Here is a 121,896-nt window from a genome sequence, read left to right as displayed (position 1 = left end):
ACATAAGGGTGTTAAAATTGGCAGTTACTAAAGGTGTTACATTTGAAACTGGCAGTTACTAAAGGTGTTACATTTGAAATTGACAGTTACTAAGGGTGTTACGTTTGAAATTGACAGTAACTAAGGATATTACATTTGAAATTGACTCCTAAGTCATTTGTCAAACCATTTGACTACAAAATTTCGCAGTAAACCATGACAGTAATTTTGTCAGAACTGATCAGTAACTTTATCTGACTGATAAAGATTTATATAGGGAATAATTTATCCATCATACCATAATATAGTTTTACCTTTCTTTTTTTGATGAAGTATGTATATAGTGACCATACTGTACAGTGGTCAAGTCGAACAAAAAATGGAAAAATAATTTCTTTGATTGAAGACAGAGCTGTAAAATTAATACATAATGTAAATCTATATACATATATCGTGGTTTTATAACCCTTCATTTGCATATTGAATAATTCAATTGATAGCAAAATACTTAAACATGAGATAAACTTGTATAAATAACGAAAAGCTTTGTTCATATTATCCCTGTTCTCATTACATCTTATCATTGTCATGTAAATATAACACAATAAATAACAAAATAAAGCTGTACATACTCTTTTGTTCCGTTATAAATCCAGGGGGCCACAGCTGGAACATTGACTCACAGTTGGAGCAAAGTTTATAATTATGTAGCATTTGTTGACCTACTGAGACTACCATATATATATATTGGTGGGTTTATTTCCAAGCATGGGTTAATTGGTGGATAAATACACATAAGTAACAGATCAGGACAGCTAGTAAAGAGTGCCAGGGGAGTCACAGACAGGAATTTCTAGAGGATATCTAATGGACTCCAACCAAAAATATTACTGCAAGATCTAGAGGACTCCAACTGAAAATATTACTGCAAGATCTAGAGGTTTTGAGATCTAGAGGACTCCAACAGAAATTATGACTGTGAGATCTAGAGGACTCCAACAGAAATTATGACTGTGAGATCTAGAGGACTCCAACAGAAATTATGACTGTGAGATCTAGAGGACTCCAACAGAAATTATGACTGTGAGATCTAGAGGACTCCAACAGAAATTATGACTGTGAGATCTAGAGGACTCCAACAGAAATTATGACTGTGAGATCTAGAGGACTCTAACAGAAATTATGACTGTGAGATCTAGATCTAGAGGTTTCTAATATAAAATGAGACAGAAAGATTTCGTTATAAAAAGTAAAGACCATACAATTTACATCAAAACAGAAAAATATCAAGGAAATATAATTGAAGCATTATTAGCAACCATCATCATGTCACACAATATGAACAGAGCGACTCCAACTAGTGAAATAAATTAACACTGGTAGAACAAGTTATGTTGAGGATAATGAATAAAAACAAAATGAGCAGGGCCTCACATCCTCTCATCTTCTTCTGATCTACATCTATGGAAGGGTTACTCTTTCAGAATACCAGGGAGTAAATCCAATATATAACCTTTTATGTAATATCAGTATGTATTCAAACATTTTAAAATTTTGCAATATCAAATATACATGACAATAAGCCATTTTATGTGTTTTATTATTGATTGTCTGTCTGGTATTATTGGAGGGACATTATCATAGTTGTGATTTTAATGGCGTGTGTTCTGTCTGGTTTTGTCAGAGGGACATTATCATAGTGGTGATTTTAATGGCGTGTGTTCTGTCTGGTATTGTTGGAGGGACATTATCATAGTTGTGATTTTAATGGCGTGTGTTCTGTCTGGTATTGTCAGAGGGACATTATCATAGTGGTGATTTTAATGGCGTGTGTTCTGTCTGGTATTGTTGGAGGGACATTATCATTGTTGTCATTAAAATGGCGTGTGTTCTGTCTGGTATTGTTGGAGGGACATTATCGTAGTTGTCATTAAAATGGCTTGTGTTCTGGTTATGCTGATGGGACTTTCTAAAGCAGATTATCTGTAATCTTAAGATATCACACTGTTATAATGTGAAACCAAACCTTCAGAAAATCAAATCCATGGATGATGCTGTATATGGTAAAATAGATTGTCATATATATAGCTATTAAATGCAATCAGAGCTGTCTTACACACGGTAGAGATATCATACATAAGTTAGAGGTGTCATACACACAACACAGATATCTTACACACATTAATATCTTACACACAATATAGATATCTTACACACATTAATATCTTACACACAACACAGATATCTTACATTAATATCTTACACACAATATAGATATCTTACACACATTAATATCTTACACACAACACAGATATCTTACACACATTAATATCTTACACACAACACAGATATCTTACACACATTAATATCTTACACACAACACAGATATCTTACACACATTAATATCTTAAACACAATATAGATATCTTACACACATTAATATCATACACACAACACAGATATCTTACACACATTAATATCTTACACACAGTATAGATATCTTACACACATTAATATCTTACACACAACACAGATATCTTACACACATTAATATCTTACACACAATATAGATATCTTACACACATTAATATCTTACACACAACACAAATATCTTACACACATTAATATCTTACAAACAACACAGATATCTTACACACATTAATATCTTACACACAACACAGATATCTTACACACATCAATATCTTACACACAATAAAGATATCTTACACACATTAATATCTTACACACAATATAGATATCTTACTCACATTAATATCTTACACACAATATAGATATCTTACACACATTAATATCTTACACACAATATAGATATCTTACACAAGTTAGAGCTGTCTTACCTGTGGTAGAGATATCTTATACATGGTAGAGACATCTAACACATGGTAGACATGTCTAACACATGGTAGAAACATCTAACACATGGTAGAGACATCTAACACATGGTAGAGACATCTAACACATGGTAGACACGTCTAACACATGGTAGACATGTCTAACACATGGTAGAGACATCTAACACATGGTAGACACATCTAACACATGGTAGAGACATCTAACACATGGTAGACACGTCTAATACATGGTAGACACGTCTAACACATGGTAGAGACATCTAACACATGGTAGAGACATCTAACACATGGTAGACACGTCTAACACATGGTAGAGACATCTAACACATGGTAGACACGTCTAACACATGGTAGCTATAAGTAAAAAAAATTTTCATTATCAGTGTTGATGTAGTTATTTCATAATCACAATATCATACAGTATCAAGGTATCATTGTGATACATAACATGGAACTATGTTCTATATATATCTACTTACAACAATAAATACTAGAAAATAGTTAATATGGCGGTTAAATTGTTTCTTACCTGACCACTCACTAGTATGGGTAACTATGACATAAAAAACACATTGTATGTTCTTCATTGCTCGGTCTGTACATTTTTTACAAACACTAACAACATTAATTTTTAAGCTACATTTAGACAAATGCAGTTGAAATAAAAATCCTTGTTTTAAATGGCCTATGAATATTTCACTAAACACAAGGTTTTCTCCCAGTAAAACAAGATACACAAAAATAAAAAGTCTCTTTCATAGCACTGGTACATGTTTCAATCATCTGTTGTCATTGTTGCTACGTTTAACAACCAAATCAAACAGGAGTTGATTAATATGCACAATATATAAAAAGTAGACACCTATGACAGCTTGTCAACATCTACTCTTCCTGTTTACATTTGTCCTTTTTGTGGATAAAGTCACTTTGTAAGAGCCGATAGAAGAGGATGATATTCATGACAGTCATAACAGCAAGTCCGATACTACCGAGGGAGTAGAAAACGAGAGGAATGAAATCTTTGTTAATTAACATCCAGCGACTCATCCAGGCCATCACTGAGATCCTAAACACAATAAATGTACCTGAAAAAAGATAAGTTTCTTTTAACATTTTTCCAAATTTTAAAATGATGTAAAATAAAAGCAGAGCATACAGACAAGTCCAGCTGCAATAAAATAAAGATACTGCACCTGTATGTTAAGTGGAAATATACCCCAAGGCTGTGTTCTTCCCAATGCATAATTAATTGTATAGACAAAACAGGTGCTTGGACATTACAGACTTTACTCTAAACTGCATTGATACAACAACAAATTATTCCAATGTCAGTGGCACATAATAATCAGGCGCCCAAATAAGGCAGTACTTTTGGAAATTGTCATCAGTTAGGTCCACCTACATTATTAACCTTGATGAACAACAACCATGAAAGTCTGTTCTTCTTACCTACATGTATTGTTACCTACATTGCTTATCCAGTATTGGTAGGAATTCCTGAATCAAAACTAAAGGAAAAGCAATTTGAAAGGTTTATATGTATATTTTCCCTATTGGTCCCTGTCTCAAATTGGGACAGAATCCTATCATTTTTACATACAAAGAAGGATTCTAAAGAACTGACTTCTGGTATGGGGCTCTGTCCCAGCTGCCAAATGGGACCAAGACTCACTGAGTACACAAAATTGAGTCCTCTCCAATCAAGGATACTTCTGAAAAATTAGGATAGAATCCTAGCAATCCTACCAAAGAAGAAGGATTTTAAATAATTTCCCCTATTGGGCTCTGCCCTCTTGTCCAAGGGGTTCCCAAGACACACCATTCTTTCAAAACTGTGTCCCCTTCACCAATAAGTGCTTTATACCTAATTAAGATAAAGTCTAGTCATTCTACAAAAGAAGTAAAATTTTGAAGAATTTGCTAAATTTCCCCTTTTGGCTCCAACCCTCAGACCCCATGGGGTCATACCCATTATTCATACGAAATTGAGTAGCCGTCTCTTCAGGATACTTCTGACAAATTTTGTCAAAGTCTGCTTAGTTGTTCACAACTAGTAGTGCTTTTAAGAAACTAAGGGACGACAGATGACAGGCCGTGGTATGGCATAAGCTCATGTTGGTCCTGAACTAAAATAGCGTGTTATAGCAGAGTAACATTGTGAAACCTAACACCAGTATTTCTATTTACCTGTATACATACGTGGATGAATTAACACCTGGGGTTGATGCCTACCTGTGTCTACAGGTATATGTATTCATACAGGTATTTAAAAGTTATACTACATCAGTCTATATACCTCTGTAAGCTATAGAAATAACCAGGTCACCTAATAATAAAGATATTTTCTAATGTGAGGTATTTTTAGTGAAGCCTGTAAGTATTTTTGAAACAATCTCAGTATGATCTGTATTCAAGTCTAATAGTGATAGTAGATTTGACGATAAACAGTGTGTTTCCATGGTCAGGTTCCAGTTATATACATAGGCAGAAGAGAAAGCATTTGTATGTGTTTCCTCAGCGTAGCAGTGATTTGTGTATGTGTGTTCAGGTTTGTGTGTTCTGGTGTCTGCATGAAGAAGAAAGAAAATACAAAAACATAACACAAGAAATGTATTCATAAAACAATTGGTGTCTGGTATATATATCTGAAGGATCTGAAATAATTACCCTGTTTTTTTTTGTCAGGAATTATTTGTGATTTTTAAACCTTGACAATAAATATCAAATGACAGGCAGTCTTTGACCTGTATATATTTAATGTAAACAGTGGTCTGGAAGTTTACAGGTGATCATTTTGGAGCCACCAGCCAATTACTATAGCCCCTTCATAACAACAGGGTGTTTAAATGTCAGCTAATCAATGTGTGTGTGTACATGTCACTTGCCTTAATATTTACAAAGCAACCATCCAACTAGACTGAGATCAATGTACAAATTTTTTCTCCTTATCAACAATTACAAGTCTACATGCTTCCTAAGTCGACTTTGGTTTCTTAAATTTATTTTTCCATTCTTGATCATCATTATCAAGCTAATACAAGATTTAGAATCATGTTTTAAACAGGATGTCAGTTCTTTAGAATTATGACAATAAAAATGTATGTGTACATGTGACAAGAATCGATATACCTGTTATCTTTACTAATTGTCCAATCATGGATACAGTGTCACATGATCTAAGATTTCTTAGGGTCTAGTACAGATGTACTGGGATATCCTAACTACTATCAAAGTCCTCCAGTCACATGTAGGTTATTTTCCACATGTCAGCTATTTTTAAGATATACTAGCAGTCTACTTTAGATAAGTACAGATGTACTGGCACATATTGTTACTAATATCACAGTCCTTCTGTCACATTAAAATTTTGTGGACGAATCTTAACCAAGTGTGGTACTACAAAACAAACTGGGTATGTGATGTCGTAACGTTGATATGAATATGATATGTTAACAGATCACAGTAGTCTGAAGTTTTATTAATAAAAATACATAATTATCACAGTCAAATGGCCTATATACTATAATAAAAACATACCATAGTGGTTTTACATAAATTAATTGACAGAACATCAGACAACTGTGAACAGATCCATCAGATTTATTTCATACATCAAACAGAGGAACATGTTTACCTTTACTGTCATCATTATAAAGTGACAGAATATGATGTACTTACCTAAATTAACAACACTATTAAATCTATAAAAACTGTTGTTTTTGGAGATGCCACATATAAGCATCAATTGTCTGAGATGAAGAAAGATGCTGTTGATTTCAATTAGCAGAGCCACTGTAGCATATCCCACATATATCCTTGTTACTATAGCGATGGTAAAACACACAATTATCTGAAAATGAAAAAAAATATTTTTTAATGGGATGTGATTATTTCACAATCAAAACACAAAGCAGCTGCTGCTACATTCACAATAAGGCAACATGTTTGTATATATATGTAATATCATACCAAAATCTTTGTAAAATAACATTGTCACACCTGTAGATACATTTGTACACAGTTGCGTAATACTAAACTGACACATCAACGTGGTCACACCTGTATATACATTTGTATACAGGTATGTAATCACTGAATAATCACTTTAATAATGCATGCTAACTTGAAACATGTATCTTTTATGATGATTTAAAACACCTTTTCTGTTTTTATTGACATGCTCACATTGTTAAGCTTGTTGTGTTAAAAATAACTGTCATGTCTACCTGTAGATTTCTGTAAGATGTACGTAAAAGCAAGCAATGTGCATTTAATTTCCACCCTTAAAACATGCCAATGACTTTTTGGAATATTTTAATCTAGATTCTGAAAATGATTTTAAATAAATCATGAATGTATACACATATTTAGATAATAAAAATGTGAACAATAGTATCAGGTAATTAATCAAGCACAATTAAAGTTAAATCCTTTCTGGAAAACAGCATGTGGACAGACAAACAGATTAACAATCAGACAGACAAACAATATGTTACACACTTTACATGTTCCTTTTAACATGTGTCTTGTACATGACCAAATTTTGGCAGATAAAAAAAAGTTGACTAAAAATACTCTTCTTGTACACTACATTGGAATTTTCTGGAGAATGAAAATATGTATCTGAGCTCAAAACAAATCTAATCTTAATTCTAAATTATGATCTCCAAAACATATGACACGTATGAGAATGTGAAATTATATATACAGTACAAATAATTATCTGTAAGTGAGTAAATCTGACTTAAAATGATGTTCTGCTTTACTGTGTTGTTCAAATATTAGGTCAATAAACTAAGGAGACCTATGTCCTGTCAATGATCTAGATCAGAGATCACAGTCAAGATTGTGTCACCAGATACACATAACTACATCACCCCAGCCTACAAGTGTAGGAGTAGTGAACACTACACAAGTATGTAGACCACACCCATCACAGAAGTCAAGAACATTTGTATGGTCTGCTGAGTGTACATGAGTAACGGTACATTTATTACATTCCAATAACTTTTATCATTGTGAATTCTTTTCAAAAATACTATGTGTGATATGAATATTGTAAAATGCTTCTGGTGTGAATTATAGATCAGAATATCTACCAAGGTACTTAGATATTACTGTCACTGGTACAGACCATGTGTGCTATAAAATTTGTGTTAGAAATAAATGTTGGTACATTACTGGGACAGCTCTGTATATATATATATATATAAAATCATTCATTTTTATATATATTTACCACAACAATGTACCAGATGTTATCATGGACATGTATGTGAATAATTCTAACAAATAAACCCACAATATTTATTATTACAAATATATGAAATTAACACCAATTTCTAGTATTTTAATAGTTGTCTGGTATATAATTCTGTCAGGTGCTGTATGTAACTCAATAAATGTTATGACGATTCTAATCCAGGGTAGAATTTGACAGTGTGATACTATGGTGTGAATATGACCTAAAACTATTCAGGGTTTCATGAGATATCTTGCAAACAGGTTTTCTATTCCAAAAGTAGTCAAGGGTGACCATTGACCTTGACCAATTCCAATAAAATCTATTGGTGTGTAGACCTTGGTAGGGTGATGTTAAGTTTGAAATATAAATCAAATTTGTTCAGTGATTCATGAAATAACCTGTACACAACATTTTTATTTAAAAGATGATAAAGAATGGCTAAATCTGTCAAAAAGTTCATGAGATATTTTGTATATATGGAACATAAACAAAATGATTAATATATGTCCCACCCCCTCAGTAGGTTATATCATCAGGACCTGAATCAACTGAAGTATTTACCATAATTGACCCCTACAACCATGACAACATCAATAACATGAGAGGATGCCTTATCGCATTCCCTTATTCCCAGGTATCAGTCAGCAAAATATCAAGACTCCTGGTCTTCTGGAACATGTGAGGAAGATCATTCAAGGTTATGACATATCCAATCCCTGTTACCTTGAAACAACATCAAGGTCATTTATATGAGGAAATCTTTTATGGCACTATCCTAGATACCTCAAGAAGATGTATTGAACTAATATGCTGACAGATGTTTAGATGGATAGAAGACGGATCCTTCACCATTCCATAGGCTCATGGGCAATTCATGCAATGTGACCTAAAGATATGCAGATAAATCCTGGTCATGCTATATATCCATGATAAAAAAAGGTTTAAGTGTGGTACTGACAAAGGGAACCAAATGCTGATCATGAACTATCAACAATAGAATCAACAGTTGCATAAGATAATTGACAGGTTTACATTGAATGTTTCAAATGTACTGTAATGACAATAAAAGGAATGTACGGTTTGGAATTTCGAGTATGAACACATGAATGAATAGACTTTGTACCAGTCATACACAAGGGTTTATAATTTTTTACAATTAAACATTCTAAAAGCTTGCAGATTTGATCACCTGGCCCCGTTATACTGGGAATCATTGTTTATGCCGTATACTTAAGAAAATGACAAGCACAATAATCAGCTGTACACATTACAATACAATGTTTATAGAGATCTATATTCTTCTGTAATTCCTCATTAGACTTTACTCCTCCTATGCCCTACTTGTCAATTATTATTCAGGGCTTCTCTCCATATTGACGTAGGTATAAATATGTTTTGTACATATAGTCTTTTAAGACAAGCCAATGTCTTTAATGTTGTAATCAGTAAAATGCTCTGTGCTTGTTCTTGTAAAATAAATGGCTAGAATTCGTTAAGCCAGTATCTATATTGTTACTATGTAACTAGGTGCGATGCAGTATGAGAATACATACCCTGTACCCTTGTTACAACACTTAAAACACTATAACAGTGTCACCATCCCCTTGTTACAACATTTAAAACACTATTACAGTGTCACCATCCCCTTGTTACGACATTTAAAACACTATTACAGTGTCACCATCCCCTTGTTACAATATCATGACACTATGATAGATTTGTCCCATTACTATAACCTAAGGTTGTTACACCAAACAAATAGAATTGAATTATTTTATAGTACTGAAAGGTGAAGATATGTGACTATGTAATGATGTTTTTACTTTCTATGTTAACATTGTTGTTTAGCACAGTCTAGTCTGTGAGGTGTACAACAACGGCCTGGCCACCATATTGCTACATGAAATGTTTGTTACAAATAAACATTGAAGGTCTTGTGATACCTATGTTAATCACTGTTATTACTGCCAATGTTACTGATCAGAAGACATTGTATCATGTAGGTTTCTGATAGTGTATAAGCTACATATGTTTGTGACCATGTTTACAGATTGTTTTAAGGAGGGACAGTTGAGAAACGGTGGTGTCCCAGTTATCTGAGTCCTAGATATCGCATGATATTCCACTTATCTGGGTCACAGGTTCATAGTGTCACTGTATTGAATATACATATCACCCTACACGTTAAAGTCTAAAGGTCCTGGGTTTAGCTCTCACTGATTCCAAACAAATCACATGGGACGTTTAACCTTGATGAAGTCTTCACTATAAACAAATGTGTACTATGATAGTGTATTACTACTGCAGAACATTAGGACACATTTATTCTCTATACATATTTATATGTTTAATTTCTGTCATTTTATCTATCATTCAATGCAGCATACAAGTTCATATATTTCATATACTGAATAACAAAAAATGCTTGAGGATATGATTTTCAGTGGTATATTAAACTAAAGTCATCATTTTAAGATGAAAAACTTTGGTTGAAACTGCTTAACTTTCAGCATTTTATTTTCAAGGATTTTCCACAGTAGCCATGAAAACAATGAAAATTTTCGTCATACAGTATATACGCTACAACATATTGTGCGTATAAATGTAGTTATCCAACATTGCATATCAATGCATATCATGCAGGCGGTAGATGTTTATATAGCCAGGAAAATATGAAGATAATTTAACGTCCAGGAATGTGCAGCATGCATCTACCACCACTGCCACAACTAATAACATCAATATGGATGTGTGGTTTGGTTTATAGTCCTGCAACAACATTAGAATATAATGATCCAGTATCATATAATGGTATATTGTTCTGGTTTATAGTGCTACACAAACATAATTATATTGGTATACAGTGTGTTTTGTCCAGGATCATATACTTGTATTGTGCCTGTTTAAAGTGCAAATTTTGACTCAGGTAACAAGTAGATATTCATATCAAACTGGTACACAGTAAATGCTACTGTAACAAGCAAATTTTAATGTCAAACTGCTTCATAACAGATTGCAGTGTCACAAGTAAATTTTCATGCTGAATCAGTTCATAGTAGACAGTTTTTACATTGAAATCATTTTCAAAGAATCAATTTTTCACAATCTCACTCCATATTCTTGAAAAAAACAAAATTAGAGCCCATCCCGACCTTTACAAAATAACGAGCCTATCTTAACATAAAACATTAAGTTTTATATTGCAGTTAGAGCATCATTATGCATGTATAGCTCTACATGATATGGTTTATGTTAACATACCTATGTATATTGATGTGCCTTTGCTATGTTTTACAATACACATATTGTGGCCATTTTATTAAGGATGGAGAGATGCATGCTATAATCTATTGCTGTAATCTACAGGTGAAGTTGCCTCACCAGCTGAAATTCAATTCTCTTTCCACAATCTTATCTCAAATCATTGGCTTTCAAAGAAAATCTAAATATTCATTTTCAACAACTTGTTTGTGCTACTTGTATGATTCCAGGCTGACTATAATGTTGGACTAGTCATGGTGGATTCTTTTTCACAGATTTTATTTCTATGTACTTCATTAGAGGCTTGTAAACTTTGAACAAATGTGTTACACAAGAAAGCTACAAGTAATATTTCTTACAATATCCGTATAAAACAAAATTTGGATTATTAACCATATTTGACTTCTGCAACCTTGAATATGAGTCGAGGTTATTTTTCCCTCGAATGATGTTGCACTGGAAGATAGTACAGCTAGGTGTCTGACTAAATACATGTATCTATCATCACTCAACACCTTCTGGTTATAAATCAGAAGAAATGTTAAGTGTGGAATACATGTTAGAACATTTCTTACTGCAAACTTTATAGAATTGGATACTAGCTAATATGAGGCATTTCAGGAATATTATTGAGAGGTACCAGCTGGTACTTTGTAATTAGGGTCTGTGAGAGATTGATGGTGAAGATGACAGAGGATAACTTACCACAATATGATGTCCCATCAATTCATATGATTGACGGGTTCTCTGATTAACAAACATGTCCCACATGTCGTAGATGAAATAACCTAAAAATATAAAAAGGACAAAACTTGAATAACTGAAATCATATTCAAAGAATTCAAATTTACCATCTACATCGTAAGGAGTTTCTAGGATACTGTGAACATACTTATTTAAGAGCAATCAAAGGTCAAAGAAAAAAGTGCAATGTTGAATAATAGCATATCTAATAATTATTGTATGAAAACAACATACAGAAACCGCAATTCAAGGGCAATATCTCTTGTGTGAAAGCACTAAAATAAGTTCACTGCTAAAACAGACAATAAGTCCACAACTATAACAGAGAATAAACTCACAGCTAAAACAGAGAATAAGTTCACTGCTAAAACAGAGAATAAGTCCACAGCTACAACAGAGAATAAGTTCACTGCTAAAACAGACAATAAGTCCACTGCTAAAACAGAGAATAAGTCCACAGCTATAACAGAGAATAACCCACAGCTATAACAGAGAATAACCCACAGCTATAACAGAGAATAAACTCGTTGCTAAAACAGAGAATAAACTCACTGCTAAAACAGAGAATAACTCACTGCTATAACAGAGAATAACCCACAGCTATAACAGAGAATAACCCACAGTTATAACAGAGAATAACCCACTGCTATAACAGAGAATAAGTCCACAGCTATAACAGAGAATAAGTTCACTGCTAAAACAGACAATAAGTCCACTGCTAAAACAGAGAATAAGTCCACAGCTATAACAGAGAATAACCCACAGCTATAACAGAGAATAACCCACAGCTATAACAGAGAATAAGTCCACAGCTATAACAGAGAATATCCCACTGCTATAACAGAGAATAAGTCCACTGCTAAAACAGAGAATAAGTCTACAGCTATAACAGAGAATAACCCACAGCTATAACAGAGAATAAGTCCACTGCTAAAACAGAGAATAAGTCCACAGCTATAACAGAGAATAACCCACAGTTATAACAGAGAATAACCCACAGCTATAACAGAGAATAAGTCCACAGCTATAACAGAGAATATCCCACTGCTATAACAGAGAATAAGTCCACTGCTAAAACAGAGAATAAGTCCACAGCTATAACAGAGAATAACCCACAGCAAAAACAGAGAATAAACCCACTGCTAAAACAGAGAATAAGTCCACAGCTATAACAGAGAATAACCCACAGCTATAACAGAGAATAAGTCCACTGCTAAAACAGAGAATAAGTCCACAGCTATAACAGAGAATAACCCACAGCTATAACAGAGAATAAGTCCACTGCTAAAACAGAGAATAAGTCCACAGCTATAACAGAGAATAACCCACAGCTATAACAGAGAATAACCCACAGTTATAACAGAGAATAACCCACAGCTATAACAGAGAATATCCCACTGCTATAACAGAGAATAAGTCCACAGCTATAACAGAGAATAACCCACAGCTATAACAGAGAATAAGTCCACTGCTAAAACAGAGAATAAGTCCACAGCTATAACAGAGAATAACCCACAGCTAAAACAGAGAATAAACTCACTGCTAAAACAGAGAATAAACTCACTGCTAAAACAGAGAATAACCCACTGCTATAGCAGAATATATCCCACTGCTAAAACAGAGAATAATTTCACTGCTAAAACAGAGAAAAAGTGCACAGCTATAACAGAGAAAAAACTCATTGCTAAAACAGAGAATAACCCACAGCTATAACAGAGAATAACCCACAGCTATAACAGAGGATAAAATCACTGCTAAAACAGAGAATAACCCACAGCTATAACAGAGAATAACCCACAGTTATAACAGAGAATAAACTCACTGCTAAAACAGAGAATAACCCATTGCTAAAACAGAGAATAAGTCCACAGCTAAAACAGAGAATAAGTTCACTGCTAAAACAGAGAATAAGTCCACAGCTATAACAGAGAATAACCCACAGCTATAACAGAGAATAACCCACAGCTATAACAGAGAATAAGTCCACAGCTATAACAGAGAATATCCCACTGCTATAACAGAGAATAAGTCCACAGCTATAACAGAGAATAACCTACAGCTATAACAGAGAATAAAATCACAGCTAAAACAGAGAATAAACTCACAGCTAAAACAGAGAATTAGTCCACAGCTATAACAGAGAATCAGTTCACAGCTATAACAGAGAATAAGTTCACTGCTATAACAGAGAATAAGTCCATTCCTAAAACAGAGAATAAACTCACTGCTAAAACAGAGAATGAGTCCACTGCTAAAACAGATAATGAGTTCACTGCTATAACAGAGAATAAACTCACTGCTATAACAGAGAATAACCCACTGCTATAGCAGAAAATATCCCACTGCTAAAACAGAGAATAATTTCACTGCTAAAACAGAGAATAATTTCACTGCTAAAACAGAGAAACATGCACAGCTATAACAGAGAATAACCCACAGCTATAACAGAGAATAAGTCCACTGCTAAAACACAGAATAAACTCACTGCTAAAACAGAGACTAAACTCACTGCTAAAACAGAGAATAAGTCCACTGCTAAAACAGAGAAAAAGTGCACAGCTATAACAGAGAAAAAGTCCACTGCTAAACAGAGAAAAGGTCCACTACTACAACATGTATATTTACAGTATTCATATTCAGCAATAGCTCGATGTTTTACTTTTTTATTTATAGCTTGACACCTTCTGCTTTAATACCTTGTAACTCTAATTCACAGTTAATATTTGTTGTTAAATTGTCCAAACAGCAGTGTGTTATATAAATACACCTTTGCTAGCTGAGGCCATTTGTGAATTAACCTCATTATCCATATTATGACATCACAATCAATTTCAGACCGGCACAGCCAAAGAAAAATGCTCTGGAGTATATTACACTTGTGACTAATAAATGTTATGTGAACATATTTACACAAGACCACATGTTTGATATTGAGATGTTGCTGATCTTGATTAAAATGAAGCTGAATTAACAGTTTTATAAAAAAAACAACTATTTTTTATATCAGTTACATCATGTTAAGAGATTTCACAGGATTCAACTTCTTAAAACAAAAGAGCAGTATGATAAATCAATATCTTTATTACCATTACACCATGCCAAAACAATGTTTTATTTTGTTACTAATCCTTATACACTTCTTAACATACAAACATGTAACCCTGGAAACTACTAGCCATAATATAACATTCAGCTATACAGAGATCATCTGCAAGCTTGATGCATTGAGCATAAGCATATCCAAGTACCATATCCTTACTTCATTATGAAAGACGAAAGTTTATTTAAAAAAAGGTTGCCACAAAAATAACAGAGAATGTCTATTATTCAGGAAAAAATCAGAATAATGTATGGAAATTAATTACTTCCTGTTACACATATTCCGACATCTGTACCAGAAAAAGCAGCAATGTAGCAAACATATTGTTTTTCTTTTGTTTTTAATCTCCTTTCTAAAATCAAACCTTTCAAAAACTCATCATCACAAAAGAAGTTGAATACTGGAAATTTTTTTACTTCTCCGAGGAGTACATCCTTAACAAGAATTTTTAAAGGACAGACAGACACAAGACTGACGAAATGAAGGATGTTTTGAACAACCAACCATCATAAAGCTAAAAAATACAAAAGAACAATGTATATATATATATATATATAGCTAAGGCATTTATTTTTTCTTGATGAAGGGGTTTAGCTGTTGGCATTAACTTCCAACATGTACCCACCCAATCAAGCCTTTCCACCTTCCAAACAGGAAAAAGGATTACCTTCCCTACCTAATCCCTTACAGATTAATTAATGTTGTACTGCACAGGGGTGACCAAGCTAATCCAAATTTCTGACTGTCTGCTACACATCCTTTATAGTAAGCAAAGGGATGCACTTTTACTGCTTCTTTTAAAGTTATTTTAATTTGATATATAATTCAAGTCAGTGACTGATTGATAACTTCAGTTGTTTTGCCTGTCCTTGGTTGCTCCTTTTAAAAGAATCAATGTATCATTAGTTAATTAATAATAGTCCATATGGGAATTCTGATTTATAGAATATATCATTCTGTTAAAGTGTACCTATAAATTATGTGTAATATCTCTCTCCCAACTTGTCTTGTTCTTGCAGCCATACCACTGAAAATTGTCAGAACACTACTTTTTCATCTGTCCAAATTGTTCCATTTCCAGAAACTTAATCTATTATATCTATACCAGAACTTGCTATCTAGTTGTTCAACTACTGACATCTGGAAATATTAATTTCTTCCTTAAAATCGGTACTTTTATCTTATCTAATGTGGAAAAATTTACTGTAGAAAGTAAACATTTAAAATGATAATCTATATACTTGTTACATTTGAACACCATGTTCTGATAGTTATTTTCTTGTTTATTATTATCTATACTTCAAAATCTATTAGCAAATTTTATTACTCACTAATTATATTGATAGTTGCTAGTATTTAGACTGCGTATCGGTATGGATGAGCAATGAATGAACTGTACTTTGACGTTTGACCCCGTGACCTAAGACAGTGCACACACGTGTCTGAGGAAGTAGGTCACAGAAGCTTGTTTACGTAACCATCGACTCACCTACAGAAACGGCTATTAGCGTGTGAGCGAACGTGTCGTAGGTGGAAATTAAGTCTTCCGCCATTTCCGGCTTCACATAAAAGCTGAAAATAAAATTTGAGTTATAAATTCTGACTTTTTCTGATAATTCACGCCGATTTACTAAATCCGACATCAAAAAATGACAAGATGGGCGTAATTTTATTACGCAAGAACAGCAACTTACCAGATACATGCCCACGTTCCACTTAAAACAGAATGAACAAATGAAATGGATATGTTTTTCCATTTCCATGAAGTTTTCTTTCCTAGTCCTGAGGGGGTCAACACTTGGGTGAACAGCGACAAAATGTAAAATATCACAGCCGAAACAGCAACAACACTTAGCCCGTAGGGAGCTCCTCCTAGTTCAGTTGGCCATATTTCCTCAACAATTTTAGTTTCCATAACTGGTGTTTAAAATAAGGCAAAATTGTACAGTTATATCCGCTTCTTCAAACTCGAGCCAGATACATATCTTCACACCGTGTATTTCCGCAGCAGGCAAGACGGTGTGTGAGGTTCGGGAGTCAAACACGCTTGTCGTGGAAATTAAGCACGAGATATTACTGTTATCAGGGTTAAGAGTGTATCTACCGAACCTTCCGCCTGGATGGTGAAACTACAAGTACTTACACGCACAACCACTTGACAAATTACACAACAATCATTACACAGGTTTCCAAATGTTCATATCAAACCAAAATATGAAGAATGAAATATAATATAGTAAAAATAAAGGAAAATGACCGTCTAGCTACACTCCTCGCAGAAGTCTACTTCGGTAATGACACAATAGACTATTGACGATGACGATGGTATGGTGAGTTTGACTTCGACTATATGAGAAATTACTGACAATGGCACTTGGTTGTACTTCGAACTTGTAAACAGATACCTACATCATTATCTGTGTATGTTACAGATAGCGTATTTAATGAAGGAAATGACTTGTGTCATTATATGGAGGTATGAATTGTTCATAAGGAATTCCGAGCTGTTATATATAAAATAACGTGACATATAATCATTAAAAAAAACACAAAATTGACATGTAAAATTATTCAAAGAAAAGAAATTTTAAAATATAAAGTTTACTATAATATGATTTTAACTCTATATGTAAATGAAATCGTGGCTTATGTGAGGGTCTCTTATTGAACATCACAGAAACACCAGATCACACATGGTTCAATGCAATAGATGGGTTTTGGTCAAATAAGAGGTCAAGGCCACGTTGGCCCTTTTCTCACTAGCGACTTCTAAACCTACAAGAAAAAGAAATAAACAGCCCCAAAAACAAACAATCAAGTTTATAACACATTTTCATGCTGGCCTCTAGTTTATCCTTTCTCTAAAATTGTAAAGAGTTGGTTTTTAAAAGTTAAATGACAGGATAGAACGGGAGGGTACATCATGTAAGTCATCGATAGAACTTGATTACACAAATAAACCCGGTCTGAAGTGTAATCTCATACATCAGTCTATCCTTTCTTAAACTAATATTTCTTGGTGAATCTACTCACTGTCATATGTAAACACATTCCGAATAAAGAAATTTCAGCAAAGAATAAGAAAACATTCTGGCAGTGTGTCTTCTTGTATAACTCCTCCGATATTAATCTTATAACTGACTTTGTCTTTAGTATTGTCTAACTGTGTCTTTCCTTATGTCTGACCTTGTTTTTCCCTATACACGACTTTGTCATTCCTTATGTCTGACCTTGTTTTTTCCCTATGCATGACTTTGTCATTCCTTATGTCTGACCTTGTTTTTTCCCTATGCATGACTTTGTCTTCCCCTTTGTCTGACCTTGTTTTTTCCCTATGCATGACTTTGTCTTTCCTTATGTCTGACCTTGTTTTTTCCCTATGCATGATTTTGTCTTCCCCTTTGTCTGACCTTGTTTTTTCCCTATGCATGACTTTGTCTTCCCCTTTATCTGACCTTTTTTTTTCCCTATGCATGACTTTGTCTTCCCCTTTGTCTGATCTTGTTTTTCCCTATGCATGACTTTGTTTTCCCCTTTGTCTGACCTTGTTTTTTCCCTATGCACGACTTTGTCTTCCCCTTTATCTGACCTTGTTTTTTCCCTATGCATGACTTTGTCTTCCCCTTTGTCTGATCTTGTTTTTCCCTATGCATGACTTTGTCTTTCCTTATGTCTGACCTTGTTTTTCCCTATGCATGACTTTGTCTTCCCCTTTGTCTGACCTTGTTTTTTTCCCTATGCATGACTTTGTCTTCCCCTTTGTCTGATCTTGTTTTTCCCTATGCATGACTTTGTCTTTCCTTATGTCTGACCTTGTTTTTCCCTATGCATGACTTTGTCTTTCCTTATGTCTGACCTTGTTTTTCCCTATGCATGACTTTGTCTTCCCTTTTGTCTGACCTTGTTTTTTCCCTATGCATGACTTTGTCTTCCCCTTTATCTGACCTTTTTTTTTTCCCTATGCATGACTTTGTCTTCCCCTTTGTCTGATCTTGTTTTTCCCTATGCATGACTTTGTCTTTCCTTATGTCTGACCTTGTTTTTCCCTATTCATGACTTTGTCTTCCCCTTTGTCTGACCTTGTTTTTTCCCTATGCATGACTTTGTCTTTCCTTGTGTCTGACCTTGTTTTTCCCTATGCATGACTTTGTCTTTCCTTGTGTATGACCTTGTTTTTCCCTATGCATGGCTTTGTCTTCCCCTTTGTCTGACCTTGTTTTTTCCCTATGCATGACTTTGTCTTCCCCTTTGTCTGACCTTGTTTTTCCTCTATTCATGATTTTGTCTTCCCCTTTGTCTGACCTTGTTTTTCCCTATGCACGACTTTGTCTTTCCTTGTGTCTGACCTTGTTTTTTTTCCCTATGCATAACTTTGTCTTCCCCTTTGTCTGATCTTGTTTTTCCCTATGCATGACTTTGTCTTTCCTTATGTCTGACCTTGTTTTTCCCTATTCATGACTTTGTCTTCCCCTTTGTCTGACCTTGTTTTTCCCTATGCATGACTTTGTCTTTCCTTATGTCTGACCTTGTTTTTCCCTATGCATGACTTTGTCTTTCCTTATGTCTGACCTTGTTTTTTCCCTATGCATGACTTTGTCTTTCCTTATGTCTGACCTTGTTTTTTCCCTATTCATGACTTTGTCTTTCCTTATGTCTGACCTTGTTTTTTCCCTATGCATGACTTTGTCTTTCCTTATGTCTGACCTTGTTTTTTCCCTATGCATGACTTTGTCTTTCCTTATGTCTGACCTTGTTTTTCCCTATGCATGACTTTGTCTTTCCTTGTGTCCGAATATGTCTTTCCATGTGTCCGCGACTTCATCACTTTCTATATTTGACTTTGTCTCGCCTTATTTTCGAGTCGTCTCTCCCTTAAAATTGTCGATATATTAGCTAAATATTGTCTCTTTCGTTCGACTTTGTCTCTATCTTTGTCTGGCCATATCTCTGAATATGTCTCTCCTTTTGTCTGCATTGTGTCCGATTGTCTCTAAAATTGTTACTTTTTTCGGCTTATGTTCGACTCTTTCTCTCCTTATGTTCAACAACCAAACAGGTCATCATTGTAGAACTAACAGAACCATGTGAGGAAGAAGACAAATATGTGGGTTTGGTGGATGATTGTCAGCAGAATGGTTGGAAGGTATGGTCCTTCCATGTGGAGGTCAAGTTGTATCAAGATGTATGAAGGTAAATAGTACATTAATTGCAAAAAAAAAAAAAAAAAAACTGTCGATAAAATTTACTGAGATATTTGACCCCTGTGACACTGAATGTGGACAATAGTAACTCATTTGAACAAAATTGCTATTGGTTGTTGACGCCGAACGGACGGACTGACGACGAACGGTCTACGAACCACGGCCGATTCAAGCTCACCTGACGGAAGACGCATAATTGAGTGCTGTATAGAAAAAATGATGATAATAATTGCAGCTGCGAGGGAAATGCCACATGACTACATGTATGATCAGAATTAATTATGATTTCTGCCTGAGACCAAAGCGTTATTTCACGGTTTCTGAGCATCTGTTATAGGATTTTCCTTGTTGTTGACCGATAAATGATGACTATAATAGAATGTTGCTATCCACATCCTTCGATGATGTGTGACATTAAACACAGTTGAACGTGATCATGATACGATTCTCGGCCCCTATTGACTGTCAATGCAAGCTTACAACTATCGCTATGTATAAGTCAAACGAAGGGAAGTAAATCGGGGAGAATGCTACCAGCACAGCTGGTTCAATGATTGGTTTATACACCGAACGGTATTACCTTTAGAGCAGTAATATTATATTAAAGAAAATGCGATTGTTTACATCTTGATGAGGCATTTTATTGCATGTTTTTAACACAATGGGAAAACGTAAAGGTTCTGGAACCGAAGAGGAACTTCTTTCAGGTGAACACAACTATTAAATTATCTTTGCTGTTTTACGTAGGTCGTTGAATTCACGTACGGATTAAATGTATACAGTCACACAACGCGGGGGGAGGGGGGGTCTTGAATAAGTAGTTAGCAAGGCTAAAAGAAAGCCGTATTTCATCGTTCATTTTTGGATAACAGTCCTTAATACCTTTGATCCGATTGTCAAGCAACAGGAGTCGGAGAAATAATAATCTTCTCTACTATGTAAACAACACATTTTGTGTATACTTCATGTTTTGGTTCACGAATAATCAAATCAAATTGTCGGCCAGGAACCACGTGTAGATGTCCACCATTAGGCATAATACACGGAATGCCAAAGACAAATATAACACTCGTCTGCTGAAAGATCAAAATGCCAAAAGACTAACAGCAGAACAAAACCTATTAAAGATAACAAAAAAGGAAACATTTCTGTAGTATATACATCATATATATGTATCGTAGGTGTAGTAGTTTTTACCATCACTTTGCTTTGTAAATTGTGTTGAGTCTGTTATAGTTCTAGAATTCCTTATATTAGGTCCACATGGAAAACATATCAACAAGCCAATTTACAGGTACCTACATGTATGAAAGCTTCCTGTTATAATGATTTTGGGGATGAGGGCGGGGTGGATACTTACACGTAAACAACTTCCCTGAATGTTTTCAATGCTATTTCAGGTGGTTATGTGTACTAAAATACATTAATGTAATCTATTATAATATGGGAACAGCTTGTTTGTTGACAAATGAAATACTTCAATGGTGTGAACTGTTGAACCTGTATGGTGAGCAAATTTATCAATTTTATATAGTCTGCTTTATATCATTAAGAAGATGGTGCTATATTCCTGGACTATCATTCATCATGTACTTTGGCTCATTGCATATATCTGTCATAAGTATGGAGACATGTTATTGTATTAAGTTCAGTGAGGAGATAAATGTATAAATGTTGTATTTTCAGTTTTAGAAGTAATCCAGATATGATTTGTTAGCAATGGTTCAACTGTGAATCTGTTTGTTTTTGAAATTTGTCATTCAACACTTGAAAAAAGACAAAAAGGTTGAAAGGAGAAGGTCAGCTGAATTTTGATGTTGAAACTGAACAGTGCTTTTGAAGGAAAAATACCCCTAAGCCTGGGAAAATGTTTCCTAGTGTAGTGAGTGCACAGTATGTATAATAAGTAAATATGGTAATAGACTAGTCTCTGTATGACAGCAGCGCTAAACTCATCAACACTGAGGCGCAGTGCTATTTAGATGGACCAAGACTTTTATTAAAGAGTCTACATGGATCTTTATCTAATATTTCCAATTTTTTCTTGGTCCAGTTATTCGCTAGGGTCGAGTTAGTACTTTTCTTCTGTCATTGTCACTAAATTGCAATAGAACACTACAGGTACCAGGTGATGATGAGAGCCTATGTTGTTGAAGAATTGTGAAGTGCACTTGAATGTATGAAGAACATAAACAAATTAAAAGAATATCTGCTAGGATTCATTTCATCTTTTCAAAGCTTTAATTCTTATAGGTCATCTGTATACAAAAACAATGCTTTCAGTTGTAGAGATGAGAACATGCTTTATGTGTTAACAGTGGATTCCCCCAGCGGTTCACACAAGAAACATAAGAAACACAAAAAGAAACACAAAAAGAGGAAGGATCATGACATTGACCCCTTTGCATTGGGAGCTCCAGGAGGACTGGCAAAACCTGCTATTAAACTGAAGCTGAAGATTGGAGGGGAGACCTTGGGAACAAAGAAGTAAGAACTTATTTTGATTTATGATTATATATCTATATTCCTCTTCATAAGTAGCTCTTTTAAGAGGATGTTCAATCATATAGAACTCTAATTTATTTACATTATGGTGGGATAATGACTACAGAATTCCTAGGAATCCATCTGTGGAAGACTTAATCAATCAATGATTTAGAAAAATGATAAAGTGTATTATCTATACATAGTTATGTTGTGAATATTTATGTACCATATGCCTTTCAACAGAATGTTATCAAACCAGATGTATATCGTGATTATTTTATTCAGGAAACCGTTCTATGCCCTGTTGAACAGCTATGACAGATACTGTATTGTTTATGAAGTGGTATCAAGGGAGCAGGAAACAGGCCATTTTCCTTTTCCCAGAAGTTAAAAGAGATATTTAGGGACAAATGGGTGGTGAAGATAAACACTTACATGAACTAGATCACATAATTTTGATAGAGAAATTAACATTTTGTCACCAAAAGTTTTCCCTTGATTTGTGCAGTTTCACAAGGTGCCTCATGGTGTTTAATGGTGACAGTAGGGAAATCCCATTTCCTGTAAAGTTGGTTTTTAATTCATTGACACGCCTTTTCAAGACTTGCCAAATAGTATACTCTAATCTAATAAAAAGACTAAAATGTGATATTTGATATAAAGCCCCACATATAGCTGTTAAAAAGAAGTTTATCAGTTTTAGTAAGAATTTACTTTTTGATCAAAGCTTTAAGAAGTAGGTTCCTAAGGGACAATTCAAGTGTCCAATTTAATTGTCCATAGTCATTTTTTTTCAAAGTTGGTTTGATTTAACTAGAGAGAGCACAAGAATTTTATCAGATGAGAAGGTCAGAAATACCTTGATATAGAATCCTCATACAGCTCATACAGAGAAATATATATCATAAATGGGTAGGATGATGTGACATGTAGTAAATTTAATAACATATGAGATCGTGACACACATATAGATATGTTTAGACCCATTAACTAGTCAGGATTACCTCCCATAGAAGTTTTTTCTGCTCTTTTTCAATATTGCACTGATCAGAACTATTTTCCTATGAACCCTGTTATATCCTACACATTAAGCAGATCAAGATTATCTCTCTCCGAAAGGTTTTATACCATGATTCAGTATCACACCAACTAGATCTGTCAGAATAACTTAAAAATCTCTCTATTTCTTTCAACATTTTGCGTGTCAATATTACCTCTTAGAAATTGCTGTACTTGTTTAGCATTAGAACTTTCTGTGCTATGTTCTAGCATCACACCTGTGATACTTGTCAGAATTACCTTCCTTGGAGTATCGTTCTATTGTTTCAGCTTTACACCCGTTAGAACTTTCTGTGCTATGTTCCAGCATCACACCTGTGATACTTGTCAGAATTACCTTCCTTGGAGTATCGCTCTATTGTTTCAGCTTTAAACCCGTTAGAATTGTCTCCGTTAGAACTTTCTGTGCTATGTTCCAGCATCACACCTGTGATACTTGTCAGAATTACCTTCCTTGGAGTATCGCTCTATTGTTTCAGCTTTACACCCGTTAGAATTGCCTCCCTTAGTTTATATACTATGTTTCAGTATTACACCAGTAGACCAGAAAGAGAAGGACAGCTCTGAGGACTCACAAGATCAGATTATAGATGTCCTCAATGACACATGGGGTCAGTATTGTAACCTATCTTGACAAATTCAATACATTTCTGTTCAAGTAATTCTGAACGGACAAGTGTTTGTATACGTATGTATCACTGAGAGAAAGATTTTGCAGTTTTATGGATAATCCAGAGTTGGATGTGACAGATTAAATACATCTACCACGGTATGTAAAATATTCTGTTATGGGTTGTGTTACATTCCTGATGTACCCATGAACACATGAGACAAAGGTAAGTTAGCTGATTCTGCAGGGAAAGAACTGATTAGTACACTGGACTAACTGAAGAATACCATGGTATTTCATTACTCCTGGTTTCTTTTTCACAAATTTTAACTGAAGATATTTCCTTCGAATATTTCAGTCATCTTAAAACATTCTAAAGTGGGTATAAATTACCAACAAATTAAAAGATTTGATGAACTTTCCTGTAATGCTAATGCTAGAATGTAATGACTGTTTTATTTAGGCTCCCCTCCCTCGGCCTCCATTACGGCCACCATAACTTCCTCAACAGTGTCTGATGTTACCCCAGGCCTACCATCAACACTGGCATCTCCAGCACCAGGAGAAAAGAAGGAGGATACGTCTGATGAGGAAAAAGAATGGCTAGAGGCACTAGAACGAGGGGATCTTGATGATTCAGGAATGTTGAAGAAAAGCAAAGATCCAAAATTATTAACAGCCAGACAGGTATATTTGTAAATTTTGTAATGTTATTATAATCTATGCATTTTTCATAACCTGTTTATATGTTGGTACTTCAAAGACTAAAGGTGGTTTGTTTTACTGTGTTTAAGTTCTTGATTAAACAGCCTAAACTCTTAGCTGTATCCAGGTTACAGAATTGTCCCATAGCTGTATCCAGGTTACAGTATTGTCCCATAGCTGTATCCAGATTACAATATTGTCCCATAGATGTATCCAGGTTACAATATTGTCTCCTAGCTGTATCCAGGTTACAATATTGTCCCATAGCTGTATCCATGTTACAGTATTGTCCCATAGCTGTATCCAGGTTACAGTATTGTCCCATAGCTGTATCCAGGTTACAAAATTGTCTCCTAGCTGTAACCAGGTTAAAGTATTGTCCCATAGCTGTATCCAGGTTACAATATTGTCCCATAGCTGTATCCAGGTTACAAAATTGTCTCCTAGCTGTAACCAGGTTAAAGTATTGTCCCATAGCTGTATCCAGGTTACAATATTGTCCAATAGCTGTATCCAGGTTACAGTATTGTCCCATAACTGTATCCAGGTTACAATATTGTCTCCTAGCTGTATCCAGGTTACAGTATTGTCCCATAGCTGTATCCAGGTTACAGTATTGTCTCCTAGCTGTATCCAGGTTACAAAATTGTCTCCTAGCTGTAACCAGGTTAAAGTATTGTCCCATAGCTGTATCCAGGTTACAATATTGTCCCATAGCTGTATCCAGGTTACAGTATTGTCCCATAGCTGTATCCAGGTTACAATATTGTCTCCTAGCTGTATCCAGGTTACCGTATTGTCCCATAGCTGTATCCAGGTTACAAAATTGTCTCCTAGCTGTAACCAGGTTACAGTATTGTCCCATAGCTGTATCCAGGTTACAGTATTGTCCCATAGCTGTATCCAGGTGACAGTTACTTGCAAAATTACCAATGAAATTATACTAATTATTTCATTTCACTAATATCCTGAAAGTGATTTTTTATCTGTTCTCTTGTCTAGTTAATTGCAATTACAACTTCTACATAGTTTGAGTGAAACAAACATGTTAAACATGATATCAGCCTATAGCTGTCATTTAGAGCTAAGAAGGACTGTTAGTGGGATAATGATGTAAAATGTTTACTGACTGTTAGTGGGATAATGATGTAAAATGTTTACTGATCATAGAGCTAAGAAGGACTGTTAGTGGGATAATGATGTAAAATGTTTACTGATCATAGAGCTAAGAAGGACTGTTAGTGGGATAATGATGTAAAATGTTTACTGATCATAGAGCTAAGAAGGACTGTTAGTGGGATAATGATGTAAAATGTTTACTGATCATAGAGCTAAGAAGGACTGTTAGTGGGATAATGATGTAAAATGTTTACTGATCATAGAGCTAAGAAGGACTGTTAGTGGGATAATGATGTAAAATGTTTACTGATCATACAGCTAAGAAGGACTGTTAGTGGGATAATGATGTAAAATGTTTACTGATCATAGAGCTAAGAAGGACTGTTAGTGGGATATTGATGTAAAATGTTTACTGATCATAGAGCTAAGAAGGACTGTTAGTGGGATAATGATGTAAAATGTTTACTGATCATAGAGCTAAGAAGGACTGTTTGTGGGATAATGATGTAAAATTGTCACTGATCATGAGTGTTTCACATTTCAGAGAGCATTAATACATGGCAATAAAGAAGAAGCTTTATTGGAACTACCATCAGGTAAAACGACTGGAGTTAAGCCTCTTAGTTCTCTCTGTTATAATTTCAACAGTTACTCCCCTTACATCTCTTTGGTAAAACATCAACAGTTGCTAACCTTACTTCACCCTGGAAAATACCAACAGTTACTCCCCTTACTTGACTCGGGTTAAACATCAACAGTCATTTCCCATACTTTCCCCAATTAAGACATCTACAATCACTCCTCTTACCTAGCTCTGTTAAAACTTCTACCATTGCCTTTACACACCTCAACAGTTACTCCCTTTACATCTCTTTGGTAAAACATCAACAGTTACTTCCCTTACTTAGCTCATGTAAGACCTCAGCAGATTTTTCCATGTATTTTCCCCAACTATAAGAAATCAAGTTATTCCCTTTACTTTCCCAACTTAAGTTATAAAGTTTACCATTCTTACCTTTTCCTTGGTAAGACATCAGCAATTACTCCCCTTACATACATTACTTGAAGTAAAACCTTAACAGTTACTTCCCATACATATTTAAGGTAAAATATCAACAATATTAAGTATATATATGCCACATATTACAAAGGTATTGTAAAATTTTTATGAAATATATAAATATGAATAAGGAACATGTGATGACTCAATGATTATTGTTTTGGTCACTAGGTTACAAACAGGTGGAACTAACAGAAGAACAGCAACTGAAGCGACAACAGAGAGCTAAGAAACGACGTCAACAGGCCCATGAAAAACGAGAAAAGGATAAGGTATAATGAAACAGTATCTAGACAGTAACAAACTCGATCTTTATATGTAGATATCAAGGAATTTTCTCTCTAATAAACCAAACCTTTTTTCATTAGTTGTGAGAGTAAAACCACCTATTGTTGGTGTGAAGAGCTTGATCAGCAAAGGACAAAATGTATTAAATGTAATAGAATTAATACAATTCTTGTTCTACCATCACAAGAACCAATATTTACAAAACTGGTGAGAACTGGACTGCAAGGTTTACACTGCGGTAGGCGTTTAGATATGCATGTGTTTATGTTTGATTTAATAAAGTGTGTAGGTATTAAATCTTTAAGGATTGACATGCTTAACCTTATTAGTCACAGCTGGGTCAAGGATGTTGATTAATTCTAAAACTATTGTACTTTTCAGAAACTGACACTAGACCGATTTTAGTCACAGCTGGGTCTAAAATGTTGACAAACCTTAAAATTGTTGTAATTTTCAGAAACTGACACTAGACTGATTTTAGTCACAGCTTGGTCTAGAATGATCAATCTTTAAACTATTGTACTTTTCAGAAACTGACACTAGACCGATTTTAGTCGCAGCTTTGTCTAGAATGTTGATTAATCTTAAAAATATTGTACTTTTCAGAAACTGACACTAGACCGATTACTGAAAAAGCAAGAATCCAATAAGAAAAAGGTGAGCTGTTACGTACTGCGTTATATTTTTGTCAAAGTCACTTAAGTATATGAGCTGACTAAGTGTTAACCAACAAATAGAACATCATTTGTACATTTTACATGTCATTTAAACTTCCATGTAATCTGATTTAAACACTTTTATATAAACTACACCCATATGCAGAACTTTATATCAGTGATTGTAATAGATTCAGGCATTGTAATCACACTATTACCTCACAGTCACAGTGTTGAGTATCAGAATATTTTTCAGGTTAATGAAATAGCCATACCTGTTACAGTTATAACAATTCTTTCAATGTTTTTATTTCTTTATTTCCTTTTATCTGTTGCAGACATGTGTTAATGTGATTTTTTTCAAAAAATCTACAGTTTGAAAACAAAATAAATGTTGTGTCAAAACTGAAAAAATTTTCATCAATTTCCTGGAAATCATAAATAAGGCATCTACAGTTATCATTATTTAAACCAAATATAGAAATTACAACTATAGAGGACCAGACAACATCTGTAGGAAGAATGATAAATAGTTACAGAGTGATTTACCATTATTTACAGGGAAAGGGATCTAAGAAGGCAAACATTCCGAGGTTCCGGTATACAAACAACCAATCAGGAGTAGCGATCTCTGTACCAGTTGGATTCCAGCTGCCCTTCACTGCCCAAACTGCCAGGTATGATACGTATAATGAACCCAATTATCTCATACAACAAAATCTGTTGTTATGTTGGTGTTTTCATGTGTTTCATCTTACTTTCAGCCTTAATATGTAAACTTTATGTATTTTACAATAATTGCGAAACAAGTTATTTCAACTTACTAGTATACTAATCACTCTTGTTGGCCCGGATGTAAACCATTATTGTGGGAGAAAACTGAAGTACCTGGGGAAAACCCATGTGGTCTGGCAGGTGACCCCTTACCTTTTCACATCCATTCTGGGAATCGAACCCCAGGCAGCTAGGTGAAAGGTGAGTGTGTTACCACTGCACCACCTGACCACCTTACTTTCAGCCACTTGGAATTGCAGAATGAAATTTTTTCCATTTTTTTTCTGTGTCTAATTTTTCTAATCTATATAAACAGCAATGTTATCAAACTTAATTGTCAAATCAGTAACTTTTAATAGAGAGAATACCAACACTTTCTGAACTCACTAATTAACAATATAAGAAATCTCAGACTTTAACGAATATCATTACTGTATATTAGCAATAATCCTACAAGGTACATCTTGTAGTCATTTTCTGTCCATCATTGCTTACTGAGCAAACTGGATATAATTTTGTTAACTGATAGTAAATTTCTTTTGGTTATATACTTTATTAATATGCAATATTCCAACTTTTATTCCAGACCTCCAAAGGCAAAGGAGCCATGCATTATATCAGGGTGTAAAAACCTGAAGAAGTATTCCTGTTCTCGGACGGGCGTTCCTTTGTGTAGTCTCGCATGTTACAAGAAAAATAGTCTTCTACATAATTTGCCGAGTGTCAGGGCTGCCAGCTGAGGGAAGGATACACAAACAGAACAATCTTCTGGTTTCAAAGCTGTTAATTGGCTTTGAAGGTGCTCCATACAAATCTAAATGTTGGAGAGTTTTCTAGTTGAGATGATATTTTGCAATGTAACAGCTTTGGTGCGAGGGCTGTTTACTGAGGTAATGTTTTGGGAAAACATACAGTCGATGCAGTCGAATTACAGTGTTTCCAGCTAGAAAACACATACAAGAACACCATCCCTTATTAATAAGGTGAAGTTACAGAAGGTGATTACTGGGCCATAGGATCAGTACACCAGGTGTTTTACGTTCACTTCCGATGTCAGACTTTGTTCTCTGATAAAGTGGAGTACCTGATTCTGTTGATAAGGATTTTCTGCCTCAGATTGTTACAGATGTTGAAGAATATTCTGAGATGGGTAACAAGTTTATTAACTACAAATGTTTATTAAAGAATATCACACTTCTTTGAATGAAGCTACTAAAAAATTAATTATTTGTTGTTTGTGATATTTATGATATGTCAAATATATATGATTAGCTCTCACTTGGGTTTAGCTCTCTTGATAACAAAACTGAATATTGCATGGTGGAGTTAGCTCACTGGATGTTCAGCACTGAATATTTTTACATGGAGTTAGCTCTCCGGACTTTAAATTCATAATGGTTTCATATCTTTTGAATTAAATTACTATGATAAGGTAATTGAAATGCTGCAAACTGTACTGTTACTTCTTGGATGCTGTTGGCATTCATAGACAATATGAATACATCTTGACAACAGCAAATTTTATGTAAGGTGCAGCACTTTAAGGACCTTGCGTTTGTATATCTGATGTTGCTAATGAATGTCGACTGAAGGGAAATGGTTCGTTTAAATATGCTGAATATGAATAAAACTAAAATTCATCTGTGTGTTTCCTGCTTCATTGACAATACATGGGAAAGTATAAACTACATGTATATTAAGGATATATACCATGTATACTATATAACGTTTAAAAGGAATCAAATTTTAATAATTTGCAATTTACATAGTTTCAGTTTTAATAGGTCAATGACTTTATTTGTTCAACAAAACTAGAGAAGACAGCAATATGGTTTCTATGGAGATTGCACTTTCCTCAATAATTTTGTCAGCTGACCTAAAGATAGAACCATTCTGACAAATGACCTTCCGACCTGATCAGTGGGTCTAATAGCTATTCCGCTTCACCAATCGCTTCATGTAAATATGTTTGACACTGATGTGAGCTTCCAGTTCTTTAGTAAAGTCAAGTTCCATGAGCTATCATACTCAACACAGAAATGCAATGAATCAACAACAGATATGTTTGTTCAGTATTATATTTGTTTTCCTAGTATCTATGGCTAAAATACCGAACTGTCGTTTTCATATGTCCCGAAACAACCCGAATGAAGTACGGAAACGACCGGACACCATACACAGGCTGAAATGTGTAAACTAGATGAAAGCTACCGACTATCTAAAGAGACGTGTATTATGTTACATGGCAGTTGATAAAATCAGTAATTCTGAAACAGTTGATAAAATCAGTAATTCGGAAACAGTTGATACAGTAATTCTGAAACAGTTGATAAAATCAGTAATTCTGAAACAGTTGATAAAGTCAGTAATTCTAAAACAGTTGACACTAAAACATTGATAAAATCACAGTTGATAAAGTAATTCTAAAACAGTTGATAAAATCAGTAATTCTTAAACAGTTGATACAGTAATTCTGAAACAGTTGATAAAATCAGTAATTCTAAAACAGTTGATAAAATCAGTAATTCTTAAACAGTTGATAAAGTCAGTAATTCTAAAACAGTTGATATTAATTCTTAAACAGTTACATGATAAAATCAGCAAACAGTTGATAAAATCAGTAATTCTGAAACAGTTGATAAAATCAGTAATTCTAAAACAGTTGATAAAATCAGTAATTCTTAAACAGTTGATACAGTAAAACAGTTAAAATCAGTAATTCTTAAACAGTTGATAAAATCAGTTTCTTAAACAGTTGATAAAATCACTTAAACAGTTGATACAGTTCAGTTGAAAACAGTTGATAAAATCAAACAGTTGATAAAATCAGTAATTCTTAAACAGTTGATACAGTAATTCTTAAACAGTTGATACAGTAATTCTGAAACAGTTGATAAAATCACTAATTCTAAAACAGTTGATAAAATCACTAATTCTAAATATTTTTTTGAAAAAAAAAGATCACCAAACTTTTTGGAAATAAGTCCGTTCAAAATGCAAGACAAAGACCACAATTGGAAAAACTGAAAATCAAATGAAAGCTTGGAAAAAATGGATCATTCCTTGAAACAAACAAAAACAAACTGCTAAAATATTGAATATGTTTGTATGTTGAGTATGTTTGTGTTGGACCAAATTTGGAGACATTCCAGTTTTTTGGTACCGAAATCACGAGAAATACCAGATAACTGGAAATAGTTACAGCACATGTCATATCAGCAGTGAAAACTACTCAAACACATCGTCCGGACCACACAATCTACACATGAAATCCATTTGTAACACCAACAGAGAATTAAAAGTACCTCTTTGTACCAGTGATATAATGTCCTGGTGACTTCATGTCAGTAGCAAGATATTTACCAGGAAGCTTCGAACCAATCAGCCCTGCAACATTCCCCCTGTTGACTACAAAGACTACATCACCACCTTGCCAGTGTTATCGTGGCTTTAGAAGTGGGTGGCTGTATATAACAAAATGTACTGAAATCGCAGAAGACTGGTCGGAAACCTTGTAACGTAACAATACAGTCGATGTTATTTGTTCATAGACTGTCAGGAGTCTCCATGTAAATATTTCTTTTCTTCATATTTTGCACTAGTTTTATTGCATTTGAGTTTGGATGATGACTACGTTTGCATGTTGGTGTTTTCATGTTTGTTTGTTTTCCCCGTCGTCGTTAACTACTAGCACTCGGAACCTTTAGAATACAGGCAGAATTCCCTCAAGATAAATCCGAGCTGTACGATACAAGGTCGTTGAAAATGAGAGCCGCTCAGAATACCTTGAAAATGTAATCTACGGGGTCACTCATGGTGGTAGTATTGGACCAGTTCTCTTTACCATTTACATCAGTGACCTACCTTTAGTATCAAACTACACTATCATGTTATCCACAGTAGACTAACCTGTACGCCTAGTCTGTTATAGGGGATGGCCTCGAAAAGCTGAAACCTTTGATGCGGTTTGTAAATGGTCAGATTCCTTGCAGATGATTTCCAAGATGGCAGGCACCAAGTTCAATATACTCTCATACAACGAGATTTCAAAAAGCCCGTCACAATATCCACCGATACAGATCCTACTGTTAGCATGGGTAACAAAAACAGCAAGAAAATAGCAACATATTAATATAATCATGACCTTAGCTCAAATTCAATAAAACTAGGACAAAATAGGGACAAAAGAAGGATTTATACTGAGACTTCTGAAAAAGTACAAGGAGAATGAGACCAGGTGTTCCGGAAGAGTAAGCATCTTCTGCTTCACCGACGACACCCGCCATTTAAAGCTTGGTAAAACCAAGTAGCCTCGGCTTCAATGACGATGTCAACACACCAGTGTGACAAACTCGTCCGAATCTTGGTGTTTTCTAGAATATTTACCTTTGTTGACAGAAACATGAAGTACTATGTATTAACCACGGATGAGACCGTACTTAGAATTTAGATCCAGTTGGTGTTTCCTGTCGCTAAATTACACAAAGGCTGTTACAAAATTGGGGGAGAGATGGACAACGAAGCTCCGAAAATCCAAGAACTTACCACGCTCAAACACCCACGACTAAAAGCAGATATTGCAGGATGGTATAGTACAACAGAGAAAATAAAACTGACTTCACTATTCCAAGTCCCATGAAAATTTCGAATGTAAGAAAGTTTTATGTAATGAGTATTATTATTTTGGCAATTGTTCGCGGAGCTTTGCTACAGTTTTCCAATACGCATGAAAATTTTGAATGTAACGCTTGTGTCTTTTTGGAACAGTGCGACTGACAGCCAACGGTAAAGTACCGCGTGTAATTTAATCAGTAATTGGTCCTAGGTTTAATTTAAACTGTTGAAAATAAAAATGACAGATATGGTTTGAAAGATGACGCGTTCCTGAAATCACTGATATCAGAAGACATGGCGTCTAATTACAACAATAATCTATAGACCTACTTGTGTTTTTATGGATTAGCCGTGACTTTGACCTTGTCAGGTCTCGGGACAAACCGTACACCATGTGATCAGTTAATCCGAAGATCCAGTACACATTTATTACGGTGTTGGTAAATCTACAGTTGATCCGCTTATTCTCTGACTCGTGTTGTCGATATTGTTGAGTAGAAAACACATGGATGTATTGTTTGAATTGGGACGATAATTTATCTCTTCCTGAAACTGGTAATTGTGAGTATCTTTTAATACGGCAGGATTCCGGAAGTACCTACAATAACGAAGGAACTATCGTGACTTTTTCCGAATTGCTGGGTTTGAAGTATGTGAATGGAGTTAACGTATGCTTTGTCGGACCATTGGGTTCATGACCAATGAAGCGATCGGAAATTTTCTACAAAAAATTTATATGAAATACCGGATACCAGATTTCAGTGGTCTCACGAAAAAAAGTAAAGATCTTATTGCCTTACCTACAGTAATTTATGGACATCATTTTCGTGATGGATGTATTCATAAGAACTTCCCAGAATGGTGTACAGGAAAAGATATTGAATGGCGAGTCTGTCTCGTAACTCAGATGACGATATTATAACAAAAAAATGACGTCGATGTCCTAAAACAATATGACGTCACGCCAACAAGGAACCGCAACGCGTGTTTCCGGTGCAGCGAGGTCAACCAAAAATGACCCTAAGTCGTCGACGCGTCAGGGGTCAAAGACTCGGAGTCAGCAAATGACTGGATATCAAACAGGAGGAGACTCGAGGAATCAACAGACACAGCTAAGTCGACAGGGATCACAGGGTGCCACCAGACAGACAGGGCGACAGACGGGCAGACAGACAGGGCAACAGGCGAGTAGGCAAACTGCGGGGACTGTGAAGTCCAACCTGTTGGTCCAGAGTCGGCTTTCAAATCAAATCGTCTTCCGTCATACACCGAGCCAGGCAGACGGATCTGAGGCAAGGAGTTACAGGTCACAGTACGACGATGAAGATGGGGAGTACGGAGAGGGCGAGGAAGGGGAAGAAGAAAACTATGGAGAAGAAGAGGAGGAGGAGGAAGAAGGCAGTGAGGATGTAGAAAGTACGTATATAGAAGACTACTACCCAGAGTACGCCTCGGTAGAGTCAAGGAAAGTCCAAGGTCCGAGGGTCGAAATAACGGACGGTCCTCAACCGTGTCATTGTTTTCCAAAGAAAAGTAACAAAAATGTTCCTTCTATGGTTTATGAAGACATCACGTGCAAACATTCTGGTGTTAGAGGTGAGGCACATGCGGGTGTATTTCGATTTGATTTTAACTGGAACGAGTATATGGAGGAGCCCAAACGTAGAAAACGAAGTCAAGCTCCTCCTAAAACTAACTTTGTGAAAGGTTATCCAAATCCCGAATTCTTAGGAGGTGAGTATGTTGAAGAGGACGAAGAGGAAGATGAGGATGAGGCAGAAGATGAGGATGATGACGATAACAATCAAGAGGAAGAAGAGTTTAACGACGAAGACGATGATTACTCGTATCGCGGTGACGAAGAATTCGAAGGACGATGGGGTAGACAATCCGATGAAGATGACTATTATGATGATGAAGAAGAGGAAGTGGATGAAGAAGAGGCAGAACGACAGAGAGCTTTGGAAGAGGCTATAGCGAAACCTAGTGGAATACGCGCTATTATACCGCTGCCCCAAATAGGGTACTCCCCACCCCCCTCCAGGGAGAGATCTACACCTATGTCCCAACGTTCCGTTCCATATTCATTGCCTCCTTTGCCCGAGAGCCCCTTTATGTCTGCACAAGGCAGACAGACAGCTCAGTCTTATGACTCGAGTGTCGGAAGTCGACTGGACAGCAGAGATTCACGTAAGGGCAGGTTCCGGTTGAAGAATACTATTAATACAGTGCGTCGTTTCCAAGGGCGGATGTACGATCCCGGTAAGTTTGCTGTTTTCGTATGATAGTACTTTCTGAGATGGTAAATTGTACGCGTACATTTATATATATCCAGAGTTGTGGCCCTTTGTCAAATATTTGTAGTGTAACAGATCAGTGCCCTGTTATAAACATCTGCTGTGACAGATCGGTGCCCTGTTATAAATATCTGTGACAGATCAGTGACCTGTTATGAATATCTACTGTGACAGATCAGTGCCCTGTTATATAAATATCTACTGTGACAGATCAGTGCCCTGTTATATAAATATCTACTGTGACAGATCAGTGCCCTGTTATATAAATATCTACTGTGACAGATCAGTGCCCTGTTATAAATATCTACTGTGACAGATCAGTGCCCTGTTATAAATATCTACTGTGACAGATCAGTGTCCTGTTATAAATATCTACAGTGACAGATCAGTGCCCTGTTATATAAATATCTACTGTGACAGATCAGTGCCCTGTTATATAAATATCTACTTTGACAGATCAGTGCCTACAGATCAGTGACCTGTTATATAAATATCTACTGTGACAGATCAGTGACCTGTTATATAATATCTACTGTGACAGATCAGTGCCCTGTTATATAAATATCTACTGTGACAGATCAGTGCTGTTATATAAATATCTACTGTGACAGATCAGTGCCTGTTATATAAATATCTACTGTGACAGATCAGTGCTATATAATATCTACTGTGACAGATCAGTGCCTGTTATATAAATATCTACTGTGACAGATCTGTTATATAAATATCTACTGTGACAGATCAGTGCTATAAATATCTACTGTGACAGATGCTATAAATATCTACTGTGACAGATCAGTGACCTGTTATATAAATATCTACTGTGACAGATCAGTGACCTGTTATATAAATATCTACTGTGACAGATCAGTGCTATAAATATCTACTGTGACAGATCAGTGCTATAAATATCTACTGTGACAGATCAGTGCCCTGTTATAAATATCTACTGTGACAGATCAGTGCCCTGTTATAAATATCTACTGTGACAGATCAGTGCCCTGTATAAATATCTACTGTGACAGATCAGTGCTATATAATATCTACTGACAGACAGATCAGTGATATAAATATCAGTGATATAAATATCTACTGTGACAGATCAGTGCTATAAATATCTACTGTGACAGATCAGTGCTATAAATATCTACTGTGACAGATCAGTGCCCTGTTATATAAATATCTACTGTGACAGATCAGTGCCCTGTTATATAAATATCTACTGTGACAGATCAGTGCCCTGTTATATAAATATCTACTGTGACAGATCAGTGACCTGACCTGTTATATAAATATCTACTGTGACAGATCAGTGCTATAAATATCTACTGTGACAGATCAGTGCCCTGTTATATAAATATCTACTGTGACAGATCAGTGCTATAAATATCTACTGTGACAGATCAGTGACCTGTTATATAAATATCTACTGTGACAGATCAGTGCCCTGTTATATAAATATCTACTGTGACAGATCAGTGCCCTGTTATATAAATATCTACTGTGACAGATCAGTGCTATAAATATCTACTGTGACAGATCAGTGCCCTGTTATATAAATATCTACTGTGACAGATCAGTGCCCTGTTATATAAATATCTACTTTGACAGATCAGTGCCCTGTTATATAAATATCTACTGTGACAGATCAGTGCCCTGTTATATAAATATCTACTGTGACAGATCAGTGCTATAAATATCTACTGTGACAGATCAGTGCCCTGTTATATAAATATCTACTGTGACAGATCAGTGCCCTGTTATATAAATATCTACTGTGACAGATCAGTGCCCTGTTATATAAATATCTACTGTGACAGATCAGTGCCCTGTTATATAAATATCTACTGTGACAGATCAGTGCCCTGTTATATAAATATCTACTGTGACAGATCAGTGACCTGTTATATAAATATCTACTGTGACAGATCAGTGCTATAAATATCTACTGTGACAGATCAGTGACCTGTTATATAAATATCTACTGTGACAGATCAGTGACCTGTTATATAAATATCTACTGTGACAGATCAGTGCTATAAATATCTACTGTGACAGATCAGTGCCCTGTTATATAAATATCTACTGTGACAGATCAGTGCTATAAATATCTACTGTGACAGATCAGTGCTATAAATATCTACAGTGACAAATCAGTGCCCTGTTATAAATATCTACTGTGACAGATCAGTGCCCTGTTATAAATATCTACAGTGACAGATCAGTGCCCTATTATAAATATCTACTGTGACAGATCAGTGACCTGTTATATAAATATCTACTGTGACAGATCAGTGCCCTGTTATAAATATCTACTGTGACAGATCAGTGCTATAAATATCTACTGTGACAGATCAGTGCTATAAATATCTACTGTGACAGATCAGTGCTATAAATATCTACAGTGACAGATCAGTAACCTGTTATATAAATATCTACTGTGACAGATCAGTGACCTGTTATATAAATATCTACTGTGACAGATCAGTGCTATAAATATCTACAGTGACAAATTAGTGCCCTGAGCATGAAAATGATGTGATAAATGCATGCTTATTAAAGCTACATCCGGGAAAGTGTGCCTATATACAAATTGGATAAAACACTACAAATGACTTTATTTATCATCTCAGTGAAACAACACTAAAGCAATCAGAAACAGAAACAATATATAGGAGAAATAATTGACAGAAAGCTTGATTTCGAAACATATTTCACAAGAAATCAAAAGGACAAGATAGCAATTCATTTCAGAATTTGGTCAACGAAACTTTTATCTGGCTATATAAATCGTTGTATCGTTAAAAATGAAGTATAAGCCAGAAAGAAACAGGATAAACACGGATAACACGCTGATTTATTAACTTCAAAGCTTATTTATGAACTGTCGCTACAATTTACCGTAATATTTATAACAAAAATAATATCTGTTGAATCTGACGTAGAGATACTAGATCATGTACCAGAAATATGTCATTAAAAATCTACTGTCGATTCTCATTTTTTTCAACAATACATATTTCATATTCAATTACTTGTCATGAATATATTATTTGATATATTGCAGCTTCCAAAAAAGTCGTGTCGTATGACATAACGCCAGCCTTCAGGGCTAACCTTGACTCATGGCAGGCGCACATTGACAGCGGCGCTTCCACAGTTTCCGGAAGTCGGCTTTCTCTCCAATCCGGAAACCGTCGAAGCACCGTACCCAGTCGTCGGAGCGTGAAAGTCGAAAGTCGCCATACAAACATTCCAGAGGAAGATGATGAAGACGAGGATGATGATGATGATGATGACGAATATGACGAGGATGAAGATGAGGAAGAAGATGAGGACGATGATGATGATGAGGACGACGAAGAAGATTACAGAACAACCCGCTAAATATAGGTATCTAACGTTATCTATAATTATGACGTCAGTGCAAACAGTGCAGTTGAGACTTCTACAATTCGTTTCTATAGCATATGAGACTGATAAAACGTGTCTTAATATTTATTGCTAATTATCACGCCATATTCTTGATGTAAAGAAAACATCTAGAAAATAATTCTAGAAAATAAATCTTTTTTAAGTAGCTTTATCAATTTATCTTTATTTCTCATGGTCTCGGTGGATATAATAAAAATATCTAAGACACGTTGAAATAACGCAACATTAAATGGAAACCCGTGATTTTCTGTATCTATGTTAAAGGGACATAGCGATTAAACATTAATGTTGTTATTGATTGTACTTAACTATGTATTTCCATTTAAGTTTCCATGCTATCCCGATATTTACAGTCAATTTCCAATATCCAGATTGACCCCTTTGGCAGAAATGAAAGCGACAACAGTGACACAGTCAATAAAATCCCGTTTTCCAGTACCGGATTTTGTTATGGGTGTGACAAATGATATTTGATAACTCTAAGGCAATTCAGAATTACACGTTATCATATACGACGCAAAAAATATACATCGATTCAGGCGCGTAACCATGTTTGTTTACAGACGACGGTGTTTGTGCGCATGCGTTATCATGCTTTGATGCAAAAATTATACATCCAGACTGTTGATCAACAGATCAGGGTTTCATTTTCATAACTACTAGTTAACCTCTTTATTTCCATATTTTATTGAATACCAGCTGTCGTTGTTCATAAGGTGAAACATTTGATATAGGAAATAATAAAAATAAGTTTGAAAAAAAAAGTTTTTTCCGTGATGTCGCTTTAAAGGGTTTCCATAATACATAATCGTTCAGCTAATGCGAGTTCCAATTCTCCTTCTCTGTTGATCATTTTTCAAGGATAAAGTGATATAGATATGTTTTCATGGTTATCATTACTTCAGCACCTGTAACATTTATAATTCTTGTTTCTTTGTTCATTTGCAATTCCACGTGTCAGAAATTGTGTTTGATATCGGATCTATAGAGATGTTACTGACAGTATTAATTACACTTGTCTGTAACCCTTATTGTTGCACTCATGGCCTCTATACGTTTCTGTAATACTGTGCTATGGATTTACAAACAAAAAACATCGAGAATACATGTCTTTTGTTATGCTTTATATACATATATTTGTTAATATTTCATCCGAGGATGTTGAAAATCTACGGACATCAAATTTGTTGAAACAATTGATTTCATTAAAAAAGGAATTTAATTAATCATTTTTTATGTATTTTTTTTCATATGATAAATGAGATTGTTCTATAGCGAGGTCTAAAAATGGTGGCCAGAGTTTGGGTCAGTATAGATTAAAACGGATTTTCATATTCTCGTTTATTGTGATGAGATAAAACGAGAATGCAAGGCTGTAGTGTTTTCGCATTGTCGCATTCTCACTCGGGAATGTTGAAAGATACATAGGATTCCAGTATTTTGGTACTACTTTCGTTTTCTCGATTTGTGTAGTTCCATTTAAGTATTGTTATTGTATTTGTGTCTTGGCAGTTATAGAACCACCGGGGTAGAGGAGGGGTTGGAGAACTGGTCTGTTGTATCCTTATACTCGTGTGAAATATCACAAGTTATCGCTTGTAACAGAAACGTTCACTAGCGTTAAGTAAACTTGGGACGAGGAAACAAGAGTATGGAAATTCGGAATTTCAAATTACTTGACAGGAGATTCGTTGAAACACGCGTAACTACTGAACTTACGGGAGTTGTCACCCCTAGCACACTTAACGTCATAAGGCACGATCAGATTCAGCGGTTAGACAATATTATGTTTAAAAGCATTTTAGCGGGACATATTCAGTGTTTTAGGTTGGGTTCCTATATTTGAAATTATCTACAGCCTGTTGCGAAGTCGCCAGGCGAAATGTGTTAAAGACCGACTTGTGTTACATATAATAGACTATAGAGGAGAAGAAAGAAGAACTGTAAACGATATGTTTACTGGAGTTGTGTCGGAGATAATGACGCCCTGCCCTCTCTTTAGATCATGAAATACTTGCTTGTGTTTAAATGTTTTGTCTATATAAATTTTAATTACCGAAGCAGAGGGCACTGTCGGAGGGATACGGCTAGAGATTCTCGGGGATAGAAAACATGCCGGACCTAATTACAGCTATCTCATCAACTCTAGACGACCTTAAACAAATACAGACATGGTGGTCGGGAACATTCACACGTGGGCATCAGAGATAGAGATCTTTTATCGTAATGTATCTTACTTTCTATTTCGAATTACTAGAAGACAGCCACCAGGTGGCAGAAAAGTGTTTTTGATGTATTACAAATTAACAGGGAAAAGCATCAACGAAAAAGGGGCTAATAGTTTATATTTACATGTATTAAAAATGGAAATAACAAGATCCGTTTATGAAACAATATGTCCCCGGTTGCAACAAAATTATGAACTAGGACATTAAAACTGTGCTGTGTAAGACATGTGATGCATGCACACTTTGTGAAACACTCGTCATTGTGGTAATGATATTTTGTTTTTAACCTTCAAATGTAGGTCAAAGGTCACGTTAAAGACCACTTGGTCAAATATTTTGGTAACACAAGAAAGGTCCTGCCTATTGCAATGTAGTGGTTGTTGGCAAGGTTAAAGTTTACAACAGACAAACAAACAACACAAAAACAAGATGCCCCGATCTTTCGATCCAGAGGCATAATAATTACCTACTGCAATTTCGCTTTTCATGAGCAAAACATATTATTCAATGTCACGCGTTCCTCCTTGGAAGCATTCCAACTTGGAATGTATTTTCATCATTATTCAACGCGGAAAAAAGAACACAAGAAAACAGTAAAATGATCTTTGGATTATCAGAATAAATTTGTATATATAACATTTTTATTTCAATGCTTTTCCCTAGGATTCAAAGCGGGGATCTCTGACTTAGTAGTCTGGCTCTCAACCGATCGAGCTGAAAAGAAGTTTTGTCTAGCGATTGGTAATATTGCGGCTAGTATTTCACAGAATTACATACTTACTCTCCAAAAAATAACTCGTTCTTGAGTTTCCAGGGTTTACAGCGCTAGGTATTATTCCAGGGTCTCTACCAGGGCGCCAAAGCAACAGAGGTCATAAGTCATCCCGATGCCTTCGCTAGGATTCGAACCCAGGGCATCTGGCTGAACATATCGAACTAAAGATAAATTCGCTCTGTTGCAGCTATGATTTACCAAGACTCGCGTATTGATACATTGGGTGGTCAGGTGGCACTCGTCCGTCACAGGCTTAAATTTCCCAAGCGAGCGTGAAAAAGGATGTGGTCGCCTGCCCGATCACGTGGGTTACTCCGGTTTCTCCTTACAATAAGAGCCTTCGAGCACTTCCATCCGGACAACTAGAGTAATTAACATAAATTAATATAACTTGTTTCGCAAATGTTGTGAAGTATCATTTTTAATCACAATACAACTCATATGAACGGTAACGTCCCCTATATTTATTAGTATTGTAATATCATTTCGTTATGGAATCAAAATATTAACAGCATCTTAGAGGAAACACTCGCAAGGAGTGTCCCCCGGTGTCATTAGTGTAATAGAGTGTCCCCCAGTGTCAGTAGTCTAACAGAGTGTCCCCCGGTGTCAGTAGTCTAACAGAGTGTCCCCCAGTGTCAGTAGTCTAACAGAGTGTCCCCCAGTGTCAGTAGTCTAACAGAGTGTCCCCCAGTGCCAGTAGTGTAACAGGGTGTCCCCCGGTGTCAGTAGTCTAACAGTGTGTCCCCCAGTGTCAGTAGTGTAACGGTGTGTCCCCCAGTGTCAGTAGTGTAACAGTGTGTCCCCCAGTCTCAGTAGTGTAACAGAGTGTCTCCCAGTGTCAGTAGTCTAACAGTGTGTCCTTCGGTGTCAATAGTGTAACAGAGTGTCCCCCAGTGTCAGTAGTTTAACAGAGTGTCCCCCAGTGTCAGTAGTGTAACAGAGTGTTTCCCAGTGTCAGTAGTGTACCAGAATGTCCCCCAGTGTCAGTAGTGTAATAGTGTGTTCCCCAGTGTCAGTAGTGTAACAGAGTGTCCCCCAGTGTCAGTAATGTAACAGTGTGTCCCCCAGTGTCAGTAGTGTAACAGTGTGTCCCCCAGTCTCAGTAGTGTAACAGAGTGTCTCCCAGTGTCAGTAGTCTAACAGTGTGTCCTTCGGTGTCAATAGTGTAACAGAGTGTCCCCCAGTGTCAGTAGTTTAACAGAGTGTCCCCCAGTGTCAGTAGTGTAACAGAGTGTTTCCCAGTGTCAGTAGTGTACCAGAATGTCCCCCAGTGTCAGTAGTGTAATAGTGTGTTCCCCAGTGTCAGTAGTGTAACAGAGTGTCCCCCAGTGTCAGTAATGTAACAGTGTGTCCCCCAGTGTCAGTAGTGTAACAGAGTGTTTCCCAGTGTCAGTAGTGTACCAGAATGTCCCCCAGTGTCAGTAGTGTAATAGTGTGTTCCCCAGTGTCAGTAGTGTAACAGAGTGTCCCCCAGTGTCAGTAATGTAACAGTGTGTCCCCCAGTGTCAGTAGTGTAACAGAGTGTCTCCCAGTGTCAGTAGTGTAACAGAGTGTCCCCAAGCGTCAGTAGTGTAACAGAGTGTCTCCCAGTGTCAGTAGTGTAACAGAGTGTCCCCAAGCGTCAGTAGTGTAACAGTGTGTCCCCCAGTGTCAGTAGTGTAACAGAGTGTCTCCCAGTGTCAGTAGTGTAACAGAGTGTCTCCCAGTGTCAGTAGTCTAACAGGGTGTCTCCCAGTGCCAGTAGTGTAACATTCTTCATATCTTTGGTGCTGTAATACCTCCAATCGCACGGACGTGTAGACATACATTTGTTTTCCTTAAACCTCTGAAAAGTAGGTATACCTCCTTCCAGAAAGAAGTACAGTAATGCCTTCCTCCGCCCGAATGTATAGTAAAACCCTCTTTATCCCGGATGTATCTATATCTCCGTGGTACCGGAAGTACCGTAATACCTTCCTCCGTCCGGATGTATAGAAATACCCTCTTTATCCCGGAAGTGTATCAATACCTCCATGATACTGGAAGTACAGTAATACCTTCCTCCGTCCGGATGTATATTAAAACCCTCTTTATCCCGAAAGTGTATCAATACCTTCGTGGTGCCGGAAGTACAGTTATAGCTCCAGCGTCCCAAGTCATCTTTCAGTAGCGATACCCCATTCATTCCGGAAGTGTAGCAAAACCATTTTGATTACTAACAGGCGGATGTCCATATTACTTCTGTCTATTGTTACAACAATTTTCTCCTCCCTGAAGTAGTGTTATACCTCCAAAATCCTTGAAATGATGCAACGTTTTCGTAATCCCGTATTGTTTGGCATCTCTTATCCCGGAATTGAGGAACATCTTCTTCATACCAGAAAAACTAGATCCCCTTTTAAGGGACCAACTAACCTCGTCCTATTTCTAGGCGTTGTTTCACCAACTAAGGTCAGTGTTTTGGTAACATGAGCACCCTCCTGCCAAATGTACTCTTGGTACTCCTCGGTACCAAAAATGATACAATACAAACCTTATTTTGGAACTTTCATAACTGGTCCTTCAGCAACATACTACCATGACCACGTGTAAAAATTTCCGTCGAAGAGTGTTTTATTATTGACAGTAGGCATATCGAATATGGTAGAATTTTACTGAAGTAAAAAGAACAGATATAAATCTGTAATTGTTTTAATTGACTCTGACCTTAATTGGACCAAAGTCGTTTAGACACAAGGAATATATGTTTGTTAGTTAACATTAAATAACGTCACAAATTGAGAAAGTAAAACGACATTAATCCAAATAAGAAATATCTTATGGTGTGATCTGTCTGTACACTGACAGGACATCGTCAATAGACCAATACCAAATAAATACTGTAACTATTGGTGTGTATAGTGGTAAATAGTGTAACTATTGGAGTGTATACTGGTAAATAGTGTAACTATTGGAGTGTATACTGGTAAATAGTGTAACTATTGGAGTGTATACTGGTAAATAGTGTAACTATTGGAGTGTATACTGGTAAATAGTGTAACTATTGGAGTGTATACTGGTAAATAGTGTAACTATTGGGATGTAGTGTAACTATTGGAGTATACTGGTAAATAGTGTAACTATTGGAGTGTATACTGGTAAATAGTGTAACTATTGGAGTGTAAATAGTGTAACTATTGGTGTAAATAGTGTAACTATTGGAGTGTATACTGGTAAATAGTGTAACTATTGGTGTGTATACTGGTAAATAGTGTAACTATTGGAGTGTATACTGTAAATAGTGTAACTATTGGTAAAAATAGTGTAACTATTGGAGTGTATACTGGTAAATAGTGTAACTATTGGAGTGTATACTGGTAAATAGTGTAACTATTGGGATGTATACTGGTAAATAGTGTAACTATTGGTGTGTATAATGGTAAACAGTGTAACTATTGGAGTGTATACTGGTAAATAGTGTAACTATTGGGATGTATACTGGTAAATAGTGTAACTATTGGAGTGTATACTGGTAAATAGTGTAACTATTGGGATGTATACTGGTAAATAGTGTAACTATTGGAGTGTATACTGGTAAATAGTGTAACTATTGGAGTATTTGTATGTTTGGATACATTTTTATAATATATTTTATTATGTTTACATATAAGACAGTTGGTATATTGCCAACAATTTGTTAGGTATGATGTGTGTAGTTTGCCTTTACTTAAGATTTTTAATAATTGGTATTTATTTGACCCGGAAACCTCGAGGCTGTTCATAAACTTGATCAATCGACTACATATATGTATATTGACACCTCCAGACGTAAACATTAGATATAGACACGGTGTTTTTACCTTTCATCCTAAAATATTCGTCAAATGGATAGTGGCATGGTTTTACGCCAGTGAAACAAAGACACCGACAGAACAGGTATTACACTGGAATATTATATTTAATATAGGTATTACACTGGAATATTATATTTAATATAGGTATTACACTGTAATATTATATTTAATATAGGTATTACACTGTAATATTATATTTAATATAGGTATTACACTGTAATATTATATTTAATACAGGTATTACACAGTAATATTATATTTAATACAGGTATTACACAGTAATATTATATTTAATACAGGTATTACACTCTAACATTAGACTGAAGATGTTTGTAAACTTTGTACCCATATTCAATCCATTCTAGTCGTTTGTTTTTTCAAGCCTCTGACCTGTTACATATATGTATATATAACTCCCAATAACCACACAACATACTTCGGCCATGTTTAAAATCCTTATGAGACCTATGCCAATATTTTTGTGTGTAATATTTTGTATTTTTGTCACAGAGAAAACTACAAAACATCTTATATATATATATACATATTAGTATACACAGAAAAAATATTGATACAAATAGCGAGTATTTAGCAACCTATACAAAAGGCGATATCAAAATAAATCACATGCTTTAATTTTTTTCCACACAGAGCTTCAATTTCAATATTTTACTTAAGTACCTACGGGAGGTAGGAGAATTTGCCCCTCCCCCGTCCGCGCGTCTCCCCGACCCTCGTTACCCCGTCCCTACTCTGTGACGACGGGGTGGTGTATCCAGGGGTTAATTTGACACGGTAAGTAGGTAATCGATAGTGGTATTTTTAGGATACGAAGTGTCTCGTATGATATCAATCAGGACTAATATGCTATTTACTCACACATGTCTTTGTATACGTACATTGTATCTACAGATCTGGCGTCAAATTAAACGTCCTTTTCACAAGTTGGAATAATATTCAACATACCATTGGCCGTGCCTGAGGTGTTTAAATTCTTATTTCACGAATACATATGTCTATAGGTATTCAAAAATTAACAAAGAACACCGAGGAAAGTTATTGAAGGGAATTTCAAAAGTTTCATAATGCTTTCAGCGTTTATTCGCTATACCCTTTGGTTCCTTTATACGAAACCTTACAGCGGAAACCGACGCTATTTCATTAGAAAGCTATTTACGTATGTACGTACAATATCTTCAAGAATAAATTACACACAAAAATATTGGCATAGGTCTCATAAGGATTTTAAACATGGCCGAAGTATGTTGTGTGGTTATTTGGAGTTAGATATCTGTATCTGATAGTCAACCTGTCGATAGGTAAGTGTATGCTATATAATAGTTTTAGATTTTAGTAGACCAAACAGTTATGAATTACTTGATTTATGTTCCGTATCCGTATAATGTGTTATCTACAACGTACTTGCACATTTCCAGACATCTTTTATTCCAGCCCAGTCCATATTTTGTATCTTTGTCACAGAGAAAACTACAAAACATCTTATTTGTCTATGGTAATCGATACTGTAATATAACTTAAAGTCACGTGACTCATAAGTATACCAGCACAAATATTGATATAACTTATGGTGATTAAATATAAATTCATAAACCTTATTTATTTTACAACAATTGCTTTGTATAAATGCCTCTATCTAGTCCTGATGGAAACGTGTAAATCGTTTTACTATGGGTTGAAACCGGAGTACCCGGGGAAAACCCACATGGATGAACAAGTAACCTCCTTTCTTTTCACGCCCGTTACGGGAATCGAACCCCGTTTGTAAGGACTCAATACTCTTTCGCATCTTTAATTCGAACTCAAAACAGTGTCACATCGCTTGTGCGGACTCAGGTCTGTGTCACATCGCTTGTGCGGACTCAGATCTGTGTCACATCGCTTGTGCGGACTCAGATCTGTGTCTCATCGCTTGTGCGGACTCAGGTCTGTATCACATTGCTTGTGCGGGCTCAGGTCTGTGTCACATCGCTTGTGCGGACTCACGTCTGTGTCACATCGCTTGTGCGGACTCACGTCTGCGTCACATCGACTCAAAACGGTATAGTGCAAGATCGTTAGTGCGGACTCAATACACTATCAAATCATTAATTTGGACTCATACCAATTGTGTGGACTCAACACAATGTCACATCGTTAGTCGAAAGACCTCAATACAGTGCCACTTCGTTAGTCGACAGACCTCAATACAATGCCACTTCGTTAGTCAACAGACCTCATTACAGTGCCACTTCGTTAGTCGACAGACCTAAATACAGTGCCACTTCGTTAGTCAACAGACCTCAATACTGTGCCACTTCGTTATTCGACAGACCTCAATACAGTGCCACTTCGTTAGTCAACAGACCTCATTACAGTGCCACTTCGTTAGTCGACAGACCTCAATACAGTGCCACTTCGTTAGTCAACAGCCCTCAATACAGTGCCACTTCGTTAGTCAACAGACTTCATTACAGTGCCACTTCGTTAGTCAACAGACCTAAATACAGTGCCACTTCGTTAGTCGACAGACCTAAATACAGTGCCACTTCGTTAGTCAACAGACCTCAATACAGTGCCACTTCGTTAGTCAACAGACCTCAATACAGTGCCACTTCATTAGTCGACAGAATTAACAATAATGACGATTTATTAACGCAAGACTTTTAATGCGGTTGTAACAAATATTACTTTGTGAGCTATATGATGAAAAACAGACAGTAATGCTTTTGTCGATATACGTGTCGATAAAGTCTTCTGTTTGATGAGGAAATCGTGTAGATGGTAAAAAAAGACATAAAAAACAATCATTTGACACATTGCATGTCTGTCTGACGGTACGTTATGTCGAATCGATAAGACAAAACAGGATATAAAAAAACAAATGGATTTTAAAAACCTTTAACAATGTGTTGTAAAACAATTTCCAACGCAATCATCACATAACGGATGAGTAGGGCAAGTATAGTAAACACTTAGCGCCTCCTAGTGTATAATAACAACGGTAAGGGCAATTACTCGTCCTGTCACCGCGAGGCGGCGCTGTGCTAAGAGAGCTGTCATTACTTCCGTAGAAATATGACGTGGTAGTGCGTCACGCGACACGAGTGGTTATTACCATAATGCGTCTCGGACAAGGAAAAGGACGTGTTAAAACGTCTGCCTGTGATACATCACTGATGATTCCAGACACTCTGAAGCTTTCTGCATCAGCTTTTATCAAGTCTGCAAACACCCACATTCTTTCTCCTCAAGTCGCATTGTTACCAGTGAAAATCAAGCTATTTAATTAGCGGTTATTTGCTCTCAGCCAATTTGCTCGACTGTAGACCCTCGCCGTTATTACGTAATAAACACAAACGGACTGCTTGAAGATTTCTCCCAAATATACGAAAATTAATTTTCTGCTAACTATATATATTTACCATTTTAAAAAAACTAATACTCTACGAAGGAAATTGAGGGGAAAAAAATGAATTTTATATTGTTGCAAAGAATGATGATATTAGTAAGTGTAAGAATTATAAAGCAGAATGTATGGTGGAGTACGTTTTGATATGTAGTAGGTACAGTGATTTCATCCTTCATACAGTTTTTTTTATATAAGGATTATCATGTCCCAGTGTGTGTTAAACAGGACATAAACCTCTTGTAGCTGGGTCCATCACTTACTGTTAACTATCGTTTAAAAAGTCAGCCATGGCAGACATTATCGCATCATGACACCGTGAATTCGACAAACATCCACACAAATGTACCTATATAACCTACACAGATCTATGTACTTTCTATTATAAATAGATCCTATCAAGACATGATAGTTTGGATAAAAACCTGTCCGAATTAAACTACTTCATTAACTATGTTGCTATCAACTTGATGTACTTCAGTGACGAAAGATCATTTATTAGGATACTACATTTGAATCCATCTCAGCAATATTGAATAACCAATCAGGTTCCAGCTGTTATTGTTATAAACTAACCAGTCAGATCAAACCTCTCATTGGGAAATGTGGGTTAGAATTTGACCTCGATCCTGAGGTTTTTAGGTCAATATTAGATCCGATCACCCGGCTCGATTTCTGATTCCTTAATTCAATACAATCGGCTTAGATACGGTCTGGGATGTTATTCATAGTAAAGAAATGGAAAAACATGTCTTGTCACTTTCATGATTAGGGACAAATATAGAAAACGTAGGTCATGGAAGGTCAGGATGTCTTATCGTGTCAATCATGTCACCTTCGACCTCGTGTTGAGAGCGTTTCCTTCCTTCGTGCTGTAAAGATCGACTGAAAAGCGGAAAAATTACGGGGAGATTTGAAAGTGCGATAACCATCACGATATCTTAGCCGTATCTGTTCAGTCGTAAAGATTCAAATTGTAATAAGGAAACACAATCACAGTCGTAATGAAGGACGATACGATCTATACGTGGTAGTAAACAATGGCATATGTACGCATTAAGTAATATATAAGTTAAATTCGTAGTGTCCGGTACATATATAGAAACTGATAAAATTGGAAACACTTCTGATTCCAATTAGTTTTGCTACCTCAGTAGGCCTTCATGGTTCCTACATGGTAACACAATATGACGTCATCAATATATACTGCTGTTACTATCGATTGCGTTATAATAACGTTACCAATAAAAATATCCCCTGAATTTTCCGCTTGGCCTGAAAACTACCGTGTTGGTTTTATCTCTTTAATGAATGATATACATATATTTGTAGTTCTTAACCTTGTCTTCAGCAAGATTGGGGTTTCTGGTCAGTACATGTGGATTTGCAATCAAGCCTTATTTAACAGTTTCGGTCCTGAAATATTGCAAACAAATACGGGTGTACTTGTGGAATTGATATTCCTTTTGTGGCTGTGATCACTAACTGTGTATGTAGATGTTTCACATTTTACACCACAGGGACATTTTATAATACTTTGTACTTATATTTAACGTCTGCAGTACCAACATGGCGGTCGCAGTTCATAGAATGTAGACATGAAGAACACTATAATAATGGACATAACAGTTCTTGGTGCTTTAGGTTCAAACGAAACTCCAGTCAAAAAGAAATAGTTGTATACAAAGAATAAGGCACATTCGACCAAACAAAAAGTCCAACTGAAAACTTCGACGCGGTGTAAATTTATCAGGCCACTTTATCTCGCAACCGGATATAGAGGGCGCCCCTGGTAAAGGGTCATACTAATGTCCTGATGTGGTATACACCGACATCAGCATCGCGTGCCAGACCATTAAATGATGATCTATCATCCCGGGACGCTCATGTAATCAGCTGGTAATCCAATGTCACCTGTTTTGACGGTAACAAATGGGGGTCGCAGCAGACGGTTGTATAATAGTGATGAATTAGACACTTTACGTATAACTGACCTAAGCATCAGGATGAAATTATGGAGAATTTCCACAAACACATTCTTCTTCCACCTCTCTCTCCATCTCTGCCAAAATGGTCCTCGAGGAAACATAGTCTGCCAGCAATGTAATGAGTATGTTAAGCATTATCGAGGGAAATGGCTGTTATGTGAATTAGGTAAAATATTGCCCATTTCACGAAATTATCAAATTTTCCCATACAGAGTACATTGTACGACAGCTGGTGTAACCCCGGGATTCTGTAAACACCCGGGTGGTGAGAAAATGTTTCTTCTCACTCAATACAGTCACTAGCGCGTACAGGGACACATCCATAACATCAGTATGATTATGTTGGACCGAGAGAAGTCAACACTATCAACCAGTCGGGGACAAACTGGCCTGTTTAATAAACATATGATGGTCAATAGTTCACGTCCGTGTCTGTAAAGGTGTAGGTAACCACTGAGTCTTGTGTAAAGGCTTTAGGATGTTACAAATCAAGAATTACTGAGAGGCGTTGCCAATAAAATTTCAGTCATTCTGACAATATCGGTTTTAGTATTACCATTATGTCAATATATTTGGAATTCATCCACTTTGTATTATAAACTTAAAAAAATAAAATCAAGCATCGCGACGACAAAACATATCTTTCTCTATTAACGGCTTGATACAATGAATAGTTGTAACAGAAGTCATTATTTATAATAATGCCTCCGACAGGAATCGAACCCGAGATCCCTGACTTACTAGTCTGGCGATCAACCGATCATGCTAAAGAGAAGTTTTCTGTCGCTGTGCGATATTTTATGACTATTTTGTACCAGGGTGGTGACGGTCGAGGGAAAAAACTCTGTATTTAATATTTATCACAATGTTACCTCGTCATACGTGATTTAGTTGTGACTGAAACAACCACTATCCTACTGTCACAAGGCCAAACGCCATCACCGTCACACGATCTTAGCTACGTCATTATCATCATATACAGGTTGTTACAAGTTATCAGAGCACTGTCACAAAGTCAAAGGTCATCACTGTCAGACAACTGTTGTAAGTGAAACATCCCGAACACAGGTTACCAACATTTTTACTGATTTTCGTTCAACTTCCATTATTTTAATTAATTATGTTTCAGCTCTTTGTGTGATTCTGTAGCACAGTAACGTCAAATTCAAAAGATTTGTCGCGCTTTTTGTGTTCATTAGAAAATTGAATTTTGGACGATGGGAAATTTCAAGTTCATCATAAGGTGTTGTCAACAGCTTAATTTTGAAAGTCTGGAGATTGAATAATGCCATAGTCTGATGTACTGATGTGAATGAATTACCTTACTACTAATTAAGGGAGGGAACAATTCACTGAAATAGCATACCTGTATATTAACAGAGCATTTTCAGGCTTTGTAGTTCACTACATTTGTCTCAAGAACAACTCAATTCATCACCTCATGAAATCGACCCAAAATATTCAATATCTAAATAAAATTGTTGTTCGTTTCGATGTTGTTCCATTTCATAAATCTTGATAACACGAGTCTTATTTGGAGTGGCGGCATTTCTTTCGGTTAATATAACCATGGCGTGTAAAATACATGATAAACACATGAATGTACATCACATTTTTATTTCTGTTTTAACTATCTTAAACACAAGTTTATTTGTATTTTGTGTTAGATGTAACAGCACTAGACAAATGTACAAAACACATTTATCTTTGTACATGTAAACAATGTCAATCTGTGGATCTAGTCAAAATACGTTAATCCGGATACGGTACCATATTTACATCATACTAAATCCGGATACGGTACCATATTTACATCATACTAAATCCGGATACGGTACCATGTTTACATCATACTAAATCCGGATACGGTACCATATTTACATCATACTAAATCCGGATACGGTACCGTATTTACATCATACTAAATCCGAATACGGTACCATGTTTACATCATACTAAATCAGGATACGGTACCATGTTTACATCATACTAAATCCGGATACGGTACCATGTTTACATCATACTAAATCCGGATACAGAACCATTTGATTTCATTGATTCGAACGTTAGCGTTGTAGATAGCTAGTTTGGTCTAGACAATTAAAAATTAGTCACAAACGTAACAAGGAAGGTAGTAACACCGGATGAGAATCGTTATTCCGGATAATTACTGTCTTCAAAGTATCTTGGTTAATTGTCTATAGATTTTAATACAGTTGAAGAATATAGGATTGATAGTTTTTTCCCGTATTAAGAATATTATATGGATCAACGCATTTCGACTCTATTATTCTTGCTTTCGAATAAGAAACTGTGCTTTTCATGTGCAAAAGGTTACACCAGTGATCATCAGAATGCTTAGAAATAAATTAACGATAAATGATATTACACGAAAAATGAATGGAAATAGTGAAACAGAACGAGAAGGCTTGCATGTTACACACACATATATACACAAATGTGTATCTATCTGGTACTTGTCAGACATGAAACCTGTCTTCCCTCCGTCATTGAGATATTGTTCACTGATATATGATCGCCTTAATAAGAAAATGAGCACAACAAAATGGAGAAATTATATACATTTTGACCTAGATAAGCCTTTGTAATACTGACAATAGTTCAGCGTCTTAATTCTAAAAATCCACCGAAAATAGTACCTCCTTTAGAACATGAAAGCTGGGCTCATGTTTACCGACTTAAACAGGAGCAGTAAAGATAAAGACAGAATCCGCACTGCCGACCAAAGTTCAGAGCGATATTAATCTACCACTGGTACATACCTTTGACGTATAAGAGAAATCATAGTAAACTTTGTACAGACAATAAAACATGATCTCGAACGTCCGGTACCTGAGGAACCAGCAGCTGAGGGGACTCTATGGTTAAAGTTATACTGATAAATCCACAGGGCCGTGTACTCTTACATTCATTCAATTAATGTTCACATCACGCGAATACAGGATAGACTAATTGTAAGACAGAGGTGATATCTTATGTCTTATTAAAATTTACAGATAATGAACTTTTGGTCCACTTTTTTTCATAAACACGTTTAGAGGTTCAATACAGGAACTTGGACAGAGTTAGGGCTGGTGACAAGTTCTGTTAGGCAGTGAAAACATTAACATATGAATTTACATTATACCAACAATAAATAATATCTTTATCATTACTTATATATATTCACCCTTACATATACTGTAGTTCAGGGTACATCTTCGTTATCAACAGTCACATATTTACATCCAATATTCAAAATATACAATGAATCGATACGGAAGAGACAGACGAGACCACGTGATCATTAAATAAAACGTCTGAGTGACGGCGATTACTTAATAACTTGAAATCAATGCCATTTCATTTTTCATAGCTACATACATATCTATACCACAGAAACGGTCACATCACGTCATTTCCCAATCGTCCATGGTTAGAGTTTAAACGACACATGTCACCACACCAAAGCATTATAATTGCTGTCACGTGTTATCACACATTTAAGTAGGTCACTGTGACTCCGCACGGAACCATTAATACACACGTCTGCGTGAAAAGATGTGTTAAGTTTTTGTACAGCACCATGTTCCTCCCACTTTATGACACTGGCACCACACCGACACAGGAAGTGTGTGTAATTGGGTCTGCGTAGTAATACACCACGGACACAATAAATAGCCCATTGGTATGTAGTTAGCACCTTGATGATATTCCTGTTCCACAAATGGACGTTATTGGTTATATATGTTAATGGAAGATAAAATACGAGGCCGGAAGTCACAAACATTGTCATTTTGTGAAAATTTAACCAGCCACTTGAATAAGGAAGTCAGTACAGGCCTGTTTTTGTAAACCGGAAGAATGCATATCCAGGAAAGAAACGCAAGACTAACAGGAAGCTAGACTTCCAAGTATCACATATCGCGCAAACAATCACTTATTTGAGTATTCTACAGTTTCTTAAGATCTGCGCATGCTCATTATTTGGATCAGCGCAACAGTCTCTTTCTCACAACCAGTTATATGTAATATCTACATGTTTATTGAGTCTGTTGCAATTTTCCCGCAATCTCCACGTCAGAGGTAAACGTGCAAATGCATCACGAGATGACTGCGCTGCTAATGACTAGCTGGAGGAGCTGACGTCACGTGATTCATGCACCTGGTGATACCTTATTGTGTGCAATAAAGTCTGACGCGGGCATGACCATCATCTGGGCGGTCTTGAGCGAGGAATATTTGTGTAGGCTGTTCCAGTGTATGCCATTTTGTCTAAAGTAGTTGTTATGAAAGCCTTTCTGATAGTATCGTCCATTGAGGTTAGAATCAAAACAGTCGTTGTACCACCAGCCTCCCCGGTAATGCATGGCACAGTTGTCAAACGGACGAAGGTCATTGTCAGTGTCGTACGTACTAAACCGAACACCATTGTGGTTCTCTCGGTGTGACGTCATCGAGTCGCCAGCAGTACCATGGTAACCGCTCACGTGCAGCCTGTAGTCATCCGACTCGTCTTCAATCCGGAAGTAGTCATAGATAGCATAGTACCTGCTTCCGTTCCACTGTTCAATTTCCACTCGGAGTTTAAATTTACCTGAAACACATGTAAACAAACATTTTATATGCAAAAGTTAAACTGTTCAGTCGACCTACAAACTTTTTTTAAGGGAGTTCAGGGGTGTCGAGAGAGGGTGAGAATAAAACCGCCATCCAAGCAAATACAAGGAGCAATATTTACGTGAAATGTAGAGAGATTTTAACTCCATTCTGTATCGCTAACTGTCAAGTGTTTTATTTAACTTTCGTAACATGAATTGGCCAAGTCAACAATGTCACTCCTACAGCTATACAGCTAGAGCCGTGGTGTTGACTCATTAATCACTGAGAGACCGGGTACACAAGTCAAAAAGTACTAGAATCGTGTAATGAAACTTGTTTGTGCCCAACAATGCTCCAACACAGGAACCAATTTAAAATGCAGTGTGAACGGTATTTAAGTAATGTACCCGATAGTGTGACACGCTCGTGCGTCACCATTCCGTGTCTAGTCACATTGTGAATAATGGCGCTCATTGACGAGTACGATGAAACAAACAGGTTACGTTAGACCTTTAAAGGAAAATAATTTAAGTAAATACGATGTTTTGTTTGTTACAGGTACATAATGTGAGACAGATGTTACAGTTATGTATACTAGTCGCTACCGAGGTGTTCCGGATTCCTTTCGGGATACAAACCGGAACCGGGTAGAGCTGAACATCCTTAAACTAGATGATGACGGTAACAGTGTGTACGACGATGACCTTGACCCCAACATTTGTAGGTGTTTCCCGCGCACCAGTCAGAAGACGATCCCCTCTATGTTATATGACCATATAAAATGTCCACACGTGGAACACAGACATATCCAGCCTGCCCAACACTATGTGTTTACCTACCCTTGGACAGCAAGCAGTGGCAACGGTCGTCAGAGGGCACACCGTGACTTTGATCAGTACTCGGGACTTGGGGTTATTGGGGAGGACGATGACGACTGGGAAAACAATGTTACGCGCACTGCCCCTCCTTTTGCCGTGCATTCACCAATTCGAGCAAGGATGCCTTACAGTGCACCCAATCCAACGGAAAAAAATCCACAGGGCAAATACAGACAGACCATAGCAACTGACTTTCGCCAATTTGGATCAGCGCCATCTTTGACTGCATATTCAGCCAAAAGACAAACGCCTGTGGCGAACAGGAAATCGAATATTCAGCATGCGGAACCCTCTACCCCTTTCCTAGACAAGAGAGAACGCGGAATGCAGGATAAACCTCGTCATTTTCAGGGGCATTATATGGATCAAAGTAAGTAATTAGAATTGAAATATCATGTATATTTCAACTTATTCAGAATTATTTCTAAAAGAAGAAGCAATTTTAAATACGCAAACCCATTGCAGATATTTCATATTCATTCGATCTTGAATTTACTGTAACCTAAAAAACAAGACTCATAATATCCCTAAAACTGATAAGATGTATAAGATTATTCCTTATGTTTCTTTTTAATTCTTATTTCAGAAGACGGTCGTGTTTACAAGTTTAATGTAAAGTATGGGAAAAGGGACATACAAGCTACACGAGAACACGATAACACTTACAGATAAACCCAGGGGAGATAACCTGCGCCGAAATCACAAACCAACGATTTCTTAATCAAGAAAGCACTTGGCCTTTAAGGATATTAGACAGCAGGTTTTCTAAAAACTATCAAGAGCTAGAGGTGTTACATACTCCAAAGAAAACATAAACTTACATAATCTTTGTAGATAAGTATTTATAAGTAAGAAATGTAAAGAGGGTGTTTATCTTGCCAATTGTTACAGAAGATACAGCGATCTCACCACGTTATAGACATAGGTCTATTAGTTTGTATCCATAAATAAGCAAACGCTCCAAATTCATCATTTCGGGAATTATAAATTAACGAGATTTGTTTAAGAATTATGTAATATGTTCTATGGAGTTATATTTGTATTAGATGTTGTATTTAAGTGTTATTAAGAATGTTGTTAGTAATGTAGAGTCAGACTTGTTCACGTTTTACAGAATATAGGTATTAAGATCGTTTAGCTTAAATGTTCCATCTGATGGAGAGTTACCAATGTTTCCACAGATGAATCAACAGAGAGGTATCGACTAGTCGCGCCTACTTGTTATCTACATTTAGGATAGAAAATGTTGCTGTTTCTTCTTTTCCGGGTCAGGGTTTCGTGGAGGCCGGGATTATTTTAGATCTGTGTACCGGAAGTCGGTTGTACTTTCCTGATAATCGACATTATATGCATAGTGTTGCACAGGTAAACAAACAGTATTGCTCAAGAAAATTGACTGTTTGGTAATTTTACCTTCGGTTATCTGTCAAATTAAAGGTTTTAACGTATTTGGTTACACTCTTGTGACTGTGATGATTGAACATATCATAATGGAGCTCTGAGTACTTGAAAGCTTTTGTTTTTAAATTACCGATGGATCAATGAGTTGGGTTTGTGTTTGTATCTCAACCTATTTAAACGGGAGTGATGTATATATATATATATATGTATGTATGTATGTATGTATAGTATATTATATATAAGCTATTTCTATTAAAATATTTTTCTGAACACTCACCTTGGCTACATAGACGATAAATATTGTCATTTCCAATCCAAAACTCGCCAGATAAACTCCCGAACCCGTTTTTGTACTCTGTCCAGTTCCGGTAGAAGTCTACAGATCCGTCCAGGCGGCGCTGTAACACTGTCCAGCCTGTAAGGATAGAGCATTGGAAAGGTCAAAGGAGAAATTAATGTCAACTTGGCGAAAACCAGTACAAAGCTCTGTATATCGAGAATAGATACGTTTGGAGTCCATCCTGTACGGGTTGTCATCTGACGAGCTAGAAATGAAAGCATATTACACAACAGGGGAGGAACCCCTCGAATCTGATAATGAAATACAACTCTTTATCGATAAAGGATTTAAAGTAAACTGTTCTTATGCAAGACACTTACCGCCACCTTCTCTGGCCTTACAAGGCGCCATGAATGGGGCAGGGGCTCTTTCTGGTTGGATCATTATATTGTAGTCTCCCTCGTAACGAAGGCTACCACTTTGGTAAACGTCATGACAATCTGTAACAAATTAAAAATGGTTACTATAGTAACCTCCTGTAGACGTCATGACAACACAAACGTTGTTTACAACTTTAAACTACCACACTAGTTGTCAACACGTGGTTTCGATGTTGTAAATTACCTAAACCGCGTCACAGACTCAACGCATACTTTTGTTGGTTCTGTCAACTGGAAACAATGGTTTTGACGATTCCTGTTTTAAACACACAGCGATGTAACCATGGAAACGATTACATTAAAATGCACCTAAATATAAAATGCATTATATCTTATGACAATAGTATTTATTATATTATCGTGACAATATTGGAGAGAAAGTGTAAATACCGTTTCCTTAAGATGTCAGGCCACGTCATTTGACAAGTGTATCTGTTTGAGCCTGTGATATCGATATTGTCCTCTGAGAACAGAAGTTAACGGTGACCCGTAATACTTAAGATATTCGGATTTTAATTGGCATACATTAACCAATTGTTACTGCAGACTAGTAAAACGTGTTAGAACTTTTTTTCTGTGAAGTGTGGGAGGAATAGTTCCATTTTTATAAGTGTACTCCATCTTTATCAGAGCTGTGGATACCCCGCCGTTTTACGAGTGTTTATATTTGGATAAAGATGCACGACGACGTTAATGTTACCGCAAATCATAAACTTAACACCTTCTTATATTGCTTGGCGTTTGTTGCACTGACGCAGTGGGCTTTTCCTTCTTTTTCTCCTTTTTTCGTTTTTTTTTCTTCGAGAAGTCCCACAAAAATTGTATTAAGCATCGTTGTATATGAATAGTGATGCTACTTGATCCATTCATTTCTCTGACATTGCTGATAAGACTGGAAATTTACCGTTTTAAGCCATGGAACTATTAACTGTTTCTAACTACGCCGAATGAAAACGCATCATGTCGTACGTTACATACAACCATACGTTTGTACAATGATACTAATATTGCTCTTTCGTTAAGTAAAGAACAAAAGGATGTGAACTGCCATGCTTGTCTGGTTTTCTTGGCGACTACGTGCATCGTAGCACATTGCACATTGACATACTTTCTTTAGACGCCGGTGCAATATCCGTTGATTTCTATACATTGACAGAGTGTCTAAACAATCAAGTTAGTTTATACCACGAAAACATACCGGGAACAAGAACTCAAACAACCCAGACTAGCTTTACTCCGACAACAAGCACCACAATAACCCAGAGCGGCTATTCCATCACGTTGACACATGCTAATGTTAGATGATCACAGACAAGAAGAAATAAACAACTTGTGGATCTGGCAAGCCGAGAACCAAGCAACTCCATAGTAATTGAGTTGTGAAGAAGGCGACTGGAACTTGGCCAGAGACTAGGGGAGATGGTAATAGACGGAACAGATGTTGTTTAGGGTGCCTGGCCAGATTTTACTGTAATGTACTGGTGTCTTTAGGAACATGCACCCACGGATAATTAATTCATTCGATGTCATTATTTTTACAGTTTCGTTAATAAAGCGAAATAATCAATAATGTATCTGAAATATACCATCATATTGCATTAAATAGGAAGTTATCTCCCTTTGTCTCTCATTATTCAGCATTAGAGAACGGTTTAGAAACGATACGATGACAAGTTCACGAGCTCGTGAAGGTAAATAGACAAAAATCAAAAGATATCAACGACCAAGTTGATCGGATAGAAAAACTGTTAACATACGATGTATTTCAAAGACTGACAGCACAATACGGCCATGGTTTTTATTGAGTTAGTTTGGTCAAGTTCATAACAGGTATAAAAAATCAGACTTTTGTATATATTATACTGGAAATATTATGTTTGATATAGATCTGAAACGTGTCGAAGTTGAAGGAGTCGCTGTAAACGATTCGTAACCTTTCCCGCCAGCCTATCTAGGCGCTGGGACTTATCTCGTTTTACCATGTGGGTGATTATTCCATCTTTCATCCCTGGTTCTATTTCTGTAGTAATTGCTATGGTTAGCATGTTACAATCTATATACCCATTTATAAGTATAAAGACTACGTTTATTTTGATGAAAAAAATATCAGATATCAATTTTTCCAAAATTCATATGAATAGAAACAAATGTTTCAGGTCGGTTCAGAACGGCACACGGAAATAAATCAACAAAATAAATCTGTTTATTCGACCTTTGACCCCGATACATATGTGAATGAAATATCATGTCATGACGACAATAAATCTCGCCTAGTTGTCGGCCTCGTTGTCGTTATCTACCCAGTCACTGTAACACGTAATCTGCTACCATGGACCACCTGTTAGCAGTACAGTCACCTTACATGAAACGTTCCCGTTAATAAAAATAACGTTCTATAGAGTCCAACTTTCAAAATCAATTACGTTAAACATTAAACATTTCATAAAAACCAAACCACATTATGACATTTATTTTTCAAATATGATTTCAGAATTCATCCGACATTTGTTCCGTAATACTACAAGAGGACTAGGCTTTCAAACCACGTGGGATCATTGACGGAATGGAGCGTAACGTGCCGATAAATATAGTGAATAAAACAGACGCTGATGTTATTTATGTTTAGATAATTAGGTCCCGATGATTAATGGTGAAATATGAATACCTTGTGGTTAAAAAAAACCGCTTGAAAGGTCGGCAAGGTCGCCAGATTACTTTTTTCGACGTGTGTAACATCAGGGTCTTGTGCACGTACATTGCACAAGAAGATGAAATTGATGCGACGTTCCTGATAAAACCTTATCATTCTTGTTGGACTTATCATCATCAATACAAGTAACACGTGTCTCATTAAACCCATCATAAAGCTGTATGTATATAGTGTAGGGTTTGTAATTGCAGAATTGTTCGATTTTATGAGTGAAAATGCTTAAAGCATAGGTTATGTAAATATCATCAGTTCACTGACAAAAATGATATTAATTTCCTTTGAAGAAGATAATAATAAAGTTTCATTGATATTCCGGTTGTCGTCAGTTTTGTATATCACGGTTAGTTAGCATAGACACATGCTCTTCAACGTCGACACAATGGCGGCCTTGCGAAGTTGTTGGTAAACCTCGTCCGTAAGTTCACTTTGTCTTTTGATGTTTCATTGTGTTACATAACAATAGGTGGATGGAATGTCACTCGTAATGTATCGGGATTCTCTAAAGGCACGTTAGTGACCTCTGTTACAAGATGAATTACTTCCGGTGCACGCACGGCCATGCTGATGATGATCACGATTGATGATGAGAGTGAGTTCTGTGCTCGTTCGCCGTTATCTTGCCCTGCTGTTCTGCTGATAAAAAATAGGAAACGATATATGATGGCAAAGAACTTTACAGCACTCCGAGTATCTGCCGCCGGGTACGGTTCAGTGACCACAGGGAGTTTTACTCCCGCCGATGATGGGAACAACAGACGATGACATCAGACGATACAATCCTGGTACAACAAGGTGGTTTGTTCAGCAAATATTTTGTCTTGTTCTCATGACATTCTCTAGCGATTTACCACACTGTAGAATGTATATAAGAATGTTGTCTGCACGGGATGCAATACAACACCAGTGTTCTATTTCATGTCATATCAAACACACTTTTCAGTTGTCTTGTCTGAAGTTTGTATCTTCAAAATTATCAATTACGAGATAAATAAACATAAAAAATGATATCAGAAATTATGATTCTAGTTACTTTTAAACAAACTTTAGGATTTCAGGAAGAAATGTGAGATATGTCTAGTGACGGAGTTGTATACTAGCATATTCAGCATAGCTGGCGTACCCAATCTGTCACCGTTTTCTTACTCTTTGTTCTATTATGTTTTTAGCAGAGAGTTTTTATTGTAGTTCAGACGAGGGAAATACCTCTATGAAGACATGAGATACACCTGATTATACCGAATGTAACAGTTACGTGTACATGCATATATCATCAGATCCGTTAATCACGACGATGTGGTAGTGCACCTGTTACTTTCCATGCGTTTACTAATATGGAAACAAACACAGTTGTGTTTTCCAATAAGACTTAATTGTATAATTGCTGACGCTCAGCCACATGTGTTGCGGTCTGGGGGTGTTTCATTATTTACCTAAAAGTCTTATTGCAGCGCTTTTGATGTTTGAGTTGTAATAATGAAATACCTGTTCCGCCCCATTTGCTTCTCGAACACTACCCCACCTGGATCGTGACTTATGTGACATTACCCCCACGTGGTAACATCACACATGATAACAGTCAACCTCGTCCCGATTTCCTCCCGAGGGAACCAAACCTGGTTTCAATGCGATCAACCTCGTTCTTGTGATACCAGTGGGTATATATATATAATCAAACCTCCTGGATCGAGGTTATGTCATTTCGTCAACCTCGTCACCGATATCGTGTTTTATCAACACTGTACCGATACCAGTCCATCTCCTGGGTACATTTCACGGCCTTTTCTATGTATGAGTTAATTATGATCTTGAAAAATACTATTCATCTAATCTAACCTGGTGAGTCACAGTGGACTGGAACAAGATAGCGCACACAAGAAGTATGGAAATCCACAGAGCCCCAAACCACAACTATGTTGGTAATGAGCAAGACCTCATCATCGTCCACGGGTTTCTGTGTCTTCGAGTATGGGAGGAGTCGTGGGAAAATAACAAGTACTAGGTCCAAAGTATAGGTCACTTGTCGTTACATTGTGACTACTTGTACGGAGTCATGAAAACAGATCGTAAGAAAACTTGTAAGGGGAAGGAAGCTGCAGCCCCGTGTGTATCTCCGAGTCACTACACAGCTATGTTCAGCAGACTTTGTACTAATTGGAGTACACGCATGCTATGTACATGCTCGCGTGTCTGCATGTCAGTGAACATGTGTCATAGAACAGGTATCTGTCAGACTACTATAACATTATATCACGCCGGACATCTTGTTCATGTTTTACTGTTTTAGAATGATATAGCAGTAGATACGTGAACCTTAGACGGGTTTACCGCTCTCTAATTTAAAATGCCACATATACCAGATTTTGTACCTAATTCTTCAATCCTAATCTCTATTTAAATCGAATGACATAGACACACAATAAATGGCAGTGCGTATTATGCAGTTAAGATTAGGATTAACGTGTTATCGGTAAATCAGCCAGTCCCTCTCCACTCAGGGCTTCTGCATCTTCTACCTCTGGTCTCCTTCGTCCTTGCTCTGTTGAGTTGGGTTATCTCCCTTGCAACCGCCAGCATTGTTTTATCTTTCCGCTTGGTCAAACACCTGGGTTGGTATTTATGATATATAACTATTCGCAAGTAAGTATAAACAATGGGTAAAACCAACCAAAAGGGAAATAACTCAGACATTGAATTTTGAAATGGATGTTTAAACCCATACAGAGCGATATACTTAAATTTGAGTTACGTCCCTTCCTAAATCACAGGCCCGTTTACAACCATATTCAAAAGGGAAAAAATGTTTTATGCACGTACACTTGTCTTTGATTACACTGTAGAGTTACTATTTCCCCTCCAATTTCCCCGGAAAAAGAAAACGTCGTAAATATACGATTATGTCATGTTATAAGTACAATCGAGTGTCGGTAAGTCTGGTCGGTGAAGGCAACTTACAAGGTAAATACGATGATATGATTCTACAACACATATTTTTACAATTTCGTTTCACTCAAGTGGCTAGGTAACTGTGACGTCATTACTCCGGCCTACAGTAACAGTTCGCACCGTATGACCCGAAACTGACAGTCCGGCATAAATAGTATAAACCTCTCGCGCATTAAGGCTAATTCGCTCTTTGTCAAAACTGATCGACTGAAGAGCTGTGTATTTACTTACAGAAGTCTTATAATAAATAACAGCCTCAATATTCATGTGTAATGAGAGCACAGGGGAAAAGGCTACAGCCGAAAGCTCCTCCGCAGGCAATCGTAAGAAAAACAACCCGAGGCCGAATAGAGAGGGCGCGACTGCAGCCTTTGAACGAAAGTAAACAAAGCCCCGCCGCTAGACAGCGCGTGCTGAGCATGATTGTGAGAGGATTTCATGAGGTGAGTGCACGTGTAGGAGCAGGGGGATTCTGGAATATATTAAAGATTGTGCAGGACGACTGCATACCAATACTCACTCAAGTAGACACAATATGTGAAAATGACAATTAATTAATTAGAAAGGTATTCACCAGTATGAGACATCGACCCAAAGTCCAAAGTGTCCTCACTGGAATTCTTCAGACATACTCAACCATCAATCACGATGAATTGCCACGAAAATAAAACTATCGGTTAGTGAAACAGATACTGTCATACTGTTGGGAACGTCTGCTAACGGTTTCCGATACCATAATATTTCCTCGTGGGAAATACATATTTCCCGCCAAAATCAATAAACGTGAATCGGACCTAGATTTCGAACAACCGTATTGGATACATAATGGTCCAACCAAGTCTTTATCTTAACTGTTTTCTGTCAGGAAGATTAACTTTGGTTAGGTATTATACCAAAAACATCCGCGAGCTGGAGCCGAGTGTGTTTATTATCACAATTTTGTTTCAACGACACGCTTCACAGCATTAGAAATACTTGAATCTCCTTTTTTGCTTTATGCACGGGATCTCTTATTAGTAACGTTATTATGGAAAGTCATCTAATAAAAGCCACGAAAGAGTTTAGTCTTTATGTCTAAATGAAAAAAGGTGATGGAAAAAATTGTTTCAAATATTGCCAGTTGGTACAACCGTTTAGCACGTGTTACGTCAAATTTTGGCATTCTGAAACAGGTCGTCGTGTATTATATCACGTGTTTCAACTAATATAAGCAAACACACACACACAATCACGTAAACTTACAAATCAAATAAGTTTCGTCTAAGGAAGGAAATAAGTGAGATCCCGTGCTTAAAGACCATATGTAACATATATCCGTTTTTATCCTTAGCAATATCTCTTATGTAACAATCGAAGATTTCACAGCGTGAGAAAATTATTTAGTCAAAAGCGTGAGATAATTATTCAATTTAACTAACGTAAATGTTTTTCGTTTGCGTTACACTAACTGGACTGGCGTAATGCCCTGTCACGTCTTCTTAATCATCACACAAGGTACACCAGCCAAGTGTAGCCGAGTTGGTCCATGACATAGTATGGGACACCGGACTGTTATATAATGAAAGTCTCAATGAAACAAGGCAGGCAGTCCGGATTAAATCATGTAAAATGTGATGTGTACGAAGGAACTCTAAAATAAACAAGAAAAACATACTTCTACACAGACGATTCGAAGAGTTTTTTTTGTTATTTCCTTGTGAAACACTATTCTGTAATGGTTATGTTCAGCAAAGAACCCCTAAGCATACATGTATTCCCTGAAGATCATTGTTATGTTTTGTCATAATCTGGGACAGCTAAGGACATCCAATAAAGCCTGTTATTGAGTAGGACAATTCAAATTAATTAAGTGACTTCACCGGAAGTTGGAGATCGTTATCTTGTACATTTACTTTTGAAGTCAAAACAGGAAGTATTCACGATCTACTTTAATCCGCACATGCGTATAATTGGGGCTCTTCATTCAATAGTATCGTATTTACTAATGACCATACAGAAGCACGGACCACTCACTGTACAGATCTGGAAATGTCAATGTTTCAAACTTCTCATTAAGTGATTCAATTAGTAGCGGAATTCGTTATTGTGGTCAAAATTACCCCGTTTATTGTAACGAAGTATCTGTAAAATGTTGATATATAATGACGGTTTCTATACACAAGCGGGAAATTGTGGAAGGTGATCTAAAAAGAAAAGAAGAAAAAAAACAGTATTCTAAATCCATATAGAGCGAAACAATGTAGAACAGACGAATTGCACAATAGCGTTATTTGGTATACCTTTCTGAGGTTAGACAAAAGAAGGCCACATGTTTGTTTCCACTTTGAACGGTGAACACATTGGTGAAATGAAATCGAACAAGGATATTGATTTTAATCTCGTGTTAAACACACAGGAAACTTTTTTATTAAAAAAAAACATGTTCACAGAACGGACTATATGATAAGCACTGTCAATGAGGTGTACTGTTTCTAACCAAGGTATTGACGCCTGCGATAAGACGGCTGATTTTCCCATGTATTTCCACAGATTTTTCACTGGATAAATGTGCTTTTGTTTTCCACAACTACAGTCCTGAGTATACTCGGGCAGGTGTTGCGCTTAGATCTAGTAAATGGTTGCTAAATCCCGTTCCGGTTCGCAAACCGTCTTCGGATTTTTAAACATTTACAAAACCTGGGTTACCCTTGCGCAGATAATACCGGATACAGTTACCCAGTGTTAATAAAAAAATCTGTCCCGGTACAACGCACCCGACAGCTTAAAGCCATTGATAAATGAATAGCTAGCAGTCTAAAAAGCATAAACTGTTAAACAACAGGAAAACTGACAATGAGTTTTAGCGAATGTTTTAAACATTATAGCTCCAGATAAGAGCTCAAATAATCGCCATTTTGTTACCTTTATAGCCGTTGAATCGTTCCGTTTTACCGAGCGAGTAAACACACAGATGACAATCACTGACGGAGGCCGCCATGATGGATTCAGTGAATCAGGCGTAAGAAGAAAAAAATCGACACAAGCCCAAAGATTGATTATAAACAATGAAAATAATGAAACAGCACATGCATTTGTCATCGACTCTGGAGGAAAAACAAGTGATGTCAATTAAATATACCTTTTAAACTGGCGACTACTGTGTTATAGACGAAGATTGGATAGTAAACTGTGATCATATCTACACAACGAAGTAATTACATGTCCTAATACTTATCAATTAGTGGGGGTATGATGTAACACGTTGACGCCCGGAACCAGCATCATAGATACGCTAGTCACTTGTTGTTCGTGGACGGTACCGTGTGTTCCTAGCAGTACTTAGATAATGTATTAATTGTACCATCTACACATTTCTATAATTGCCACGTGAGATAGAGTATCACCGATATATTTGAGGCTTTACATTAACCATGTGGTACCACAGGGCTCTACCCTATGTAAACCAAGCAGTATTTTAAGAATCTGATTCTAAAAATCCAAACAAATTAGACAAGATTGGCCTGCCGTGTGCATAACGTGGTGGCTTGTCTCGTATAAACAAGCTGGTATTTTCGGTAACATATTGACGATATAAACTTAAAACAGTTCAGTGCGTTTTTATTCGGTTTAGAACATAATCACGGCGCGTTTGATTCAGACAGTGATCTTTGCTAGCCAACAGGTGTTTGGTCTTACATAGCCTATCAACAGGTTCTGTCGGGGTAACAACCCCCTTCCCCTTCCCCCCTCCCCCGATCCCGCGTATCATAAAAAAACACGGAATTCAACATCAAATTTGTCTATACGGTTCCGCACATAGTTCGACACACTGTGCGTTTTACTAAGAGTTATATTTTTTATTCAGCTCCCGTGAAAATTCTCCACTTTGACAACAATGTAACGTTTTCTGTGAATATTTCTCTTTATCGCCTAACGAGACATCCTAGACATAATTTTGGAAGAAGCAAATGATTTAAATTGCTACCTTCTCAAGAACCATGTTTACGAATTATTTCCCTAACACACCAAACAATTGTTAGGTAATTGTTTACAATGCAACCTACAGAGTTTCGATTCTAACGTGAAATCTGCTTTCAGTGAGTGGCGGACATGTTGTAGTGGATGACCTAGTCTAACCTGACGACCGAGTGAACTATATACTCCGGCTCTGATTGGTCAGTTGAGGTTAGTGATAGGTTGCTAAAATAAAACCGGTGCCTGCGACTAAGTTACACGTGTTCCTCACAACAACGACATCATAAAAATGATACCACGAAAATAGTCTCAATAAATGATCTGCTGAACTGCACATGCCGAAGCGGAACATCTTGATGACACAATTCTTCGCGCATCGAAGACTGCAGGAGCCTTGTATCGATGAAGAATGATAAATGAAAAAAGACCCCACATTAACTCATAGGAAACAAATCAATAATTTTAACGGTCTGTTATTCCTACAATCAATGGATATAATAGTAATAAACACTGAACTGTCCTTATGACTTCTGACAATTCAAAGGTGTTTAAGAATGTGCCAAAGTATCAGATCAGATAGATGACTCATTGTAAGAGTACCTCCCTCCCATTTACTAATTTTTTACAAGTAAGTGGATGAAGTTTCAACCTAAAGGTGATGTTGAGAATGGGTGGCTAAATTAGTGTTCTTTAGAAAAAGGGCGAGATAACGAGTTACACGAAACACGAGGAACCGTGAGCATGGGGAAAAGTTACTCTTCTCGTCAAATAATCAGCAAGCTTCATTAAACATTCTGATTGGACGCTTAGATGTGGTACTAGATAAGATTGCGGATTGATAAAAGTTTACAGAATAGTGATTTGTCCCGATCAGGTGTGTCACGCTACAGCCGTCAGCAAATTGATACGCCTAAAGTACTGAGGGACGGGGAGGGGAGAGGGAACATAACACTTATTATATTGGTAATGAAGTGAATTCCAATCAAGGAATGATTTAAATAAGATCAACTCAGCATCCATCTAACTGCAAACCAATGTTAAAGTTATCTTGCTTATTTGATTTTTTTGGCGTTTTTTCATTCAATAACTCCTGAGGAAATGATGTGTCGGTAGGAGGTTCGAGCGTTCCTTTTGGTTCCTCGGGTCTGAACAGTGTGATAACATCGGTCATGATAACGATAGAAGTAACGTTGTGCTATCTAGGGAGAGTTTCATTACCTCCAGCTATTCTGTGTAAACCAAATCCTTCCTCTGTTCGTTTAACAATAATACAGCTATATTTAAACTAGATTAACGCGATAACATTAATTTCTCTTTTAACAGATTTCCACGGCAAAAAATATGAAATTGTCCGTCCGAAAATATCAATCAATGACTTGTAAATGAAATCAGTTTAGGAAACTAAACACGCGAACTCTTTTTACACAAATTGCAGTGGAAAGTGTTTGAAATTGACCAAAAGGGGGAAAAGCTTAAACGCTTTGTGGTTAAATTCAATTTCTTAAATGAGGAGATAAAAAAACATCCGTTCCCGTTATAAACCCCTTCCCATTCTGAAACATGTATCTAATTTTGTGAAATAAATCGTTTATTGAAAGTGGTACCGTCATGTGTTGGTTCCACATAGGTTTGTCACAAAGTGACTGACGTCATATTAACCCCCATCAACCAGCACTCTACAGACAGAAATATGATTTCCATTTTGGGGGATATGTCGAGCTGTTGACACGATGATAGGTTCGCGTACCGCAGTACGACCTCTGCTGATTTTGATTCATAATAAAATGTCTGAAATCACGGGAAGATAAAATACATAAAGAGGTTTAAACCATTCCGGACCAGACCCACTTTGTACATTCGATGTCAACACATACATCAAACACATACATTAACAGTGTTATCTCTTAACACCTCTGAGTATTTCAACAATGTCAATTAGAACTATTACCCTGTACTGTGATGGCAACGAGATAGGTCTGAATCGTGAAGGATAAGACAGCGTGTACAAGGCCCAAGTTTAGCCCCAATCCTGTCCCTATCTCATCTGGCAGACACCCATATACCCATACAGCTCACTGAGATTCACTCCAGATATGTTTCCGGAATAATTGACTCCCGTTCTTAGTAATCATCCGTTTCCGGCATTTAGAATACCAGAATTGGCACCGCGTTAAATAGGTCTGATTTTAAATTAAAATAAAAGATCGTTCTCTACATATCCGTATCTGTTTTTATTTTTAGAAACAAAGCTATATATCGGTAAATATATCCCTTTAAGATTATGTCGCAATTGTAACCAATCTGGAACAGTACATGTTTACACACCAATGTTCAATTTCATTAATATTCGTCTTATTGACGCCATTCATCCACGAAGTAACCTCTAGTTGTAAGTCTTACAAACAATAACTTTGTTACAAACGATGTAGGTATTAAATTAACCCAAACACTTTAATTTGTCTGCATTCAATCAAAATAGAAATCACTTGAGCCCGTGAAGGTAGGGGCTACTAGGGAAAGACAACTGTTTCAAACGTGTCAGCAGATGTAGAGACATGCGCCGCTGATTGTTCCGGTAATTATCGGGGATGTTCTTAGTCCGTCAGATTCTAGAGACAAGACAGACGTGGAGTAAACGATGTGTGTTATTTGCCATAAAAACTGAGTTAGTAGAAAGTGTGTGTATCGTATTGCACACTGGGGGTGTAGCATCCATGAAATTTATCAGGGCGTACTGACCTCCGGTCAAGACACACACGTTCTATTATTTACCGATATACATGGGCACGGAACGCAGCGATAAATTAGTTTGTCAATGGTTTATTACATCGATAACTCATGTATTTATATACTCTATCTTGTATCTATCTTACAGAAATTGCGAATCAAGCTTATATTTATCAATCTTGTTGACCCAGAAGAGGTCTTGCTATGGGAGGAAACCGGAGTACCCGGAGAAAAAAAAGCCCAAGTGGTTGGTTAGGTGACCCTATACCTTTTCACGGAGAATTGAACCCCGGACATCACGGTAAAAGGCGTTACAACTCCGTAAACCGGCCACCAAACACATATAGAAAACAACTTAATTCCGGATATTTTCTGTGTAAATAGCTGTCAGTAGGAAGGCAACGCAATTTACTTTTTTAGCAAATACACAAACCATCAACACTGTCACGTGTTACAGTTCATGATGACCAGCAGAAAGTAAAATATGTATCCTTGTCTCTCACGATAAAATAAATTGATAGTAAGAACACTCGAGTAAAGGAGTCGAACTTAAGTGAGAACATCATCCTCACTTAAACTGACTGTGTGTATCCATCTGTAAGTGAGTAACATTGGCAACTAGGACATACACCAGACCAAGCGTATCTGTAACCCCCGCGGTGTCAGCAAAACCTTACACTTCCCAGGATGCTCGTTATCCAAACACTGACCGCAATAGACTTCTGTTTATCCGTGCACCCTAATCCCCCTTGTGACGTATGGGTCCTGTGGGATTATTGAAAGGCAGCGGGCGTTGGCATCGCTCTTGTTCTGACACCAAGTTCATCAGTAACACCAGCGATCCGTGAGGGATAATTATGCTAATACATAGTAATTACAAGGGTTAATTGCTTACAGAAAACACGAACCTAATGTTTGTGGGTGGCGTACAGGCCAATGATAAAACCCATTACATAACGCTGGTAAGTACAGTCAGCAGCTGTAGCAGACTATATACCTCTGTCGGCATTTCTAGTTTTGTCGTTCCGTAAAATATCACAAATATGTAGAAAAATAAAAGATTATACTTACGTCTGGGGTAAACAATGGGTGCTGGGCCATCTTGTGATGGAACGTCCGGTTGATGAGCCGCGTGCATAGTAGGGGATGTCGTTGTAGTTGTAGTAGTCTGGTCCACAATGGCATTACTTATAGAACTGGAAGGAATAACTCTCAAATTTTCCACAACTTTAGTTAAGTTTCTGACAATCGCTTCGACAGCGCTCAGACCCTCACTCATATTACCCATAGTGTCACTCTGTGTCTGCATGTGTTCCTTCACCTGCCTTAGCGCCAGACTTTCCCGTCGTAACACCTCTTCTGTTTCCTGAACGTCACGAAACAGTCGACTCATTTTTGAGTTCATTTCTTGTAAACTTACTGTGCTATTAATATTTAAGTCATTTATAATAGGTAAACGTTCTACGAATTTCTCCTCTAATGTTTTAATTTTGGAATCTATGACGTCATTGATATCTTTTAATAACTTTTTACATCTGCACGGTCTGATCTTCCTTTTTCGGTGACGGGGTACTGGTACCGTTGAGTACATCGTCACAAACACAGACAGGCACAGCATCCCTTGTAACACTCGCCGTAAATCCATACTGAATATAGTGTTATCCTCTCCTGCTAAAAGCTTTTATCGTCTATTTGGCTCTTTTTCTGTTCTATATGCCACACCTCGCTCCATCACAAAACATCTTTCTTCTGGCGGTCCTCCGCATGGTAAATAATATTTACCTGGAAAATATAAAAACAGTAGTGAAATATAATACTAAATGTAACTAGACCCATCAGACCGTGGGCGATGTAGGGACCCCGTCGAATGTCCATAAGGTCGAGTCGGGTGTCGTGACTCACAGTGACGTCACAGGAAAATAACTGAACCTGTTGGTTATAATGTAAGTAAACAAAACTATTAAATACGCTATATATCCCACTGAAGATCCATTGTAACAGAGATCTTTGATGTCTAGAAACACGCTGATCATCTTGTTATGTGATCGGAGAAGAGTATTATAAGTAACAATCGAACGCACCCGCCCTGATAGCGACCCAGGATACGGCTGATCCTTGCGGAACCTGAGTAAATCGACGTTATCATCACACCTTATTGTTGTTACTTAGACCTGGATCAACATAAATGGCGTCATATGATTCGCAAATGTTCCGGTCATTATGTCCGTCTTTTGTTCAGGGGTTTATAATTTAAGACAGACAAATCACACACAGGGCGAGTTCGAGTGGCTATATGTGGCTACACGAAGAAAACAACATGACGTAAGTTAAGACTAGTGGAAAAAATAGCCGTAATAGAGCATATTTACATCTCGTACTTGACACCAAAATATCACAATGCCTTCGTGTATACAGCTCTTAAATCTATACTTACACGCTCACTGGGGTTACGTCACAATAACACAGTCAAAGTGGTCTGGAATTTGCGAGAAAGAGAAAAAAATATATACGTATCTCTGATGATTAATACAAAATCTTTTAAAAATGAAATATTTGACATTTGGATTTTTAACTTGAATGGGATTGTCTTCTAAGTCACTGACGTTTGATGGATTCGATTTTTTCAGTGAGTGAAGAAATGTACTATTACGTGTGGATAGATGAATGAATGGATGACATTGTTTTGGGTGAGCAATTAAATAGCAATGCTGCCTCACCTGGAGTTTACTTACCTGTTAATTAGTCATTTTAAATGCTACTACATACAACTACTACATACTTAATCAATGGCATGCTCAGACACAACACCCCTGGATATGACTAATTAAAAACTGTCGTATATCAAAGGCTACACTTTACGACTCACGTGGAGCCTGGTAGTATAGAGACGTCAGAATCAAATACGAAAGGTTTAGTTGTGTTGTTTCAGTCCACGAATTCGCTATTTTTTAGACAATTTTTATTATACTGAAGTATTACAGTTGATAGTGTTTGACCAATCGAATGTTTTACTACATAACATATCAAATATAATGTGCACAAAGCCGCCCATTTTTGCGTAACAGTTGTACATATTTGAAATAAAAGTGTTCATTTCGAGTCTTCGGTGCACTCAGTTCTACTATTGCGTACATCTTGTAACATTATCAGGTTTTCATGGGAACCATAGTTCATCAAAGAACACCCTCATTCCAGGGACTCCCTACCCCAACAAAACTCGTTCAGTATATTAGGTGTATGAGCAGCTAAAGGGGGCTTTATTCTCACAAAAAAATAATTCCTGCAATCTCCTATCTGACACAAAGTTCCCTGTCGACCATTAAAGTTACAATATAAGACTACTATCTGCAGTTTTCTGTTTCAATGCTGTGTACACTGTTTGCACATCCTATCTGTACCAGTTCTGAAACCCTGAATTACTTTGTTTTTAGGTATATGATATACCTATCTAATCACATTGCACAGACCTAGGATTCCACATTACAACAGCTACAATCTTGTTCAAAGGAAAACAGTTCTTCGCCGCCATGTTAGTATCAGTTTTATTTATATCTTTTCAAAAACATTTCCTACATTAAGACGATATCATAATGTCGATCGGTTAGTAAACGTCGTAAGTGCTGTGACAAGAGACACCATTAATATGGAGACATGAGACACCATTAATACTGCGACACTTGACACCATTAATACTACGGCACTAAAAACAATTAATACCGCGACACGAGACACCATTAATACTGCGACACGAGACACCATTAATACTGCGACACGAGACACCATTAATACTACGACACGAGACACCATTAGTATTGCGACACGAGACACAATTAATACCGCGACACAAGAAACCATTAGAACTACGACACGAGACACCATTAGAACCACGACACGAGACACCATCAGAACTACGACATGAGACATCATTAGAACTACGACACGAGACACCATTAGAACTACGACATGAGACACCATTAGCACTAAAACACGAGATACCATGAGTACTACTATACGACACAGAAACGGCAGCTTCGGGGTCCCGTACTTTTAGACTCATTAGCCTCTGAAGTGGAGAAGGTATAAAGTGCGTTATGGAGACTCGGAAACAAGTGGTGAGGTCCAGTTACACAGGAGTTATAGGCTGTACAGACGGGTCCCATGGATGTGTGGCACTCGTGATGTCAATAGGCTCCCCGCCGTGACACAGAGTGTGACAAGGCCGATGGGGCTGTACTATCATAAACTGTGGTCATTGGTTTCATCAAACACTTTTAGATATAAGAACCTAAACGACCAATAACGTTTCCTTGATTTAGAATTAAACATCTGTCGAAACAATAACTGTGGGAGTACAAAACGAAGAAGCACAGATGCACGGTGAGCGTGCATGGCCAGTGCGTGTGTCACTACTGCTTCGTTCCCACAGCTCTTCACCGCCAACATAAGGTGGTCAGTCATCAGCACGTGCCAAGTGATCCGTACATCATTACCTCTACCACACACACTGTATACGTCGGACATGCAAGTACCAACTGGTCAAGACATGAACGCTCTGCATGATGTCCAGTTGTCAGACGTGCACGCGCAGTGCACTACCAGTGTCAAGTCTTGGCACGAAACAACAAGAATTTGGTGAAACACGACACAAGGCCGGACACAACATGATTATAAGCGACATATCTTAGTTGTAAGTAAGCAGAACGTGCACGCCTAAATTTTAAACACGTGGCCTGACCCAGGGGAACATCGTACAAGCAACCCCGGAGACGTGGTCGGGGCATTAATATACGGGTTCACTTTCATGTCTGCCAGGTACCCAGGTGACGAAGCTAAATCGCTGTAAGCTAAAATAAAAATAATATGTAACTACGTGAAGTGGGTCTATATGGAGCAAACAATTCAATTTGCGGTTTAGATGAAATGTTCTCGGAGGTAAGCACATCCGTGAACGTTAGAAATACATACGTAATACGAATTTTATCCGGTTGCCGGACCGGCGGTCGTTTTTTTTCGTCAGCTGTTTAGTCGGTGCTACCAATCTCCTGCCATTAATCGACTGGTTCAAGAAGTGCCAGATTTGGTACAGTGTGCCGACTTTTCGTAGGTTTAAACCGTCCGACTAGAATGGTCCCGCTTCCACACCATCTAAAGATGTGTTTATACCATCAGTGTGCAAATTATTTAAACTGTTGTGTATGAATCATACACACAATGAAATGATGAGCCACCTTCCTCAACAGCCTCCGAGCGTATATATTCCGTACGTATGGAAAACCCATTAGGAAAAATAGTAAACGCGATTGGTGTGAATCATAGGGATAGATCAAAACAGAAGCGGCCTGTAAACAAACGATGACTAAACCAATCGGAGAAATTAAAACCTAATTCATTAGTGTTTATATATAGGTCTACTGGGGTTTGATTTGTAATCAATAGAAAGTCTACCAGCCGCTGCGCTAACCTCGCTCACACGCTGGGTGAGACGAGCATTTCAAATTGTCTCTGTTCTTTCTGGCGCTTGTAAAAAGTTGCTGCTAGTCGCATATTTATCAGTTATGTAACGAAGTTCTTTTTTTGTTAAAACATCACCTTAATGGGAAATATGCTTGTTTGGGGTATACTTTTATTGGCGAGAGGAAAGTTCTAAATTACGAGACGAGCGCCGGACACGATAATCCGACACGGTATTGTGTTATTACACGTGTCAAGAGATGAGTGCGCCCTGACGCCTATGGTTTATGTGTCGAGTGGGGTCAGGATTTATGACAATTGGTTAAATGTCTGGGAGGCATCAAATACACAAATTACCGTAATAAATTGGCAAAGTCATGTAGACTTCAGTTAGTCTCATATTACAGTTATATAACTGGTGAACAACACAGAATTTGACGCATTAATACATATAGGTAGGGCACCTTTCGTATCACAGCTCCACAATTTGTCAGTGTAGACAAAGCGGGAAAAATAACAACACTTTGAAACCTGTGTGTTTTGGTTATGGTAAAAAATATTCTATTCGCACATAAGAGAGCCGTTGAAATACTTTTGTACATCGTTATAGTGTAACTACACAACATATACCGTATTATATCTAAAACATATACCGTATTATATCTATAACGTACCGTATTATATTTATAACATATATCGTATTATATCTATAACATATAACTATTATATCTATAACATACCGTATTATATCTATAACACGTACCATATTATATCTATAACATATAACTATTATATCTATAACATACCGTATTATATCTATAACATGTACCGTATTATATTAATAACATGTACCGTATTATATCTATAACATGTACCGTATTATATCTATAACACGTACCGTATTATATCTATAACATATACCGTATTATATCTATAACATACCGTATTATATCTATAACATATACCGTATTATATCTATAACATGTACCGTATTATATTTATAACATTTACCGTATTATATCTATAACATGTGCCGTGTTATATCTATAACATATAACTATTATATCTAAAGAATTAGACAACTATCTAGTAGACGTACTCAGTAAAATGATGAAAATGACGAGAATTTCAATCTGTCAACAGCCTGCCGTATGCATAATGCACGACAGCAGACAGACTGAAGTGCCTCTGACAGACAAGGCTCAACTTTGCAGACTCGGCAGAATCGATCATACACCAAGACAATTAACATCAGCTACTACTATAACAGTACTGAATATTTCAATGTGACCTTCAGGTTCGTCTCTAATTAACTGTGTAATCAATTGGTTGTCAAAGTCCTCGGCCTCACTAAGTGGGTAATATTAGGAAAGATAAATCTAGATATTGTAACTAACATGACAGTGATCTACAACAGATTCACACACAAGACAAGCTATATCTCTCCTGTAATGGCTTAGCACCATTACAAACTAAATATTTAGTGTAAATATGTAATCGAACAGTCAGCTATATATATATATATATATATAAATGTATATAAAACTTCAATAAAATTTAAAAAAAAAAAAAAAACATCAACGCGGACTTAGAGTGCGAGGTATCAGTGATATGTAAAATTGTAAATGATTACATATTGGACAAGTTTATCTTTTGACTGCTGTCTTAACTTCTGTTTTCCATCAGCAATATGCTTACACAACTATAACATATATTGTCTGATATATATCTCTAAACTATGCTCGGTATCGTTCCGGAATTCTTGTCCGTCTACGATTCCTTATATTAGTGTTGGTCAGGTAAGCGCCAACCTGATAAGAGTGTATATTGCCAGTTCCCTAAGGTTCCGTTAGTTCAAAGGTTGTGTCTGCTGTTGTCACTCAATACACGTGTAATTGATTACAGTTGTTCGTGTATACAACCTGCACGTGTTTGGACTCAAGGTTGTAAAACATAGTTCAGAAATTATTTGCTATATATTGTTATATTTAAAATGATAAACAGAGCGATCCAATCGTCAGTGATGTTCCGCACATGCTTCACTTGTTGGCGATATATTTGTAGGAACCTGTCATAGAATCATATCCAAACAAACTCGTGATAGTGTTACATGTAGGAAGATTTGATAATGATGTTTTAAAGTACAAACAGCGTCCTTGACGCACTGTGCTAGATTCGCTCAATCAAACTAGTCAGAACAACTGTACTTGATACTGATGAAAATTAATGTAGTAACAAGTAGTGATATAGATACAATGTTCATTTAAAATCAAATTGTACAACAGTTACTAGGGAGATCTCTTGATCCTGTCGCCACGAAACTTAGTTCAAAAGTCCTCTACTGATTAAATAACAGTCTACCACGAGAACAAATATCACTTCACACATTTGTAGTGTTCTAGGTTATCCCCGTACTCCACACTTTTGTAGTCTTCCAATTCATCCCCGTACTCCACACTTTTGTACTGTTCCAGGTTATCCCTGTACTCCACACTTTTGTAGTTTTCGAGGTTATCCCCGTACTCCACACTTTTGTAGTGTTCTAGGTTATCCCTGTACTTCACAATATTGTAGTGTTCTAGGTTATTCCCGTACTCCACACTTTTGTAGTGTTCCAGTTTATCCCTGTACACCACACTTTTGTAGTGTTCTAGGTTATCCCTGTACTCCACACTTCTGTAGTGTTCCAGTTTATCCCTGTACACCACACTTTTGTAGTGTTCTAGTTTATCCCTGTACTCCACACTTTTGTAGTGTTCCAGGTTTTCCCTGTACACCACACTTTTGTAGTGTTCAAGGTTATCCCTGTACTCCACACTTTTGTAGCGTTCCAGGTTATCCGTGTATGCGTTCCCGGCTTGACTCGTTTATTCTAAGTTTGACGGTATTACAAGCATTCCGATCATCGCCAATTTCTATGATAAAGCATGCGTCTAGATAGTGAAGGTTCCAACGCCGTATCACCCCAAACATCACTTAATATTGGATAATATCGTGATTTATCACATATGTGAGTGCACTTTCCTCGGAAAGCTGGCACGTTTTCTATGTATGTACCGATTGGGACCTTACATCGTTAGAGTAACGACAGTAGGCGTCCCTAAAGTGCTGATCGGTCCGACTTAACAATAACATTTCTTAATAACACTTTTCTGAAATCTATATGCCATTGTGTGTTATCCGATAGGTTTGGGAAATGTTTCTATATTTATTAAACACGTAGGAAGAACAAAATATATGATATCGACCTAACAGTGAAACTCTGTATTAGCGTCCCTATAACTGTACGAATTTAACTCCACAATATGTACAATAGGGGGGTGTTGAGCCATTATTTTGAGTCATATATATTTTTAAGGGTTTGACATCTGCATGTTTACGCGGACTGTTTGTTGGAAACTTTCAAATAAAAAGCTATATATACTTGTACATGTAACTTCATAACAGATCTCAAAGGAACACGAAAGTTTCAAAGGAAACTTACAAAGCGACGTAAAAAATGACTTTCTTTATATCATTGTTTTCTGTATACAATCTTAAATCGTTGTTTCCCGAACAGGTGGATTATTAAGCTTGCGTGTTACATACCCATATCACGAAACAGATTTATCAAGAGTAACGTTGTAAAATTAAATACATTTTTATTTAAAGTATATACGAGTGAACGTTAATAGAATAAAAAATCGCCATTGTTTACAACTGCTCAATAGATGTTTATCACGAAACCAACAATACATCAAAAATCTAGATTTTAGAAAATGTTTAGTAAATTCAATGTTTTTAAATTAAAGAAATTTACGTTTGATAGAAATGTTCCTACAATAACGTAGGTAGGGGTTCCTAGTGGTCGTGAATGGATATGATGTTCGTCTATAACCTGACAGGATTTTGGGTTTTTTCTCACACTCACGAAATGGTGGCATGTTTTTATTGCTTATTTTTGCTTGTTAAAAATTACGCTAGATATGAAACATTATTCGTCACAATAAGTCACACGCAACCCACTGATTAATGGCAAAGAAGACGATTAATTTGGTCTCAAGAATGTCTTTATAGGTGATGATATATAGCGAACCCGTGACAAAATATACACGTATTATTGATATTAATTATCTCTTGGATCAATGTTGATTAAATAAAGAACAATAAATATTTCACTGAAATTTATTATACTCGCACTGCGTGTTCATGACACGTTCTTGATCCGCTTGGATTAACACTAAGCAAATTCCATCCTAGATTAATAATTATTCGTGGCGTGAAAGTGTAATTTGTAATTAATCGCTTTGTTACTTGATTGTTGTATGCATCGAACATTATGTTAACACAAAGACTGCTGTGCATTTAACACGTTGTGGCAATAAATAACGGCAAGATCTCCAGTCTACAGAACACCGATCTAGGCTCACGAAGTTAGGAATGCGTTCACGTTAATATGACGTAAAATAAATAACACATTTATCTGATAATCCCACATATCTCAGGCAGGTACCGAGCAGATAATCTGCGATAATCCATTGAACTATGTACTTAATCTCTCCTCCTACCCGAGACAGCTTTCTGTGTCGCACCCAAAGTATTCTGTTTCAGAAGTTCCTCCAGGTATCGGATAAATCGGAGCTGTTTTACGTCTTAAAACGTTTGATAAGTTTGAGGTCAGAGACAAGTATCAATTAATTTTTGCAATAATGGAAAATCTAAATTATAATTCTAAGAAAAACGACATTTAAAGCAAAAATATCAAAAAGTTTGTAATTGTAAATAAGAAACTCATTCATGCCATTTTGATTGGTGTTATTGTGTATAAATACCAACACAGATAGTCTATCTTTCTTTACTTACCTTTCTAGTCCATTCTCAGAAACACGATAAACACCGATATTTTGCTACAACCACAAATTGTGTGAGAAAATCCAAGTAATATCCCAGAGAAACTGTATCCACTTAAATAGACCACATCACACGGAAACGACGCACGGACAATATCCTGGTAAACTTTCCGGCGTTCTTATTTTATAAGGAGTGTATGTATTAGCACGGTGCGTTCGACCAGCTATCCCGCCACTACACGCGCTGTAACTGACAGTGCAGAGAGGCTGTGCTGTGTCTATCATGGGCTGACAGTCCATTGGCAGACAAGTCTACTACATACCCCCTCTACTAGAGTTCAAATTACGACCCCTTCCACTTACTCCCTACCAACCCGGACAACGTAGCGTCAGGAGCTAGTCCTTACACTATTTAATTGGAGCAAAAAGAGAAAAATAACTGAAATTTAGCAGAAATTTCGTTAAGAAGTTTGAACGTATGTCGGCCAGCCGTTAAGATTAAAACTTTTACGTGATTTAGTAACTAAAGTTATGCTCGGAAACCTATTATCAAATATCAAATTTTTCATGCAGGTTGATTTTTCATTTGAGTTATCGCTATATATATGTCAATTTCACTGAAACAGTGTATCATTATGAAATGTCCAATTTACTTGAAAATCTTGACTGCAAGTTGATTTTAGAAATAAATCAATGCGATCGACCCGTTACTAATTCACGGTGGTCTGTTTTTTCTCGTTGCAGCATTAAATAGAGGGCTCATGTATTTTTCGCAGTCAAACCAATATGATATGACAATGTTACACATGTATAATTTTCTTTAAATAAATGTTGTTTGTATATTTATTGGTAAATAAATACGGTTTGTATTTAAATGGGAAATAATTTTAATAGTCAATAAATTCGGTGTTCAGTTTAATGAGAAATACATGTGGCTTGAAGTTGTGTCGTTTTTATTTTTTGTTATGTGTCGTTTTAATTGGTAAATTATGGCGATGTGTCATTTTTGCTGAGTGATCACAGGTCGTAATTACTGTGTGAAATTTAACTGTAACTGTAGACTTATAATTTACACCTACATTGTATAACACTTGTATCAGCTGTTCAGATCACTTTAAACTTCCTATTTCTTTGATGAAAATAGAGATTTTAAGTTACCTGATTACGGATATGAATATAAAAAAAATTACCCAGAGAATCTGTGTAGCCTCTATATCTTGTGAAGTAACCGGGGAACAAATAATGATACTATCTAGCCAAAAATCGTGTCGTTTTACGTACGTCATACTTCGATTTGGTTCAAATAAAAAATGATACATATAGTTTTGATAACACATGTTTTCTATGATTCTGACATAGACAGAAATAAGTAAGGTGCTTACCTTGAAAATCGTTCGTAGTGAAATCGGCAGAAAAGTCCACACTATTTACAATACCATGCGGTATATCGTCTCCTTACACCACAACGTGTGTGTGACTGAATCCGGGTAGCATATGTATAAACAAACACATATATACAAGTACCTGTCAGCTAGTTACACCTGTAGATCAATTACATAATAGTTGTCCACACAGCGTCAGGGTTGTGAATGGTCCCGATTCCTGGTATACATATGTGTGCTGGGAATGTACTATCGCTATTTATTTACGAGCGACCCTCCCCCGATACCCGCCCTGGTAGATGTTTAAATGCCAGCTCGTTGGCCTTATCACTGCCTATTATCGGGTCTTTTGTTAACTAGTGATTGACACCTGGATTTATAGAGTGTACGGTTAGGGAGTTGACGCGGACCCACGGTCGTGGAATATAGAGGGGCCGGTGTCAGTGATACTAACACGATAACGTAATTCTGGCCATTTATTACACCCTGCTAATGTTTATCTCAACGATTTATCTCGATAAACCTTAAGAAATTAGGAGGATAATTACGACCTGGATAATTATATCTCCTGGTCTAGAGAGTAGTAACTGCCAGGTACACAATCTATATAACACGGAATGTATAGGTAATATAGATATAATACCGTGTCATAATTAATTAATCAATTAATGACATTTTAATACAGGTACTTTATAATACTTTTGGTATAGAATTAATGGACGGATTTTGAATCATTACGGAAACAAAGCATAACCGGTTGGATTTATCATACGGACTTAAATAAGAAAAACATTTATTACAAACTGTGTTTTTTTCAGTCCTCTGAAAAGTCCACGATGGAAAACTTCATATGATAAAAAATACAGCATGTAATCTGTGGAATGTTAATTTATTGTGGGTCCGTGGTAATGATTTCTGGGTGATAAGATCACACACCGGGTACAGTTACGTCGATCTTTGTCATGTTAAGGAAGCTTGACTCGTGATTTAAGTCCTATATTTCCAAAATGAGTAAATAATTGTATGCATGAAATTTTTAGGGGTACAGTAGAAGTATTATCCGATACAGCGAGGTTTCTGCTGTGCTACAGTGTGTACTTTATATATAGCCCTTCATGCAGGGAGTTTGATTACAGTGTCTAGGTGTACAATGATATTCATATTCTGTTTTCATAATCCTGGAAAAAAATAGCTTGAATTAATATGAAATCATCTGAACATTTAAAAACGGATTGTTTTGGCATAAATGTATTAACAATACAAAACTCGATATCTGATATCATTAGGTTAACACTGACAGGCATGATAAGGTGCTGCTAAGTAGAAATGCTGTAACGATTTGTACTCAAATTCAGCAGTGTAATAAACTCGAAACATGATTGCCTCGCAGTCTAATTCCTGATTACGAGAGAACGTTTCTTATCTATAACAAAAGACATGCAAACTAAGTTCCTAAATAATGCATCAAATATTACTATCACTTTACATTAACCCAAAGCGGAGTTCATTTCTCATTAAATCAGAAATGAGAACGACTATCATTTATGAGATTAATGTACGTATTCGCATCTAGGTAGACATTTGTTTCATTCGGAACCTGGCTGGTTGATGACAGAAGAGAAGGCTTGTGTTTTGGAAATATTGGTGACACTGAGAAGACTAAACGGTTTTCTGGGAAAGTGTGGACCACAAGAAACGGTAGAAGGAGCAAACGTAAGTGGTCAGCTGACTCTGGACACTATAGATCCACCAGAATGAAGTCTTCATTTACAGGGGTTGACAAATCTAAGTACCAGATCCGACAAAAATGGGAAATTGGCAAACTTATGTTAGAATGAATCTCTGTGTGATACTTCGTATTGAGTGTTTTTATCAAGAACCTTTTGTCTCTCTTGTACTTAATTATGTGAGTGACGTAATAAAAATATTAAAAACAAAGAAACAAAAATTAAGCACCAGATAGTATTATTGTTGTAAGGTAGAAAATCACAGGGCAAGACCCCTTAAATACCTTGGGTCCTCATGTCAACAAATTCATAAAAGGACAAAACCGCGGTGGGAACTGTTTAAAGACAGACAGCAGGCAGGTTCTATTGTCAGCAATCTGGCCGTGGTGACAAAAATTGGGTGGCATTCACCGAGACAGAAAGATAAAAGGCTGATAAAGTCGTAATATATGGCAAAAACATTTTGTTTTTTCCATTCCTACATATTTTCAACCACTGATATAAAAGCATTGGGTCAAATTCAAAGATTGCAAATTAGACAATTCTTCTCCATTAATTGTTATAGACATTCCAATCGCATACGATCCTTTGTAAATTCAATTTAAACTAATCGCACGAGGTAGACTGGCCCATTGTCGTAATCACTGATGTGTTTGCACTTATACAAATCATAATGGGACGGCTGTTTTAATTGGAACTAGTTTATGAAAATAACTACATCAGTTTTATTTTTTAACCCTATTATTTTTTTCGCAGCAGTTCGTGTTACGTCTATTTTCCAATTGTTTTATAAGAAGAATCAAGTGCTACTTAAAATCATTTTACCTACCATAATTATGAAGATTATATACTCTTTGGAATGAGCCTGAGATAAGTTCACATACACTTAATTCTTGTCGTGACAAACCAAATATTCACGGTCAAGTGTCCACGAACTCAAATTGCTAATCGTAAAATTGCTTACTTAATCACCGGAAAATTGACATCTTTTGCTTTCTTCACTTTGTCATATAGGCCTATTGTAAACCACTAAATGGTTCTTCTTTAAAACCAGACACCTGCCTATGGTAACTTTATAGCACAGCACGACACCGTTTACACTACTTGGAAACAATAAGGTTGGCGACCTCGAAAATGAAAGTAGTTTTCAGGGAGGTAGATAAAAATTCCTTTCAACAGTGTATAATATTCATGAGTTGCTATCTTTTTAAAGAAACAGAAAATTCCAAAATGAATAAAAATGTTATATGTTATAGATAAGTGTTTTACAGACCCTAAGGGTTATATCTAGACGCTACAGTAAAGGTGTTTCTATATGTATAAGATATAGGTATCAGTCGGTGGTTTCGTTTTGTATCCCTCTTTTTCTGGATGACGTGTTTAATCATTACAGAAAAGTATATTATATCATTACGTTGAAAGACATTGTTCATGGTACATCAGTGTTCTTATTTAAGAGAAAAGTTGTTTTTGTATAAATTCTGAGAAAATCCAAATGTCTTGCAAATAGGGAAAAATATTATTATTTCGTTGAAACTCGTACCGTATGAGAACAGATGTTATCGACAACATTGTTTTGCAATCCAATACAAGGTTAATATTGCCTCATAGTGCTGTGAATGTAAGACGTGTAGCATGAAATGCATTTTTTCTATTGTTTTTAAAGAGGTTTGACTACTTTGTAAACTCTGTAGGAACATGAAGTTACAGAATTTTTATGATATAAGGTTGGAATGCAATGTTGTGAGTGTTAGCAGGTCATGGCTATACCATGTTCTCACAAGGAATGCTTCTCGTTAACGTCTGTCCCTATAAATAAAACATAGGGGCTAGCACCTCACATTGCCAATTTATCGAAATATAGCAGATAAGAAATAAATAACATTATTAATAGTAGATGATATCACAAATTGGCTCGATTTTGGCAAAACTGACCGCAAATATTTTCAAACTACCAGAAGTTGACCGCCGTTCCCATGGGAAACCGACAGATTCCGATCTTTACGTTACGTTTGACTTAAAACAATAGGAATTAACTCCCAGTGAAAAGGTCTTATTTCGGTTGTTACGAAATCCAGTACTTATTCTTGCCGTGTTGGTTTATTTTTAGAACAAAAAACACCAAAATCATTATGACCTGACAAATAACCGTATGAGGCGAATGTTTTTGGTATGACACACGATTTAATGGTCAACTTGTAATCTTATACTGGTGACGGGAGAAACAGTTTTTGAAGAAAACAACAGAATAGGTTTTTTTTCTTCCCGATCCGAAAATTTTCCTCTGTTTTTTTGCCACAAAACAACTTCCTTTTAGCGTCTTTGTAACATTGTCGAATAGATATTTACAAAGCGGAAGTGACATCAGAAGTACGATGTTTTCTCCTGACAATAATGACCAGCTATAAACACGCTAGTTATACCCCATACTGCCGCGGATTGTCGCCCCGTAATTAAGACATTTTGTATTACGCATCTGATGAAGATGTCAATAAAACTGTCACTTGTTTTAAAGTCTATTATAACTCATAGTGTAACTCAACCAAACGACAGTTTACAAAGCGTCTCCACCGAAAACGACCGAGTACCTATTTACACTCAAATGAGAAATAAAAAAAATGAACACCAGCTTCAAAAAATGATAAATCTGACACTCCGATATAGCATTTCAGTTTATATATATATATGGTCTACAGTGTCATGTTTGTAATATTTTAACCAGGGACGTATAGGGGACAAAGTCTTAAATAAAGACACTTATCACACGTGGGCACGTGCTAGGGTCTGGTATAAACCTGTGAGGCAAGCGTCGCCCGACCACCCGGGCAGGTACCCGATACCCCCATCATTACCGAGGCTTTTACGCTGCTCGGCGGTGATCACCTTACATCGTCACTGGCTCTGTAAGTTTGTATAGCGAGTCGTAAATGGATATTGATGAGAAATACGCACGCTACTTAACACGAGAAACCAACACAGAAGTGTTTACTAAAAGAACGTGTCCAGTTACATGGGCATCATCGCAAAATCGAGATCTTTTATCGTTTCCTAAACAAGATATGATTGTCATTCGATATAAGTGTTTAAAAGAATTTACTCGGCAGCGGGTTTAGAGCTGAAGGTGCTATCAAGTGTAAGTTTTTAAATACGGAGTGATCGCCAACAAACGAACAAAAAACAAAACAAAAACAAAAAACAGAAAACAAAAAAGTAAATGATCTTGAATTAATCATATCAGAAGCATTAAGACTCTTTGTAACATTAATCAGCACATCAATATCAATTTGAAACACATAAAGACAGAATGTGGTTTGTCTATTACGACAATAATTTCAGTAATTTTGTTTTTAGTTATCACGACGGGTGTGTTACATAATACAAATACATACGAAATTGATGGAGAAAAAATCCGGAAGTTTAATATATCCCACTGCCAACAAACGCGGACCTTGTCGGCATATCTTCAAACTGTCAGTTGTATGGAGCTGTACTTAAGGTTAGATATGTAAGTGTGACGGCAGCTGCTGCTGCTCGATTTTTACATAAGCTTAGTCTACAACAAAATAGTAAGATTTAGACGACGGTTCCAGGCTAAAGTCGAAGAAACGTCATTGCTTATTTTTGACGTGTCTGCATCTTCTCGACATTCCAGTGTATATAAAAACATAGTTGTCACGCATTCATGCCGAGACTGTTATATAGAGTTTGACAGAATTCTCTGAAATCCGTCATCGATTTTCTCTGGCAATATAAGTATATATCCGCCCGGAATCCTCGGCATTCACATCACTGCGTTGAGTACATGCACATCCATCTAAAAGCTTCACTATGAATCCTGTATATTTTTTCCTGAAATCTTAGAAGTTTTAAAATTTTAACACGCATTCTCGTATAAAAATCCCAGAATAACTCCCGTGTATGTACGTATCATATTTTGCCGATTAAAGGTTCAAACACGCCAAAGAAATGCATGTTTTCGTGTTTGTTGTGATCAATGGATGGATGTACACCAATGGGCTTCTTTTTTCGGAAAATTAGTTCACCAAACATCGCTGTTTACTTCTGTATGAAATGTCATTATCTGGGAATTGATTGTTTCACAGCCTTACTGAATATCATGCCATCTACAGGAAGTTACGTGTCTATATCACTTATTCTTCAAGATCGTACAAAACAAGTCAATAGCCCATTTTAAATCTAGAGTTAGATACAGGAGAGCCAAACAGTGAATTTAACGGCAACATATGGCTGTTTCATCATTCTAGGACTCGTCAGTGATGCAAAAGACCTTAATTTTGAAACCTATAGGTTGAGGAAAATCCAAAGTTTATCTAAAGAAAAGTCAACATCCAGTTGGGGTGATGCACTAACCCAATAATCGTAATTTTCATAAATCAGATGGTTTCAGAACAATGTCAGGTATGTGTGTTTATTCTGTCACTATTGGAATAGTTATGACGGGACTGTCAGGGACCCGTGGTGAAAAAATGCACTACTAACTACAATTACATTTGAAATGACAGCTCTACAATAAAATCAATAAGTTGTCTTACTTCTGCTGGTCTTGTTGGAGCGTTCAGTATAATTACGGCTATGAAAATAAAGCCGCACTTTCGCATCCAATCGGGGAATCGAACCCAGATCGTTCTAGACAGTGAATTGTGAGTTTTCCATTGCACTAACAGATAGCCTCGCCAAGACCTTTGTCGTCTGTTTACTACTTGGAGTAACAATATGTACTTGTCACTGGACGACACGGTTAAAAAAACGCATGCAACAAATCTCAATGTTAGTAGCGTTCTGGCCGATCTTAAACAGTATTGGGCCTTGAACTCCAAAGGATGTTGACAATAAAATCATGGCTGCCAAGGAATAAGTTTCTGTTTTTTGTCAAGAATAGCACAGTTTAAGGAATCCAACAATTTATCAGTAAACCGCCTTTTTCGACATTTTGTTTATCCCTTATGTGCCTTCTCTTATAGCATCTCCAAAGTCTACAAGTTAAAACGAGTTGATGACACGAGACTATAATCAGGGTTACTAGGGCTCTTGAGTCTAATCATTATGTAACAGGGTCGTTCCATACATTCCCGGAAGTTTATGTTGCGTCTCCATTCTTATACATCATTCTGCTTTGAAGCTGAAATAACAGAGGGTGCATACCACTTAAAATTCTATTTCACCAAGCGACCGTACACATAATCTATTTCGTGGATGGCTGGTATATCATCAAATTTATTGCCATAAGCTTGTAAAATATCAACTGGTCTATGAACCCGAAAACTGCAGTTTAGTGAGTTTCAGGTTCTGCCTGACGGATATACAACGGTCAATGTTGATTAGAGAAAACACACGATAACTATAGCATCTAAATATATTTCTTACTTGGATTAAAAAGACGTGGGTCATCGATTTAGACGTGTACCAGGTAAACACACTATGTCCCCTCTGATGGGACCTTATAGTGTAGGTAAAGAGGGCAACCCTTTTATGTAGGCTTCCTCAGCTAAGTGACTTAGAAAACAGTTACTAATTTTAACTAAGAAATATAACTTAGTATATCTACCGGGTCTAATATCATTCGATGTGTTTAATAGAATATGTACAGATGTATAAGCCTATTTAGAACATTTACTTCGTGATGCGGAGATAAAGAAACCCACGTGATTACAATAGATAGGTCCATTCGGCTACACCCAATGAGATGTAAATGTTGTGTGTAATAAACTGTTAAATCGCTGTAAAATTAAGTCTATTAGGTTATAATTACCAATGTTTCTGATTTCCATAAACAGATACCATTGGGCGACGTTAAAACTGACTCACTATTTCAACAAATCTGATAAAACAGACAGTAAATATATATGTTATGTGTCAATTTATGAATTAACGCGATTTTGTTTTCAAATGATATTTGTATATTTGTTGTCATGCATTAGATTTGACATTTCCACTATAAGATTATATGACTAGATAATAGATGGATTTCCCGATATTCTTCATGAATCAGACTTTTGGATGACGAAGTAGATTTAAATATTTGGCGGAAGACAAAGGTTAAGCTGGTGTGGTCACTCAAATTACAGGGATTGGTCAGAATGTGGTAAAAAGTGCGTTTGGACACCTATTTATAATCTAAATGTTGGTTGAGTGGTTACAGTGTACTACTGAGTACAGTTATAAATATCGGATTATGTTACATACGTACCAAGGTCTTACTGTCCCTGGTCTGGTCAGCTTTCGTCTTTTACATCGGATATAGGAAATATCTAAATGTAAAACAGGAGTACGAATTTCAACTCTGAGATTATAATTGTTGAATATTGACTTATATTGTATATAATTTTTGTTATGTGCAATTATCTAGTAAACTGGAGTCCCAATTTAAAGAAATTGGGTTATGTGGTCAATCGGTCAATGAAAACTTCGGACACCTGCCGTAGTGGTCAGACTAGTGGTCAAAACTGTGGGAAGGAGTATTTATAATGAACGTTCAGGTGTCACGGTCAGTTCGGCCACTAAGTACATTCCTAATCTGTACATATAAGATATGTAGAAGCACAATTGTAGTTCATAATTACACAGATACATTATAACTAAACCCCAATGATATATATATATACTGTGGTATTGGATGTCTACCAACAAAGGCGGCCATTGTTATCGGGACAAGTTAATCAGTTCAGAATTGTACTTTAAACAGCGCAGTCCCCAAGCTTAGTATACAGGTATTACACATCATTAAAAAATAATGGCAAATTTTGTTTCCTTTATGTATAAAAAATCGCACTGTGACGTCACAGAAGATGTTTATTGTGACAAACATGTATCAATATAAATTTAATTTCTTTTTAAGGTAGAATTACCAAACCAGTATATAATAAAAAGGAAAGTGGATGCGGAATAAATCCGGAAAATTGATATAAACCCGTCTCCAGTACGTGTACCATGCTTGTAACTAGATTTTTATAACCACAAGGTCTATTTCTATACAATTCAAATCACACTGCTAGTATTCAGGAATTAAACGTCAATCTTGGATATTGAGGTGAAAGGATTTGGTGAGTAATCGAACGTCAGTGTTAATAAAGAAGTAAAATTATCGATGTAGATTGATGACTAAATTAATTGTCGCACCCTGGTATATCCCACAACTTCCTATCTTATACTTGTCTTGTGTGACGAATACCCAGTAGTAATCTCCACTCTTGTGTAGCCTTAACTCCATTCATGACGACACCGGGAACGCTCAGTCATCGGCGATTCAGTTACTGCCCATGAGACAGTCGGACTCGGCCAGACTCATCTCTTTGATAATTGGATTTAAATTCGGTCCTTGTCATGGCTTTGATATCATTTCATAAACAATTAGTTTTATTGTTGTCTAGTCGTGTTAGTGTTTAGTCAAACGGTTGTCGCCAGTAAAACGCACACCTTGAAATGTGACCTCCACCGTGACTGCCGCCTCTTCAGCGTCTAATGAACGCTTAGCGTGCGATGGTGAGGCCAAAGCGTGCACATTTCATTGAATAGCTACACCATTGCCATATACTCGCGTGCACGATAGCGAGGCTATTTAATGCATATAGGTTTGTGAAAAGTTTTTTTAGAGTACTTTTTTAAAGAGATAGAATCAATTTGTTGACTGACAACTATTTCAATATATACACATTTAAGTGCGAATGAAAAGAGGGATCTGAGAACTACAATTATAAATGTCAGTCAAATGGCGCTAAACTTGACGGGATAATCGTAAGTGATCCTTTTACTATCTAGACATGAGTGTCTGGGGTGATGATTGACTCGAGACTGGCAGTGTAACGATGGATGGATCCTAGCTTCGCGTCACTTAGCTGCAGGACGCTGCACTGAAGATGAATCCTCGACACGCTTCGGTAGACCACGGGTGCTTTAGTGAGGATGAATCTTCGTCACGCTTCCATTGGTCGAAGGACGCTGTAGTGAAGATGAATCCTCGTCACGCTTCCGTAAGCCACAGGACGCTTACGTGAGAATGAATTATCGTCACGCTTCAGTAGGCGCTTTAGGAGCTTTAGTGAGGATGCATCCTTGTCACGCTTCGTTAGGCTACCGCGCGTTTTAGGTCACGTGACGCTGTAGTGAGGATACGTCCTTGTCATGTTTTGGTGGGTCACATGACCCTGTAGTGAGGATACGTCCTTGTTATGCTTTGGTAGGTCACATGACGCTGTAGTGAGGATACGTCCTTGTCATGCTTTGGTAGGTCACATGACGCTGTAGTGAGGATACGTCCTTTTCACGCTTCGGTAGGTCACATGACGCTGTAGTGAGGATACGTCCTTGTCACGCTTCGGTAGGTCACAGGACGCTGTAGCGAGGATACGTCCTTGTCACGCTTCGGTAGGTCACATGACACTGTAGCGAGGATACGTCCTTGTCACGCTTTGGTAGGTCGCATGACGCTGTAGTGAGGATACGTCCTTGTCACGCTTAGGTTGGTCACATGACGCTGTAGTGAGATGATCCGCTGTACTCAATAGTGGCATCATCGTATTTCCTTTTGAAGATTGTAAGGAACGAAAACAATATTTGTTAAATTTCTAAATGTTGATTTGTGTACTCCCAGGTGTTGTTCCTATTGTATCTGGCACCTGTTGCGTACGGCCCTGTAACATTGATATCACAAAGTGCGGGATGGATTCTGGGTGGAGTATTTATAGAATTTCGATAAATGAATTTTGACACTTAATTGTGAGGAATGTTGCTGACAACTCCTACCATGAATCTCCTATTTCGTAACTTCATCTCTTCCAACACGCGACTACTACCTAGTTGTATGGTAGAACCGCCCATCAACAGGGGTTTACTTACAACCTTTTGGTATCGTTTCCTCCTATTGGTGGGTGTGTCGCCGGGGTAAAATAAATGTGCTGTTCAGAAATGTTATAATGCTGAAGTGCAGTTTGCGAGAAGGGAGATAATCCAAGTTGCATATTTGGAAGAGAGAATGATTTAATGCACGAATTGTCTTATACAGACAGCTTTTGATTAATTTCCGTGTCAGTTTTAAATACAAACGTGTATCTAAGACTCGTGATGAGGAGAGATATATACCCTACTGTACTAGTCGCTCTAGGTCCCCGACTTCACTGCCTTGTCGATTTGACGATCACATTGGAGTTGTAATTGTCTATATCGTTAATGATGTATTTACGACGTGCAAACACAAAAGTACCTTTTACAGTCGGTGTACTTTAGTAACGTGATATTAGCGCAAAAAACTTCAAACTTTAGACCAACTACTGACCTGGAAACTAAGCTCCTGCTACACGATAAAACGTTTAGAATGTGACAGGGCGGTGTTACAGGAGTACCGGATTGCGTAACACTGAACACTGAGTTGTAGAGAATGGCTACCCGTATTGGTTACGGGGTGGTTTATGACTTGGAATCATTGATAACGCGCTAGTGTTACCGTATGTCAGAGTTGGGAGTTACATCAGGTGCGTGTTTACACCAGGGGTGGGGTACAATGGCGACTGGAGAGTAGATTCTCCCCCGGCGGGCGATACAGGGTAATCAGCCACGGATCTCTATACTTCGATTCAATGACCTTTGTGACCTTGACCATGAGCAGCTGCTGTGACGTCACTGATGTCCTTAATTAAGGTGCACGACACCACACCTTAGTAGGACAGAAACACTACAAAAGATTGAAATTCGACAGCAAACGCAAATTATTTTGTAAATTTCCAGAAATGTTTGGCACTTTTCCCCGTGTTATATTAGTCTGCAAACTATAGCTCTCTCTCTTTTTCCCCGTTTTCTACAGCTGTTGTTTGTATACGTTAAACAAACGAATCCCCGTGATGTGGATTTTGTAACAAAGTACCGAGCGTTAGATTATAGATAAACGACAACTAGAGTATATAACAGGTACGACGCTAAAATTAGACAATATAAATAATGGACGATGAATTCAACAAAGAACTTCATATATCCTGTAAGAAACTATTCCTTTGGAGATGAGAAAACTTGTCCTCCAATAAACCCGGATGGCTTTATCCTGTACACTCTGTGGAACGGATCCTATTGAACCATGACCTTCCCAACTGATCCCTAAATTCCTTCTAAATAGACCCACTGAAAATTCCTCCCCAGACCACGTGATAATTACACTCCATAGACTAGGTGAGAATTCCTCCCCAGACCAGATGTTAATTACACTCCATAGACTCGATGAGAATTCCTCCCCAGACCAGGTGATAATTACACTCCATAGACTCGGTGAGAATTCCTCCCCAGACCAGGTGATAATTACACTCCACAGACTCGATGAGAATTCCTCCCCAGACCAGGTGATAATTACACTCCATAGACATGGTGAGAATTCCTCCCCAGATCAGTTGATAATTACACTTCATAGACTCGATGAGAATTCCTCCCCAGACTACGTGATAATTACACTCCATAGACTCGGTGAGAATTCCTCCCCAGACCAGGTGATAATTACACTCCATAGACTCGGTGAGAATTCCTCCCCAGACCAGGTGATAATTACACTCCATAGACTCGGTGAGAATTCCTCCCCAGACCAGGTGATAATTACACTCCATAGACTCGGTGAGAATTCCTCCCCAGACCAGGTGATAATTACACTCCAAAGATTCGGTGAAAATTACCCTCCAGACCAGATCCATAGAATCGGTGAGAATTCCTCCCCAGACTACGTGATGATTACACTCCAAAGACTCGGTGATGAGAATTCCAGATCAGGTGATAATTACACTCCATAGACTCGGTGAGAATTCCTCCCCAGACCAGGTGATAATTACACTCCACAGACTCGATGAGAATTCCTCCCCAGACCAGGTGATAATTACACTCCATAGACATGGTGAGAATTCCTCCCCAGACCAGTTGATAATTACACTTCATAGACTCGATGAGAATTCCTCCCCAGACTACGTGATAATTACACTTCATAGACTCGATGAGAATTCCTCCCCAGACCAGGTGATAATTACACTCCTTAGACTCGGTGAGAATTCCTCCCCAGACCAGATGTTAATTACACTCCATAGAATCGGTGAGAATTCCTCCCCAGACTACGTGATGATTACACTCCAAAGACTCGGTGAGAATTCCCCCCACCAGATCAGGTGATAATTACACTCCATAGACTCGGTGAGAATTCCTCCCCAGACCAGGTGATAATTACACTCCATAGACTCGATGAGAATTCCTCCCCAGACCAGGTGATAATTACACTCCATAGACATGGTGAGAATTCCTCCCCAGACCAGTTGATAATTACACTTCATAGACTCGATGAGAATTCCTCCCCAGACTACGTGATAATTACACTCCATAGACTCGGTGAGAATTCCTCCCCAGACCAGGTGATAATTACACTTCATAGACTCGATGAGAATTCCTCCCCAGACCAGGTGATAATTACACTCCTTAGACTCGGTGAGAATTCCTCCCCAGACCAGATGTTAATTACACTCCATAGAATCGGTGAGAATTCCTCCCCAGACTACGTGATAATTACACTCCAAAGACTCGGTGAGAATTCCCCCCACCAGATCAGGTGATAATTACACTCCATAGACTCGGTGAGAATTCCTCCCCAGACCAGGTGATAATTACACTCCACAGACTCGATGAGAATTACTCCCCAGAGCAGGTGATAATTCCTCTCTATAGACCTAGTTGAGAACTTTGAGAATTCTTCGCCACAGACATTCTCCATTCATCCCTAGGAAAAATGATCATTTAGACTCCGTGGGAAGTAATAACGAAAGACTGAATTGATAGATCCCCTGAAATTCCTTCCAATTTACCTTTTGGAGTAACCCTTCCTCACAGAGCCTCTCCCGACAGTTCCTGTAAGTCTCAAATTTTAACACGCAATTGATGAAAACAATATTTCATTCAATATAAAACAGACATATGTTAGATAAAAGACTGGAAAACCAACCTAAAAACTATATAATTTCTTTTCTTTGGAACAAAATGTTAATATGTACACACATTATACACAACTGTAAAAGTTATGCCAGAAAGTTTTACCTATAACGACTAATATATTACCTCATTTGACACGAGAAGTTTCTAGGGTCAGTGTCCTGTTGTGTTAACTAACCTCTATCACCCTGTTGTAATATACATACTTATGGGGTCATCAAACGAGTAACACTGGCTACAAATTCCCAAACATCATTGGTGTGAAAACAAATTATTTATCGTGTGAACATGATGCTCAATTTTCACAACCACTTGAAGAAATGCAGGGGCGTAGTTGTCACTTAGATATCTCTCCTTGATTTGATTTAAAATCAGGGTTTTCGAGAAAGGACTATTTCGAAACATTTGTTTTTATGTATAAATGAAGCTCAGCCAATTTGTTTATACTAATTTCAGCACTCTGTGGACACATGTATTCATTGATTTTGAGAACCGCGGAATTATCATCCATTTCAGATTGTTGTTAAAGGTTCTATTAGCGCAAATCAATGTCCCGGACACCACCTGACGTTTAAGACCTGGACATCATTTTAACAGGAGGATTGCCTTGCTCCTATTATACTAGTTTATAATTCTTCAAAATTCGGTACAAAGTTCTGTATAATTTACACATAGTGTCGATGTGACTTCCATGTAAGCATACATTGACGAGGGTGGAGAGGCTACGAAATGTACTGACTTCCACAAGGGCGCACTAAATAATTCCAGACTTTGAAATCGACATTAAGTTTTAATGTAAGGACACCTAAGTTATGCCTAAAAGATGTTATCACACATAACTACATATTTTAACAAAGATAATTTATGGTGAATTGATAGCACACCATTCGTCAGGTTATCAGTATATCAAATATTCTGATCGAAAATGTGATTCTAACATTTAAAATTAATTAAAGTAATGTACACCTAATTTATATTATACACTATCATCACATAGGCGTTTTTCTTAATGAATTAAAACGATTTTCTCTATTAGCTTTTTATAAAAAATTAATGCATCACTTCCTTCGTAAACTTTCATGTATACACTTGATGAACTTGGGTAAAAATCTGGATGAGAGTCGACACAGCCTTGATGTTAATGTCGGTCCCTTCTTCAGTACGTAGTGTATGTATTAATGCAAATAAAAACGGGTTTCGGTTTATTTATCAAACAAATTATAACAAACACTTAAATCTCAGCTGATCATCATGTATTGGTTTTACATTGTGAAATTTTGTTTTTAAAAAAATCAGAAATGATAGCGTGAAGAGTGAAGAAAGAGAGAAACAACAACAAAACCTGTTCTTCTCTCCATCCATCTCATAAAGAATCTTCGGTAGGAAACTGAAGAAAGAACCCCAGCTCTGTAATTAGTATGCCAACTAAACAATACACCCCAATGGACCAGTTCACCTGGTAGTCGATGTTATTCACAAGAATATTAACGTCATCACCATCGACATTCAAAACAGGGAAAATCAGTAATATTGAAAACTTGAAACTAGCATGTTGGCACAATGAGGTAGATATTATTGTCTAGACCTGATAGATTCCTTTATTACATTTCTTACCCTCCTTTGGTGGAACTCTACTAGAATACCTGGTACTCATCTCACATTCCTCCACGGGTACTCGTCTCACATTCCTCCACGGGTACTCGTCTCAGATTCCTCCACGGGTACTCGTCTCAGATTCCTCCACGGATACTCATCTCAAATTCCTCCACGTGTACTCATCTCACATTCCTCCACGGGTACTCATCTCACATTCCTCCACGGGTATTCATCTCACATTCCTCCACGGGTACTCGTCTCACATTCCTCCACGGGTACTCGTCTCACATTCCTCCACGGGTACTCGTCTCACATTCCTCCACGGACACTCATCTCAAATTCCTCCACGTGTACTCATCTCACATTCCTCCACGGGTCCTCATCTTACATTCCTTCACGTGTACTCGTCTCACATTCCTCCACAGGTACTCATCTCAAATTCCTCCACGTGTACTCATCTCACATTCCTCCACGGGTCCTCATCTTACATTCCTTCACGTGTACTCGTCTCACATTCCTCCACGGGTACTCATCTCACATTCCTTCACTGGTACTCATCTCACATTCCTCCACTGGTACTCATCTAAGATTCCTCCACAGGTACTCTGGCCGACCACTACCCATATGACGTTGGATCGTCATATTAATTATAACAATTCATTTAACTTTGTTTAATTTTGGGCAGGTAAATGCATGTGAGTACTTTAACAAATTTGACCCCTGTAACCTTGAATGCGATTTAAGGTTACTTCCTTAAACGACATTTGCCGACTTCATCTCAAGGACCTTTAATCTAAGAATCAATATTCTGAATATGTTGGGTAATCAGAAAGAGGCCTTGAAGTTTTTTTAACATATTTGACTACGTTAAAAATGGCCAAGGTCATTTGATTTCACAAACCGTCCGGATTTTATCCCTAGGATCTACCAGCCAAACACATGTATCACGGATATAGGTTGTTCAATGTATTCACAGATAGTCGTTCAGAGGAAATGGCAGTATTAGGACAGCGGACGCCGCACCACAACATAAAGTTCTGACCATGACGAAGTTACAGTACCGGGACTACTAAACAATGCAAAGAGACCTACATGCATGATAAATTACAATATGTTAATCAGACGATGTCTCCGGATCGAGGGTAAATAGAGACACGAGAGAGCATTTTACTTTTCCAGGTATGTCAAAATCAAAGCAGTTGATAGCAGTGTTAAAATCTTGGCTTTGGTAGTGTTTTGTAGGATAAGGTTTGTCCTATTCATTGATGGTCCGTAAAGACTCCATTAATCAGTCATCCAGTCTGACGTCATAAGGTGACATTTCCCATCATTTAACCTCAGTTCTCTCTCGGTCAAAAATCCTAATTGATAGAATAATGACGTCGTCCAGTTGTAACCCGATACGATGTTTGTACTCTTCGGTACAAGTAAGTGTAAATATGTCCTAAGGACCTGTAACTGTACTTACTGATTGGGATGATGGAATTACCGAGTATAATGTTGTCTTCAGTCCAGACATATAACAATAGTATATTGTACGGTAGGGGGTTCATTGTTACAGCTCTCTTATAACTGTACAACATGTTTGTAGATAGAAATTCGATGTTTCAGAATCCTAGAATTCCGAGCTCTATTCCGGTTTTCTCTGAACTATTTAGTAACCGCTTTTAATTTAGAAGTATTGCTTATGTCTTTACCGACTGGATAGCCAACTACAGGAGTCTTATACCGTGGGTCTTCTGTCTTCGAAATTACCTAGCATGGCGATATAGTCACTTATTCCCGTTCAGACAGAACAGATAAGCAATGCATCACAAAAGCCAAGTTTTAAACCATTTACATGTCTATAGAGATATATACAGAGGAACTATATCTGTTCTACTTAATACACTCTAAAACCAGTGAGTGATGTGTTAGTAGACACTACTCAATGATAAGTCTTCCAACACAGATCTCATTTATCTGGCCTCCTGTTTTTATGTTATGTAATAAAAACGAAAATTAAGAACAGAAAGCAATTTTCTACAGATATCATTTCGGCATGATGGAATATCTAAAAATGTATAAATGTCTTTTTTATTTTGATTAAATAACCTAAAGTATTTAGCTTTACATGATACTCCTATGGTCTTGATAATCACACACGAAAAAACAACAAAGTATGTAGGGATAAACTGTGGTTCACGTTAAATACAATTATACAGTTGTATATGTCTGTGTTATAATGTTGTAAACTCACCTGGTGGTACGATTTATTGGCATTAAACATGTTAGATTCCTTATGTTTAACCATTATAGCCCATCACGTAATCAGTAAACATTAGGATGCAAGTTAATCTGTTTTTTTATTTTTAGACGTCGTAAATTCCAATCCATCATTTCATATTTATATAAGTATGAAGATATTTTTAACAAGAATTGGTTATAAATAACTCTCTCGTAAGATATCATGCCTGGTTCGTAACAGTAGGTAGAGATTGAAGGTAAACCTGACACGTTTAGCTGAGACCTAATTCGAAAACACTTATTCCAAATAACTTTAATTAGAAAATAACTTTTGTATCTACGATGTCATTAATATTGGCGTATTCATAAACTGTTTAGTATTGACCAGCACATATCGGAGATGTAATGGTCAGTTTGTGCTGACCTACGGATCAAATCTAAGGAACTACCTGATACTGAGGTAACTCTAACACATTATATAACATAATGGTCAATAAGTTAAATCGTGATATTCTATTTCCTTATTCCACCATTACATGCTATATCATAACTGTTATATCTAGATTAACCTTTGTGTACAGTTATAACTAAGTTGTTGTTTATTCTGGTTTATTTCCTAAGGAGCGGGCTTTCATTGACCTTGCCTGCTGCCCACTGGTTTTAACACAAGAACAATGACTTGAACATTTTAAAGACGATACGTGGTTGATCAGAAGTAAAAAAAATCTCCCCGTCCAAAATAATTCTTTCACTTTAATTTACTAATTAACGAGAGTTTGAAGGAGGAAGTTAATTTGTGTTGCGATAAACACGAATCTTTCAGTGACAGACTTTCAAGCAAAAACTAAACAGATAAGGTTATGTGACATGGAAGCTAACAAAGATGGCGGAGAGACAAAATCTTACACCAAAATCATCTCTTCACGAACCACGAGTTTTATTTATAAATTCAAACTTCCTAGATCAGAGAGGACATTTTAGTACCAACAAATGAAGTTGATACGGGGGTGTTTTTAGTAACAGCTATTCAAAGAAATAACTATAAAACAAAACATACATCAGTGTGAAAGCAGGGCAGAGGAAAACATGAGAACGAAGGCATTTGTATAACGAAAATTAGATAAAATGTTCTGGAAAGATAAAGACATTCTGCTCCCTTAGTATAAATCAATGTATACCCCTGTAATGTCATGACCTCAAAATGGCAGTCGGGTCAACAACAACTAAATCATCAGGCATGCTAACGTGTACTGAGTGGTTTGAATTTCATATTGCATCGAAAACCTGTGACATCACATGACAGTGTGATTCTCTGGAAAACAGAAATAAAAATACCGACACGAATATAAACAAAAATTAAACCAATCATGAAATCATCAAAGGCAGTAAGCATTTTATATCAAGTTTCTGACGTATATTCGATAGACGCAATCAATATGTTTCTGGTTACTCATCGATATCTTCTTACCGTGATATTGAAGACAGGTCTTTTTTTATCATTGTCTGATAAATTGAAAAAAACCTCAATCAAGGGGCAATCCGATTGGATTGTCAATAGCCTGCTGGGAAATATTTCAACCTAACCTTATGATGAGAACATGGGGAGATATTTCAACCTAACCTTATGATGAGAACATGGGGAGATATTTCAACCTAACCTTATGATGAGAACATGGGGAGATATTTCAACCTGGCCTTATGATGAAAACATGGGGAGATATTTCAACCTAACCGTATGATGAGAAAATGGGGAGATATTTCAACCTAACCTTATGATGAGAACACGAGGAGACATTTCAACCTAACCTTATGATGAGAACACGAGGAGACATTTCAACCTAGACTAACGATGGTCATTCAATCATTCTCACGATTCTCACGAAGCTCCAATGATGCCAACAGCTAGATCTGTAACCTCAAAATATCAAGTTTCTGAAGTTTCAAGAATAAGTTATGGTAGAGAGGGATTTAATGAAATATTCCAATAGAAGGATACAAATAGGAATGAAATTTAAATGATGCCTCAGAGTTGTTCAATATTTAATGTTAAATATATTTTAACCTAGACAGTGTATCGTTTTGTAATATGCTTTTAAAGGCAGATTGGGAATTTTCTGTTTCCTTCAGCGATATGTAGAGCCTTGACTGATGCACCTCTCTATCTGCATGTTAACATCACTGACGTGTCCGATAAGGACGAAACAGCTGTTTAATTGATTACTTGACACATCTGTATCTATATGTCCAGTGATATGTCTTGGTTAGAGAATTAAATGACGAGGTTTGCAGATGCCATATGAGACCAATATGCTTCCGGAATACTGTTTTATTCCACTTTTTAAAGAGTTTCCGTGTCAATCGGTCGTTTGGTCGATATTGAAATAGAAGCATGGTTTTATTTACATGGCGAATTTCCCTTGTTGTTTGATGTTTAATGGAAACTTTACACGGAGAACGCTAGCCTCCAGGATAGTTTTTGTCCCCATTGGTGCTCCCAACAAACTAACACCTATATCTCGGCTGTGATTGACACATCTAACCATTGCCAATGCCGTAATTTGAACTGTTTATATAACGATCGACCAAGACCCATTTACCCCCTCTAACATCATATCCTGAGAGAGTTAGTGGGCCGGAGTGTCAACACGCTAGTTCGGAGATCCTGATGTAAAACAACTGTTCATTTGTTATACAAATACTTCAAAGGTCAACAGAGTTTACGGAAATTTGAAATATTCTGAGATGCGCATCATAAAATCTTACTACTGACATTCATCAAGATTAGTGTGTTAACTGACATTTATTGGGAAGGTTTCCTGAAATTTTAACCATCCTGGTAAGACGCTCTATACTTTCAGGGATAAACTCGCTTCACAGCTTTAAACCCAAACGTGTTCACGAGTTGGTTATGGAATCATAGAAAACTACATTGTATCGCTTTAATAAACAAAATATCACGTACATTTAACTGACAATTACGCAAAATGAAAACAAAGTTGCAGTAAAAGTGTTATAGTCCATAAACTTTGTACATTTTATACCATGGCCAGGTAATCTACTTCACTAAACCTTGTTTCAACATTTCAATCTTTCAATGTTTCACAGAAAAAAATTCCCCAGTCTATGAAACATCTCGCAAATATATTGTTTTTTGTTTCAAAAGCCTAAAACTTATTTGTTTAAGTCTCAGAGTCCATTTACCTATAAGAATGATAATGAATTAGCTCACAAAAATATATGATACTCTCGTGATTTCGAAAGCATTGTGAAGTAGTCGGCTCGTCTATATGATTTACGGGATAGGATAAAGATAAAGCATGTATTTATGTAACGTTTATACTGTAACACTTAGATGATACTGTGATAAACTTCAAAGGCAACTTATAAATAATATAGCAAAAACGGGACAATCTGCTGTTTCTACGGCTGGGAATGTTTTACTTTTTATAGTTAGTGTGAAGTCTACGGCTGAACACAGAATTATATCAAAGTTACCTCACTCGCCACTTCCGTTGTTGGAAACCTTGTTGTAATACTTACTTCACTCACCACTTCCGTTGTTGTAAACCGTGTTGTCATAGTTACCTCATTCGCCACTTCCGTTGTTGTAAACCTTGTTGTCATAGTTACCTCACTCGCCACTTCCGTTCTTGGAAACCTTGTTATTTGAGAACGTGACATTACTTGACTATGATTTACATGATGTGTGATGTAGATGACACTTACTCTTCCGGAACGCACAGTTTTATTTTCCTTGTATTTTTTTCAGGAGTAACCATGGAAATTTTTCGGTTTTTTTTCCCTTTCATATTTGCCGTATTTTTTATTTGAGTTTTGATTGTTATCATGCTTACATGTTAGTATTTGCTCGTTGCTGTTTATGTATTGATCTACAACAGAGTATATTGTGTATTTTATGGTTTAGTGTGACAAATATTTGTCATGTGTCAATATAAACGTTACAACCATTGGCAATCTGTAGATATGTCTTTCTCAACCAACCAGCCGCTGGAGTGAACTAGATGACTTTGTTATCCAGACTATGCTTTAGCTTAGACAGGTAATTTTCACGAGGTGATGTCAATTAAAAAGCAACATTTCTAAAATACCATACGATAATTATCTGTGTTATATTTCTGGCTGTTTCATCCAAAAATACGCCGTCACAATTTGGTATAATAGAACTAAGCCTTGAAATACAGACTGAAAAGGTCATTGCCCAATCTCTCCTGAAATAATGCTCTGTGGTAAATGGTCACGGGATGGCACTACTTAAAAAATAAACAGGAAAACACATTAGTCTTATATATCACTAGTAGTTTGTACTAGGGTCAATATACTAGTCGGATTTCGTTATGATGTTGCCGTCACAGTGGTCCGACGCCCCCCACCCCCCTCAAACATCGCGTGCCGTACTAATTCTGCGTCCATGAACGTAACGCTGCCATAAGACCATTCAAGGCCATACGAGGTCAAGGAATATGTAGGATAACGTTCTCAACACGTAGTCTTAGCAATACACTCTCTTTGTTCTGAAACCAAGTTGTCATTTATTCGTTAAAAATTGTTGATACAGTACTCTGCTAAACAAAATAAGATATGTAATTATTTTGTAAGATATTCATTAATGAAATATCGTTCAGATGTCTTGTTTAAAGCTTATGAGATATAAGATATCTAACTTAGTAAATAAGATATTCTGTTAGAGAGAGAGAGAGAGAGAGAGAGAGAGAGAGCAAAACAAAACGAGAAAGTACCAACATTTCAACATAATCATAAGCAAAACTCAAAGTCAATAGATCTAGGGTAAAACATAAACAAAAGTCAGATTTCCACTGGAACTCTTGAAGAAGTACAAGGAGAATAAGACCTGGTAGATTATATGTTTTATTTACTATATAATATACAGTGATTAATAAAATCCTATCTAAGAAGACCCGTTTATCACGTTATCACCACATTAACCAATATTGTTTCATTCACAACTTAATTATTAGAACGTCTGGCTTCCCTGTATTGATATAGCATACCAAAAGTTTGGCAAATCAGTCTTTTAGATATAAATCTGAAACTTTCATAAGATACCTTGTTCAAGGAGGAATGTAGCACAATAAATCATCACATTAATATCATGAATAAACACAGAGAGGTTCAATAGAAATTTTATGATATATGTATGATTCTATCAGTCGTTTCTAATTAAAAACCGTCAGCCGTTAACAAAAAAACGAAATACTTGTGATCATGTTACCAAAGGAGAGCACAATGTAACTAAGCAGTGAATTAGACAAAACTCGGAATGTTTTGGCATCTACAGAAGTCTTAATTAGATAACTTAAACACAGTTTTGAAGGAAATATTTAATATTCGTTTGCCTATTGCACACGAACCGACCATAATTCCCTGTAAGTACAGCTACAGCTGTAGCAGGACTGGCGTGAATTAACATGTGGTTGCAATACATAAAAATATTAGTTGTAATATTCTTCTTAAAGCTGCAGTGAAACTTTTGAAAGGTTTTTGATGGAAAAACTAATGATGGGAATCACTTGTGATTTTATTGGATCCTGACGATAATTAACCAGTCAGAAGTCTCTATATACCATGTAACCTCTTATTAAGGGGAGTGGTCGAACTTAGGGTAGGACGAACGAAATCAAAAACATCAAAATTATTTAATGTAAAAAAAATGTCATTAACTTTTTTAATTTACAGAAACGTTACGAAAAAGAGAAAATAATATCCAAGGAATGAAGACTTATCAGTTAATTTGTATCACTAGGGTTTAAATAGGGCTTTAATTTATCATTCATTCCACACAAGTAAGGTGTTTCCAGTTCCGAAGTTCGTTCGTACTTGGTAAAGGAATTGATATAATCTTGTTTTCCCTTACGTGTTATATGTACGTGTTAAATATAGAGTAAAAATGTATAAACAAAGAAAGAATATTTGCTTATTTTCCTAAAAAACGAAACTTATCATAATAACACAGATAAGGTTTTACTGTTAGAAAGATTGGGAGAAAATCACAAGTCATTTTTATTCTTTCAGGATGGAGAGTCTACAATTGATCTATTTGAAAATATCTTTTTAATTTCAGTACCTTACCTCATTTCGCTTTCACTACACAAATTGCAAAGTGACATTAATCAGTACATCAAATAAATGAAATACAATATTACCAGATAATAATGACTGAGCGATATTACAACACTATAATGACTGAGTGATATTACAACACTATAATGACTGAGCGATATTACAACATACTAATGGCTGAGTGATATTACAACACTATAATGACTGAGCGATATTACAACATACTAATGACTGAGTGATATTACAACATACTAATGACTGAGTGATATTACAACACTATAATGACTGAGCGATATTACAACACTATAATGACTGAGCGATATTACAAGATTATAATGACTGAGTGATATTACAACATACTGATGACTGGGTGATATTACAACACTATAATGACTGAGTGATATAACAACATACTGATGACTGAGTGATATTACAATACTATAATGACTGAGTGATATTACAACACTATAATGACTGAGTGATATTACAACATACTAATGACTGAGTGATATTACAACACTATAATGACTGAGTGATATTACAACATACTGATGACTGGGTGATATTACAACATACTAATGACTGAGTGATATTACTACACTATAATGACTGAGTGATATTACAACATACTGATGACTGAGTGATATTACAACACTATAATGACTGAGTGATATTACAACACTATAATGACTGAGTGATATTACAACACTATAATGACTGAGTGATATTACAACACTATAATGACTGAGTGATATTACAACACTATAATGACTGAGTGATATTACAACACTATAATGACTGAGTGATATTACAACACTATAATGACTGAGTGATATTACAACACTATAATGACTGAGTGATATTACAACATATAATGACTGAGTGATATTACAACACTATAATGACTGAGTGATATTACAAGATTATAATGACTGAGTGATATTACAACACTATAATGACTGAGTGATATTACAACACTATAATGACTGAGTGATATTACAACACTATAATGACTGAGTGATATAACAACATACTAATGACTGAGTGATATTATAACACTATAATGACTGAGTGATATTACAACATACTGATGACTGGGTGATATTACAACACTATAATGACTGAGTGATATAACAACATACTGATGACTGAGTGATATTACAATACTATAATGACTGAGTGATATTACAACACTATAATGACTGAGAGATATTACAACATACTGATGACTGGGTGATATTACAACACTATAATGACTGAGTGATATTACAACATACTATGACTGAGTGATATTACAACACTATAATGACTGAGTGATATTACAACACTATAATGACTGAGTGATATTACAACACTATAATGACTGAGTGATATTAACAACATACTGAGTGATGACTGAGTGATATTACAACACTATAATGACTGAGTGATATTACAACATACTGATGACTGAGTGATATTACAACACTATAATGACTGAGTGATATTACAACACTATAATGACTGAGTGATATTACAACACTATAATGACTGAGTGATATTACAACATACTAATGACTGAGTGATGACTGAGTGATATTACAACACTATAATGACTGAGTGATATTACAACATACTGATGACTGGGTGATATTACAACACTATAATGACTGAGTGATATAACAACATACTGATGACTGAGTGATATTACAACATACTAATGACTGAGTGATATTACTACACTATAATGACTGAGTGATATTACAACATACTGATGACTGAGTGATATTACAACATACTAATGACTGAGTGATATTACAACACTATAATGACTGAGTGATATTACAACATACTGATGACTGAGTGATATTACAACACTATAATGACTGAGTGATATTACAACACTATAATGACTGAGTGATATTACAACACTATAATGACTGAGTGATATTACAAGATTATAATGACTGAGTGATAATACAAGATTATAATGACTGAGTGATATTACAATACTATAATGACTGAGTGATATTACAATACTATAATGACTGAGTGATATTACAACACTATAATGACTGAGTGATATTACAATACTATAATGACTGAGTGATATTACAACACTATAATGACCGAGAGATATTACAACATATATCTCTGATATAGTCAAACTTAAAACTAAACAAATCTATTGATATCTTTGAAGATCTCGAAATGGAACTCAACAGACATTGTGTCCTTCTGAAATTCAATCTTTCCAATGACTTCATCTATAATACATAATGTACTGGCCTTAGTTATATTTATCCTCAAATCTGCTGTAGAATATTTAACAATTTTAGTCTAGACATTCACATTGCATTGATTAAAAAAAGATCAAGCTTACCATTCTGAAACACATTTTTTTCCTATACCTTCGCAAGTATGCATTTTTTGTTCATATCATGTCCTCATGTAAATGACTCTGAGTTTGAATTATGATTATTTTGAAGGCCTTGTGGTTGGTCCCAAATTGTCTATCAGGATGTCGTCAGTATTTGCTTCAGCATCTCAGTGCAAACACTGGCGCCACCCAAGGAATTTTCACTACAGGGAATCCTCTAACACATTTGGATGGTATTGAAACAGAAATATATAAAGTATTTAAAAAATTATATGTACCATGAGAATCTCTAAGAAAAGGATAAAGAACGTTTTCAAATGTTTCTTCTGTACTGTCTAAACAAGCACAGCAATCGCAGTGCGTGGAGACACAGATAAGGATTTCCTCACACCAGTGTCACGAACTCTCCGATATACATGCCGTATTTTTAGGAAGGATTGATCCCTGGGGAGAAATGGTCATGTCGAAGTTATTCATATGGAGTGATTAAACAAACAACCTATTGAAAAGAAACATATCCAAACATATTTTCCCAAGCTCTTTGAAAAATTATCAATGAACAAAAATCTCACAATTTCTTAATCTATATATAGTATATTGATATCAAAGTCGATGAAATTAGTGCAAAACAATACAGGAAAGTCACACACGAAGACTACGGGAAATAACAGGGGGCAACTGTGAAGATATAGATACCTTTTAAAATCATGCTTTCCGAATTATAGCAGTGTGTCAACAATTTTCATGGTAAGAAACTGGAATATTTGAGACAAAATGTGTCTCTATACGACATAAGTTTTTGTTTACTTCGCCTAATTTACCGAAGAAGATTATCAAATCATCTCTTGTACACACAACAAACTCCAACAATCTCCTTTTGTCTAAGTGTTACGTTTTTATGTTGTATACACAAAGATGTATATATGGTCCATTTCTTGTTCGCTTCATTTACTCTACATAAGAAGGAAAGCCAACAGAGACGGTAATAAAACAATAGTCCTGTTATTGATAGGAAGAATAATCACACGAATAAGATATATATATATATACTGAATCAGGATATCGATATCAACGATGGTTATACAAATAAAGTCTGTTATGATTAACATGATTATTTAACACGGATACCCAAGAAAAAGTACAAGAAGAAAAATGTTCCAGGGGTGAGAGCGTCTTCTGCTTCATTTAAGATACCCGCCGTGTAAATTTTGCTCAACCCAACTAAGAACTGTAATGAATGTAATGTAATGAGAAAAGAAATAAAATATGAAAGAGACAATTAAGATATCTGGCACATAAACAAAATATTAACATTTTCAGTGATAAAGTAAGGATAAGTATAATCTACAAAACAATCAAATTGCCAACAATAGAATGAAGTCTATAGAAAGTGAAACAGTCTACAGACACTGGTAAGATCAGAGGAAGTGTGAAGAACCCTCCCTCTTTGGTCCCCAGAACTATAGATATACAATGACATATTAGTTTTATTTTGACAGTGTGATACTGTAAACATGTCGGTATACACACTCACGTGGTTAGTCGCGTTGTTAACAGGATATAATTTCAATCGACGCCTATAACGTCAATCACACATCGTCAGTAAATAGAGATAGGAAACGATAGTAAGAATAAAACGTCTGAACCCCACGATTTTCCCATTTTCTCGCCAAATGGGGATCAGCCACCATATGTTACACTAGGATGGAATCTTCGACTAACAGTCGTGAAAACTGTGCTTACAGAAGCTTGGATGTTTATATGTTATATTCTATCTAGAACTAACAGCTAAAACTACGAATGACTTGAAGCGCCATCCACCAAGACGCATGATTATAAAAAAAAACCCCAACAGGTTTTGACCTCAATAAAACACAGTGAAACTCTATCACACATGTTTCGTTCTGTTCGGAGTTGTCAGTTATACTTTGTGTCTAGTGTATGAGGTTCAACCTTGCTGTTCTATTGTATCTTATTTATGATACTGGATAACTTTAGAAGAGTCGTGCCATTATTCATATGAATTAATATTAAATAGTTTCCACGCTACACCCAGAGTTCGAAATACTTAATAAGATCTGAAATAATTAACGATCAATATTATCCCATTGAAATTATCGTCGATAAGAGAGAAGCAAAAACAAGTGAAAATAAACGCTTTACTACTGATGTGACACAATCATCGGCGAAACGAAATAATTTGCGATAAATAATTATTTTATGAATCAAAAAGTTTTATATTATATGTATTTATTCTGTGATTGATGTTTACTTTTATTGTATCTATATTGATAGTTTTTAAAACCACTGATTACCAAGAAGATGTATACTGATCAGACAGAGCTTCTTGGTATTTATTATTGAACTCTCTCTATAAATCACAGCACTAATACGTCTGTATAATCATCGATCAATTTACTCACAAGCAGTGGTTTAAAGTATTAAAAACGAACTGAAAGTACATATCACTTCAATTTGAAATAATGCAATATGTATCAGCAGTATTTAAAAAAGCAATAAAATAACACATTTTGTAATTGCCAGCTTCAAAATCAAACACCTGCACGGTTGACCGTTTATTCTCCCGGATTCTAAAATAACCCTGGTATGTACTAGTGTATCACATGATTGTGGTAGAGTGAGAAGTTTGAAAGGGAAGGAATCTTCGTCTCTTTAACCGTGACGAATGAAATGGTATCTGCACATGCACTGCACGAGTACTGATGAACTCACCGAGCACATTTTAGAAACTAAAATGGTTAAATAAAGTTTTATAAAGTTAGATATCAGTTGACTACAAATATATTCATAGAAAAAGACATAAAACAATTGTGTTTTTTTTTTTTTTGGTTGTCGTGCCTTATTTTTTCTGTTTTAAAAAATTATGAAATATTTTCAATACTACTAACTACTATGAAATGATCAAAGCTAACAAAGTGTTATTTAATATATAAACTACTACAATAAATGTTAATCAAAGATACATAACTACTTATCATTATGAAGTTGGTACAGAAAAAACAGGCAAGTGAACCGATCAATACATTTTTTTTATTAGATATTATCATCGTTTGGAACTTTAATACATTCTGACAAAAATGGCTGAGGCGACATTTGAAACAGATACGATCAGAACATACAGCAAACTGCAATAAAACATCATGTCGTCTTGCAAAAAGTGCAATAACAGATGGAAACTGATCTAACACACACGCTGATGTAATTTACGTCACAGTTTATAGTTTAGACGGCCAATTGACCTATTAACTCCACACCAAATAAAACCTAAGAGAAAATTGATAAAATAAGACATAACCTTTAACTATAATTAACTACGGTGTAGCAAGTTCTATAACAGGGAAACTGTTTGTCGTAAATCAAAATAACTTGTTACAAGATTTACTCTCTGAAACGGACTTTTTCTTTTTGAAACCATTATGCAGCTCTAAAAGCCAATCATTTTTTAATAATAATATCTTTTAAATTTCATTTTAATTTTTTATGATTGTGCAAATGACATACAACAGAATAGCACTCTCTAATACAGATTTAGAGCTAGATATAGTAGAGCCAAACAATAAATTAAACTGCATTATACAGCTGTTTCGTCCATCTAGGTCTCGTCAATAATGCTAAGGGCCTATTTTTTAAGTCTCGGAGGCGATTATGGAATATGCTATGTGATCAACAGAAATGTCAAATTCTAGATGTCGGTTTCACTATCCTCATAATTCGATAAATTTCGTTATTTTCAAATATCGGACGATTTTAGAAGAACGTCAAGACAGTGCTGGTTCAATGATTATCATTATCCGCGAAGTATCCACATGTCCATACTAATACTATTTGACATGTACTGGCGACGTGGGACACGTTACTACAACCCAGAACCTTAAACATGTTGTAAATAAACGAAAAGTCACAACTGCATAGTTATCACCACTAACTAGACATTTAATACCAGATTTTTTTATAATCTTGTACATATTCCACAAAACCTAATAGGGCAAACCTTATCTCTCTAATGTTGACTATTTATTCAGTAAACTAGGACGTTTAATACTCTTGAAATTAGATTTTCTTTTTCACACAACATTAGCTTGGATGTTCTATGTTTGGGAAATTTGCCATTTACCACCTCTGGTACTTCAGGATTGAGATCTACGTGTTTCTTTTAACTTTTCACCTGCTTCAACCATCATGCCGACTCTGAATTGATTAATCTAAGCTGGCAGCCTTGGTATATTTATCATTTTCTGTCATAATATCTTCAAAAGTACTTTTATTTCCTTTGCATTTCTAATTTTTGAAATCATTGAGCTTTAAGAATAATGTTCCCATTATCTGCCAGACAATTTCAGAAACTCACGGACGACCTCATATAACCCTGCTTTTCATGTTTTCATTTATAAAATGCCTTGGTTATGTACTGGTCGTCGTAATCTATACAAAGTTACAATCCGATAAGACCAATACATTGCCAAGGATTTGTCGGCTTGTTTTGATTTAATCTGTAGATTCCAAATGTATAAGTGTATTGATATCGGTTTAACATGCACTACGCAGCATACACCAGGAAAAACTGTCTATGAACTATGATTAGGATATCACACAGATGGGAATCTAGAAACTCGAAGCTGACAAACATGAGTTTTGAAATGTAGCAGAGCATTTTCAGAAACGTTCAACGACTTGTTAAAGCTCGTTACCAGGTCGGCTATATTTATAAAATGCCGTATTACATCACGTGGTTTTGATAAAGAAAATGCAATGTAAAGCTTTCAGCACATTTCTTGTTTTTATTTCCTCGCTTATACATTAGGAAGAGTCAAAACAATGAAGAACAATATCAAAACTGAATGATTTACATATTACTATAAGGTACTTTCCGAGATAAAACTTATGGCGTGATATAAAGGTATTTATTGCAAATGAAAAGTACCTCTCTATATTAATGACATGTAGTGTTAATCTTACCTTGTCTAACTAAACTTTGGGAATTCTGGGTAAAATGTTCTTACCTCTATATTTTAAAATCAATATCAGCAATGAACATTTAGCCTTATACTGTTCAGTGTTGAAAGTAACAAACAACAAAGAAAGGACCGAAATGTCAAGTCTTAATTCAATCTCAAATTCCATGAAATCAGGTCTAACCGAGAACACAGAGATTAAGAAATATTAACACGGAGACCCATGAAGAGACATGAGGAAAATAAGACTTTGTGTTCCCCTGAGAGATAAGTGGCTTCTGCTTCACCTAATACACTTGCTATGTAATCTTGGTCAAATAAAGGCTAAGTAAAGACATGTTCCCAAATGAAATCAAGATAAGCAACAATGGGAACATTAAGCCAAGCTTCGTATCGAACAAAAATTAGATCATTTGGACAACACCAAAATTTCCCCCATAGTCTTCCTCGTCTTGTATTTCTTGAAGCCCTGTATTGTGAGTTTGTCTGTCAGTTGCCGATATCTTGCAATCGTAATATAAAGGTCCTAGAATATCAAATCAACTGCGACATGTAAACACCATAGTTCGGGAATGTAGAAATATTGCTATCCAGAAAAGGAAAAATCATCATAGGGAGATTGAAATCATCACGCTTAGCATGTAGATTGGTGAAAATCTGCCCATATTGAGGCGAACGTCTGATGTTAAGATTCCGTCGTGTCTTTGAGTTCCAATTCAGGTGGGCAAATACGATGGACATTGTCAATAGATTTCTTGGTAGTTAAAAGCAAAATTTTATTCAGCTTCATATCAAAAAGTCAGGCAAGAGTGGGACACAGGTATTGCACGATCTTAAGATAACCATCTCTTAGGACGATTATTTACACTGACATTTACAGTCGAACGGTATGCATGTTGTCAAGATAGTGTAAACATGTCACGTATACCACGCACGCGGGAAGTAGCCACTTCTGCACATTCCATGCCATTGCACGTGCAAGTTGTTGCTGTTAAATGTTTAAAAAGAGATTATCTTGTAATTCATAAATGCCCATAATTTGTCGAGTCAGAGGTGTTAGAATCTGAAATATTCCGCACGACATGTATGAAAACGCTATTTGATAAGACTAAGTGCTGAAATTATTATGATGAAAGACCTTGATGGTGACTTAAGTACTTTGGTGCTAATCTCCGTTAGAGAAATACTCAAGAAACATTACAGCTGTAAATAAAGAAAGCGTTTGCCTGGAGGAAGTAGTTAAGAATCTCAACTAGACAGAAAATGTCGTATTTTTTATATAAAAATTCGAATACATCATACACACTAATAGAAGTAGCATGGGTATGACATAATCCAGACGGTCGGCGCACCGAGTCCCTCCACAACGTGGCATGTCGTGCGCGGACATGTTCAAGTGAAAACTTTCGTTTGCAGTTTCAATGCCGTATTTACTAAATATAATCATCTTTGACAGTTAACTTTTGTACTTCTTGTCCGAGAAATGGTATGCCATTGACATCAAACCGGCTGGAGTTAGTTGGACAGAGCAGCAATCAACATTCGTTTTAATCTTATTAATGGATGTAATATTTTCTCTCCTCACACATTGAAGATTACTTCAAGTTTTGCACGTCAACAGAAATATACAGTCCATGTTAGGTATTCAGATACAGTGTGCATCTGTGATGAAAGTAAACATAAATTTACGATGGATACGTCTCCAAACATTTGTGAAAAAAGACATACAAGTAAAAATCGTTTCTCTATAGGATACGTGTCTTTACATATACACTTCATTTTTTATGATACAGACGCAAGAAAGAAAAGTGCATAAGCTTCCAGCCGAAGTTTTATTGCTCATCGCCCTCATTTCTGTTTACGGTACAGAATAATTGGATCAGTTTTGCTTTTACAGAGCTCCGCTTTGTACTTTGGGTGCGGGAATGTTTAAAATTTGTTACTTGTGTTACAACTCGGTTTTTCCCCTCTGTAATGATATTGTGCCACATTATTAGTCTTGTGAGTCAACAAGGTGTCTCGGTTTTGCCGTTGTGTTGTGACTTTGTGCCCTCGAATTGTCCTTCTGAGTCGACTTGGAGTCCCAGTTTATGCCCTTGTATTGTGACTTAAAGCCCCTGTATTATCTTTGGGTGTGGAGTTTCATTGATGATGTATAATTAATATTATGGATACTTTTGTAACTTAATGAAAAAAATTAATTCTTCATGGTATACAAAGTTTATCGTTGGATATAAAGAAGATTATCTACAGAGAGTGAAATACGGACATAGGTATGCCTGTAAATGCAGTTATATCAGCCTTTAATCAGATTGTTAAGGTTAAATGTCGGGACGTGGGTTTGTCTGAAGACGATTTTACAGTACGATAAGGCAGCAACGAGTAAGACACTTTTCGCTGCATGATTTCCCTTCCAGTCATGTTAATTTCCGCAAGATTTACTCCTAACTTTTATTTTGTGATACTTGAAACCAGCACTCAGACCGGAGAGTTCTTTTTTTTAATGAAAACTCTTTAGAATTTGTGATTTAATCTTAAAACATATGTACTTTATAAATAGTGCATTTTATCAAATAAGATGGCTATATGTATCGAGGTTTATGTGTTGTCTGTTACAGTACTGGATTGTGAGTGGGCTGGACTGCGAACGGATTTCGTGTAGAAAGTAACAAATCTTCTCACTATCTTTCTTATCAACAGCCTTATTTTCAGAATATCAAACATTTACCTCATTAAAAATGAAATCCCGAATGTAAAGGCGACGTCCAGGATTGTCAGCCCGTAAACAATGAAAACATACTCAGGTGATAGACACTGGTTTTCTATATCTTGACATTATTTGATTTCTTAAAGTTTCATTGATCTAATGCCACCTGAACGTTTTAAGAAATCGATATATTTGTACAATGTTTATACTACACCTGTACTGGTCTCTACCGATCTGTTGGTGTGTGTTTGTGAGTAGATGCTGTAATACAATTTGTCTTTGTTTCGTTAAAGAGTGTTTGAATTGAAATTCTCTGGACACGTCATTACTTTTATTTATTTTGCACCAGACCACAAAGAGAGTTGAGTCGGAGATAATTTTGTTATTTTAAATCATGCTGATATAAAAGAAAGCTGTAATTATTGACAATCACGGAGATAAAAGAGAATATAAAGGTATTTCATAAACCTATCGCAAACTATTCCCAGAAACAAATATCATAATTGCTATTTGTCTTACATCAACCATACGCAGGATTGAGTAGGGGCTTTAACAGGCCTTATAGTTTAAGCTCATATGAAAGAAATACTTTTAAAACACTTTTGTGATCTAATTAAAGTAAGGTTATTAGGTGTATTTGTTGAGTAGCACTTAATTTATGATAAAAAAAACCTGTCGGGTTTTAAAGATTCCTGCAAAAGTAAGAAAGCCTTGTCTGTGTAGCTGGAGATATTGCCGGTCGTGAAGATCGTGGCAGTAATAACAGGAACATTGTAAACACTGATCAAGTCATACAGAGATTCTACATGACTCAAAATCAAATCTCTGCATTCGGCCAGACCTGAAATGGGGACTTCTGATACGGAAACATATTTTGATTGAAATGCACCTGTTGGTACAGCACGTGCTGAGGCACGAACAAGTCCACGTGCGTCGTTTATGTAAACATCGTCCCTCGATTACAAGGTAATTACTGAGACAAATTGAAACACGAGAATTTTGTGTAGTGTTGGTAACACGCTAATGTCGACATCACGAGCTATCTTACCCACCGTTAGTGCTCTCACAGGAATTCATTTATTTTATGTTTAGATCATTTTAACAGTTCTGCCTAAATTAATGGGAGAAAGTTGCTAATTTCTTCACGGTAGTCTAATATTGTAACAGCTAACATCTATATAGTAACTTATATTCATCACATTTATCTAAAATTACATTTGTTATTCCTATTATTGAAACACAAGAGTACGTGGGTTTAGAGTACATAGATATTCCACAGACGATGCAACTGCAGACAAAGTTTGTCATTATGGTAGATACAGCCGGTGATATTTTGATATCAAGGAGCCGGTTTCACATAACAGAAATAGTTTATATCAATCCAATCAAGTAGAGACTATATTGTACTATTGTCATCGTTGTGACGTCATTGGTCGCCTACCCTTATTCGGCCGATCGATTATATCAGTAAGGACAGTTTAGGTAACAAACGCTGATGTTCTGTTCAATGTCTGAAGTTGACTTGGCCTTTCTTAAGGTTAAGATTCTTATTGTGTATCCTTGTGTAGTTTGAAGCCAGATGTTTTCGATGTTCAGTTATCAAACAAACTCCTATTTCAGAATACGGGCATACTAACTTGGAAGATGTTTTCCCTTCCCGAACACCTGGTCTTCAGTTCCCCTGAAACCTTTACAAAATGTGTATCTGTCTTTTGTTCGCATTTTGCCCTCATTTTTAACAAGTCAGCATTTTCGTCTTGTTAAAAGATCATCGATTCTTTCTTACGGCGAATTGACTTTGTTTATCCCTCTTTGACTTCTTAGGATTAAAACTTTTGGTGAGAATGTAAGAACGAAAATCAAAAATATCCAACATATATTGTTAAAATGCATGAAAATCACATACAACAGACATCCCACTGACGGCCGGGGTAGTTCTAATACTAATGTACGGAAATCACATACAAAAGACATCCCACTGACGGCCGGGGTAGTTCTAATACTAGTACTGATGTATGAAAATCACATACAACAGACATCACACTGACGGCCGGGGTAGTTCTAATACTAGTACTGATGTATGAAAATCACATACAAAAGACATCCCACTGACGGCCGGGGTAGTTCTAATACTAGTACTGATGTATGAAAATCACATACAACAGACATCACACTGACGGCCGGGGTAGTTCTAATACTAGTACTGATGTATGGAAATCACATACAACAGACATCACACTGACTCCCGGGGTAGTTCTAATACTAGTACTGATGTATGAAAATCACATACAACAGACCTCCCACTGACGGCCGGGGTAGTTCTAATACTAGTACTGATGTATGGAAATCACATACAACAGACATCACACTGACGGCCGGGGTAGTTCTAATACTAGTACTGATGTATGAAAATCACATACAACAGACATCACACTGACTCCCGGGGTAGTTCTAATACTAGTACTGATGTATGAAAATCACGTACAACAGACATCACACTGACGGCCGGGGTAGTTCTAATACTAATGTATGGAAATCACATACAACATACATCCCACTGACGGCCGGGGTAGTTCTAATACTAATGTATGAAAATCACATACAACAGACCTCCCACTGACGGCCGGGGTAGTTCTAATACTAATGTATGAAAATCACATACAACAGACCTCCCACTGACTCCCGGGGTAGTTCTAATAATAGTTCTTATTGATATGTATCCGTCAGGGGGTGAAACGAAGATAGACATTTAGAACAACTGGCTGGCGTTATTTTGTTTCATTTCTTATGACTTATTAAACTGTCATTTCATCAACCAATAATTTAATAATGTATTTTTTTTTCTTCCTTTTCTACACACAGGGAACACATGCACAGCCGTTCGTAATGTTCTGTGATTGGAATAAGGAGGCTGCAATATAAAATACAGATATACTCATGATCTTCCATTAGACAATAATTTGTTATCAAGAATACTACGTAACAGTATCACTTTCTAATGCATTAAAATGCAATTAAAAATACCAACGTCATATAGAGGTTTAGTCAATAACAGCACTCCTAGTTTCGAGGCAACGCCAAGAATAACATCACAACCGGATGTTAACGTTGCGTTCCGGAAACTACGTGATGATGATGACCAGTGCAACATCTTCCGCCAAATAAAATAAATGCTGTTTTGTTTTCTGTGGCTAGTATCACGATTTCAGTGCTCTTCAGTGACATGAGGTGTTAAAAATGTAACTTTCATGTCTGAAGCATCCAAAATATGCATGTAGACATACAATAAAAGGAAAACAGGATAATTCGGCGAATTACAGTCCCCACACGCCACGTCACAAATATGAACCCATACACAAAGTATAAAGTTCCAGTGACAGATAGTGTATGAGATAGGGCTCAGGCAAGCTGCTTTATTTTCAGTGGGTCAAAAGTGAAAATATAGGCCATAGTGACCTACTTTGATACACACCGCCTCACCAAGTTCCTGTGATTAGTTGTGTTGAAGATTTTGCCGCACAACGTAAGGACGGAAGGAAGGGAACTAAAAGTTTCTTCTATAATGTGCACAAATGTACATTTTTATGTCGTGTATCATGCAAATGTTGTCAAAACAAAACACAGCCACACGGATACAATTACGGCCAACCGCGGTGACTGATAGACCACAACATGAGAATGACATCTTGTGACGCCTACAAGTCTGCAGAAATTCATTAAATTTTTCAATGACAAAAATATTGTCAGAACGTCCTGGGTATATCAATGGTACTAGAAATCAAAAGAAGGAAAGACAAAGTCGGAAATGTTCTATGTTGTATAGTACCCAGAGATGACTTTTCCTTCTAATGTATGTCAGCTCTGAAATAATGTCATGTTCTCAAATGAGAACTAGGTATAGACTAAACAACAGAAACACCATCAAGGATTTTGGCGACTATAAAACTCTCTGGTCATCCTGTGTTGTACACTGTAAGTTTCAGCCCTTCTCGGAAATCGGCATACCAGAAACAATACAAAGAATATTGATTCAGCTGCGAGATTGATAGATTTGGAAAGTTGCTATTTATATATGAAGGAAATTTAAATAATCACTTTGATCTGTTAACTATGATGGACGTCTGTCATGTCCTTTAATCTCCTTCTTGTCGACATATCGGATGGGTATGATATGTAATAAATGATAAGTATTTATTCGGAATAAGTGTGACATATGTTTTTCATCACATGGTTACTTTGTCCAGCGAATATACTCGTGTGATATCTTCATGTATTACGTGAGTGTAATATGACTAATCGACAGTAAATGTTAATGAATGACGTAACACACTCGCTGTTAACATTATTACGTCACATGATCACGGAAATTCATGTAAGCTCCTATATATATTAACAAATTAATGTTTACTTTTTCTCAAGGAAGAAAGGGATACGTACTTAACATACGGGGTACAATCGTATCAACACTCATAAAAAACTTTAAGTCGTGTTACAAGGAAACATTTCTGAACGCTGTCTTTGTTGTGCTTTGCTGATGCAGTGAAAGTTAGCCTCTCGCAGTCATTCTTTAAATATGCCGCAAACAACAATTTTATCCAATTCGTGGTAATTGCGGTTCACACTAAAAATATTTTCCTTTTCAACTTGTTGAACATAAATAAACTGACTAACGATGGATGAAATGGGTCGAGTAGGTCGCCACCTCTCTCACAGTACGTGACCAATAGAGCGAACGAAAGTGACCTTAAACATGAAAAAGTGCTAGTGTCCAAATCCAATACCAGGAGGTCTAAATGACACGTGATATCCAACTACAGTGCTAAAATTAGGGACAACAGTGACCGCTCGGGAGACCCTGTAATTAGCTGAACAATTAATTTGGCGTGTAAAATATAATTTACCGGTCGAGTCATAACAATACCTGGGAATTCTTGGTAA

General features: G+C 36.6%; 5 protein-coding genes across 5 annotated transcripts; 3 read left to right on the top strand and 2 right to left on the bottom strand.

Moving 5' to 3' along the window:
• Positions 1 to 3,734: 3,734 nt before the first annotated feature.
• On the bottom strand, positions 3,735 to 17,117 carry LOC132555568 (TLC domain-containing protein 2-like). Its single transcript, XM_060219920.1, has 5 exons — positions 16,897 to 17,117; positions 16,692 to 16,774; positions 12,064 to 12,146; positions 6,531 to 6,702; positions 3,735 to 3,937 (listed from the first exon to the last, which is right to left on the bottom strand). The coding sequence occupies exons 1-5, from the start codon at positions 17,115 to 17,117 to the stop codon at positions 3,735 to 3,737; spliced, it is 762 nt and encodes a 253-aa protein (XP_060075903.1).
• Positions 17,118 to 21,020: 3,903 nt separating this feature from the next.
• Positions 21,021 to 30,801, top strand: LOC132555538 (INO80 complex subunit B-like). Its single transcript, XM_060219886.1, has 9 exons — positions 21,021 to 21,110; positions 22,722 to 22,890; positions 24,478 to 24,560; positions 25,023 to 25,246; positions 26,928 to 26,979; positions 27,615 to 27,715; positions 28,338 to 28,388; positions 28,949 to 29,064; positions 29,748 to 30,801. Exons 1-9 carry the CDS (start codon positions 21,065 to 21,067, stop codon positions 29,899 to 29,901), a joined length of 996 nt encoding a protein of 331 aa, XP_060075869.1. The 5' UTR covers positions 21,021 to 21,064; the 3' UTR covers positions 29,902 to 30,801.
• A 3,927-nt stretch (positions 30,802 to 34,728) lies between these two features.
• LOC132555555 (uncharacterized) lies at positions 34,729 to 39,459 on the top strand. Its single transcript, XM_060219905.1, has 2 exons — positions 34,729 to 36,037; positions 39,140 to 39,459. Exons 1-2 carry the CDS (start codon positions 34,729 to 34,731, stop codon positions 39,457 to 39,459), a joined length of 1,629 nt encoding a protein of 542 aa, XP_060075888.1.
• Positions 39,460 to 53,320: 13,861 nt separating this feature from the next.
• Positions 53,321 to 82,145, bottom strand: LOC132555566 (techylectin-5A-like). The gene is made up of 5 exons (XM_060219916.1): positions 81,948 to 82,145; positions 72,726 to 73,436; positions 59,261 to 59,380; positions 58,878 to 59,015; positions 53,321 to 56,316 (listed from the first exon to the last, which is right to left on the bottom strand). The coding sequence occupies exons 2-5, from the start codon at positions 73,297 to 73,299 to the stop codon at positions 55,877 to 55,879; spliced, it is 1,272 nt and encodes a 423-aa protein (XP_060075899.1). The 5' UTR covers positions 73,300 to 73,436; positions 81,948 to 82,145; the 3' UTR covers positions 53,321 to 55,876.
• On the top strand, positions 56,909 to 57,871 carry LOC132555536 (uncharacterized). The gene is made up of 2 exons (XM_060219884.1): positions 56,909 to 57,569; positions 57,786 to 57,871. Exons 1-2 carry the CDS (start codon positions 56,909 to 56,911, stop codon positions 57,869 to 57,871), a joined length of 747 nt encoding a protein of 248 aa, XP_060075867.1.
• Positions 82,146 to 121,896: the final 39,751 nt, after the last annotated feature.

Source organism: Ylistrum balloti, unplaced genomic scaffold (genome assembly GCF_031769215.1).
Source record: "Ylistrum balloti isolate Yb309-2 unplaced genomic scaffold, AGI_CSIRO_Ybal_v1 Utg370504, whole genome shotgun sequence".
Taxonomy (NCBI): domain Eukaryota; kingdom Metazoa; phylum Mollusca; class Bivalvia; order Pectinida; family Pectinidae; genus Ylistrum; species Ylistrum balloti.
The sequence above is the reverse complement of the archived record's forward strand: the minus strand, read 5'-3'. Positions and strand labels throughout refer to the sequence as shown.

Excerpts from the sequence above, each read along its gene's own strand:
- LOC132555568 (XM_060219920.1), bottom strand. The coding sequence starts at position 17,117 with ATGGAAACTAAAATTGTTGAGGAAATATGGCCAACTGAACTAGGAGGA. Across the intron at positions 16,775-16,896 it reads GGAACGTGGGCATGTATCTG|CTTTTATGTGAAGCCGGAAA; the intron begins GTAAGTTGCTGT and ends TTTTATTTTCAG. Across the intron at positions 3,938-6,530 it reads TAATAGTGTTGTTAATTTAG|GTACATTTATTGTGTTTAGG; the intron begins GTAAGTACATCA and ends ATCTTTTTTCAG.
- LOC132555538 (XM_060219886.1), top strand. The coding sequence starts at position 21,065 with ATGGGAAAACGTAAAGGTTCTGGAACCGAAGAGGAACTTCTTTCAG. Across the intron at positions 25,247-26,927 it reads AATTATTAACAGCCAGACAG|AGAGCATTAATACATGGCAA; the intron begins GTATATTTGTAA and ends TTCACATTTCAG. Across the intron at positions 27,716-28,337 it reads AAAAACGAGAAAAGGATAAG|AAACTGACACTAGACCGATT; the intron begins GTATAATGAAAC and ends TGTACTTTTCAG.
- LOC132555555 (XM_060219905.1), top strand. The coding sequence starts at position 34,729 with ATGACGTCACGCCAACAAGGAACCGCAACGCGTGTTTCCGGTGCAGCG. Across the intron at positions 36,038-39,139 it reads AGGGCGGATGTACGATCCCG|CTTCCAAAAAAGTCGTGTCG; the intron begins GTAAGTTTGCTG and ends GATATATTGCAG.
- LOC132555536 (XM_060219884.1), top strand. The coding sequence starts at position 56,909 with ATGTATACTAGTCGCTACCGAGGTGTTCCGGATTCCTTTCGGGATACA. Across the intron at positions 57,570-57,785 it reads GGGGCATTATATGGATCAAA|AAGACGGTCGTGTTTACAAG; the intron begins GTAAGTAATTAG and ends TTCTTATTTCAG.
- LOC132555566 (XM_060219916.1), bottom strand. The coding sequence starts at position 73,299 with ATGGATTTACGGCGAGTGTTACAAGGGATGCTGTGCCTGTCTGTGTTT. Across the intron at positions 59,016-59,260 it reads TAAGGCCAGAGAAGGTGGCG|GCTGGACAGTGTTACAGCGC; the intron begins GTAAGTGTCTTG and ends CTATCCTTACAG. Across the intron at positions 56,317-58,877 it reads TTATCGTCTATGTAGCCAAG|GTAAATTTAAACTCCGAGTG; the intron begins GTGAGTGTTCAG and ends CATGTGTTTCAG.